This window comes from Brienomyrus brachyistius, chromosome 16, assembly GCF_023856365.1.
Source record: "Brienomyrus brachyistius isolate T26 chromosome 16, BBRACH_0.4, whole genome shotgun sequence".
NCBI lineage: Eukaryota > Metazoa > Chordata > Actinopteri > Osteoglossiformes > Mormyridae > Brienomyrus > Brienomyrus brachyistius.
The window spans coordinates 2,497,753-2,634,369 of NC_064548.1; the positions used below are offsets into that span (position 1 = coordinate 2,497,753).

The following is a 136,617-nucleotide window of genomic DNA, read 5'->3' on the forward strand; positions in this document are numbered from 1 at the left end:
TTTGTGAAACATCTTTAAACAAGAGTATTTTCAAGGTCCTGTCCTCACTAATACATTGTTACTTTGATTTCGTCAAGGTGCCATTGTCATCATGACAGATATGGGGATGTTCCATCAGGTTACATCAGGGAAAAGCGGCTAAGGAATGCTTCCTCTGGTAGCCCAATGGAAATATCAGTTAAGACCTTGTGGAGCACAGAATAATTGTTTGTATATTTGATGCAGTACCTTCCCCAAGCTGTGCCACATTTCAGCTGTTGAAGGCTGTGGACAATAATCAAATAATTACCCAAAGGATGTCATAAATACAATCAAACAAAATTTCTATGTTGATGACAGAGTAATATAATATATGTTTTTTCAAATAGATTTATAACCTAAAGGTCACAGAGGTCACTGGGACATGGGTCATGTGACATCAGGACAAGTGACATGGCTGGGTGTAATCTGATCAAATATTTGTTTTTGTGTGAGAAGGAGAGAGAAAGTGAAATAAAAAAAATAATAATGGCATTAATTAAGGACCAGTGCTTATGAATACATGTGAGAGAGCGGGAAGGAGGGAAGAGGAGGTGAGGATGTGGGCTGACCCCTTTCTCTAACCAGCGTGTCTGAAATAACTTATCTGAATATAACTTAAGTGGAAAAGCTGCCTCCCTCCCAAAAACATTAATAGCCATCTAAACTGAAATGAACAGTTTGCAGGTGGTATTGTCAATAGGTTCAGGGTCATCCGGGTTAACTCCGAAGTAGCCGATAGAACCATGAAATAAACACTGACATTTTGTCTTTGCATAAAACTTCCAGAACATAAAAGAATACATCCTGCCATCAAATTAACATTTTTCTTCGCATAAATAATAAAAACGAAAACACCCTGCTGTACATCAAATGGACATTCTGTCTTTGCATAAATTAGAAAAATATAAACAGATCAGAGTTAATATGAAACTTGATACATTGTATTCTCATTAAAGAATCCTAAGAAAAGTTAAACACATGCACATAAAATTGGCATTTTGTCTTTACCGTACATAACCCCCCCAAAAGCCAGATATCTATTATGATCAGTGGTCATTTGGCCAAACTGTTGCACAAATTGTCTGCATTTTATTGTATACAGTTTTTTATTAATATAACTTGAACATAATTTTTTAGTTGCACAAATGATTTAAGATGTAACATGTCATGATCCTGGGAGAGCAGACAGGCGAATGTGCGGGTAGGTGGGCACAGACCAGGCAGACGAGGCAGAAATGGGGAAATCTGGGGTTTATTCCGGAACTGGAACACTGGGAACATGGATACCACACTAACCACAAGCTACACAATTCACACAATGACGGACGAGGGTAACAGGCAAGACCAGGACTTAAATAGGACATGACTTAATCAAAATAAGCAGACACAGGTGGAAACGATCGGGAAAGAACACGTGGGTAGTCAGGGGGCGTGGCACACACGAGGAGCGGACGGGCCGGGCATCACACATGTAAACTGGATAGCAAAACGGTTGAAGAGGCATAGGATTTTTTTCAAAAGCACATTGTTGCAAGTACAAGAGGACTTCATACCTGTTTCCAGCAAAACTAAATCTAGGAAACTACAACCAAGGTGGTTTACTAAGGAAATTAAGAATAAAGTCAGGAGGAAAAGGGCTCTCTTCCACAAATGATTTCAAAGTAAAGCAGAAGTATCTAAGTCTAAGTTGAGTTAAAAATAACATTAGACACTCCAAGAGGAATGTAGAAGGAAAGAATGCATTGGAGGCTAAGGATGACAATAAAAGTTTTTTAGTTTCTTAGTTGGAGTGATTTCAGCTCTAAAATCACTAATCTGCAGGATAGTAAGGGCCTTATAATTGAAAATGAAATTGATATAGTAAATGAGTTTAATGATTATTTTACATGGGTCTTCACAGTAGATGACACGCGTAACTTACCACCATTTAGTATGAATACAGCGTTGTCTATGACCAATATATGTATAGCTGAGGCTGATGTGGTACTAAGCCTAGCTAAGCTCAAAATAAATAAATCACAGGGGCCTGATGGCATGTTACCTATAGTTTTAAGAGAGATGAGAGATATTAGCAGCCAACCTTTAACATTACTATTCTAGAAATCGTTATCTGCTGGTGTGGTACCTTCTGATTGGAAGCGAGCTAATATAATGCCCAAAAGGGGATAGAAGTAATCCAGCAAACTATTGGCGAATCGGTTTCACTACCATTACTGGAAAAATAATGGAAGCTATAATCCAAGTGAAAATGGTAGATTACCTGGATTCAAATATTGAATGGATTCTGAGGTACAGCTAACATGGATATAGGAGAGGTAGGTCCTGTTTGACTTATCTACTTGAGTTCTTTGAAGAAGCTACAAGAGAAATTGATCGCAAAAAGGCCTACGATGTGATCTACTTAGATTTCCAGAAGGCCTTTGATGTTGTCCCCCACAAACTGCTCTTGCTTAACCTCGAGGCTGCAGGGATTTTAGGAACTGTAGTAGCTTGGATTGAAAACTGGTTAACTGACAGGAAGCAGCGAGTAGGTATTAGAGCCATAATGTCACAGTGGACCTGCGTTCATAGTGGGGTACCGCAGGGTTCAATTTTAGGGCCACTATTTTTCCTAATTTCATTAATGATATTGACACCAATACATATAGTAAGCTGGTTAAATTTGCAGACACCACCAAGGTGGGTGGTGTAGCAGATACTGATCTAACAGCGGAGAAGCTACAACGGGATCTGGATTTAATTACGACTGGGTTGATACCTGGCAGATGATATTTAACATAGATCCATATTTAACAAGTAATCCATGAGGTAGCAGAAATATAAAGTACAGATATTTTATGGGTTCCACTGAAATAAAGGCAGCTGATTACAAGAAAGACCTTGGAGTATATGTTGATGCTTCCATGTCCCACTCTCGCCAGTGTGGGGAAGCAATAAAAAAGGTTAATAAGATGTTAGGTTACATTGCTAGCTGTGTGGAGGTGATGCTACGATTATATAAATTCCTTGGTTAGACCCTACCTAGAATATTGTGTGCAGGTTTGTCACCATACCTTAAGAAAGACATTGCTACCTTGGAAAGGGTGCAGTGTAGGGCAACGAGAATGATTCCTGGTCTTAGAGGAATGTCTTATGAAGAGAGGTTAGCTCAGCTGAATCTGTTTAGCTTTGCGCAAAGGAGACTAAGGAGGGACATGATCCAGGTATATAAGTTTCTAAAAGGTCTGGATGCTGTTCAGCCAAATGGCTATTTCAATATTAGTTTAAATGCTAGCACTTATGGCCATAAGTGGAAATTAGCGGGAGAACATTTTAAAATGAATTTGAGGAAGCACTTTACACAGAGAGTAGTTAGAGTATGGAATAATCTTCCTGCTAGTGTAGCACAAGCTAAATCTACAGTGGGGCAAAAAAGTATTTGGTCAGCCACCGATTGTGCAAGTTCTCCCACTGAAAATGATGGCAGAGGTCAGTAATTTTCATCATAGGTACACTTCAACTGTGAGAGACAGAATGTGAAAAAAAAATCCATGAATTCACATGGTAGGATTTTTAAAGAATTTATTTGTAAATTAGGGTGGAAAATAAGTATTTGGTCAATAACAAAAATTCAACTCAATACTTTGTAACATAACCTTTGTTGGCAATAACAGAGGTCAAACGATTACTATAGGTCTTTACCAGGTTTGCACACACAGTAGCTGGTATTTTGGCCCATTCCTCCATGCAGATCTTCTCGAGAGCAGTGATGTTTTGGGGCTGTCGCCGAGCAACACGGACTTTCAACTCCCTCCACAGATTTTCTATGGGGTTGAGGTCTGGAGACTGGCTAGGCCACTCCAGGACTTTCAAATGCTTCTTACGGAGCCACTCCTTTGTTGCCCGGGCAGTGTGTTTGGGATCATTGTCATGTTGGAAGACCCAGCCACGTTTCAGCTTCAAAGCTCTCACTGATGGAAGGAGGTTTTGGCTCAAGATCTCACGATACATGGCCCCATTCATTCTTTCCTTAACACGGATCAGTCGTCCTGTCCCCTTAGCAGAAAAACAGCCCCAAAGCATGATGTTTCCCCCCCCATGCTTCACAGTAGGTATGGTGTTCTTGGGATGCAACTCAGTATTCTTCTTCCTCCAAACACGACGAGTTGAGTTTAGACCAAAAAGTTCTACTTTGGTTTCATCTGACCACATGACATTCTCCCAATCCTCTGCTGTATCATCCATGTGCTCTCTGGCAAACTTCAGACGGGCCTGGACATGCACTGGCTTCAGCAGCGGAACACGTCTGGCACTGCAGGATTTGATTCCCTGCCGTTGTAGTGTGTTACTGATGGTGACCTTTGTTACTTTGGTCCCAGCTCTCTGCAGGTCATTCACCAGGTCCCCCCGTGTGGTTCTGGGATTTTTGCTCACCGTTCTCATGATCATTTTGACCCCACGGGATGAGATCTTGCGTGGAGCCCCAGATCGAGGGAGAGTATCAGTGGTCTTGTATGTCTTCCATTTTCTGATAATTGCTCCCACAGTTGATTTTTTCACACCAAGCTGCTTGCCTATTGTAGATTCACTCTTCCCAGTCTGGTGCAGGTCTACAATTCTTTTCCTGGTGTCCTTCGAAAGCTCTTTGGTCTTGGCCATAGTGGAGTTTGGAGTCTGACTGTTTGAGGCTGTGGACAGGTGTCTTTTATACAGATAATGAGTTCGAACAGGTGCCATTAAGACAGGTAATGAGTGGAGGACAGAAAAGCTTCTTAAAGAAGACGTTACAGGTCTGTGAGAGCCAGAGATTTTCCTTGTTTGAATTGACCAAATACTTATTTTCCACCCTAATTTACAAATAAATTCTTTAAAAATCCTACCATGTGAATTCATGGATTTTTTTTTCACATTCTGTCTCTAACAGTTGAAGTGTACCTATGATGAAAATTACTGACCTCTGCCATCATTTTCAGTGGGAGAACTTGCACAATCGGTGGCTGACCAAATACTTTTTTGCCCCACTGTATGTGTTCCTTTAAATCAGAGCCAGAAAAGATTTTAACAACTCTGAGCTATTAGTTAAGTTCTCTCCAAATAAGCTTGATGGGCTGAATTGCCTCCTCTTGTTTGTAAATTTCTAATGTTCTTATGTTCTGGTGTTTTATTTTTCAGACGTGTTATACAAAAATGTATAGTTATGTGTATGCAGCCCAATCGTGTTTTTCAAATCTACAATGTTAATGTAACATGAAGTTTTTTTTTATTTATTTTCAAAGTTGCAGAAATGTTTTAAAATGTAACATGTACACATGTGTTTTGTTTTTCAAAGTTGTACATAAAAAAAAAATGTAATAAGGCTTTAGCATGTTAATATGACAAAGCTGCAAGGATTTCTTTCGATCTGGTGTTGCAACAAGATAATCCTGCTCAGTAACCTGATGAACAATGGAATACGGGCCATGAGCAGTTTTTAACACTACAGCTTTAAGAGAGTCAGGTATTACAATTTGCACCACAACTACCTCACCATCATGCTGCACCCATTTACCCACCAGTAACCAATCAAGTAAAAATTACCCATGTTCTGCGTTCTCCATATCATCAGCGGGCAACGCGCTAGCAATTAACTCTGCAAGCCCCTTGTCTTTATTTTGAGCCGAAATCAAATCATCGCGATTTAAACAAGGTGGCAAAGTAGGCAACCGTAAAACTGCAGAATATCTGTTATCTACCCCCACTGACACATCCACCCCCTGCGCACGACTTCTCGCTCTTGTTACAGCACACGCACTGAACACGTCAGGGAATTCTACAGCACAGTCAGTCTTCTCTGCCTCCACAGGCTGATCAACCACTACTGGCGAAGGTGGAACACTAGGCCACACACGCCCCCCAGCCAAGTTATTACCCAAAATCACATCAACCCCCTCCACAGGCAGCGATGGCCGCACAGCTACTACTACATCGCCTCACACCAGATCTGAATGCAACACTAACCTGTGGAGAGGAACTGATAAAGTAGTCATGCCAATCCTACGAATCAAAACAGATTTCCCCGTTCTGGAACTAGAGGAAAAAAGCAAAATAGATTGTGCAACAGAGGCTGCCATGTCGCGTAGAATTTTCGCGTACCTTTTCTAAACTACTTGATAGAAACGGACTGTCCATAAGAAACGGACCATAGCTGTCTAAGTAGCTCCTTACAGGTATCACTCTCAGCAGGAGGCAGACCATCTACATGTGCACTAGGTACTCCACAACCTGATACACCTGCAGAGGCACAATCACCAGATGGAACATCAGTTTTAACTGCATAAACAGAACGAGGGACAGGCACAGCACACAACACAGCTTTATTGGAAGTAGGGCGATTGGTCCTCTTGCTTCGCGGCATAGGGCGCTCTTTTTTCCAATGCCCAAACTTTAAGCAATAATTGCATTGATTCTGAGTATCTCTAACACAAGCTGACTGATCCAACCTCGATGGGAGACCGCCCCAACCACATTGAGAATAAGTTGGTCTATGTTCACTGTAGTCATGTGGTCCATATTCTTTTTGTTTATTTTTATGCGTCAAAATAAACTCATCTGCCAATATAGCAGCTTCTGCAGCAGTTTTTACCTTCTGTTCATTTATATATGTAGTTACGCGTTCTGGGACTATATTTTTAAATTGCTCGAGGACTATGAAGTCACACAATTGATAAAAAGTGGTCACTGTTTCAGCCGTCGCCATCTATTAAAAAAAACTTGTGAGGTCTCTAGCAACCTCGATGTACGTTTGTCGGTCACCTTTTCTCCAGCTCCTGAAATGCTGTCTATACGCCTCAGGAACCAAGGCAAAAGCATAAAACACAGCCTCCTCAACACAACTATACCTTTTAAGCTCAGACACAGACAGAGCTGTAAAAGACTCTTGAGCCCTCCCCGTGAACACACTCTGCAACAGCAACGTGCGCTCCACATCAGTCCAGCCTCTCTCTGCAGCAACATGTCCAAATAAGGAAAAGAAAATATCAGGATCTCTTTCGTTAAACTTAGGTAGAAACTTTATCATCTGGGATAAGCCTACATCCCCAGAAGCTAATGAACCAATAGAGGAATTGTCAGGTCTGGCTCTAAACTTCTCCCTTTCATGTTCCAATATAGCACGTTCCCATTCCTTTGCCCGCTCATCTTGCCTCAATTTTTCATATTCTAATTGTCTTTGTCACATTCCCGAGCTTCTAAACCAGCCTCTGCTCCATCTGTGTCACGCCCGGCTCGTACGATCCTCGTGTGTGTCATGCCCCCCTGATTATCCACGTGTGCTTCCACGATCATACCCAGCTGTACCTTGTTGTTTTGTCTATTTCAGTCCCTGTCTTACCTTAGTTCAGCGTCCGTCATTGATGTTGTTAATGTCAGTGCTTGTGATCCGTCCTGCCCGTCCCGTTTACCCGATCCTTTTAATAAATCCCCGTCTTCCCCGACTTCACCTGCCTGCCTGCTCCTACCTGCCCAAGCGATCACCCGCTAACCATCGCTGATCGTGACAATCTGCATCTGCAACAGTTCTTTTTGCTGCTCAAAAGTCAGAACCGTGGTGGCAGTGCACTGCGAAGAACCAGCCCCTAACAGCATAGAAATGGCTGTCGGACCGGCAGTATCCGACAAAAGTTTAACAGATAAAATATCCATTTCTGTTAATTTGATTTTAATCAACTCTAAGTTAGTTTTTTCTCAGAGTTTTCGGCTGATCCTGATCAATTTTATAGTGCTTTGCAATTTTATGCATCTGCTCTTTTGTCATATTATCCAAAACACTTTCAGATGGAGACGCGCAGAACTCAGAAAATATATTCATGATTACTTATATCAAAGACAACAAAACTCCCCAATTTAACCAAACAAAACCAAAAATTCACAAAACTAACCAAAAATTCTCACAAAACACCAATCATTAATCAGACAATTTCCGATGCAGGTAATCTCCGCATGCTACGGGAGAAACAAACTAACCATGAGCTGCCCCGCATCTACCTTCAGCAAGAGGCCCTACTTATTTCCAAAACTAGTCTTCAATGTGCCCCCATACGACTGAACTGCAAGCAGCCCCCCTCGCGTTTGACACATCAAAAACAACAAACTAAAATAAAGGCAACACAACAAACAGCGTTAAGTGCTCTTACCTGCGGCAGGGGTTCACATAGCTCTGACGGAGTCTAACCCACCCACTAATTTCTCCCGCACATACAAAGACACCCGCATCCGGCTCTGGTCTACAGAAAGTTACTCAGCACACCAAAAAAAACCAATGCTGAATACAAAAGTAACCAAAACAAAAACACCAGAGGAGGAAAGGGGGGCCCCCCTCCCCAGAGGATGCAGGTCTCTTCATACCCCTCCCAATTAAGGCTTCACACGGCACACCTGCGCCTGATTACCTACTCAACAAACAGGGAGAAGAACAAAGGTAGGAAGTGGGCGGGGCTGACAGACTGGCAGAGTCGTCACAATGGCAGCCTGGCTAAAAGAGATACCTGGAAGGAAACACAGACATGAGGGGTTCCATGGGTTTGGCGTCAAGCCAACCTACCGTCCACCTATCGGAGTTTATTTAATGACCTATTTGGACAGCCATAGAATAAGACATTACAGTAATGTACAGCCTGGAGGTAATAAAAGCATGAACCAATTTCTCTGCATCTTGAAAGGAAAGCATCTTTTGTAACTTGGCAATATTAAGCAAGTGAAAGTAGATAGTACGGCTAATGTTAGCATGTACATTAAACAAAAGATCAGAATCTAGAATAACACCAAGGTTTTTAACAACAGTACTTGGTATAATAGATACAGTAGTCCACCCAGAATGACTATAATGTCTGATAGTTTACTTCTGGTGGCTTTGATGCCAGTAAGAAGAACCTCAGTCCTATCTAGGTTTAACAGGAGGAAGTTGTCTGTGTCACGCCCGGCTCGTCCGATCCTCGTGTGTGCCACGCCCCCTGATTATCCACGTGTGCTTCCCTGATCGTACCCAGCTGTGTCCGATTATTTTTGCCCAGTCCTGTCTATCTGAGTCAACATCTTGCCTTGCCTTTCGTCCGTCAATGATGTTAGATGTCTGTATCGTCGACCAGTCCTGCTCGTAGCCTCTTTCCCCTAATAAATCCCCGTATTCCGCCCGCCTGCCTGATCTTTCCTGCCCCCCTGCTCGTCCGATAACCCGCGATCCTGACAGTCTGACATTCACTTTTTGATGTGAATTAAACATTCTTCCATTCTCTGAAGTTGCTGTCTATCTTCTGGTTTGGCCGATATATATAATTGTGTATCATCTGCAAAGCAATTAAAGCTAAATCCATGTTACGAATAACTAGGCCGAAAGGTAACATGTATAGTGAAAATAGTAAGGGAGCTAAAACTGAACCTTGTGACACTCCATATCTGACCTTGACATGTTCTGTGGAATCACTATTTAAATTCACATACTGATAGCGGTCTGACCCGGGTTCGAGTCTCCGCCTGGGTCACATGTGTGTGGAGTTTGCATGTTCTCCCCATGTCGTCATGGGGTTTCCTCCGGGTACTCTGGTTTCCCCCCACAGTCCAAAAACATGCTGAGGCTAATTGGAGTTGCTAAATTGCCCGTAGGTGTGCATGTGTGAGTGAATGATGTGTGAGTGTGCCCTGCGATGGGCTGGCCCCCCATCTAGGGTTGTTCCCTGCCTCGTGCCCATTGCTTCCCCGCGACCCAGTAGGATGAGCGGTTTGGAAAATGGATGGATGGATAGCGGTCTGACAGGTAAGATTTAAACCAAGGGAGTGCCACTCCCCTTATGCCTACAGTATGTTCAATTCTATGTAGGAGAATGGCATGGACTATAGTATCAAAGCAGTACTAAGGTCAAGCAGCACTAGGAGCGAGGCACAGCCACACACACACAAGATGAAATTACACCCTCTACCTTTATGTACACATCCGCTGCTGGATACCTTCTTTCATCCCTGTGTACACAACAGATAGGAATGGTGTCTCCAGTGTTGACAACATTAGGCAGAACAAACTGTTGATGAGAGTCTGATCATTTCCCATATCAATCAAGACCTTTAAAGCTGTTCCATTTATTTCAATATACCATTTTAACAGAATCTCATCAATGCTCCTTTTGGCCACCTGCATGCTTCTGCAATGCGTTTAAAGGCAGTAAGAAAATGCTCAACATCATCAGCATCAGTTAATTTTTCTAACCTGGGCTTGCAATGTGGATGATATTGACTTGCCACACTCGTGGCTGGATTGATGGTTCCAGCTGTAGCCCCAACTTGGAGATAAGGTTCTGCCAAATCCAGGAGCTCACCTGCTGGTAGAGGATCTGGAGGCGGGGAGGTCCAGGCCTGCACTGCCATTTGCAATGGTTGGAACTAATGTTGCAGTGATTCAAACCAATGTTCCTGTCTTGCAGTGATCTCCATCTGCCCCACGTGGGCTTGAAAAAGAGTCATCAGATCAGACAGAGTTGGCTCCTTCACCTTCTACCCCACTGGAAGATCCCTGTTCAACCTCTTCACTCCCAGCTAGCTTCTCCTGCGGAGTCTGTGAGCTCACCAGTGCTCCTTGGTCTTTCTTCCTCAATGGAGGGGAACACAGGACAAAGAGAAAAATCCAAAAAAAAGAAAAACCCTGTGGCTGCCACTGAATGATCCCACCGCTGCCACCAATTGTGAGGAACCAAGCAGTAAGGCGACAAACACAGGAACTTAATTAAAGAAATAGGGCTTTATTGACCGCCCATATTGCAAACAATGACACACTCAAACCTTAATAACTGGGCCCAAAACAGAGGTCAACAAAAACAAACATAATATTACACCACAAACCAGTAACTGAAGCAAACTGACCTTTCTTAATAAGGAAACGAGGGAACATATATAGCGATTTGGCCAAACCAATTAACACACAAAAGGGGTAAACCAAATAAGCACTACATATAACTAAACAAAGCAAAACACAGCTAAACCCCAACTCCCCCCTCTTGCCATGACAGCACATGGTTCGCTCCTACTCCAGGGGTTGTCCTTTGAGACACCTCCACCCTCAGCCACACCTTTATGCTGAACAAAAGACCATCCCCCACAACCAAAGTAACTACAAACCAAAAAAATTAAACAATCACTGCACACAACCCTACAATATCAATATATATATATATATATATATATATATATATATATATATATATATATATATATATATACATACACACACTCTACACCTAACACAAAAGGCAAAAAAACACAACTAAAACCTATGAATTATTACTGTAAAGCAACTTAATTAGAAAAGGCATACAAATACTGAACTAAGGTCTTACTGTGTGGCTGTAACCATCACACTACAGTATGTTCAATCCTGTCTAGGAGAATGGCATGGTCTATAGCATCAAAGCAGCACTAAGGTCAAGCAGCACTAGGAGTGAGGCACAGCCTTGGTCAGCAGATAGGAGAAGATCATTTACCACCTTCAGTAGAACAGTCTCTGTGCTCTGAGCTCTAAACCCAGACTGAAATCTCTCATAAATCTGATTCTCCTGCAGAAATGATGTTAGTTGACTAGCTACAACTCGCTCTATTATTTTAGAGATAAATGGTAGATTAGAGATTAGTCTATAGTCTATAGTTTATCATTTCCAAGGGATCCAAGTTTGGATTCTTAAATAGAGGTTTAATTACTGCTAATTTAAGAGACTTTGGTAAAAGAGCAATGCTGATGGAGGATTTAACTATTGCTAGTAGCGGTTCAATCAATGCCGGGATCATCTCTATGAATAATTTTGTTGGAACAGGGTCTAGCATACAAGTGGATGAATTTGAAGATCAGATTAAAGACATCAGTTCTGATTGGTTGACCATGGTAAATGCTTCAAATAGGGCAGTTGCAGCATTAGCACATGCCATGTCAAGGCCAGAGAATGTAGTTATTGGAATATTCATTGTTATGTCTAATTGAAAATATTTTTTGGTCAAAAAAATTCATAAAGTCATCACTGGAAAATAACGCGGGCACACTTTGAGTAGTAGTCTGATTATTAGTCAGCTTGGACACCCTATTAAATAGGAATCTAGGATTATTTTTGTTTATTTCAATTAGTTGTGATAGATACTCTGATTTAGCGGCACTAAGAGCCTTTTTATACTGTAGCTACCCATAGCCTCTTTCCATGCTAGTTCGAAAACCACAAGTTTATTTTGATGCCACTTATGTTCTAATTTCTGTGTCTCCTGTTTTAAAGTACGCAAGTGGTCATTATATCAAGGAGCAATTTAATTTATTCTGATATTTTTTATGTTTTAACAAAGCAATTTTATCTAGGGTGGAACTAGATGCTAAACAATCCGTAAAGCTATCAAGTTCAGAAGGATTCAACATTAATTTAGTCAAAAACGATAGCTCAGGGAGATTATCGATAAAGTTACTCACTGTTTGACGTGATTGTATGTTTGGCATAGAAGCGAGTCGGGGAGGCTAATATTTTGAGCAAGCTAAATATTGAACATGATAAAATGATGGTCTGAGATAATACTGGTCTGAGGGAGTAGAGTTACATTATCTATATTGTTGTGTTCACTGACTGTTATCACAAGCTTAGAACACTAGGTGGCAGTGTTGAAAGGCAGACACTGTAGAGACGAGATAGAGAGAAGTGTGAGGCATTACGTGAGACGAATACGAACATTCGTACTGCTGTGCTACCTTGATGTTTTCGATGTAATGCTTGTTAAGTAAATAGCATTTCGTTTAACAGCATTTATATATTCTCTGGCCTGGTTATTCGAGTGCTACACTACATTTCTGGCGACATTACATTTTTGGCGACGAGTTTTGTGTTTTCACCTCTTCTTTTTTTTTGCTGACTCACCATGGCTGGAAACGTGCCTGCACCTCCGATGTTTTTGCCGTGCCCGGGAGAGCCCCCGATACCTTTCGACATGTGGCTGCGGATTTTCAAGAACTATCTACTGGTAATTAATGCAACGGGAAATGCTTGGCGTGAAGCTTGCAGGAGAGCTACACTACTCCACTGTCTCGGAGCCGAGGGACAACGGACTTTCTACTCGCTACCAGATACAGGTGACTCCTTTGACTCTGCTGTCAATGCTTTAGAGAAACATTATACACCCAAAGTAAATGTTGTTGTGGAACGACATATCTTCAGACAGCGAAAACAAGCACCTCACGAGACTATTATACAGTATGCGGCCGTATTGCGTGATCTTGCTTCAAAATGTGGATTTGATGATAAAACTCTCTGTGATCAGCTGATTGGACATGTGAATAACTCAAATATAAGAGAAAGACTCTTGCTCGAACCATATCTGACACTGGACAAAACCTTAACACTCGCATCACAAGTAGAATCTGCTGTTCAACAAGCAAAAGCAATAGCAGGAAAGGACAGTGTCTCAGTGCAAGCTGTACAACATTCATCCTAATAAGCCATCCAATGCCACCACTACATCTTCCCGCAGCTGTTTCAGATGTGGTTCTAACACACATCTGGCTAATTCTTCTCAGTGTCCTGCAGCCAAAGCAACTTGCAAGTCTTGCCATAAAGTTGGACATTTTGCTCGTGTTTGTCGCTCATCCAAGACAAGTGATGTACGTGAGATTCAGCTACCTAAACTGACTGTGTTCTACTTAAACAACACTTGCCATGCACCACATACACTTACATGCAAAATCAATATCAGTACTCCTGCTTCTCTTACCAAAGAGCATGAAATGGTTGTTGACACAGGATCAGCAGTATCTATTTTACCACACCACATCTATGTTCAGTATTTCAATGACACATTACTGCTTGCACCTGTTAGTCAGTTAGTGACTTACACAAGGAAGAGAATTCCTGTGCTTGGTTGCCTACAAGTCAAAGTGAGTAGAGGAGTTCTCACTGCCCCAGTTACATTTTACGTGGTGAAGAATGGCACTTCTCTTTTAGGAAGAGATCTCATGAAAGCCTTAAGCATCTGCATTGAAGGTAACACTATCCTCCCTCCCGTGTTTACCACAAACTCTGCATCTGCTCCCTGTATCCCTACTGCTCCTGCTGTTAGCTGTGTGACTGTTTCAACCGCTTCCTGCATCCCTACTACTCCAGACATTGGTTGTGCACAAAACTTTGTGCATAAGGTGAAAATTGACCCCACTGTTAAACCAGTACGCCAGAAATTACGACGCCTGCCTTTTTCTGTAACAGCTTCTGTCTCAGCTGAACTTTACCGCTTGCTGAAAGCTGGTGTGATTGAGAAAATTGATGCATCACCTTGGGTTTCGCCTATTGTAGTTACAGGACGGAAAACTGGTGGAATACGAATGTGCACAGATCTCCGTGAACCAAACAAGGCTGTGGTCACAGATTGCTACCCTCTACCTCATGTGGATGAACTGCTTGCAAACTTACAAGGTGCAAAGCTGTTTTCTACAATCGATCTGGCTAATGCATACTACCAGTTGCCTCTTCATGAAGATAGCAGAAACCTTACAGCATTCATCACACATGATGGTCTGTTCCGATTCTGCAGAGTTCCTTATGGCCTCGCATCAGCCCCCTCAGCCTTCCAGAAAATGATGGCTGACATTCTCAACGGTCTTCCAGGTGTTCAAAATTATTTGGATGACCTTATTGTTTATGGCAACTCCCCTGTTGAGCATGACCAGAACCTCAACGCTGTCCTCCAAAAGTTGAAGGAGGCTGGATTGGTTCTCAATGAGAACAAATGTCACTTCAGGAAAACCTCCCTACGCTTCCTAGGTCATGTCATTACTGTAGATGGCATTCTTCCTGACCAAGAACACATTAATGCTGTCCTGAAAGCCCCTCCTCCATCTGACGCTGTTGCCCTGAGATCGTTTCTGGGCCTAGTGTCCTGGTATTCAAAGTTTCTGCCTAACTTTGCGACGGTTGTGGCTCCTATGCGTGCCTGTGTCAGTGAAAAAGACACATTTACATGGTCTCCTGCAGCACAAAGCAGCTTTGAGGAAGTTAAGCAACTTCTTGTGAACAGTCCTGCGCTTGCTCTTTTTAACCCTTCTCTACGACCGGTAATTTCCACAGATGCAAGTGACTATGGACTTGGAGCTGTCTTTGCACAAGTACAACCTGATGGCACAGAGAAGCCTGTGGCTTTTGGTTCCCGCACACTGACTGAAACGGAGAGGAAATACTCGACTGTTGAAAAAGAAGCACTTGCTTGTGTGTGGGCTACAGAAAAATGGAGAACATACCTGTGGGGACGTCGTTTTACTCTCCGCACAGATCACCAGGCATTGACAACACTGCTCAGCACAAAGGGAATCGGTCGGGCTGGTATGCGGGTTGCCCGCTGGTCTGCACGCCTGCTCTGTTTTGACTATGATGTTGTCTATCGACCAGGCTCCCAGAACTATACGGCTTATTGTCTCTCGCGCCTTCCCCTGCCTGCGCCTCCTGACTCTATTTCAGATTCAGAACCCGAGATGGTGGCACATATTTCTGCTGTCCTAAGCTCCCTTCCAGTGGCTGACTTCAACTCTGCTTGTTCTTCTTGTCCTGAACTGTCAGCCCTGCGCTCACAAATTGAAAGTGGTTGGCCTCCATCCGTTAAATCAGTAAGTGGTGCACTAGCCCTATACTATAAGATCAGAGATGAGCTCTCCGTCAAGGATAACTACATCCTCAGAGGCTCAAGACTCATCGTGCCACTCTCCTTACGACACGCACTGATCATGCTTGCACATGAGAGTCATCAAGGAATCGTCCGCACAAAGCAACGTCTGCGCGACCTCTACTGGTGGCCAAAGATGGACTCACAAGTTCAGTCTTGCATTGCTTCATGTATACTCTGCCAGGTTAATGATAAAACAACTTCTACTCACCCTGCTGCTTTGCAACCAGTCCCACTGCCTGATGGACCATGGAAGAAACTTGGCCTTGATATTGTTGGACCCTTTGACACTGCAGTTTCTGCTTGCAGATACGCTATCACGCTGACAGATTATTATTCAAAGTGGCCAGAGGTTGCCTTTTCACATACCGCCACTACTGAAGATGTTATTCACTTCCTGACATCTGTTTTCTGTCGTCATGGTAACCCAGAGAACATTGTCACAGACAATGGTCCACAGTTCACCTCTGCAGCTTTTGCATCATTCCTGCACACCCAGGGTATCTCCCATAGCAGAACATCAGTCTACTATCCAGCTGCTAACAGAGCTTTCGAGAGATTCCATCGTGCCCTGAGAAGCTGCATTCAAACTGCCATTCAACAGTCACAACCATGGAATGAGACTGTTATGAACTGGCTCCAGGTGTATCGTGCAACGCCACATGCTGCAACTTCCACCTCACCATATGAACTACTTTATGGTAGGAAGATGCGCACCAAATCGGATATTCTTCCTCTGCCATGTCTCCGCTGGATGTTTCTGCTCGTCGTGCAGTTCAGAGACATCAGACTAACATGCAGCATTACACTGATGCTAAACGTGGCGCACGCATGCCTTCTTTTCGACCAGGAGAGAGAGTGAGGATAAGGAAGCCTCATCACGTCCCTAAAGCTCATCCCAGATTTACTTCCCCTACAACCCTACAACCGAGGAAGAGGATAGGTCCAAACTCTTTCTTGCTGAGTGATGGGAAAACTTGGAATGCCTCTCATCTTGCCAAGATTCCTCCTGTGGCTGGACAAGACTGCGACACATCTCGACTGATACACACAGGTGTTAGTCATTCCTCCTCTCACAAACAGCCACGTGTTAAATACAAGCCCAAGTGGCATAAGGACTATGTCATGTCATAGTTGACCAAAAAGAAGCTGAGATAATTCTAGTAACTTGATCGTTATAGCTAAGACTGTTTACAAGGTTCAAAGTATTTCAGTTTATTCACTAGACAATAGTCAAGTTTAAGTATAGGTAATTCACTGTTTACAATGATTTTACAGTTATATGTCAATGCACCTTATGTAAAGATACTTTATTCATGATATCTGATGCAATGGTACCACAAGAGTTTGTATTTGACAGAACTACATTTCAATTCATTACATTTATTTATTACGTTTTGTTTTCCTGTTTGCATTCACTTTATATAGAGAGTGTATTCTTTTACAGAGAGAGGAGATGGTGTGTTCACTGACTGTTATTACAACCTTAGAACACTAGGTGGCAGTGTTGAAAGGCAGACACTGTAGAGATGAGATAGAGAGAAGAAGTGTGAGGCATTACGTGAGACGAATACGAACATTCGTACTGCAGTGCTACCTTGATGTTTTCGATGTAATGCTTGTTAAGTAAATAGCATTTCGTTTAACAGCATTTATATAGAAATAGGACCAAACGAGCCTGGAGCTTGGCCACATGCGACTACTCTGTTTGAACAACGCGGTCGAAATGAAAGACCGGGATCCAGCGCTTGGCGCATGCGCACCCACACCGACGCCCATTTCAAAATGGCGACACCAGCGGAGCGCCAGTTATTTCAAATAAACCCCTATAACCATAACTGTCATGCCCGGCTCGTCTGCTCCTCGTGTGTGCCATGCCCCCTGCTTACCCACGTGTGCTTCCCCGATTGTACCCATCTTTGTCTGCTTATTTTGATTAGTCACGTCCTATTTAAGTCCTGGTCTTACCTGTTTCCCCCGTCCGTCATTGTGGTTAGATGTGCTTCATGTCTCCTGTTCACCGTTCCCTTATTAAAACCTTTAGTTTACCCCGATACCTGCCTGTCTGCCTAGTCTGTGCACGCCTGCCCGCACGATCACCGCTCTCCCAGCACTTTTCTGCCAATGTGAATAATAAAGTAAAGCGCTCTGAGCATTTTCGACAGCAATAATCAAGGAATAACGCGGTTAATTATTGTTTAAATGAGCGTATGCGCTCTTTCTCTGGCTCGATCCACACAGCATTTCCTTCAAAGTGCCAGCTCGTTGTGGCAAGCAGCTGTCAAATGGCTACCAGCGGAAATTGTTGTCGAGATGCTAACCGTTGGCCCAGGACTGTGAGAAGCAGACAGCCAGCAGTCCCATCATGGAAGAATGCACACTAATTCTATATTTTATATGTTTATTTGTAAATAGTATTAAATAATCTATTTCTAATTTAAATAAAAGTCGATCTCTAACACAACACTCCCGGATTGTTTAGCTACATTTAGCGACTGGGTGGGCGGTGTGGGAGCAGCCAAGAAGGACACATTTAGCTCTTGTTGTTATAGTGCTATTTTTAATTAGTATGAATGGGATATAAATCATTTAGACAATGAGAATTGAGGAAGAACCTAAACAACAGTGTATCAGCCTCAGTAATGGTTCGACAAACAGCGCAGTTCTGGTACGTACGACCGCCCCATTTAAACAACGCGGCTGAAATGTTTGTCCTAGACTGCACCAATCTTGCGCATGCGCACTCACGCAGACACACATTTCAAAATGGCGACAACAACGGGGGCACATGCTGCTCTTTTATTTCAAATAAGCCCCTTTAACCACATTGTTTTTTAAGCAATGAAACTCTTTTTCGGGTAATGCGTTATTTAAAATAAAACATCTTAAGCATTTCGACAACAAGAATCAAGGAATAACGCGGAGCGATCCTTGTTAAAATCTCTCGCTCTCTCTCTCCATGTCGTGCTTGTGCGTGCAGCCACGATACCCACACACCACTGTCTTTTATTGAAAACAGCTGAGGCAAGTCGTTTTCTCAACTTTAAAGTGTGTATACAATAAGTAAACGTGTGTAAAAGAAGTATAAAATGTGTTATAAAGCACATAGCCAACGATAATTAATAAAGAATTTAAGCATAATAGCCCAGACGTACCATGGCCTATAGCTGGTAGAAATGGAGCTGTCCTACGGCCTACAAGATAAAAGCATATGGCACCAAATTCGAATCAGTAGTCTTTAAAAGAATAAAATACATTATATGAATTTATTAATGCGATATTCTAAATACGTTTTAAGGCATAATAATTTTAACGGGGTCACCGGACGCATCGAGCTTTTCTAGCTAGAGAGGAAAGAGAGTCGGGCAGTTTTGAATGGTAAAAGCAGTAGTTGTGTATTGTTAACAGTTTATTTTTAACAAAATGGCCTATTTTATATCGGTAAAAACACAGCAATCCTGTTTTTAGGGGGGATTTATGCGTATTGCATGTCTAGACATGTCGGTCAGCTAATGTCCGCGGCAGTGGGAAACGGGGCGTCGGCGCAAGAGCTTTTGGAGCCGTGAGCGATAAGCCTATGAGACGGAAGCGTCAATGAAACAAAATGGCCGCCGGTTGACAAATTGTTGCAGAGTGCCTGTAACATCTCGTTTAACCGCTGGTCCTGAGTGTGAGAAGCAGATAGACAGCATTCCCACCCTCGGCAGAAAGCACATTACCTCTATTTGTTAATCTGTTTTATTCGTAAATAGTATAAAATAATATATTTCTAATTGAAATAAAGTCGATGTCTAACACCACAACTCTGAGACTCTAGTATAGCCCCAGACACCCCGCTGCGGGCCTGTGGGGCTGGATGAAGTATCTAACTTCAATTGCTTAATCAGCGGGATAAAGTGCCGTAACTTAAACGGGTCTATAACAAATTAGTATAAAGTTTTAAGCCAATAAGATTTAATTAATAAAGTAATTTAGTTGTATTTTGTTAGTTTTATTTTCAATAAAATGCACCCAGTGCATTATTAATTATTAATAGATGCAGGAACTAGTGAGCAGTATTCCTCTCTAGCTAGAAAAGCTCGACGTGTCCGGTGACCCCGTTAAAATTATTGCAGTTATACTATTTTTGTGTGTTATCTCTCTATTCGGTTTTGATTTCTGGCACAATGTTTTGTTATTTAAGATGTTCATTTTGCACTATCCCGTAAGGTACCGGAGTCAGCCAGGCTCATGTTGTGAAGTAAGGGGGACCGCTGGTACCTGTGAGTCAATAAAGTGCTTCTTTGAGTTTTGCCGGAATCCAGAACCCTGTGTCCGATGCTTCCTGTTCTCCGCAACACTCCCCATCACACATCAGAAACACAGAATACCAGGGAGGTGTAGAGGGTTCCAGCAGGCAGCGGGTGCCCAAAACCGGGCATTACCGGCAGTGTGGGTTACACTTACATTTTCTTAACAGACAAGCTATACCCACCACCAAAATTATGGCTCGTTTTGTGTTACTTACAAATGTTAACATTCAACATACCACAATAAAAACAACAATATTCCAAACCGTAGCTACAGTGTAAAACTTCTATTTCTGCAATAATATCAGCTCAAAAACAACACATCAGCTCAAAAATAAGCTGACAATTAACAAACAATTCAATAATTGACATACAGCTGATTTATGACTTTATGTTTGGTAAATTGAGCCAACCACAGCTGGTTCCAGACTAGATTTCAGAGGCCGGTGCTGAAGTTTTTTCAATTAAATTGACACATATAAAAGGAGGACCTTGAGGAGTGATGTTTTTGGGAGCATACACAGGAAAAGACAAATAAAGTAATGTCTGGATGAGGAGGAGGAGGAGGAGGAAGAAGAAGAAGAAGAAGAAGGGCCCAGGTAGAGGAGCAAGCCTAGGTAGAGGAGCAGGTGCAGTGAGAGCAGCAGACCCCAGGAGAGGACAAGGTAGAGGTGTAAGCATGCGTGGTGGTGGCATTCCAAGGGCTGAAAGAGCAGTAGTCAGTGATGAAATACATGCAACTATCATTGATCATGTAATCAACCACGGCTTTTCATTAAGTCTGGTGAAAGAGTGCAGCCCAATCTAAGGTGGTCCACGGTTGCCTCCATTATACGTGTATTTCGAGAAGACAACAGGTAAGTACTGAATTTTACATGAATTGTTTCTATTCTCACTTGACATGTCAATACGGTCATACAGTAATGCACGTGTTTACTGTACTTTTATGTCCCTCCAAAGGATGCAACGTCTTCCCCTGGGGGAAGAGGAAAGGTCCTCAGTAACGATCAAGAGCTTACAATAGTAGAAATGGTTGTAACCAATAATGCAATAAACTTGCATGAAATTCAAACTAGAATTGTGGAGGACCAAGGGATGTTTCGCAATATCAACAGTATCAGCCTCACAACTATTACTCGGGCATTGTCCAAACACAGAGTACGGATGAAGCAGCTCTACACTGTTCCCTTTGAAAGGAACAATGAGTCAAGGAGCTCCGGCGACAATATGTCCAGGTAGTATAGTGTCTATTCAATGTCTAGTTCTACAGCTTACTGTAAGCTATAAGTATACATATAGGTAACATACGTACGGTATATTGTGACATGAATTTGCATAAACTTTGTTTCAGAGAGTTTTGGAATTGGGTGGCCAATCAAGCCCCTCATGAATTCATCTTGTTACAAGGTGCTACACCCTGCAACTATCCTATGGGATACGGGAGCTGCACAGTCATTAGTCAAAGGAGTTATTCCCTTAGACGATACTACTTACTGTGGCACCGACGTATTGGTGCAGGGTATCGATTTGTGTGTGGCTGCAGTTCCTCTGCACAACATTTATTTGTGTACATCTGATGGGATTTGTACGTGTTGCGGTCTAGACCCAGTTACCGGTTCCAGGTATCACGTTCATCCTGGGGAATGACATCGCGGGGGAGAGGATTGTTCCCCTACCTGAAGTTGTTCCCGAACCCGTGATCTGCGCTGATAATGTTGCGGTGGATTTGCCCCAGGTGTGTCCGGCTTGTGTGCTAATGCAGACCCAGTGGCACTAGTTCGCCGACATTGATCTGTCTGAGACGTTTATGTCTGAACCAGCAAAAACATCTCCTTCTCCTTCCTGACCCTGAAGTCCTGATTTTTGAGAAACTTACTATTTCCCCTGAAGTTCCCTAGGGATACTTTAATCCTCACTCATACAACAGAAAGTTGTCCATGAGTTAGGGGTTCGACATAAGGTGTCCTGTGCCTATCACCCAGAATGTCAGGGAGCGTCAGAGCGTTTTCACCAGTCCTTCAAAAACATGAAACACACCTTTTGTCTAGATGCAGGGAAGGAGTGAGATGAGGGTGTTCCCCTCCTCCTTCTTGCTATTCGGGATGCAGTACAGGAGTCGAATAATTTTAGCCCTGCTAAGCTCGTATTTGGTCATGTCGTCCATCGTCCCCTAAAAGCTTTGCAGGAGCAATGCTTGTCCCCGACCATGCCTTCACCTCCCCAGGACTTATCGAAATATGTTAGTTCCCTCCGGGAACAGATGTCAGTCGTTAGAGACTTAGCTAAGAGGACCCTGGGGGTCTCGCAAGTAAAGATGAAGGCACACTTCGATAAAGCTGCAAAAGAACAAAGTTTCCAAGTGGGTGATCGAGTTATGGTTCTGCTCTCATTGTCTGGTTCCTCCCTCCGCATTCGGTTCTCGAGTCCGTATGTTAGCCAGTCTAAGCTGAGCTCTACTAATTATGTAATAGAAACCCCAAACTGTAGAAGGAAGTCCTGGGTTTGTCACATAAACATGTTAAAGCCTTACCTTGATCGCTCAGCCTCCGCCCCCTCGTACATACCTGCAGCGGTCCCCACTCTGGTAGGCGTGTCTACAAGTGAGTATTCGCAGAGGACAATGATCTATCTTTAGGGAAAAACTGTTTACCTTGTGCTCGCCTACCAAACTTGGAAGCTTTTCAGACCATTCCAAGCCAGCTAACACACATACCTCCCTCCGCCCAGGCCGACATCACATCCCTAGTAAAAAGATTTCGGTCTCTGTTCGCCGACGTTCCTTCGCAGTCTCCTGTGGTGGAGCATGATATCGATGTTGGTGATCATGCCCCTATCAAATAGCATCCTTATCATGTCAACCCGCGTAAGTGGTCTTTGTTAGTGCAAGAGACTAATTATCTGTTAAAGACCGATCTAGCTGTCCCCAGTTGTAACCCCTGGAGTTCTCCGTGTCTGCTTGCTCCCAAGCCTGATGGCACTTTTTGCTTTTGCACAGACTACAGAAAGGTGAAACCAAGTCGGATGCTTTTCTGCTGCCTATGGAGGACTGCATAGATCGCATCGGGTCTCCCAAATTTGTGTCCAAACTGGACTTGTTAAAAAGTTATTGGCAGGTTCCGTTTACCCCTCGTGCTTCAGAAGTTCCACTTTTGCTACCCCTGATGCTTTCCTCCAGTACATGGTTATGCCCTTTGGATTATGTAATGCCCCAGCTACCTTTCAGTGGCTGATGCAGAAAGTGCTTGGTGATGTCCCAAACTGTGAAGTTTATTTAGATGACGTGGTTATCTACTCGGATTCGTGGGAATCCGATTAAAAGACGCCTTGTGAGTTTTGAACTTAGAGAAGTGTGATTTCGGTTATTTACTTGGGCAAGATAGTGGAATGTGGTATAGTTAAACCCCTGGACGTCAAGGTCCAGGCTATCTGCTCATTCCCCATCCCGCAAAAGCCGCATGTATTAAAGGTTCTTGGGGATGGCCGGGTATTACAGGTGCTTCTGTCGCAATTTCTCGGATTTTGTGATACCTCTTACCCAATTTCTTCACAAGGGTGTGCTGTCACTCTAGCCTCACAATATCTTGTGGAACTGGAGTGCTGACATTTCAGGGACTCCCCATGCCTGCATTCCCACTCGTTTGTTCCCTTTTCCCATTCCTTGGTTGTCTCATCTTCCCCTCTCCTTTTCCCTGTTGGTCCTCGACCCAAGACTGGGGATCGTAACAATCTACATAGATGAGGCAGGATTCAATCTGGCCAAAAGGTGTTGGCAAGGATGGAATATTATAGGAAAAAGGGCCACAGTTGAAGTTCCAGGGCAGAGAGGGGCAAACATCACAATGTGTGCAGCAATTGCAAATACTAGATTTGTCCCTTATAGATGTCAGGTTGGACCCTATAATACCGTGTGCCTCCTTACCTTTTTGAATGATATTCACCAGCACCTGGTTCCAGAGCAGGATCAGGAGCATGAGGATGTTTGTCATCATCTGGACAATGTGGCTTTCCATCACTCTCAAGCGATCATAACATGGTTTGAAGTCCACCCAAGACTGGACCTGTCCACCCTATTCACCTTTTCTCAATCCCATAGAGGAGTTCTATTCTGCATGGAGGTGGAAGGTGGCTGCTGGCTGCAGGGACATCGCAGTTGAAGACTGCATAGGGTGGATCTGTCATACCAAGCAGTTTTATCTCAGGTGTATCGCCTTGGATGACATCAGATGCGATGTTGAAAACATGTGGCCTAACCCTGAAGATCGCCGAGATTAGATAATTTTGTGGGGGTTTTTTTTACAGTATTTTTTTACCCCTATCCATCGGAGGTTTTTTGTTGCTGTTTTTTATGTATCTGCTCAGTGTATTTTGTGTGTTTGCTCTTGTATGTTTCATGAATATTTTGTTCACTGTAATCAATACAGTAAAAGTTGTATACAGTAAACGAAAAAAAAACTGATTTGCTTTTTCCTGGAATGATTTAGAATGTGAACATTAGATGTGGACATACAGTTCCCAACCAAGAAATATAGTGTATGTGGTTTTTGTAATGCCAACAATTGCCAGTATTTTGAAACCTGGTGCACTTTGACTGCATGTACCTTGTGAACTGAAAACATGTTATTGTTTGACAGAATAATTTCATTTTGAGTCAGATTTCCGGTGTTTTGGTAAAGTTAGTGCATGCAGAGAAAGGTGTATTGTTTTTTTAAATGAAGTGCTAGTCTATATTTAATGAAATGTGTTCTTGAGAAGAAAATTATTTGGCCAATTGTGTTTTGTAGGTGTGTGTCTGTGTTAAGTGTTTGGAAAAAATATCTGAAGTATAAGTAAGTGCTTGTTAGCGATTGAAAAAAAAAACTGTAAAGCACATACAAAAATGATAAATATTTGTGAATAAGTTAGAGAATAACTTAGACATTTATATGTGGTTTTACATAAACAAAATGACAAAAACATACAAGGACAATTGTGGTCCTTTCCACGCAGATTTGTCAGTAGGAGGCAGAACATAAACTCAAAGAAACTGTTATTTAGAAATGCACTCAAAAAATTCAAGCGGGACAAGCGACTGCAATGCAGATGATACGCAATGTCAAGTTTATTAGTCCCTTCTCCCTTTTTCACGAGCTCAGTGGGTATAAAAACTTCCACGTTTAGATTATAGAAATTATTTTTGTCCTTAGGAACAGAAGTAGCTAGCCTGATCGCTAATGAAGTTTTCCATATATGACAAACCACAAGATGCCATTGCCTGAGCATGTCTGATGAAATTAACTTAATTTAGAATGCCACTAGCCTTAGGAGGCCAGCAAGTTACTTTACAAGTTCTAGAGCACAGCACTGCTGTTTGCTAATCCTCCTGTACTGACATTCAGTCAGCAATATATATGCCTATTTTGCTGCATACTAATAGGCAATTTGCGCCGATCACCAAAACAGCTTCTTTCCTTGGAATAATGCCAAGAATGTCGATAGGCTGTATTTAAAAGTCTGTAAGCCTAGCCAAGAATGTTCCTAAAATGTTGTTTTATTAAGCATTTAGATCTCTCAATCCATTTTGTTACAAATTTACCTACATCTGATTTTTTTCCGTCCAGGAAAATGTTGCAAAAAAGTTGCGAAATGCTCAAAAGTAAATGAGTACGCATTTTAAACGCATTTAACTTACATACTCCCCATCTCTGCCTGTAGCTGTTGCCAGAAAATTAGTTGCTTATGTATTTGTTTAATGTTTATTTGTATTTTGTCCAGCGAATGAATTTTGTTTATTTTTGTTGCAAACATGTTATTGTTTGAAATATTATTTGTAAAAGGTTTAATTTAGAGTTTTCTGGTAACAGTGCCTCCTACTGTTCAGCGGAAAGAGCTACATTTACGTGATCACGTGACCTAACATAATGAGCAATAAAAAGAAGACAAGGCTAGCAAGTAGAATGAAAACGAGCTAAGAAAAGAAACTCAAAAAAGACTGAAAGCAAGAGGTTATAATGTGGTAATGTCTCCTAATTCTGATCAGAAGGAGCACACGGTATGTTACTGTTTTGCCTTTTCTTGTTTTTGTTATATGTATGTTCGTGATTTGCGCTGTGTTGTAAACGCAGTAGACCATTTGCTTAAGACTCATGAATGATTACCGTATGCATAATGGCGAAAAGAGTTTTGTAAAAATTGAGTTAGTAATAGTAATTTTCTTTATTTCAGTTTTTCACGGTGTTTCACGGTGTTTGATTTACCATGTCGATGGAAGAAAAAATTACAATTATCGTGCTGAACATCAGTTGATTCGTGATCTGATTTCTGACAGAAGAAAACATTAGGAGTAATTACACTGCCCGTAAGGAAATTCTCAGAACACAGAACGTGCCACTTCCTGACACTATCGTGGTTCAAGTTCATTCGATCGATGGATCTTAGCCAATTTTCTTTAGCCTTTCCAGCAGCTCTTCAATCTCTTTGCCTTGATTTATATGATCCGAAGGTAAACAGAATAAACTTAGATTCGGGGTTTTCTTGCTGCTGTTGTCACTCGTAACCCGGTAAAATGGCCGCCGCCTCGTTTTCATTTATGCGTACCTTGGACAATGACGTCAGCTTAATACAACCCATTAGTACACTCACCACAAAATTTGTCTGAATGACGTTGTCTCTGTCAGAACGCGGTTTTATGAATGGAGCTTGCTGGGCATCCAAACTCCGCTGGAGAGAGTTAATTTTATCTAAGCGCATTTGTCCTTTCAAGTCATGCAGTTTTGCATGTTTCAAGCTGTAATGACACTCAATATTGGTCTTTTTCATCACTGCAAGCGCAGTGACGCCATTGTGTGTCGGCGATACTGATAAACGTTTACTGTGCAGCATTCACTCTTACCGTGACTGAAACTGGCATATGCTGGAATGTATTACCCAGAAACCCCTCGTTACTTTTATTTTATATTATTTTATTTCAGGAAAATACATAACTGCCATATCTATATATAGACATATTTGTTCCCCCGAGTACCGGTATGCTGGTATTTTTATTTTATCATTTAATTAATTGACTGATGGGCTGGATAAAATGGTCTTGCCAGAGGTTCCCCACTCCTGTGTTATAGCATAGTGTGTGGTTTCTGGGCCACAATGTTGATGAACATGAGGTGTCAATTGATTCTGAGTCCGGGTTATAGCAGCAATGACTGAAGAAGATCTTATGATGGAAGATGGGGTTACGCCATCACAGACAAAAATTAAATAAGTTCTTAATATGATCATTATCAACAAATCATACATAATTGCACTAGTATAGCCTAGCCTCTGTTCACATTAACTGCTGCCCCCAGAGAGAATAAAATTAGTGCAAGATGAATAGCTTTCTAGCAAGTTATGTCACAGTGACTGTGAAAAGGAACAGTGTAACTCCTTAGAGCAGTTTAAATCATTGCTTCTGGACTCTAAGACCCTCACATGTGCTAGAAATAATTATTCGTGGTGGCTGATACTTTGAGTAGGCAGTCTATTGTCCAAGACTGTGTTACCCAATATTGCACCATATGACAGAGTCATACGCTACATTATTAGGAGAAACTAAACACTTCAGGGAGGACGTAGGTCAGCATACCTTCCGCATGAATGCCAAGTCCCAAAATGTGGAGTCACCCAACCAGAAAGGGAGATGTCCCTCATTCTATTGTGAGGTGTCAGCCGTTCTGGATGGTCATGCAGCGTGGGCCACAGGTCCTAAAGAGAGGGCGGGCCTGTGGTTGTCAGAAGACATACATAACCTCATGCTACGTACCTGGCTAAAATGAACTATCAGTATTTCCACTAAAGGAGCTCTAGGAAAAGCAGCAGAAGGACCCCATGTTGTCCCACGTCCTGTTCTATGTCATGTGTGGCAGGAGGGCATTGAGGCAAGAGAAGATTAAAGAAACAAGTGGCAAGATTCAGCATTCCTCCAACTATATTAAAAAGTCGATTTGATGAATGAATGGATAACTGCCATGAAATGCATCCCTGGAATGTTCAGCTGTAACAGAAAAAGGTTTGTTTGAATCAATATCTTAAGTATTTTAGTTGGTCCTGCCTTTTTTAAATAAACGATGGGCTACATTGTTGATTACAGTAAGCATGTGTTAAATAATGTGAATGTAAATACTGTATCAAATAATGTGAAGGCCTTGGTAAAGGTTACACTTTGGAAGCTTGAACTATGGTGGGCTATTATGAGTGTAACACAAGATGTTTCATAAGTTCACAGTGACATTTTAACAGTTTTCATAATGATGATTGGCTCTAGTTATGCCAATTTAATCATTATTCCACTTATTTCTGAATAAGATCTAATTTCATGTCCAGATTCTATAAAAATCTACATCTAAGGTTTAGTATAGGCACATGGCATCGCTCTGTTTTTGTCCAGTTTGGTGTCTCATGTTTGGAATGAAGCGGTTTTGTTTTAGCTTACGCACTCAGTAGAAACTGTGAATTTGCATAAACATTAAAATGATTTAATACCTTTTACGTTCATTTACATGCTTTGAAAGGAACAGGCAGCTAATGACAGTAAAAGTTCACCAGGCTTTGTATGGTTACATTTTGGCTGAGTGGAGCTTTTGCTGGAGAATCAATAGGAAGCTTCAATGGTTGCCCCTTTCCTGCCTCATGATTAGAATTTTGCGCAACTAGTGCCACTAGTGAGGATTTTGGCTTTCACTAGTACTACTCGTAAACACTTTAGCCTCACTAGTATAAATAGTAGGGCAAAAGCACTTAAACTAGTTATCTAGTGTTAATTTTGTCCTTCACTAGTGTAACTAGTAAGGGCAAATAGACTCTCACTAGTGTCACTAGTGGACAATTGCCCCTTACTAGTCACACTAGTAGGATCAAAACGCCCTCACTAATGCAACTAGTGGACATTTTGGTCTATACTAGTACTACTAGTAGGCATTTTAAGCCTTACTAGTTAACTAGTGCAGCAAATTTCAGGCCCACACATTAACAGGTTGATTAAAAAGCTTTACTAGTAAGCATTTTTGCAGTACTAGTACGACCTAGTGCACCAGAATGTCAGAATGGCCAAAGTCTGACCTAGTACAGCGAAGTGGGCTTGATATCACGGATATCAAAATAAATGCTCAAATAGCTTTCCATACAATGCTACCTATCGAGACGAGCTATCAGGCCTTTCTGCACATGTGCAGTTCCACTGTCTTGGGATTAGGGTTAGGTTTTAGTGTGGCACACCCTTCACGCCAATGCAGTAAAGTCTGAGTTTGTTGGCAGCCTTCTTTAATCAAATTAAAACAGCTCATAACGTTGATTCTTGCTCCTTTCTCATCTCATTCCCTAGTTCTTATACATTTTCTAATAGTCCTGTACTTTGAGTTGAGTTTGCACATTTCATCTGAGCACTTACTTGATTTGTTAAAAATAATGTCAATCGTCAGCTAAGTTGGCCAGTTACAGCAGGCTGCTTGTGTTTGCCTGCTATTTACTGGATAAGCTGCTAGTCTAGTCAATACTTACTGTCTTGTAAAAAGGTACACAATCGTTGTGATACAAACAGTTTTATTAACTGATTAGGTAACACCAATAGAAGTAATGCATAGGTGGCTCATTAAAAAGCAGAGACTGTCAACCCCTGCTGCAGCGCAAGCTTATGAACCTACTGCTGAGCCCAGCACCGCTGCTACCAATATGGAGCAGAGCGTCTTTGCATTCACGTTGGGGACTGCAAATATACGTCCTCCCCCTCCTCAAACTCTGGTGTGCACATTCCTCACTACTTATATATGGATAGCCCATCCCAGCCCATTCTAACTAATTATCCCAAGTGCCCATTCGGACAGACTCTCAGATGCTTTAGTGATCATGCCTCGAGTATTCAGCTGTCCATGCTGCCAGCTTTTGCTTTGCCTGCTGCAAATTTAGTGTTTACAATTTGGATCGTGAGGACATATTCACTAAACGTGGCTACAATAATTGGAAAAAAGCTCTTGAAAAAGATGGTGGCTTCCAAAAACATGTTTTGAGTATCCCGTACATCAGATCAGCATTTGCATGGAAGGAATACCATCGCCGAGCAGAGACAGGAGAAAGTATAGTTCAACTGCTGGGTCAAACCCAGACAGTAAAGAACAGATATTATGTGAAAAGCATTGGGGAGGTTGTTCAGTTCCTTTCAGTCAGTGAACTGGCTCTGTGTGGTCACAATCAAGAGGGTGGAGAAGAAGGACTTTTTCTTAATTTCTTTGATTATACTATCAAAAAAGACAACAAACTGGCAGAAATTGTGAAACACATCCCAGATGACCCAAAGTGCACATCAAATGTAATTCAAAATGAAATCATTGAAACTCTCACCAAAATAGTGCTAAAAGATATCAAGGCCAAATATGAAAAAGCTGACTCTCCTGAACTTTGCATTAAAAGTGATTGTACCAGGGATCAGTGTAACATTGAGAATTTGTCTGTAGTGATTAGATTAGATGTAGTGCCCAAAACTCTGTCCCTGAAGAACACTTCATTGGTTTGATTGAACTGAATCAGCTTGATGGTACACTGTAAAACATTACAGCCCCATTAAGTTACAACAACTTATTTAATCTTTTTAACACCAATTGCCAACACCGTTTTGGATATTGAACTCAAGTTTATACATTTTCAGAAATTAAACTTAAAGTAATCAATTGTCTTGACTGCTTTTGATTTTTGTCAGCATTTTCAATGTTAACTCATGTATGTAAGTTTTAAGCTTGAAAAGGAAGGGGTGGCGTAACGCCAAAAAAACGCACCGTTTTTGATAACGGACTATGAAAAGAGGCGGGCTAAGAGCAACTGAACAGTAAATTGTATAGTGAGTTAGGGTGCATGTTTCTCCGCAGAGAAAGAACATTGACAGGAGGTAAGTCTATATTTTTTCTTAAAATTCAGTTTTTGCGTTTGTGTTGACTACCATTGAAATAATGTTGTGTTTTTTTGTTGTATTGAAAAGGAAAAAATTGTCATAGTTCACTCATCCCCTCAAATGGTAGTTTAAACCACTAGCCTTTCGTGATTATTTTAGGCAGGCATGTTTTTAGATTATCTTTTAAAATATAAAAAGTACCAATTTGTTAAATGCTTGTAACATTACTGAAATAAAACATACAACAAAATATGTCTTTGAGCACCATGTGTCATACCCGGCTCGTACGATCCTCATGTGTGCCACGCCCCCCTGATTATCCACGTGTGCTTCACTGATCGTACCCAGCTGTGTCCAATTATTTTCAATCAGTCCTGTCTATTTGAGTCCATGTCTTACCAGAGTTCAGTGTCTGTCATTGATGTTAGTCAGTGTCTGATGTTTCCTGCCCTGAGTCCTGAGATTAAACCCCGTTTTCCCTTACTTTGCCTGCTTGCTTGTTCCTGCTCACTCGCCTGCCTGCACGCTCACCCAGCGATCGCGAGCGTAGTGTGACACCATGTTACCTTGTGAGTAAGCGTTAGCTAATCAAGTTTCAGGGGACGGTTGGGTTGCACAAACACCTTACATTTTTCTCTTAAATACGACACATAGACATGATTTCCCGGACAAGGATTAAGTCTAGTCTGGACTAAACTGGAATTTTGTATGGGGATTACCCATGTTTAGCCCAGGACTTGGCTTAGGCCCGGTTTCCCGGACAAGGATTAAGATTTAGTTTCTCCTTAGATAAGGGATTTATTTAATGATATTGCACAGTGTCAGGATCCGCGGAGGACAGGCAGGCTGGCAGCGGGGAAGGACGGCGGGTAGGCGGAATACGAGGTAAACGAGGGTTTAATTAGGAAAACTGGGGAACAGCGACGCACATTACATCAATGACCGACAGACAGGGCAAGACATGGACTGATATACAAGAGACGAGTCGAAATAACCGGGAACAGCTGGGCACAATCAGGGAAGCACATGTGGATGATGAGGGGGTGTGACACACACAAGGATCGGACAAGCTGGGCGTGACAGAACCCCCCCGCAAAGACGCGCACTCCGGACAAGACGAGACCGGGGACACGGGACCTGGAAAACATGAACAAAGCTATCAACGAGGGGCAGGAAACAGAACTGAAACACAGAACAAGCACAGAGGCAATAGCCAAGACAACACCCTACAAAGGACAGGGAACGCCAGACAGACTAGGAAGGGAGACACGGAGGGAACAAAGAATGGAGGAACAAAAGGGCCAGGAGCGAATGAATGGACCACAAGGGGACGAGGAGCAGAGACAGGGGGAACAAACACAGGAGGAACAGTGGGACAAGGAGGAAACGGAGGAGACCAGACAGTAAAGGTCGGGGGACAAAGGGCGATGGGTGGCAGCCGGAGAACGGTAGGTCGGAGCAAGAGGGGACCCCAGAGGAGACGGGGCAAGGGACAGACGAAGGGGATGTGGAGGGAGTCGGAGGGGGGCACCAGGGGAGGTGAGGAGGAGCTGTGCCACCAGATAGTGGTAAGCTGCTAGAGGCAGCGGCTGCTCTGCGACGGCGATGTCAGGGGTGAGCCATACTGGTTCATGAATCGGGAGGGGTTCCTCCCGATACTCGGCCGGGAGTAAAGCAGCAGAGAGAGAGCAGGCACCTAGAAGGATCGTTGGGGCTTCAGCTGACCTCTCCTTCAGTCTCCTCCACTTAAGTGAACATTTTAAGGTAACTTTAAGGGAAAGACTTAAAGGTGTTTTGTGCAGCTGATGTAATTTTATGGAAATCTTAACTCGGAACAGTTTTGTGCAATTGGCTCCTGATTCTTCACTACACAGTCGAGACTAATTACTCACGGGTATTTAAGTCCGAACGTAACCACCTTAAGATTTTGCTTGCTTTTTCATTTTCCAAATGATAGTTTTGCAAAACATCTGTTTAAGTAATTTATAGTGTGAATTAATGGCATTTCTTGAGCTTTCTTTATATTTGGCAGCAGAAGTGGGTCCCGTGAGCATATTTTGGCTTAAATTTAATTTTGATTAACCTAAATAGTGATAATGTACTGCCAGTTAATTTTTTGTTTCTTCTCCTTTCAGATTTCATCAAGCAGGGTCTTTCATGAAGTAAGTTTTGAAGAAATGTAAGTTTTGTCCTTTCTCCATTAATGGCCAAGGAAGAATAATACAGCACTACAATGAGCATTATGGGCATTATAGAAAATCTTCAGGCCTTCTCTGTATTTACAAAAACAGCAGAACTTAAAATTCATTTGAAAGAGCATATAAAAGAAGCTTTGAAAATTGTAACCAAATTATCCTGTGAATTGTGTACCTTCTTGGAGCCTAGTGACATTACCAAATATGTCACTCACCTGAAGATTCATTTAAGAAACAAAGAAGTTGTTAAATGTCCATTCAAAGGTTGCTTTTTAAGTCTAGCATGCTGTCAACATTCACTGCTCACAAAAGTCGCAATTTATAGATTTCTCTTCCTATCTTTCTTTGAGAAACGTTTTTCTTCATCATTTCAAAGATTTTTGCCTGCACTTGGTGGCAAACTGGCGATCCTCTGTCCATCTTTTCTCCTAAAGGAGTAGGCCTTTCCTCGATGCTGCTATTGTACCGAATCATGATTGCAATCACCTGTTAACAAGACCAGTTTCAAATGACATCATTATTTAGTTATTATGCCTCATTACTACCCCTGAATTGCCCCCATCCCATTTTTTGGAATGTGTTGTAAGCCTGAATGGCAAGAATGGATGTTTATTTACAAATCAAATGATGAATTATCTTGTGTTCATACTGTCTGCAATGAAATAAAAGTTAAGGAACATTTGTGAATTACTGCTTTATTTTTTATTCACATTTTCCACCCTGTCCCAACTTTTTCTGATTTGGGGTTGTACATACTTTGAACCCACTCAAATTGCTCTCCAGGGAGGGGCCTCTTGGCATAGAGCGCAAAAGGCAGTCATTTTATAGAAAGAACTTTACTATAAAACTTTACTGTTGATCTAGTTGAGTATGTCTTAAATGCATAAGAAAAAACTTATTTTTGTTTATGTACCAATTTTAGATTTGCTGAGTAAACTGTTGGGAAAAAAAGAGGTAATTCAAAAACTAAGGAGATCCAACAGGAAGGTCATTACAGTTCATTTCAAGATGGCTTTTGAAATTTATAATCTTTGTAAAAAGAAGCACAAAGTTTGTGGTATATATTGGGTGATAGCCAATTTGCCCATGAAATTTAGATCAACATTATTATCAATTTATTTGGCTGTTTTGTGCAAAACTGTACACATTAAAGAATATGGTTAAAACAAGGTTCTGGAGCCTCTGATAAGAGACCTTGAGCTTCTTAAGAAAGAAGGTGTGTTTGTTAAATATTCTTTCTTTAAAAAGCTGGTACTTTCAAAAATATTCTGCACACTTTGGCATCGAGACATCAACTACTGTTGGCATATTATTTGGAGATGCCAAGTATTTTTAAACTAGCATCGAAACTGGCCGGGTATCTGTTGTATCTGTGGGGATCTTAGATGTTGCTACCAGAGTGGCTATATGGGACAAGTTTGAAGGTCTGGACTCTGTTTCACTCACCTCCACTGTTTATTTATATGGGACAAAGTATTCAAAAGGAATGGTACTCCCAGTAGGACACACAAGTGGATTGCCTGATTTTGGGAGCGTACTTGAGATCTGTTTAGTGGATGGGAATGTATCTTTCATTATTGAACTGTTCACAGCTGGTTTCTTAGAGCATCTCAGATGTTACCAGCTCACCAAAAAAGAGAAGATGAGGCAAGTATATTGAAAGGGATAGCGAGTAAGAGGAGAGACAGAAGGTGAGGCAAGTAGAAAGAGAGATAGAGAGCAAGAGGGGAGAGAGAAGGTGAGGCAAGTAGAAAGGAATAAAGAGTAAGAGGGGAGACAGAAGGTGCGGCAAGTAGAAAGGGATAGAGTAAGAGGAGAGACAGAAGGTGAGGCAAGTAGAAAGGGATAGAGAGTAAGAGGGGAGAGAGAAGGTGAGGCAAGTAGAAAGGGATAGAGAGTAAGAGGGGAGAGAGAAGATGAGGCAAGTATATTGAAAGGGATAGCGAGTAAGAGGAGAGACAGAAGGTGAGGCAAGTAGAAAGAGAGATAGAGAGTAAGAGGGGAGAGAGAAGGTGAGGCAAGTAGAAAGGAATAAAGAGTAAGAGGGGAGACAGAAGGTGAGGCAAGTAGAAAGGGATAGAGAGTAAGAGGGGAGAGAGAAGGTGAGGCAAGTAGAAAGGAATAAAGAGTAAGTGGGGAGAGAGAAGGTGCGGCAAGTAGAAAGAGGGATAGAGAGTAAGAGGGGAGACAGAAGGTGCGGCAAGTAGAAAAGGATAGAGAGTAAGAGGAGAGACAGAAGGTGAGACAAGTAGAAAGGGATAGAGAGTAAGAGGGGAGAGAGAAGGTGAGGCAAGTAGAAAGGGATAGAGAGTAAGTGGGGAGAGAGAAGATGAGGCAAGTATATTGAAAGGGATAGCGAGTAAGAGGAGAGACAGAAGGTGAGGCAAGTAGAAAGAGAGATAGAGAGCAAGAGGGGAGAGAGAAGGTGAGGCAAGTAGAAAGGAATAAAGAGTAAGAGGGGAGACAGAAGGTGCGGCAAGTAGAAAGGGATAGAGAGTAAGAGGGGAGACAGAAGGTGAGGCAAGTAGAAAGGGATAGAGAGTAAGAGGGGAGAGAGAAGGTGAGGCAAGTAGAAAGAGGGATAGAGAGTAAGAGGGGAGACAAGGTGATGCAAATAGAGAGGGATAGAGAGTAAGAGGGGAGAGAGAAGGTGAGGCAAGTAGAAAGGGATAGAGAGTAAGAGAAGACCAGGATCGTGAGATACAAATGTAAAGACTGAGTTGTTTGCACACAGTATGTGCAGTGTTAAAGCTTGTACTACATTGTTCTTATTCAAATGTATATTTTTGAACAAAAGTTGTAATTTGATTCATCGCAAGATTTAAGGAAACAGAAAAACTTGCCATTTATAAAGAAAACAAACCTAAGTAGAAACTATTTTTTAAAATTAATCTTCTAAAATTAAAATGGCAATTAAAATGAATATAGTTACCTTAACTTGAGATTGTGTGTTGAACTGCTGTAGAAATGGTCACTTGATTGACAAAATACAGTGAATTTTCTTGAATGGATACTGTCCATCCATCCATTTTCCAAACCACTTATCCTACTGGGTCACGGGGGGTCCGGAGCCTATCCCGGAAGCAATGGGCACGAGGTGGGGAACAACCTAGGATGGAGGGGCCAGCCCATTGCTGGGCACACTCACAGACCATTCACTCACACACACACACCTACGTGCAATTTAGCAACTCGAATTAGCCTCAGCATGTTTTTGGACTGTGGGGGGAAACCGGAGTACCCGGAGGAAACCCCACGACGACATGGGTAGAACATGCAAACTCTGCACACATGTCACCCAGGCGGAGACTCGAACCCGGGTCCCACTGCACCACCATGCCACCCTGATTATTTTCATGTTCAGTTTATTCATGTTTTTAATGCAGCAGGTGAACTTTTATTTCTAAGTTTAAAACACTTGAAATGTTTTACAGTGTAAATATATTTGCAACCAAATTGTGTCACGTGTCTGACTTGGGTTACAGCCCAGATAATTTAGTGTGTCAGTGTTATGATGGTGCTACTGTCATATCTGGGGGTAGGGTTGGTGTCCAGACTTTGCCACAAAACAAGGTGGGGAAGTACTATGGAATATTATTTAGCACTATATAACGTAGAATACAAGTATTATGATATTATTAAAAAGCATGCCAAATATCCATGATGTAATCATTACAATATAAACATTATAATGTAATCAACACAACGTAATCAACTGAGTATGTATTTGCACCTTTTGTTAGTCTGAGATTCTGTTAGCTATTTTATGTTAGCCCTGAATCTATGAATATTCACTTTTATTAACGTATATTTTATCACTATGTTAAAGGACAAATATATTATCAACCTTTTAGTTAGACAATGTGTAAAAGGCTGAAACCGCCTAGGTTTACTACTGAAGGAAGGGATTCGCCTGAGTTCACCAGAAGTTCACGGCTGAGCATTTTTAAAAAACCAAGTGGAGCTGCTCACGCCACCATTATGTTCAGCCGAGAGACCAAACGGTAAAAGAAATGATGGACAAACTTATCACCTAGGGGTGTGGATTTAAGGGAAAAAACAATTATTGTGAATGGCTGAAAGAATGATGATGCTTAAATGACGAGATATTGTTAAATGATAAGAACTTTTATAAAAATTGGTGTAAAACAGTACTCGACACACTTTTACGTGTCCAGCCTTGGTTGTAACTTCATTGTTGCAATAAAGACTGAATTCTGGCTACTGCACAAGCGGACCTCTGACTTCTGATTTGGCAGGGAAGGAGAAAAAACCACGACAGTACATTCCATACTGTACGTGCACTGCTACTGTATAACCACCAGCTCCAATTGGCAATGGTTCATGCAATGGAATCAGAACCCCTGGCAAGGTTGTTCTTTGATTGGTCAAATTCTTTGAACACATTTTATTAGACACTATGCTTCATACACATACAGTACACCCACACTGAAAATACTCCTAGAAATATGATGGACTAGTCAATATGATGTTCATTGTCAACAATGAGAATGCTATCAGGGGCTACACTCAGAGGTGTCAGAGGACGACATTGCTCCTTTTGACAAAAAGTCTGAGTTTTTCTGTTCTTATCTTTTCAAATAAACCCTTTTCATAATCACTACCATCACTATCATCTCCAGATGTTGTGGATATTGTATGTATACCTGTTTCATTCCTCACAACTCAAACAGTAAACCTACATTACCAAGATTATCTGGACTTAAACAGTGATTCAGAATATCACAAAAATCTGAACTAGTTCAAGTTCTACATACTATATACATGTGTTATATAGGTTTTTATAATGATAATTTTTTAAATCATATTTCTCTCAAAGCTGAACTCAGAAGTTAGCATTCTTGAAACCCATGAATAAATGATGGCCGACTCGTTCTTTCGCAATACTTATTTTTCTTTCGCAATCTTGAAATATGATATGCAGTATGTAACTGCAAAAAGTGAGGGAGTGAAGTTTTTGACAGAACATGGCGAACACCATCAAGGAAAACCAACCTTAGAATTAAATGCTTTTAAATGGGAATCAATATCAACTACATAACATTTAACTCGGACCGCAAGCAAATGAGGAAGTCAGCGCAGGGCTTTCAGACGTTATTTTTTTCCGCTGTGGTGGAAAGAAAGCAAAAAACCTTTAAGCTTTGCAGCACGAAATATAAAAATGTTAGCACAATTTGTTGTTTCGTGCAGTGAAAGTAACATAGGATAACTATTATTAATTTTTTTTGTATTAGCATTTGTTAAAAAAACACTTTTATTGACGTGTTTGATATGCAAACCAAGAGCTATTGAGCTTCACGAAATGGCTAATCCAGCCTCCTACACTTTTTCTTCACCGAGGAGGTACGTTTTACTGTTCATTTATTATTATTTTGGTTACGAAATTATGCTTTATTTCATATATTTTGAAACGTAAACATTACATTTAATAAATGAATTCAGTAATTTAAAAGGTTTGCGATTCAGTCGTTATTCGAGAAAATATATTGAAGATATCTTCGAAGTTGAAAATGGAAAAGTAGTAATGAACATGCAGTATCTTTCCTTAAAACAGAAGGCAAACCAAGGTCGAGCAGTGTAAATATCAAGAAGCTTCGACAAATTTGATTGCTTGCAGGGAATTGGTACTTTTCAGGTCAATTCAAATACGCAGGCGTACGATGAAACAAAATGGTGTTAATCAGACCTTTTAAACGGTTTTACACCAAACATGACAGTAAATATACAATAAATATGCAATCTAATGATACATATTACTAATAATACATATACTAATAATAATTTACATTGTGCAGTGGCTGGTTAACAAGATAACCAGCACAACTACCGACAGCGCAACTATTTTTTAGGTCTGTGTAGTGCCTTTGATGTCTACAATTCTAAACTGAGAATAACAGCGTACATCGAAAGAACAGTGGGTGTATGAAATGCAGTGTAAGGCAAATCTGTTCTGCATTTTGGTCACACTTACACTGTAACTGATCTGGGGCATGTGTTTGGTATCTCTCTGTGATAATACTTTAGTTGAAGTTGTCATCAATAATGCATAATAGATAGCTTCATAATGCATAATAATGGTCTGTATAAGGCTGGCTGGTCGACAAATGTATTACGTAATAAATGTAATAAGATGCTCTAAAGGAATACATGTGTATTTCTGTACAGCCTGAACACGTATGTACTTCCTGTTTGTTTTGAGTCCTATGCAACTGGGCTGCTTACAGAGGCCAGAGATTTCTCCACATTTGATCTGATAATCATGAAAGACTGTTGAGTAGTGTTTTGTTGTGTCTTGCATTGCAGGTCTTCTGGTCTGCATTCAAAGCACACACATCAGAGTGCCATCACTCCACCAACTGCTCTTGAATATGTCAGAAATGGCAGGAAGGTTCTCATGGATGTACTCAAATTCCCCATTACGGTAGCCAAACAGCTTAACAAGCATGGTATTCTCAGTGAAGAGGAACTCTGTGACATTCGAAGGCAATCGGGGGGGGCTGACGCAACTAGCAAACTGCTGGACATGGTCATTGCTAAAGGAGAGCAGGCCTGCTGTGAGTTACTTCAGATACTGCACAACAAAAGGCAAAATATGCTGGATATTGGGTTGTCTGAGTCAGTTAAAGCAACTCTGCAAAGTCTGGAAGAAGATTTATATCACTGGATCAACCACTTCTCAGGTAGGGGATTTTATTTTTAATCATGATAATGGATTTTAGTGTTATTAATGTCATTTATACCTCAGTTTTCAAATCTGATTGGGCAAAACTATGTTGATTAATTTTCCATAACTGCACACGTTGTGCCAGTCAGGTGAATTACAGTTAATAAATCAATGTGCAATTACAATTATTAAGTATGACAAACCATGCATTACTCAGATTTGGTTAGGATTGACTGAAGCATACCTGAGATACAGCTGCCTGATTGAAATCCGCATGGAAAAGTCTTTGCTTTATTATCTCTTCTACTTTGTAGTATCCCCCAGACCCCCCCCCCCACTCAGTTGCCAGCCCTCTAGAACAGTATTGTATTAAATTGTTGCACGCTTTATTTTGCACATTGCAATTTAGTTTTGTATTGCGTCTTTCATATAGTATTGTGTTTTGTCTCTGCATTTGTACAGTGATGTTACTTTTATAATGCTGTACCTTTTGGAATTTCCTTCAGGATCAGTAAAGTACTACTACTACTAATACTTGGAATGAGAGGTTTTTTGAATAATAATTAATTAATTAATTAATTAATTAAATAAATAAAAAACACGCCCCCACTGAGTGACATGTTCTGGTTTAATACTGCAAGCCCTTCCCACTCAGTCACTCAATCAATCAGCCTAATTTTTAACATCATTATGAATTTCCTGCATGAAAAATACATTTAGATATTTTTGTCAACTCAGTTCATAGACCACTTCTCCTTCACTACCTTCTCTAACTCCTTTAACATTTAGTGTAGTGATTTTTATCTCCCTCATTATCAAAAGGAGCATAAAAAATCAAGTAAGCATCTATCAACTGATAAAAATAAAGGCATTTGTTAAAGAAATTACCATTTCACATGACTGTCGTAAACTAAAGGAGACTAAATAGATTAAATATGATCTTCTTTAAATGATAAAATTCCTGATCAATAAAATTGTCTTCATGCTTGCTGCTGGCCAGCTCGGGTCTCAGCCTGCACAGCCCCTTCACCATCTCCTACCAGGACCTCAGGATCACAGTTTTGATCCTCCCTATCCATGTCCTTATCAACATTATATACAATTTCTGTTCAATTCTGAGTATCAGTAATGTGTACCTTTTTCTTTAAGTACTATTTACCTTATCAGAAATATAACCAAAACCTTTAAAATTAAACTTTATTGTCAGATCAAGGTCATTACCATCGTGCAGGACTATGAGAACCTGTCTTCTAAAAGACACTAAGTACTTTATCAGTGAAGATTTATCTTCTTTATGGGATGATGAGGGACACTAGCTTACCAAACCTGGGCTTTATAAGTGGTGGCATAATTGAAAATATTGCTTTCTTAGATGGACTACTCAGGGGCAAAACAGGCAAAAACAAATCATCCAAAATGATCAATTTCTGTACTATTTCATTAGCCTTCTCAATAGTGCTAAGAATACACAACGCTGTCACTACATACTCCACCGCCAACACACACTGCTCCACATTGACTCTGGACACCACCTTGACAATATGCTGCTTGGTTAGCGTTAACATTCCTATGAATCGCCATGCTTCTAGCTCACTTCCAATTCCACCCAGAGAAACTGAGGGACAGTGTATCACTCTTTGTGCAGTTGCTGCAAGTTGATTTTGTTCAGTGGTATGACATGCGCATGTCATCTAGGTTTTTCATCCATGCAGTAAGGGTCTTGTATGACGGTCAATGTACCTCTGAGTGGTGTTATTCTGTTACAGTTAGATGTTTTCGCAGCCATGGTGATCACTATGCCACAATAATATGTCCATAGTATGTCAATAATATGTCTGTAATATAACTACAAAACTTATAAAGGCTTATAGTGTATGTTTTTACACTTAACCCGGGCTACTTTTTTTTTTCTTTTAATGAGGCCTCGCAAGAAAATCATCATCCATACTTAGTGGAAATGATCTGCATCTTAACGTGAAGGAGCACGAAGATGAAGCTGTGTTTGAAGAAGCTAGGAGAATCATGCAGCAGAGTCCAGAGAAGATGCAGCTGTATTTGCACGTGGATCAGGACTTTCAACATCTTGGTGAAGCCGTCAAGAACTTGATATTCAAATGCTTGCCACAGATCAGCAGAATCAGGTCGGTTTTTGTATTATAATAATGATAAATAACAGTAATAATAATAATGTAAGAAATATAATAAGTATTTAACACATCTAAGTTATTAAAATAAAAAATAATAAAATATAGATAATCTATATGGCTGTCACGATCGCCCGAAAAGCGGGTGAACGCACTGGCAGGCGAGCGAGTAGGAAGCAGGCGAGCAGGCAAAAGCTGGGTGAACGGGGATTTATTTACCAAACAGGGTGCAGGGAACATCTCACGACGACTAACATCAATGACAGACCAAGAATTCAGGCAAGACATGGACTTAAAAAGACAGGACTAGTTGAAAATAATCAGACACAGCTGGGCACGATCAGGGAAGCACACGTGGATAATCAGAGGGGCGTGGCACACACGAGGATCGTATGAGCGGGGCGTGACAATGGCCAAACAAACCAAATATACTTCAATTACACTTAATATTATGGTGATCATGGTGATTGTGCTAGTCACACATACCATGTGGGAGTTATGCTTACAGAGTGTTGCCTTGATTGACTTCAGGTTTAATATTGATTTTCCATTTTAATATTCCACATATTTTCAGAAGTACCAGGGGTTGGAGACAATAGAGAGTACAAATCTGACGTTAGCATTTTTGAACATGGCTATGAGAAAACTGAATGATAAAGATAAAGGACAGAAAATAATGTCTGTGTTTAGAATGAGTACTAAAAAACCTTCACGTTTTGTTGTATAAGGTAGATCCTTTGTTACTAGTTGTATGTCGATATATTCCAATGAACTACTCAATACTGATTTCCTTACATCACTCTCAGCGGCTGTCTAGCAGTCGCCAATCTGAGACCAGTGTTTTGCTGGATCTGCGTTCTCCTGAAGGAAGCCTCCTGAAAGAACTTTTAGCCACATCGCTCTACATTTTAACCAGTTATCTTGTAATCTTAGTTACTGTACTTAACTTAAAAAGAGTGTATATAAGATTTGATTTTCTTTCTATTTAGTATTTATTAAATGTGACTTCAGAATATAGGTAAAAGCATACAAATTTATTTTAAAAGTTATTTATTTAAAACTTCAAATGCTATTAATAATCATATGCTAACCTAACAGACCCCTGCAATCTGCTATAACTCACCAAAACTTGGTACACTGTCTCTCATGTTTGCTCCGACTGAACCTGCCAACAGCCCATTATAGTAGCTGTAGTCATCAATGTGGCTGGATTTAAAATGGTTTTCACCTGTCTCTGAACTTTTCCGATCTTCTTTAAAGAATGACACTACATCACAGAGTGGAATTGCTATATTGGATTGCTCATTAATTGCGGTGATCGCTAATGAACTGGCAATGATACAGTAAGTCATGTGAAAAATAAAAGTAAAGTTTTATGATTTTAGGCATCAGGACATAATTTTAAAGATCATCTGGTCCATACCAAATTCTAAAATAATTTTAATCTAACCTCAATAGAGCTGTCACAACAACTCGATGAAACTTGATTACTCGATGATTAAAACTGATCAAAAGTTTCCTTCTCAATTACTCGGCGATAAGCGGCTGCCGGTGATGGAGGACAACATTCTGTTCCTTTAGGGGTGTTAGAGCATGCGGTTTTGGCAGGTGTTCACTGCACTGTGGAGCGGATTTCCTGCCACCTTGAAATGCAAACACAACACTGGCATACAGGGGAAAACAATCAACGTGACGTATTGTTTTACAGTGCACAACATGCAGAGATCGTGCCTTGTGGAAATGCAATGCACAAGAGGCATTGGTTTTCAGTGAGTATGGTAAAGAGAGTATGAAACAATGAAAAGTAAAACCATAATTTCATTGATTTGCATCTTGTTCAATTACCTTCCAGAAAAATACAATTAGAAGGGTTTACATTATACATAATTTAACAATGAAACTGACACATCACATAAAAATCCAGTGGTATCTTTGCTCTGCTATATTGGCTCATTTACATTTTCAAAAAGTACATGCCAAAATTGTGCCACCAGGAAATGTAATCATTGTCCCATTACAGCTCTCTAGCAAGCAGGGCTGGTCGTGGAAAAAAGCTTAAGACACATGCATAACATCTATCAATGAGCCACTACACATCAGGCTACGGCCTCAATTCAGAAAGTTTTTTTAGAGCAATATTTAGGCAAGAAGTACCCTCTCTGCTCCAGTAGGTAGAAGGTGACGTTCTGAGAGAGGATTTTGACAATAGTTTAAAATCTAATCAGTCCATGAAGCTAAAGCCACTACAGGACAAGCTACGGCCACAGCCAGTACTAGCTGTGCCTCTGTTAACAGGCTACTACCTCACTCCAGAATGTCTATAGGGTACTTTTCCACTGCACCTGGTACCATCCTTTTGGTGTGGTACTTTCAATACTTTCCAGTTAATTCCCATTACTAAAAATTCCAGTATGTATAGTGCCAAACCACATAGTGAACTTTTTTGTACTTCGGTATGTCTTTTGATTGTTTTCCCCTGCATCCCAATGTCGTGTTTGCATTTTGTTTATATAGTTTGCGCATTATTTATATGTGTGCGGAGTTTGCATGTTCTCCCCATGTCGTCGTGGGGTTTCCTCCGGGTACTCCGGTTTTCCCCCATAGTCCAAAAACATGCTGACGCTAATTGGAGTTGCTAAATTGTCCATAGGTGTGCATGTGTGAGTGACTGGTATGTGAGTGTGCCCTGCGATGGGCTGGCCCCCCATCCTAGGTTGTTCCCTGCCTTGTGCCCATTGCTTCCGGGATAGGCTCCAGACCCCCCGCGACCCAGTAGGATAAGCGGTTTGGAAAATGGATGGATGGATGTATCCCAAGTTCATCCCAACTTCCATCCAATGCACACTTTTTTAATCTGGGCAGTAGTATTGTGAACTTTTAAGCTGGTGTGCCGATGCAAATCAGTGAATCTTAGAATCCCTAATAAATAGCGGTGTTTGTCACCACTCATACTAGGGATCTGCATAGGATCCACGTGGTTTGCCTCCTCTGTTGCCCACAAGACTAAATATACCAAATAAAACCATGTTCCTTATTTAGGAAATCCTAAAGCAGCATGATCTGCTAACCAGCTATCTTCTGACTTTATTTGCTAGTTATAGAGCACAACAGGTCAATCTCGGCTGGTCGACTGAATTCTCATTTATATCCGCGTTTTGTCTGTTACGTAATGGGACTGTATTACAGTAACTTCCTAACTTGCAGATCTTAACTGTTTGATAACCATGTCGATTAGAGCTAGGACCTGTTTTAGGAAAATCAATTACAGATGAAGTCATTCTTCCTAAGACAGGAAAAGTGTATTACACAAAGCTTCCTAACTTCCCAAAATCTTAAGTAAACTTTAGGATAACAAGACAGTCCTGCTCATGACATAATCTGGAGCCTATCCCAGAAACTGGGGGAGGAAGGCAGGGAACAACATAGTATGGGGTACCAACCCATTACAGGGCACACTCTCACATCATTTGTACCTACAGTATGGGCAATTTACCAACTCAAGTTAACCTCAGCATGTTTTTGGACTGTGGAGGGCAACCAAGTACTTGGAGGAAACCTCAAAATGACATGGGGAGAGCATGCAAACATAGCAGAGACTTAAATCCAGGTCTCTAAAAACCAGGCAATAGTGCTAACCACTGCACCACAATGCTGCCCTTTTGATGGATTATTCTGACAGAATTTGAATGGTTTCTGGGATCATTTAGGGGGTCATCTTATAATAAGGGTTGTCTAATAGTCAAGCCAAAACAATATTTAATTTTGAGATGAATTGCCCCTGAAATTGAAGGAGAGAATGGAAAGGATGACATTTAAAAACTTTCCAGAAACACTGTATAGTTCAGTGCTTCTCAAACTGTAGGGAGTAAGATGATTTTCTGAATATTTCACGATACATTATTTTTTCATGGCTATGAAATTTTATCGGCAGTAATCTGTGAGCCCACTGATGAAATGTGAATTAAATATCACATTTGTCATTAAGCTGTGGTAGCTTGGGTATGACAAAAGGACAACAACAAACAAAAACCACAAATTACAGCATCTTTGGTGCATGACCTATGGAACAAATCAAGCTAAATCAAAGGAATAGTAATTTGGTTTATTGCTTTAGGTCAATATTATCGCAACTGCTGGGAGCACGGCGGGAAGGGGAGTCCAGAAAGTACGATGAAACTCAGGATTTAATAAGGGTAGGACACAATCAGGAGCACGACCAGACATTAGTGACCGAAAGACGTTCATGACAGGACTGGGGAAAGTCTAACAGAGAGGCACTAAAATACAGAAACCTAATCAGACAGGACTAGGAACAGCTGGTAACATGGGTATTCCACACGTGGTTACCGAGGGGGCGTGGCACACAGGAGGATCAGACGAGCGGGGTGTGACAAATATCCTTTTCAGTTAGTCAAACTCTCAGTGTATACAGCCTAGATTAATGATCTGAAGTGAAGAAATTCCAAAGAGGCCAATGTAACAATGTAAACAGTAAAGCTGGAAGACTGGTCATGTAGAGAATTTCTTTCAGTCCTGTTATATTTCAGATTTGGATGACTGGCTTACTTACCAAGGTCCTAGTCTTTGTATGTGTGCTGATCTGTGTGAGAATGTAGAACAGCTCTATTCTGTAGTACATTGAAATATATTTTTTATATACTGTCAGAAATCTTATTTAGGTTATTTAAATTAGCCTGATTTTTGTGTTTTATTCAACATATTATGATTCTGAAAGCTGTCCCAAAAAGTGTCATAAACGAAATACATTGTATCTCATCAGCAGAAGAGAGAATCAGTTATAACATTTAATGAGTGAGTGCTTTGGAGAATAGCATCAGATAAATGTGTAAGTGTAGCACAGAATACACTGCAGGCAACACACCATTTTTTATTTTAAACCCTGAAATATACCGCTTACATATAAAAATTGTTTGCAATTTTTTTCAGAATTGCCTGGTTTATTCTCTTTCAAACTCCTAAATCTAAATCTATTTGTTTTCTTCTTTTCCTAGGCTTCCCAGTCCATCAGAAAACTTTGTACTGCAACTTTTTTTTCAAGCAGCAATAAATGATGTAAAAACAGGAGAGAAGACAGTTACATGGCTATCAAAAGTCATTGATTTCAACAGCAATGATTTTGATGTAGAAAGTTACAATTATAGCGATGAACTTTCATGGAAAAAGACTGATTTTCTGTTGGATCTACATTCTCATATTAAAGACTATGAAACTGAAACTGGGCTGAGTGTTCAGTCAATATTACAGCCAGTTTATCAATCAGCTCCTGAAGTCTGGGTTGTAGACCTCTCTAAGAGGAAGGCATCCATCCTCCTTGAAGTGATGGAGTTCCAGACAAACAAAAAGCCAGTGAAGATTATCAGCTGCTCAGATACAGAGAAAGAACAATGGCATTTTCTTCAGTGTTTGCCCTATATTTCACATCTGGGGTAAGTTTATTTTGTTCAAAATTAGTTTAAGTGCATATCTGAACTAATTTGCACAAGTACCATGTTGCTAATATTTGTTATTGTAATAATAGTTGTTAATATTAATAACAATGTCTGCAAACTAATTTGTCCAGAGTTTTGGTAACATCCTGAAGTTCAGTAAAATGCAAATTTATGTTTTAAACTTGATACCTACAACTGGACTTTTCTTTAGATTCATGTGATGCAAAATGAGTTCAATTCTTTACTTAAACTCCTCATTGAACCACATTTTGAGACTCAGCTGAAACAATGCATATCAAGTAGTTCTCTGGGACCATTTCAGCATTAATTGGTTAATTTAATTGTAAATGACATGCTTATGGGTGATATGCTAGCACATTGAGTACCACCATTGCCTTCGTTTTATGGGGTTGAGAGTTTAAATTCCACCTCATTTCTATGTGTGTGGTATTTGTCTCTTCTTTATGTTGTGTAGGAGTCCTTTTGCTATCCAATGATATGCATTTTGGCTACCAGAGAGGTGTACTATGAAGAAACTTTACTGGTTTAGCTTGATTACTTGACCCTACTTCAGTGTTGTGAATATGAATCGTAGGTCAGATTTAAATTTGATATATTGCCATGTTAATTTACAATGCACATCTAACTTTGTCCAAGGAGGTTTAAGTGCAAGCTTTTGGGTTAAAATAGATACATATCCAGCTCTTTCACCAAAAGACATAGGCTATATAGAACAGCACTTAGACCAAATAAAGGCGATGGGAGAAACTACTGATTTTTTTTTTCACTCCAATAAAAATTAAATTAAATTTACTGGCGGCAGAGGACCTTGACCAGCATAAGTGTTTGAAAGATAAATGGTATGTGTTCAGTTCAAGAATATAATAACAGCTCCATCTTTTTTATGTCTAACTCTTTCTCAAGGTTTCCTGTTGTATATTTAGTAGGGCTTATCAAAGTTAATGCATTAATAATTGCGATTAATCTAAAAATAATAACACTTTTTTAAAATCATATTAACACATATGGCCTACCTTACAGTTCCGTTTGGAGTTGGACAATGCGTGTATTGAGTTTTCTGTACCACATTGTTCATCTATTCTATCATATTTTTGGGAAGTTAATACTCACTTCCTCATCTTTTTGACTATAAACCTGATTTGGTCAATGCATTTGTGAGAACACTTTATTATGCGTAAACACATTATTATCCTTGATGAAGTGAGAAACAAAGAAGAAAACAACAGTTCCTTTAATGGAGTTCTTTGCTTTTTTAATTCATTACATGACACATTACAAATGTTTCTTTTAAATGGTCTTCCAAAGTGTATTCATAAGTAGATATTCATAAATATTTCTGAAACAGAACACTGCATACTCTGCATATATTCCAGATACAGGAGTGCACTTCATTCAGGACATTACATCACTACACAAGATAGTGGAATCTAGCAATGTGGCACACCCCAGCAGTAATAAGGCACACAACCCTGTCCATCCTCCCTGATATTAGAACAGCACAAACGTAGGGCTAACTTAGACAAGAGCGCCTACCAGGGGATCTAGAACATTAGGGGATGTCCCAGACAGGTAAAATATCACTCTACACTGTATTACAACTTAGAGGATTCTTGATTTCAACAGCTCCACTTTCAAGGTAAATGGCTACTCTACAAAGGATTCCATCCTCACTCCAAATCCTATTACAAAACCACCACTAACTAACTATCTTCATCTCCAGAGGGCCTAATGCCCCTGTAAGACCACCATGCTGCACACTCCAAAGTCAGCACACCTTGTTCCTCAGTTTCTCCTGACTTAAAAACATACTCACTAATCCCCCACAGGCGAAAATCATATGCATGGAGTAAATCCATTATACCCCTAAACTGGCAATTGAGCAGCAATGAATGAATTTCTCCAAAGTCCAGACTAATCATTTATGATTAGTAGCAATATTGATTGAGGTTGCACCACCTGCTTGGACAGCTGCACAATTTTACCTCTGTCCTTGATATCAAGCTTATATATATATATAATTTTTAAATCATCTTTACATTGAAATGTTTTGATAATTTTTCATGGGTTGTACCACCTGGCATGGAAACTGTTCAAAAGGTTTCAAATACTGGTGCACACAAATAAAAATAAAATGGTGTAATACTACAATCTCGGGAGTTGGGTTCAGCACCCAATCAATGAAAATGATATTCATCATTAGACGATTCAGTTTGTTAATTTTGTATTCTATTGCTAGGTTCTCCCCAGTTTTGATTAGCATTTAGTTGTAAAGTTTGAGAAACCCTGGCCTAAACTATTTTCCTTACTGTGTTGCAGATGGTCTAAATCCCATTTCAATTTAAAGGAAGCCATCAAATTCATGGTCAATCTCTTCAATCAAGCAGCAGAGTGTGACAGAAAGACAGGAGAGAAGAAACTGCAGCTCCTCTCATCAGTCTGCAGTTATTCCTCTTTCCCATTTTTTGGTGACAAAAACTGTGAAGATTTAAAAAAGCAGAGTGACTTTCTGCTGGATCTGTACACATATTTGAAGGATTCTGACCATCCATCATATAAACATGTTCTGCTGGAATTGCAGTCAGCTCCTGCAGTCTGGGTTATAGACCTCTCTGAGAGGAAGGCGTCCATCCTCCTTGAAGTGCTGGAACTCCAGACAGTGAAGAAACCAGTAAAGCTTGTTGGCTGGTCAGATGAAAAGAATGATCAATGGAGCTTGCTGAAATGTCTGCCATATGTTTCCAAACTAGGGTAAGTATGTTTATGTAAGGAAGGTGTTTGTCAAAAAGTAAATGCTACATGTAATTTACTTATGATAACATAAAAAGCATATTCAAATCATATATTGTATGGATTTATGGAAGATATTTAGCAACAAAATTCAAATGGCAATTCATTTTGAAATTGCCAATTTGATGTGCAATTTCATTCTGCAATTAGAAATTCAATAAGCAGAGCGGCAATGCAATCCTCAATTCATTTCAAATTATTTTGAATAAACATTATTGAATTGCATTTCATATTGCCATGGTTTTTGCCTCTATTAGTATTGGCAGTTCATTTTGCAATTGTCAATTCAGTATGCCGTCTGATCATGCAATTTAATAATATATTTTGCAATTTGCAATTCCATATGGAAAGTGGAAATGCATTTTTTTTATTAATTTTAAATGATTTTGAATAGAAACAGAACAAAAATATTTGAATTGCATTTCATAATGCCTTGGTTTTTTTTGCCTTTTTATTTAAATGGCAATGTAACAGCGCTCCTATAATTGCTTTACATGTTCCCATGTTCTTTTCGCACAAAAAATAATTGAAAACCCAGTCTCAGTCCACTCGTCAGGGCAGGTCTTCATTAACAACATCAGTTCCATGTTCAGTTACTTACCAGAATCTATTCAACTGTGTGATTCATTAGTTTAGTAAATATCATTGACTTGATGCACAAAAGAGTGATATGAAAAACAATTATGCAATTATGCAAAATCATTCCGATTTTGTTTTTGAGAGCGTCCATGTCACCTATGTCCAAATTTGCCACTGACCATGTCAAACTAAGTCACATGCATTTTCAGTTTACCTTGGTGAGGAAAAAAAAAGTTACATGTGTAACTGTGTTTTTTCTTCGCTCCGTTGTCCTTTTATCCATCCATCCATCCATTATCTCCCGCTTAATCCGGAGTCGGGTCGCGGGGGCAGCAGCCTCAGCAGGGAGACCCAGACTTCCCTCTCCCCGGCCACTTCGTCTAGCTCCTCTGGGGGGACCCCGAGGCGTTCCCAGGCCAGCCGAGAGACATAGTCTCTCCAGCGTGTCCTGGGTCTTCCCCGGGGCCTCCTCCCAGTGGGACATGCCCGGAATACCTCCCCAGGGAGGCGTCCCGGAGGCATCCTGATCAGATGCCCGAGCCACCTCATCTGGCTCCTCTCGATGCGGAGGAGCAGCGGCTCTACTCTGAGTCCCTCCCGAATGACTGAGCTCCTCACCCTATCTCTAAGGGAGAGCCCAGCCACCCTGCGGAGGAAACTCATTTCGGCCGCTTGTACCCGCGATCTCGTTCTTTCGGTCACTACCCATAGCTCATGACCATAGGTGAGGGTAGGAACGTAGATCGACTGGTAAATCGAGAGCTTCGCCTTTTGGCTCAGCTCTCTCTTCACCATGACAGACCGATACAGCGCCCGCATGACTGCTGACGCCGCACCGATCCGCCTGTCGATCTCCCGCTCCATCGTTCCCCCACTCGTGAACAAGATCCCGAGATACTTAAACTCCTCCACTTGGGGGAGGACCCCATCCCCAACCCGGAGAGAGCACTCTACCCTTTTCCGGCTGAGAACCATGGTCTCGGATTTGGAGGTGCTGATTCTCATCCCAGCCGCTTCGCACTCGGCTGCGAACTGCTCCAGTGAGAGCTGAAGGTCACGGCTCGATGAGGCCAACAGAACCACATCATCCGCAAAAAGCAGAGACCTAATCCTGAGGTCACTGAACCGGACGCCCTCAACGCCCTGGCTGCGCCTAGAAATTCTGTCCAAAAAAACTATGAACAGAATCGGTGACAAAGGGTAGCCCTGACGGAGTCCAACCCTCACTGGAAACGAGTCCGACTTATTGCCGCCCATGCGGACCAGGCTCTGGCACCGGTCATACAGGGACCGAACCGCCCTTAAAAGGAAGCCCGGTACCCCATACTCCCGGAGCACCCCCCACAGGACTCCCCGAGGGACACGGTCGAATGCCTTCTCCAAGTCCACAAAACACATGTAGACTGGTCGGGCAAACTCCCATGAACCCTCCAGAACCCTGCTGAGAGTATAGAGCTGGTCCACTGTTCCACGGCCAGGGCGAAAACCACACTGCTCCTCCTGAATCCGAGGTTCGACAATCCGGCGGACCCTCCTTTCCAGGACCCCCGAATAGACCTTACCAGGGAGGCTGAGGAGTGTGATCCCCCTGTAGTTGGAGCACACCCTCCGGTCCCCCTTCTTAAAGAGGGGGACCACCACCCCGGTCTGCCAGTCCAGAGGTACTGCCCCCGATGTCCACGCGATGCTGCAGATGCGTGTCAACCAGGACAGCCCCGCAGCATCCAGAGCCTTGAGGAACTCTGGGCGAATCTCGTCCACCCCCGGGGCCCGGCCACCGAGGAGCTTTTTGACCACCTCGGCGACCTCCACCCCCGAGATAGGCGAGTCCACCCCCAAGTCCCCACACTCTGCTTCCATATTGGAAGGCGTGTCAGTGGGATTGAGGAGGTCTTCGAAGTACTCCCTCCACCGACCCAAAACGTCCCGAGCTGAGGTCAGCAGCGCACCATCCCCACCATAAATAGTGTCGATGCTGCACCGCTTTCCCGCCCGGAGCCGCCGGATGGTGGACCAGAATCTCCTCGAAGCCGTCCGGAAGTCGTTCTCCATGGCCTCACCAAACTCCTCCCACACCCGAGTTTTTGCCTCAGCGACCGCCAAAGCCGCATTCCGCTTGGCCTGCCGGTAGCCGTCAGCTGCGTCTGGAGTCCCACAGGCCAGAAAGGCCCGATAAGACTCCTTCTTCAGCTTGACGGCATCCCTTACCACTGGTGTCCACCAGCGGGTTCGGGGATTACCGCCGCGACAGGCACCGACCACCTTGCGGCCGCAGCTCCGGTCAGCCGCCTCCACAATGGAGGCACGGAACATGGCCCATTCGGACTCAATGTCCCCCGCCTCCCCCGGGATATGGGAGAAGTTCTGCTGGAGGTAGGAGTTGAAACTCTCCCTGACAGGGGATTCCGCCAGACGTTCCCAGCAGACCCTCACTATACGCTTGGGCCTGCCAGGCCTGGCCGGCTTCCTCCCCCACCAGCGGAGCCAACCCACCACCAGGTAGTGATCGGTTGACAGCTCCGCCCCTCTCCTCACCCGAGTGTCCAAAACATGCGGCCGCAAGTCCGACGACACGACTACAAAGTCGATCATCGAACTGCGGCCTAGGGTGTCCTGGTGCCAAGTGCACATATGGACACCCTTATGCTTGAACATGGTGTTCATTATGGACAGTCCGTGACGAGCACAGAAGTCCAATAACAAAACACCGCTCGGGTTCAGATCGGGGGGGCCGTTCCTCCCAATCACGCCCCTCCAGGTCTCACTGTCGCTGCCCACGTGAGCATTGAAGTCCCCCAGCAGAACAAGGGAGTCCCCAGGAGGAGCGCTCTCCAACACCCCTTCCAAGGACTCCAAAAAGGGTGGGTATTCCGAACTGCTGTTTGGCGCATAAGCGCAAACAACAGTCAGGACCCGTCCCCCCACCCGAAGGCGGAGGGAGGCTACCCTCTCGTCCACTGCGGCAAACCCCAATGTACAGGCGCCCAGCCTGGGGGCAATAAGTATGCCCACGCCCGCTCGGCGCCTCTCCCCGCGGGCAACTCCAGAGTGGAAAAGGGTCCAACCCCCCTCAAGGAGACTGGTTCCAGAGCCCAAGCCGTGCGTCGAGGTGAGTCCGACTATATCTAGCCGGAACTTCACAACCTCGCGCACCAGCTCAGGCTCTTTCCCCATCAGAGAGGTGACATTCCATGTCCCTAGAGCTAGCTTCTGCAGCCGAGGATCGGACCGCCAAGGTCCCCGCCTTTGGCCGCCGCCCAGATCACCTCGCACCCGACCCCTATGGCCCCTCCCATGGGTGGTGAGCCCATTGGAGGGGGGACCCACGTGCCTTGTTCGGGCTGCGCCCGACCAGGCCCCATGGGTGTAGGCCTGGCCGCCAGGCGCTCACCATCGAGCCCCACCCCCAGGCCTGGCTCCGGGGGGGGCCCCGGTGACCCGCGTCCGGGCAAGGGAAACCGTGAATCCAAGATTTTTCTCATCATAAGGGGTTTTTGAGCCGTACTTCGTCTGGTTCCTCACCCAGGACCTGTTTGCCTTGGGTGACCCTACCAGGGGCATAAAGCCCCAGACAACATAGCTCCTGGGATCATTGTAACACGCAAACCCCTCCACCACGATAAGGTGTCGGCTCCAGGAGGGGCCGTTGTCCTTTTATTGGTATATAAAAGTATGATTTACATTGTGTCATATCCCTTGATGCTTGATATTTTTATTGCGCTATCATCATTTGAGAATTAGGCTACAATGTTAGAATCCCTTTCATTTGAGTGAGTACAGCACTGTACAATAATGTTTAATGTTCTTTGTTATTACTATATTTAGTGCTGGTAATGTCTTACTGTGCGTAAAGTATCAATTAAACGTCACCAAAAGCATGTACACGGTTTAGATTTTCAAAGGATATCACCCGCGGATATGGGAGGACTACTGCAATTAAACTTGGCCACGATCAGCTAATTTTTATCATTGTGTTATGACTGGGGCTGTTTGGTTATCCTAAAATTAAGAATTTTGGAAGTTAGGAAGCTTGTGTAATATGTATTTCCTGTCTTAAGCTAAGATGGGAACAATAACTTAGGAACTGTCCATCTATGATGGCTTTTTTCTGAACCAGGTTCTAAGCCAAGTTAATTTTGTTACCAAACATTTAAGACAGGATCTGTAAGTTGGGAAGTTTCTCTATTGTAGCCCCAGGACAGAACAGGGAAAATGTAGTTATAAATAAGAATTCATTTGACTAGGAGCTCGACTTAGTTTGCAATATAACCAATCAAAAGTTTTGTTAGAGCCCCCCCACAGTGTTTTATGGGTGACTTTGAAACATAATTTTAATGGTTGCTGGTATCAATCAAACATTTACTTAAATAACAGTATAAATGATTAAATAATAATTTAAATGAGTGGTCTTTTTAGCACCAGGGACGGGCTTCATGTAAGAAAATATTCCACGAACAGGTGCCAGGTTATACAGGGGATGCCTTTTCTGGCAGCTGGTTGCCGGTGTTGTGCTCTAAACTGCCCCCTTGCCACGGATTGCCTCCCCTGACGTAATCGCTATAGTGAATCTTGAACATTTGCTGACTTCTGATAACTTTTGGTGTTTGGTTCGATGTCATATCACTTCCAGGTATGACGGTGCCCAGTATGAAGGTACAGTAGTACATTATATGTAAAAAAAGAAGACAAAATAGGAAAAATATTGCAGAAAAATTAGTTAAAGTGTCAAACATGATAGGTATATAGATAGATAGATAGATAGATAGACAGACAGACAGACTTTCCTGGACAGAAACTAAGATGTCATAACAGCCAGGTACATTTAAAGGCACATTATTCAAGTACATGTCCTGTTTGTTCCTTCAAGAGCCCTATATCCCTTTCACATGATTTTAATACATTCGGCAATACTCGAGTGAAGACTTGTCATCCACTGGTACTGTACACGTTTATTTAGATCTACATAGCAAACAAAGTTGCAAGTTGTACTTTTATACATCGGTTGTTAAAAAAAGTGTATGTTCTTTATGTATTTTGACTTGAGTGCTTTTATGTATACCAGGGCTTATTGGCTTGAAACGAACGACATACAATGATTGTTGACAAGTCATTAGTTTTTGCGACCTGTAAATGCTTACATTACCTCATCTCCATCCATCCATCCATCCATTTTCCAAACCGCTTATCCTACTGGATACGCGGGGGGTCCGGAGCCTATCCCGGAAGCAATGGGCATGAGGCAGGGAACAACCCAGGATGGGGGGCCAGCCCATCGCAGGGCACACTCATACATCATTCACTCACACATGCACACCTATGGGCAATTTAGCAACTCCAATTAGCCTCAGCATGTTTTTGGACTGTGGAGGGAAACCGGAGTACCCAGAGGAAACCCCACGACGACATGGGGAGAACATGCAAACTCCACACACATGTGACCCAGGTGGAGACTTGAACCCGGGTCCCAGAGGTGTGAGGCAACAGTGCTAACCACTGCACCACCATGCCACCCCTTACCTCATCTCATGGCTGCATATTTTGCATTTTGTCACATTTTCATTTATGACAAATTTATTGCCTTCTTTTTTTCTTGGAAAACAAAAAAAAATGGTTCCACACCAGCGACTTAAACTTCGCTGGAGCGTTGACTATGCTGTCCTCCTCAGATGACATTTTCCGTGGAATTGCAGTTGATCGAATGGCATCAAGTCGTAAAACAATTTGCATGTAAATTTTGTTTTTTTAAAACACTTTAAATGTCGAAAACACCACATATCTGCAATGTTTTAAATACCATATCTTTACTGTTGTCAGATACTCATTTTATGATCTCATTTTTATATTTGTTTATGTGCGTGTCGTGATGTTTGCCGAAAAAGCACCTTACGTCAGAAAACACGTAACTGCTATAAACATTACAAAAGACTATCAATTCCATTTTTGTTTTTTGTTCTTTTGCTAAACAAACAAGACTGAGTTCTGATTTTACGAATATTTGAATATTTACCATGCGAATAATGAATATGTATTTGACTACCGACAATATTCGGTGCACCGAATATTCGAGTGTATCTTAACGGCTCTACTGCAGTATGTATTTCAAGCATTGTCGACAGAAAAAAGTAGTAACTGTCACATTTGTAACATTTTGTAAAAGGTTATTAATATCAATGTATGGTTTGCATTTTAAATACCACAATAAACAAGTAATGTGATTTTTTTTGCCTGCTTAAGGCAAAAAAAAAGTTCAAATTACATTACAATGATGTAGGTTCAGTCCTGAGTATGACGTTAAACTGCATCCTGCCTTGCAATTGGTCCTTCAACTTGCAGGGAAATAATTTTTGGAGTCTGGTGGCGGGATTGAAGAAGGGGAATGGGGGAAAGCCTTCTGGAGCCCCATCCCCGGCCAAGTCAAAACTGTAAGAGAGCTAATAGGGTCAGGCCTGTTGGAGGTCAGGGCTGGTGTGGTGCTGAGGCATCATCTGCTGTACGGCGGCACTTGAGTCCCAGTTTGAGATGACCCATCTGGGTAGGTACATAGAACGTCTGGTCTCTCTGGCAAGATGACCATCATCCTGTGCTGTCAGGGGAGCTTCATAAACTCTGGGTTTTATCCCAACTGACCGGAAAGTGGTACTTGTAGTCCTAATCTGGAAAAGGAAGGGTGATTGCCTGGATTGCGGCAACTACAGAGGGATAGCACTGCTTTCAGTGCCGGGTTAGGTTCTTGCCAGGGTCATCCTTAACAGGATCTGTGATCACTTGCTTGCCTGTCAGCAACTGGAGAAGTCTGGTTTTATGCCTAAGAAGTCTACCATCGACCGTATCCTTGCACTGAGGGTTCTCATCGAGTGTAAGTGCGAATATTGGCAGAGGTTCTTTGCAGCCTTTCTCGATTTTCATAAAACTTTTGACTCAGTTGATCAAGTTGCCCTGTGGGACATCCTGAGACTTTGTGGAATCTCCCCGAAGATGCTGGATGTCATGGCCAGCCTGTACACTGGTACTGTGAGTGCTGTGCAGAGTGGAGTTCTTCCCAGTTGATTCTGGAGTTTGCCAGGGGTGTGTTCTTTCTCCTATTCTGTTTCATGCTTGTATGGACTGGGTGTTGGGCAAGGTCGTCGGGTCCAGCGGCTGTGGGGTGTCCGCTGGTGAAGAAAGATTTACTGATGTTGACTTTGCTGACAACGCTGTGATCTTAGCAGAGTCAATGGAAGCCCTGATCAGGTGCCCTGATTGCTGGTGTCCTGGTTAAAGACCAAGATCCAGGCATTTAATGACTTTTTAGGCACAACCATCAGTAGTGTGTCTGTCTGAGGGGAGAATGTCGACCTTGTTGAGAGATTTACCTACTTCGGCAGCGACATTCATGTCTCTGGTGACTCTTCCTATCAGTCAACAGACGGATTGGAAGAGCATGGGGGGTCACAAGGTCACTGGAAAGGGGTGTGTGGCACTCTCAATGTCATTACAAGAGAACAAAGGTCCAAGTCTTAAGAGTCTTGGTGCTCCCTGTCTAGCTGTATGTCTGTGAGACATGGACGCTATCCAGTGACCTGAAATGAAGATTGGACACCTTTGGCACTGTGTCTCTTCAGAGAATCTTTGGGTACCACTGATTTGACTTTGTGTAACAAGCAACGAGCAGTTGCTCAGGGAGTCTCGAATGAGGGGGATTACCTGCATTGTGACGGAGCGTCAGTTATGGCATTATGGCTATATGGCAATTTTCCCTGAGTATGATCCGGCTTGCAGGATCCTCATTGCTGAGGACCCGTGAGTCTGGACCCCATGTAACATCTGGCTGTGACAGATAGATGGCCATTTACGGAGGGTGGGACAGCACCACATGTTGGACAGGGGGGTTGCCAACTGGGATCCCAAGGTGTTTTATCATATATTGGGTGTGGCAATGCACTGTAAAAGTGCATGGTCCCCAACCAGACTCGACCTGATTAATTTATTGAATATTGTCACGAAGCACTCTCCAAAGTGATTAGGCTATGTTGTACTTGTTACAGAAAATCCTCCATAAATATGCAAGTAATGTAAATGTCATGAGCATTACAGCACAGGAACTCTCTAATCAGTATTAGTATTTAAAATACACAATATACCTCTATAAAGGTGGCTATGTTTATCATTTTATTTTAATATAACTCATATTAATCATTTCAAATAAATTTCCTACCTACGTGACCAGAAAACTTATGATTCCTTCCTATAAACTAAAAAAACGTGTATAATCCTTTCACTGCAAAGTATATAATGATTTTCTTATCATTGTGTATATGAAAATCCATTTAGATCAAACACTAACTCTCAGACTGCCATATCCTTCCGAATAAGCGCACTTGTATGCATATATTTTAACACATCTTTTAAAAAACAGCACAACATAATTTGAATAACACCACTCCCCTGCTTCCTTATATATTACAGCTAACAATCACAGACAAGTATGAAGTTATCAAAACAAACTGGGTGATAACAACATCATAATTCAAACCCAATAAACAGAAATCAACTGAGTCTAAGTGGCCACTTAGTTACATAACTACCTTACACAAATAAAATATGACACAAAGGGATACATATACGCTGGCAACAGATAGCCGCAGTAATTGTGAGATAGATTTGGCTAAATGTGGGAACTCTGGTTATATTGTCTCCTCAGTAAATGCTACACTTGGTGAGAATGCTAATCACACCTACCATGTGGGAGTTCTGAATACAGTGTCTTCCTGTCATGTGGCCCCCTCATCAGGTGGTAGTCCTTTCTTTTTAAGCACTAACTAAACACGAACCAATAGCTGAAAGTGTTGTTTTTCTTAAGGAATCTGTAAATGCTGTTTTTTTACTAGAGGGTTGTGATAATTATCTCTTTCAAAATGTACTAATAGATAATTCGACAGGAAGTTCCCTAAACAGTCAATTTGGAATTTAAGGGTGGGGTTGTTAAGTCTCTGTGCTAAACAAGGTGGCAGCGCGTTCCAACGAGGCAAAATTTGTCTAACTTTCCATTTTTTACAACATTATACACTGTAACCATTCTCAGTTTAAGAATATGACAATGGCTGCGGAAGTTGCAATCTAAAAAAAACAGTGACAGGAGCAGAGACCAAATTCTTTTTTCCGTTTATTTGTTTGATCAGATCAAAGGGGGGAGTCTCTCCCAATTCTGAAAATAGCCTTCTTGAGCATCATTTACACAGTTCTTCTTACAGTTACTTGATTGTCATTGGTTAGTCATAAAATCAGATTTCACTGGATAGTCTGTGAGTGATCTGATACACTCCTGTTAAGTTTACATATTCTGATTGGTTTCCCACTCCCCAGGCATCAGCCATCTGTCTGTTTTCCTTCAACCCATCAGGCCCTGGTTATTTCATACTCAAAGTGTTAAGCACATTATTATTATTTGATGTTAATCAGCTGATTACCCTTTGTGTAGCATCAACACCAGTCCATTCGTCAAAACCATTCCATCTCCCATGTCTCTAGCCTTGGACAGTGGATAATTGCTCTAGTAATCAACTATTGGCACCTGCAGTATCTGAGGCAGCCATCAATACCTGCTTCATCTGTGCCCCCTATTTTGGGTCATGGTACCCCAACAACACAACAAAATCTCCTCTTCGTTTACTTAGATTATATTTTCCCAACAAAAATGGAGTAAATGTCAAGCCAAATTAATAAATGGAATAAATGCCAATGTAAATGTGACCTAACCTATCTGAAGAAAGTTATAATGAGGCTAAAACTGCCAAAACTTATAATTTCCAACTTTGCTTTCATATGGTGCCAGCTGTTTCATGTCTAACTCTGGTCGTTGTGAGTATTGATGTCAGGGTCTGTCCTAGCCAAGGTGGCATTCTAGGAAAGCATCATCACTGGCGCTCTCCGTCAAAGGCAAAGTGAAATTGGCTGCTCTCTCATAAACTGGCACCCAATACAGCTGCCTATGTTACCGGTAGGATTTACAGCCCTGATAGCTATTGTATAAATAGTTATGCATGAAGAAATCTGTGATTTACTGGAGGATTATTGCAATAGAAAAAAAACATGAATGAAGAAAGTTTATAACCCCTTGCTGAAGGATACTTGTGCTACAACCGTTTCTTACAAAATAAAGTAGAGTAAGTTCTACAAATCTGATTTGCACATTTTTCCTTCTGCCACAATTAGTGTGATCACCCATTTAATATTCTTATTAAATGTCAATATCTTATATTAACAGACAGAGCTCATAAGTACAAATAAATGTGAAAGGCATTACAGCTTAATGCATATTTTATCTTACTTTTGTACTTATGTGTCAAGAGCATGGGGCTGAAGCCCGGAAGGAATCCAAATGAGTACCAAATTATTTGTTGAGCTCTGAGGTTTCAACAGCCATGCTCTCAGATAGAGAACCCTCTGACAGATTAGCTCAGATTAGTTCCAGATGTCTTAAGATCTTTGCAGCACTCCTGCATTTGGATATCTCTTACTGTATGTCGTTTTCTTGTCTCTTTTTCATCACCTTGACCCATGAGAAAAGCAGATAGAACCGATAGCATTTAATGAGTTGTCAACATGTATGTTACATACAGAAGTGAGGCAATTTTCCTGAACCATTATTCCTGTTGTGTTGCAGATTGCCTGTAAAGTATTTCAATTCAAATGAAGCCATCGAGTTCATGGTCAATCTCTTCAATCAAGCAGCAGAGTGTGACATAAAGACAGGAGAGAAGAAACTGCAGTTCCTTTCATCAGTCTGCAGTTATTCCTCTTTCCCATTTGTTGGTCACAGAAGCAGTAACGATTATTCAAAAAAACAGAGTGACTTTCTGCTGGATCTGTATTCATTTTTGAAAGATTCTAAGAAACCATCATATAAGCATGTTCTGCTGGCATTGCAGCCAGTTTATGAATCAGCTCCTGCATTCTGGGTTATCGACCTCTCTAAGAGGAAGGCGTCCATCCTCCTTGAAGTGCTGGAACTCCAGACAGTGAAGAAACCAGTAAAGCTTGTTGGCTGGTCAAATGAAAAGACTGAGATAAGGAGTTTTCTCCAGTGTCTGCCCTACGTTTCTCAGCTGCGGTAAGGAGTTTTAATTTTATAATGAGAGCAGGTTTACTAGTTGATTGCCCTCTGTGGAAGTACAAAATTGTACAGACCTAAAAAGCCATAAAAGTCATTTTCAAAGGGAAAGTATTTTTACAGTACAGCAGCATGATAGCTCAGTAGGTTACGTTGTTCCCTCACACTTCCACAGCTGGAGATACAAATCCCGCCCACTGCCAACTGACCTAATCATTTGCAAATTGTTCCTCCAGCTGTTCAGTTTTTTTACCACTAACTTTTCCAGACTCATATTGCCCCCACCCAACTTTTTTGAGACGTGTTTCTGTCATGAAATTCAAAATGAGCCAATATTTTTCATGAAATAGCTAAATATCTCATTTTAAACATTTGATATGTTTTATATGTTCTGTTGTGAATAAAATATGATTTTATGAGATTTCTATATCATTCCATTTTGTTGATATTTATAATTTGCACAACGTCCCAACTTTTTTGGAATTGGGGCTGTAGTTTCTCGTAAAATGCATTTTCAGGTTCCTGAAATAATGGATTTTTGGAGATACACATTATTCTTTGGACAGCCACGAGATATTTCTTACTTCTGGATATCTGTTAAACCAGTTCTTCTCAACTCATTTTCATCATCTCAACACTTGAGAGGAGCAGGTGGAACAGATAGCATTTAATGAATTTAATAGCATTTAATGTCATCATGTATGTTCAATACAAAACATAATTTTCCAAAACCCTTCTCCTAACTGTGTTATAGATGGTCTAAATGCCATTTCAACTCAAAAGAAGCCATCAAATTCATGATCAGTCAAGCAGCAGAGTGTGACAGAGAGACAGGAGAGAAGAAACTGCAGCTCCTCTCATCAGTCTGCAGTTATTCCTCTTTCCCTTTTGCTGGTGACACAAACACTGATGATGATTTAAAAAAGCAGAGTGAATTTCTGCTGGATCTGTACTCATTTTTGAAGGATTCTGACCATCCATCATATAAGCAGGTTGTGCTGGCATTGCAGCCAGTTTATCAATCAGCTCCTGCAGTCTGGGTTATAGACCTCTCTGAAAGGAAGGCATCCATCCTCCTTGAAGTGCTGGAATTCCAGACAGTGAAGAAACCAGTAAAGCTTGTTGGCTGGTCAGATGAAGAGAATGAACAAAGCAACTTTTTGCAATGTCTGCCAAATGTTTCTGAACTGGGGTAAGTGTTTTTGTAAAGAATTTCCCTGTTAGAAAGCAAATGCTACATAGAATTAACTTATGTTATGACATATTCTAAACATACATTGTATGAATTGATGTAAAACAAAAGATATTTAAATGCATTCCACTGTGGAATATTAAGTTTATCTGCTGTCCGAAGAGCTGTGGTGTCAATGCTATACTTCTCCTAGATCTTTTGCCTGTTCATGATATTCACAACCTGCTCTTCCTTTTTATACATATTCTAAAAAAGGTTAATGTAAGAACATCAGAAGGTAAAAATGACTGATCTGTAAAGTCATCATTGGTGTTCTTGATTTCAACAAGATATTTGCAACGTTTTTAAAGTTAATTGTAAGTTTATGTTTAATTTTGTTCACCTTGTTGGTTAATTTCCAGATTTTCTCAGGACAATCTCTCTCCTTTTCAGAGGTATGTATACATCACATTCTTTTGATAATATGGTTAATTTGATGGTCTTTGTGGTGCTTTTAATATTATGCTAGAGAAAAGCCTTTCAAAATATACAAGTTATGTAAATGCCATACACATCACAGGACAGAAATTATATCTGCTCAGTATTATTGTTTTAAACTGTAAGATATCACACTACTTAGCAGGCCGTATTTGCATTTTCATTTAAATTAACTCAAATAATTGAAATGGTAGTCATTTCATGTACATTTTAAACCAGAAAAAATCTATATCATTGTCTAAAAATGATATCACTTCACAGTACATAATGCCTTGTTTTTCAGCCTCTCACATCTTTCTGAAAAAAACACACTTCTGTACACCTATTTTATAAATATCTGTAATGATCCGTGTGAAGGGCGAGCGAGCAGGGTGCGGGGAAGCAGGATCAGAGAGACAGAAATCCACAGGATGGGGTTTATTGGAACAGACTGGTAACCACACAGTACAAACGTTAATGACAAACCTGGGGAAACAGACTTGAACGCGGACTAAATACAAGACATGATTTCAGAATAAAGGCAAGAGAGCTGATAAGATGGGAATTGACATGGGGTTAACGAGGTGGGTGTGGTCCACGAGAGGGCTGGACAGAGGGATGTGACAATATGGCTGAATAACACAATATTATTCTTATTTAACAAAAAATTGAGACATGAAGTAAGTCAAACAGTATTTCCTTGTCTGTATAATCTAAAACAAACCATCCTCTGGCCCAAAAATAGAGCCTGTAGGTCTCTTTATGCGTTTCTGAAAAGTTATCCTTAAAATCAAAACAAATCAAATCTGTCTAAAGGTTATATAGATTAGCAAATTGTTTTAGAACTTTTTGTTATGATCTCCAAATTTTCCTACATTTCATTAACCTTGTTCCTATGGTGCTAAATCAGAATCAATAGTCAAGTGTTGTGTTACACTACAGTAGGTGAGATGGAACACTCAAGGGAAGTTATATTGAACAAACAAAATGGTTTTTATTATGCAGAAGAAATTACAAAGCAGAACAGAACTGGGGCAAGAAACAAATGGAGCCACAGGGGGGTTGAAACGGGAGGACTGCGCTGGTAAAGCACTCAGGCAAACAAGTTTAGCGCTGTTAATGACTGGACTGGGGAGCACAAGACTGAATAGTACTTGTATACAAGGACTAACAAGGGAGCACAGAAGAGGTAGTTGTAATGAATCGCAGAAGTGCAGAAACAAGGGCAGGACTGGAGGCATCGAGGGACAAGAACAAGAGAGTTCTGAGGGGCCTGTGGGACAGGAGGGACCCGAGGGGCCTGCAGGTTAATGTAAGAACCCCCGAGGGGTAGGACGGCTCCAAGGAGACTGCATGGCAGGAGGGCTCTGAGGGGACTGCATGGCAAGAGCGTGTAGCAGTCTCCTTCCTTACAGCTGATGGGCCCAGATGGTGTATCCCTGTCTTCCCCTCCTAGACATGGAGACATGGTCCCTCTTCTGGATGTTGTGTCAGATAAGAGCTAGGTGCTCCTCAAGGTCATGAACCTTGACCATGAGTGAGTCCACCAGCTGACATTGTTCGCAGATGAAGTTTGACTGGATACAAGCAACCAGAAGGTCAGATAACTTGCAAACACAGCACTGAGCTGGTCCCATAATTACTATGACCCCATCCTTTACCTCCAGCCCAGTATATTTATGTTAAGTTTTTACTTTTAATTGATTTAATTAACTTATAGTTAATACAATAAAGTCCTGAGTACAACAAAACAGTAAAATAACGTTTATGTTACAACAGAACTTTTTCATTATTTGATAGGGTAAGAGAGATAACCTTTAAAATTAAATTTAGAAAAAAACCAGATTAACTACAGTCATGCCCAAAAGTTTTAAGAATGACACAAATATTGGTTTTCACAAAGTCTGCTGCTTCAGTGTTTATGACGGCAATTTACATATACTTCAGAATGTTATGAAGAGTGATCAGATGAATTGCAATTAATAGCAAACTCTCTCTTTGCCATGAAAAGGTACTTAATCCCAAAAAACCCATTTCAGCTGTGCCACAAAAGTACCTGCTGAAATCATTTCAGTGATTTTCTCGTTAACGCAGGTGAGAGTGTTGATGAGGACAAGGCCGGAGATCACTCCGTCATGCTGATTGAATTAGAATTGCAGACTGGATGCTTTAAAAGGAAGGTGGTGTTTGAAATCATTGTTTGTCCTCTGTTAACCTTGGTTACCTGCAAGGAAACATGTGCAGTCATCACTGCTTTGCACAAAAAGGGTTTCACAGGCACGGATATTGCTTCTTGTAAGAGCCAGGACCGTCTCCTAAAGTTGATTCAGCTGTGGGATCGGGGCACCAACAGTGCAGAGCTTGCTCAGGAATGGTAGCAGGCAGGTATGAGTGCATCTGCCCGCACAGTCAGGTGAAGACTTTTGGAGGATGGCCTGGTGTCAAGACAGGCAGCAGTGAAGTCACTTCCCTCCAAGAAAAACATCAGGGACAGACTGATATTCTGTAAAAGGTGTAGGGATTGGACTGCTGAGGATTGGGGTAAAGTAATTTTCTCTGATGAATCCCCTTTGCAATTGTTTGGGGCATCCAGTAAAAAGATTGTCCGTAGAAGAAAAGGGGAGTGCTACCATCAGTCCTGTGTCATGCCAACAGTAAAGCATCCTGAGACCATTCATGTGTGGGGTTGCTTCTCAGCCAAGGAAGTGGGCCTAAGAACACAGCTATGAATAAAGGATGGTACCAAAATATCTTCTGAGAGCAACTTCTCCCAACCATCCAAGAACAGTTTGATGATAAACTATGCCTTTTCCAGCATGATGGAGTACAGTGCCATAAGGCAAAAATAACTAAGTGGCTCAGGGAACAAAACATCGACATTTTGGATCTATGACCAGGAAATTCTCCAGACCTTAATACCATTCAGAACTTGTGGTCAGTCCTCAATAGGCAGGTAGACAAACAAAACCCCACAAATTTTGACAAACTCCAAACATTGATTATGCAAGATTGTGCTGCCATCAGTCAGGATTTGGCCCAAAGGGTGATTGACATCATGCCAGGGTGAATTGCAGAGGTCTTGAAAAAGAAGGGCCAACACTGCAAATATTGACTCCTTGCATAAACGTAATGTAATTGTCAATAAAAACCTTTGCCACTTATGAGATGCTTGTAATTATACTTCAGTATACAATAGAAACATCTGCCAAAAAGTTCTACAAACACTGAAGCAGCAAACTTTGTGAAAATCAATACTTGTGTCATTCTCAAAACCTTTGGCCAGAACTATATTACTTACCAGAGAGTAACTTCTTACTGAACCATGTATAGCTAAAATAAAGAAAAGCTGCTCTTGGTGGGCCACAAAACCAAAAAAAAATCTCACAGCAGGCTACTGCTGGAGTGGGAAAAAAAGTGGAAAATGTCCTCCTGGCCCCGACTGGTGACGACGACTGAGCCAAGCAACTGACCTTTATCAGCATTAGTTAACATTACCAGTGTTAGATAATACTACCCTGCGGGTGTTTGTTTAGAAGTTATGAAGTTCATAAAGCGCCGCTCAAGTGACACCTGCAGTTGTAAGTCACTCTTGGTAACACTAACACTGTTTATGAACAGGGACAGGCAAGTGCTTACACGGAATGGAAAAAAAAAAATAGCCACCGACATAAACTGTACTAGCACACAAACACACAGTTATACTCCCAAACAACTGCTGCAATGCATGCACAACACGAGTGTACACAACATCTACACCTCTCTCTCAGTGCAACAATCTCAGCAGCCTATGTGCTCCCAGCCAGCAGCCAGCCTGAACTAGGGAACACAGGACTCGGAAGCACACTTATACTGGATTTATGAGGGAGCACATGAGGGGTACCTGGAGTAATACACACGAGGACTGAAACAAGAGGCAAGATAAATGATCAATAGGTATGGCTCATTAGGGAGAGCACTACGGCCTTGGAGTTCCTCCCAACCACGGGATTAGTTCTCAGTTCCAGGGTGGTGACTAAAAGGGAAAAGACATTCTCTGCCTGAAAACAAAGTGGCACATGTGGCACTGGCAGCTCCTTTGATCCCCAAAGCCAAGGAACTCAGGAAATCCAGTCTGCTGGATGCAGGGAGACGTGTGAGCCAAAGCAGAAGCACAGGCTGCTGGGGTTGTTTAGGAGTCCTGTCATTCTGTTGTGTCTCGAGAAATAGAATACTAAGTGGACTGGGGCTTAGAAAGGGCTCAGGCAACTGCAGGAAATGATGTCAATGACAGGACTGGGGAACACAGGGCTGGGAAGCACATATGTACAGTACATACGAAAAGTTTTCGGTAACACTTAAAACAGTCATGTAAATGCATTACACATAGTCTGATAATGCATTATGATGCATTCATAAAGTATTCTAATCGCGGCAATAAATATTGATAAATAGACATAACACATTATAACCATGTTCATTATGCATCATGAATGTTCTCATCTATAATACACTATAAATACCTTCATTATGCATTATACTGACCATTATAATTCATAAATGAATTATAGTTAAGCATGGGCTTCAAAGAAAGTGTTACCAAGTTTTCAAACCCCTACAAGTTGCTCAGATTATTTCCGATGTCTTAAGATCTTTGCAGCACTCCTGCATTTGGATACCTCTTACTGTATGTCGTTTTCTTGTCCCTTTTTCATCACCTTGATCCATGAGAAAAGCAGGTAGAACCAATAGCATTTAATGAGTTGTCAACATGTATGTTAAATACAGAAGTGGGGCAATTTTCCTAAACCATTATTCCTGTTGTGTTGCAGATTACCTGTAAGGTATTTCAATTCAAATGAAGCCATCAAGTTCATGGTCAGTCTCTTCAGTCAAGCAGCAGAGTGTGACATAAAGACTGGAGAGAAGAAACTGCAGCTCCTCTCATCAGTCTGCAGTTATTCCTCTTTCCCGTTTGTTGGTGACAGAAACAGTAATGATTATTCAAAAAAACAGAGTGACTTTCTGCTGGATCTGTACTCATTTTTGAAAGATTCTAAGAATCCATCATATAAGCATGTTCTGCTGGCATTGCAGCCAGTTTATCAATCAGCTCCTGCAGTCTGGGTTATCGACCTCTCTAAGAGGAAGGCGTCCATCCTCCTTGAAGTGCTGGAACTCCAGACAGTGAAGAAACCAGTAAAGCTTGTCGGCTGGTCAAATGTAGAGACTGAGATAAGGAGTTTTCTCCAGTGTCTGCCCTACGTTTCTCAGCTGGGGTAAGTTTCTGTCCTATATTTTACATCTGTGATGTTTTTTTTGCTGTATTTTAATGATCTATAATGCACGGTTTGAAGCACACAACACAAGTTCTTTTAGGGTGTGACCAACTTAATTTTGATAGTTTAATGGCGGGAAAAGTATTGCTGCACCAAGCACTTGGACCAAAGTGGTTATACTTAGTGTCATAATTAGTCATATGCGTGTCTGGGGTGTAATAGCCTATAAACCAGAGTGCCGTCTCCCATTCCTTTTAAAAGCCAGGCATATTACTATGATATTGGCAGATTTGCCAGGTAGTAGAGAAGAATGCAGTTGTATGCAAAGTAAAAGCTTGCAAGCAAACATTGAAGATTCAAGACGCAAGATGTTTATTCGTCACATACACAGTTGTACACCTGCAACATGTAGTTGTAGCAGCCCGTAGCTTGTCTGGCTATGTGTTGGAGTGTGCCCACCTGAATCCTTTTTTTTACCACGGACAATCACGGACAGAATTTAGCAGTAATACCTTTACCAGTGAATTATCAACAGGGAAATGCACAAAGGTAAGTTTAACTTTTTGCTGAAAATATATATATAAATTAAAATCATTTAAATCATTAAAATCAATTTGCCACTAAATAATCTTTGAGAACTCTAAGCATTCCTGGGGTTTTGTAATTATCACATGCGCTTTGTGAAGTCATTCTCTCAGATTTGCAGCACCTTATACAGTCAGGTCCATAAATATTGGGACATCGACACAATTCTAATCTTTTTGGCTCTATACACCACCTCAATGGATTTGAAATGGAATGAACAAGATGTGCTTTAACTGCAGACTTTCAGCTTTAATTTGAGGGTACTTACATACAAATCAGGTGAATGGTGTAGGAATTACAGCAGTTTGTATATCTGCCACCCACTTTTTAAGGGACCAAAAGTAATGGGACAAATTAACAATCATAAATCAAACTTTCACTTTTTAATATTTGGTTGCAAATCCTTTGCAGTCAATTACAGCCTGAAGTCCGGAATGCACAGGCATCATCAAACGCTGGGTTACCTCCCTAGTGATGCTCTGTCAGGCCTCTACTGCAACTGTCTTCTGTTCCTGCTTGTTCTTGGGGCATTTCCCCTTCAGTTTTGTCTTTAGCAAGTGAAATGCATGCTCAATCGGATTCAGGTCAGGTGATTGACTTGGCCATTGCATAATATTCCACTTCTTTGCCTTAAAAAACTCTTTGGTTGCTTTCGCAGTATGCTTCAGGTCATTGTCCATCTGCACCATGAAGCACCATCCAATGAGTTCTGAAGCATTTGGCTGAATATGAGCAGATGATATTTCCTGAAACACTTCAGAATTCATCCTGCTGCTTTTGTCAGCAGGCACATCATCAATAAATACAAGGGAACCAGTTCCAGTGGCAGCCATATATGCCCACGCCATGACACTACCACCACTATACTTCACTGATGATGTGGTATGTTTTGGATCATGAGCAGTTCCTTTCCTTCTCGATACTCTTCTCTTCCCATCACTCTGGTACAAGTTGATCTTTGTCTCATCTGTCCATAGGATGTTGTTCCAGAACTGTAAAGGCTTTTTTAGATGTTGTTTGCCAAACTCTAATCTGGCCTTCCTGTTTTTTAGGCTCACCAATGGTTTACATCTTTAGTTGAACCCTCTGTATTCACTCTGGTGAAGTCTTCTCTTGATTGTTGACCTTGACACACATACACCTACTTCCTGGAGAGTGTTCTTGATCTGGCCAACTGTTCTGAAGGGGTTTTTCTTCACCAGGGAAAGATTTCTTCGGTCATCCACCACAGTTGTTTTCCGTGGTCTTGCAACTCTTTTGGTGTTGCTGAGCTCACCGGTGCGATCTTTCTTTTTAAGAATGTTCCAAACAGTTGATTTGGCTACACCTAATGTATTTGCTATCTCTCTGATGGGTTTGTTTTTATTTTTCAGCCTAATGACGGCTTGCTTCACTGATAGTGATTGATCTTTGCATCTGATATTGAGAGTTGACAGCAACGGATTCCAAATGCAAATAGCACACCTGAAATGAACTCTAGACCTTTTATCTGCTCCTTGTAAATTAGATAATGAGGGAATGACACACACTTGGCCATGGAACAGCTGAGCAACCAATTGTCCCATTACTTTTGGTCCCTTAAAAACTGGGTGGCAGATATACAAACTGCTGTAATTCCTACACCGTTCACCTGATTTGTATGTAAGTACCCTCAAATTAAAGCTGAAAGTCTGCAGTTAAAGCACATCTTGTTCATTCCATTTCAAATCCATTGAGGTGGTGTATAGAGCCAAAAAGATTAGAATTGTGTCGATGTCCCAATATTTATGGACCTGACTGTATGAGCTCTAATGTAAAGAGACGCCATTTAACTGGGGTGGGACCCAGCAAGCCTCTTTTGAAGAGTTAAAGTGCCACCTGACAATAGCACTGGTGCATTCCTAACTTAATTCTTATGCCTGGCCATTGTAGAATTTTAAAATCATGCTGTCCAAGTCCTTCTGGCCCACTGACCCTCTGGTTGTTTAAAGTGGAACAGCCAGGACAATCTAAGATCTGTTCACAGGAGGAAACAATGGCCTAATAGGCAATAACTGAATTGCCTCATAAATCTAAGTACTGCAAGCAGTTTGCACCTCATGACACAGTAGCATTGTTGCGCAATCTGCAGGTTGGAGCTGGCATATGCAATGACCTTCTCTTCATGCATCTGTGACAATACAGCACCTATGCAGCAGCTTGAGGCATCGTTGTCCAAGATGAGGTCATGGAGCAACGATTTTGTTGTGTGATTCCTTTTCCAATGCCATGCATTGCAGTGTTACTTTGCCTGATTGCGGCTGTTGGGTTAGCCTGGTGCTCAGCATTAGTGAAAGTTTCTTGTTCGCATGTGAAAGCATCTTCTGCACATGCAAAATTACCTTGTGCACACACGAAAGCAAGATCATTACAATTTTTTCAGGGGTTCTGTAGGACTAGAACTTCTTTTTTATTGAACGGACTGGACCTAGTTGTTGATATGGACTGAAACAGAAGATAATTTGTTTTGCTTGTTTCTGCTGTATTTATTTCAGTATACTTTGAAAGAAGTGATGTATACTGTATAAAGAAGTGTTTTCTTTTATAATTCATCTAATCAGTTACGCAGACTTTACCTAGATAGGCTGTTATAGCTATTTCATATTTGCCCGTGTTTTTTTTAACGTATACAGTATATTGAATAGTCATGCTCTGGTGACTCAATTACTAAATTTGCATAATGTTTGCTGAGTGTCTTTCTAAATGTTGTCTAATGGTTGAAAATTAATTAATTAATTAATTAATCAATTAATTTGATACGCGTAATATAATGAAGTAGACTGGCATTAAAAGAATGCAAGAAATGATGGGCTTCCTGTCCATGGTGGTCTTCAAATATCAACATTTACAAAATGAACTATCATATCATTTATTTTTTTTGGTATCTTGATACCATACTGATATCACTATATTGAACAACAAAGGTTTGGATATCTGTAAGTCAGTTTTTCTTGACCCATTTTAATCACCTCATCCCATGAGCCAAGCAGGTAGTACGGACAAAATTTTATGAGATATGAACATGAATGTTACATACAGAAGTGATATAATATTCCTAAGCTATTCTTCTTATTATTCTTATTGCAGATTGCCTGAATGGCATTTCAGCTCACAGGAAGCCATCAAATTCCTGATCAGTCTCTTCATTCAAGCAGCAGAGTGTGACACAAAGACAGGAGAGAAGAAACTGCAGCTCCTCTCATCAGTCTGCAGTTATTCCTCTTTCCCTTTTGTTGGTGACACAAACAGTGATGATGAATCAAAAAAACAGAGCGACTTTCTGCTGGATCTGTACTCATTTTTGAAGTATTCTAATAATCCATCATATAAGCATGTTCTGCTGGCATTGCAGCCAGTTTATCAATCAGCTCCTGCAGTTTGGGTTATAGACCTCTCTAAGAGGAAGGCGTCCATCCTCCTTGAAGTGCTGGAATTCCAAATAGTGAAGAAACCAGTAAAACTTGTTGGCTGGTCACATGCTGAGACTGAGTTAAGAAGTTTTCTCAAGTGTCTGCCCTTTGTTTCCCAACTGGGGTAAGTTTATATATAAATGTGTGGATAATCCACACTGGAAGTGGTATTACTGCAAAGTGGAAGCATTTAGAAATAACAGAAACTCAGTCACGAAGTGGCAGGCAGCGAATGCAGGAAGTAACAGAGCAGAGTAGCCAATGCTGAGGTGCATACTGCATAAAAGTTGCCAATGCTCTGTTGACTCAATAACTGCAAAGTACCAAATTTCATCTGGCATTAACCCCAGCACAATAACTTCATGGAATGGGTTTCTGTAGCCTCGCATCTGCATGCAGACCTTGTATCACCAAGCACAATGCCAAACATCGGATGGAGTGGTGTAAAACTCACCACTGGACTCCAGAGCCGTAGAAACATGTTCTGTGGAGTGAAGAATCATACTTCCCTGCCATACAGTCGAATGAATGAGTTTGGGTTTGACAGATGCCAGGAGAAACGCTACCTGCCTGACTGTGTTGTGCCAACTGTAAAGTGTTGTGGAGCAGGGATAATGGTATGGGGTTGTTATTTAGGGGTTGGGCTAAGCCCCTTAGTTGCAGTTAATGTTTCAACATACCAAGACAATTTGGACAATTCTACACGTATAATTTTGTGGGGGTGGAGGGGGCCTTTCTATTCTAGCATGACTGTGCCCCAGGGCACAAAGCAAGGTTCAAAACATGGTTGGGTGAGTTTGGTGTGGTAGAACTTGACTAAATTGATGTCTATGGATTTAGAATGGGATTGTTTTGTGTTAGTAGTGAATAATTTTATTAGATATTAAAATGGGCACTTTGCTACTTGTCTAATTTGTGTACCCATGGTAATCTGCCAATTAGTTTATTGTGATGTTCACTGTAACTCTGCCTGTATTCTTCCCTCATCACTCTCATTACTCCTGATTTCATGACACACTGATCCAACTTGTTTTTGTAGGTTACATTTTCCACCAGAAACAACTTCTGGGCCAATAACTGTCCCGCTGATAAGGGGGTAAGTGTGAGTCATTTTCTGTTTCATTTTATTAACACAGCTTGTGCTGATGTCCTTTTTCTTTGGTTTAATACACTAAATATAAGGATTGGCATGTAAGTGCTTTGGAAAGAAGCATCAGTCAAATATTTTCAGTTCAATTCAGTTCATTTTTATATAGCGCCTTTCACAAGAGTTACCCCAAGGTGATTTACATGGGTGTGTTGTGATAAGTACAACATCATAAAGAGTGAATGATACAAAAACAGAGAAATGGAAAGACAAAGAAATAAAAGAAAGCCAGATGACAAAAAAAGGAGAGGAACCAAAAATTGCCAAGTAAGGAGAAAAAACACCTCTGGGGGTCCAAGGTCTACTGGCTGCCCAACCCCCCTGGGCATGCTAACATTACAGGAAAGCAAGTTTAGCATGAAATTAAGTCAAGCCAGTGTCCGTCAATGAGGTAATTCTCGACACCAGCCTGTGCAGGGTGCAGATTGAAAGCAGCATCAACAATGTTACAGTTTGTCACCTCGTCACCCTTCCATTGGACTGAACCAGGACTCCAGCTCAGACATTGCCTATCTCGAGCACTATCCGGATATGTATGAAAAAAGGCAGAGAGCATTGATGGTCAGAACATGCACTGACACATTAATTGACAAGCATTGTTACATGTTAAGTCATGGGTAGGCTAAACTGAAGTAATAGGTTTTCAGTCAATATTTAAAGGCTAGACCGATTCAGCATTCTGAACATATGCTGACAAACCATTCCACAATGTAAGAGCCCTGTAGGAGAATACTATATTGCTAACTGTCATTTCATTTATATGTCGAACAAGGAAAACAAGGTGTGTTATCAGAGGAGACAATATAGCTTGTAAACTTGAAGTTATTCTGTCATATAAGTGGGTGATAGACCTTTTAGTGCCTTATATGCAAGCAGGAGAACTTTGATGTCAGTCTGGAACCTAACAGGAAGCCAGTGCAGGGAACAAAGAGCAGGGCCTGGTTATGTCTTTGAACTTCCTGCTCCTGGTGACAATTCAAGCTGTTGCAATTTGAATATGCTGCAAGGTGTTTAATGTGCAATGTGTGCTCCCAGATAACAGAGCATTACAGTAGTCTAACCTACTGTATGCAAAGGCATGCAGCATTTTCTCAGCGTCTTAATTAGTAAGGAATTGTCATAGTTTGGTAATTTTGCATAGTTGCATAGGGAAAAGTTCAGCCTCTTAGAGTGAAGTATGGAGATTATAGCATTCCTATCAGCAGAGTTGCTTCCAAACAACATACCCTCAGTTTTCTGAGTATTTAATGTTAAAAAAATTTCAGTCATCCAGGACTTTACATCCTTAAACCAATTAGCTAAAAGGACAGTAGGTACAGTGTCATTAGCCATTAATGTATTTGAGTGTCATAATAAATCATAGGGAGTTTCTCTCATTTAGGTGACGTCATACTAATCTGCTCCTCCATAGTCAAACAGGGTCGCTGAATCACAAAGGTGATTAGAAAATGATGAGAAGGACTTATGTAATGGACATATAGACACATGGTGAACATAAACTCTGTGAGTGATAATTAAGTCTAGTATATAGCCATGTACATGCGTGGTCCCGTTACGTGCTGATAACATCCAACAGAGTCCAGGAGGGGCAGGAAACTTTTGCTGAGAGCATCAGTCTCTATGTCCACATGTATATTGAAATCTCCAAGCATTATAATATTGTCTAAGTTAATAACTAAGTTAGTAAGAATTTCTGCTAATTCAGTCAGAAATAAAGTGTTTGGTCCAGGTGGTCTGTATACTGTAAGGACATAGATGGGCAGCTCAGATATCATTTGAATTAGCATGGGTTCAAAAGTTGTTAAATCTTTTGTAATTGTGTGTTCATTTTTTTAACAATGAGTTAAAAATAGCTGTAAGGCCTCCTCCATGGCCAGAGTCATGTGGTTTCTGTACAAAACCAAATACTTCAGATGAAGCTTCAACAAGAAGGAATAGTGTTTATGGGTCTGAGCTAGGCTTCTGTTGAAAAACACAGCTCTGCACCAGTGTCAAACATCCTGTTATTGAGAAGAAGTGATTTGTGTGCTAAAGAGCAAATGTTCAAAAATGAGCATTTTATGGTGCTTTTATGTTGTGGCTTCTTTAATCTCATCAGAGGGATATTAAGTTATCTTCACAGGAGCCTCCAGTGGAACGTTTAGGTCTAAGTCTTGGTGTTACTGTATTCTTTCTAGGCTTACTCAACTATGTTACTAGAGTCACTACACTGTAAAAAATTCTGTAAAATTACAGGAAAATACTGCTAGCAATGTAATGTTTTTTTTAAGTATCCATGGTAATCTGCCAATTAGTTTCTTGTGATGTTCACTGTAACTGATGATGGAAGACAGGTTAACAGATAAAAATCAGCAAGTAGTTATCACAGTGGGCCTACGTTCATAGTGGAGTTCTGCAGGGTTAAATTTTAGGACCACTAAATTTACTCCTAATATACATTAATGATATTGACACCAATACATACAGTAAACTGGTTAAATTTGCAGATGACACCAAGGTGGGTGGTGTAGTAAGAGTCAGAGAGTTTTATTGTCAATTCCTTTACATGTACTAGCCATATAAAGGTATCGAGATTATGTTTCTCACTATCCCTTGCGTACGATAGACAAACAATACAGGACGGGACGAACCATAAAGTGCACAGAACAACAACATAACAACAACGTATCCTGTGTGTATTTTTTTTGCAGTATGTAATCAGGGAACAACATGTAAAGTGCATGTGAATTGAACTTGAGGAGACTTAAAGTCAGAGTCTGGCAGCAATGAGTTGTCAGTGCAAAGTCAATAGCAGCATTGATAGATAAAAAATAAATATAATAAATAAAAAATAGCAGCAGGTTGTGCAATTTCCATATATGAGGATAGTCTTGCTATTTTTGTGACTCAGAGGATACAGGGTCCGAATTGTTTACTCTGGGGCTGGAAGAAGAGGAGTTCAACATCTTGACAGCTTGGTGGACAAAGCTGTTAGTGAGTCTGGTGGTACGGGAGCGGAGACTCCTGTACCTCCTTCCAGAGGGCAGGAGGTTGAACAGTCTGTGTGCAGGGTGACTGGCATCACTTGCAATTGTGGTTGCTTTCCGGAGCAGGCAAGTGGTGTATATGTCTTTCAGGGAGGGGAGTGATGTGCCAATGACCTTCTCTGCTGTGTTCACTATGCGCTGTAGGGCCTTTCTGTTATAGTCAGTGCAGCTTCCGCCCACACAGTGATACAGCAGGAGATGATGCTCTCAATGATTCCTCTGTAGAATGTGGTCATGATGGGTGGTGGGGCTCCTGCTCGTTTGAGTTTCTGCAGAAAGTAGAGGCGCTGCTGAGCTTTCTTTACCAGTGATGCAGTGTTGGTGGTCCAGGAGAGGTCTTCACAGATGTGCACCCCTAGGAATTTGGTGCTGCTCACTCTTTCCACAGCAGCACCCTCGATGATCAGTGGCCGGTATTGGGTGAGGCCTCTCTGGAAGTTGATAACAATCTCCTTGGTCTTGCTGACATTCAGAAGGAGATTGTTGTTCTTGCACCACGTGGTCAGAAGATTGGCCTCTTCCCTGTAGTGAGTCTCGTCCCCCTTGGTGATGAGACCTACCAGGGTTGTGTCATCTACAAACTTCACCAGATGATTGGAGCTGTAGGTTGGTGTGCAGTCGTGGGTCAATAAGGTGAAGAGCAGAGGACTGAGCACACATCCTTGTGGAACCCCCGTGCTCAGTGTGATGGTACTTGAGGTGTTATTTCCAACCCTTACTGCTTGTGGTCTCTGGCTTAGGAAGTCCAGCAGCCAGTTGCAGAGTGAGGTGCTGAGGCCCAGTTTGTCAAGTTTGCAGATGAGATGTTGTGGTATTATGGTATTGAATGCTGAAATAAAGTCTATGAGATACTGATCTAGCAGATACTGATCTAGCAGCAGAGAGACTACAACGGGATCTGGATTTAATTAGTGACTGGGCTGATACTGTCAGGGTTCGCTGGTTAAATGCGTAAGGCGAATGGGCAGGAAGCAGGCAAGGAAGCAAAGGACGGGGAAAACGGGGATTTATTAGAGGTACAAGCAGGGCAGGACAGAAGAATCTAACCTAACATCAATGACGGACGAAAACCAAGGCAGGACATGGACTGAAATAGACAAGACTGAGCGAAAATAACTGGACACAGTTGGGCAAGATCAGGGAAGCACACGTGGATAATCAGGGGGCATGGCACACATGAGGATCGGACGAGCCGAGCATGACAGATACCTGGCAGATGAAATTTAACATAAATAATCCATGCAGGAAGCAGAAGTATAAAGTACAGATATTTTACGGGATCCACTGAAATAAAGGTAGCTCATTACGAGAAAGACCTCGGTGTGTATGTTGATTCTTCCATGTCCCACTCTCACCAGTGTGGGGAAGCAATAAAAAAGGCCAATAGGATGTTGGGTTACATCTCTAGGTGTGTGGAGTTTAAGTCAAAGGAGGTCATGTTAAGATTATACAATTCCTTGGTAAGACCCCACTTAGAATATTGTGTGCAGATTTGGTCACCATACCTTAAAAAGGACATTGCTGCCTTGGAAAGGGTTCAACGTAGTCCAACGAGAATGATTCCTGGTCTTAGAGGAATGTCTTATGAGGAGAGGTTAGCTGAGCTAAATCTAGTTCTGTCTCAAACAATGGAGACTAAAGGGGGACATGATCCAGGTATATAAGATTGTAACAGGTCTGGATGCTGTTCAGCTAAATGACTACTTCGACATTAGTTTAAGTACAATAACTTGTGGCCATGGGTGGAAATTAGCAGGAGAACATTTTAAAATGGATTTGAGAAAGTACTTATTTACACAGCATGTAGAGTATGGAATAGTCTTCCTGTTAGTGTAGAGCAAGCTAAAACATTGGATTCCTAAATCAGAGCTAGATAAGATTTTAACAACTCTGAGCTATTAATTGAGTTCTCCCTAATCAAGCTTGATGGGCAGAATTGCCTCTTCTCATTTGTAAATTTCTTGTGTTCTTATGTACCAGGTGTCCCAATACTTTTTAGTGTAGTACTTGTACTGATATTGTTGAAAATAATTGCACTTATAAACAAATTATAAGTGCAATTACTTTGTGTATTCTTTTCTTGAAAAACTACCAATAAAAATAAGATTCAATAGGATTCTTTTGAGATAGATTCAGAACATGAAAAAAGATAAACTCAGTGGACTATAAACTGAACTAATTTAGATAAATTATAAAAAAATTAAATTTTTTTGTCATAGGATGTATCTGTCACGATCACGGGCGGGCGGAGCGGTGATCGTGCGGGTCGGCAGGCAGGAACAGGCAGACAAGCTGAAATCAGGGAAAAACTAGGGGTTTATTACGGGAACTGGGAGCAGGGAACATCAGACACCAAGAAACCTCACCAAACCACAATGACGGACAAGGGAGACAAGCAAGACTAAGACTTAAATAGGACAAGACTGATCAAAGTAATCGGACACAGCTGGAGACGATCAGGGAATCAGGGGGCGTGGCACACACGAGGAGCGGTCGAGACAGTAACACTGGTAAACAGATTTTTTTTCTATGACAGCCTCACTGCTTGTTACAGAGAATGGGTTTGACATTGCTGATAGAGTTGCTAGCAGAAAATGCTGTGTCTTATTTTGAACCAAGATGGCCTGCAATTTGTCCTGTGTATCTTCATATTGAAAGTGGGAACCATAACTGCTGGTGTCTGTAAGCACTTGCATTCTATGTTCAACAGAGTTTACAATATACAACATAAATGCAGACCAATTGCAGCATGCAGGAAGTTACTGCACATGTAGGCTATATACTGCACCAGTATTTTAGTCATCACCAAGGTATGGATCTCTAGTAGCCTATCTAAGTCTCTATTTCATCAACCTGTCTTTGCACCAAACATTAGTTGAGTATCCACCCTTCTTGGAGCTTAACAAATCTACAGCTAAAAGCAGCCCTGGGGACCAAATTGTTTGTCCTTTATATGCGAAATTCCGTTATATGCGAGTCCGCTATATCCAGTGCTTTTTCTGCATGTTTATAAAGGCACACGGCCGGGACCAGCGGACCTTGTCTGTTATAGACGATATTCTGGTATAAGCGAGTCCTCTATAATGGGATTATACTGTATCAGTTGTATAATATTATAATTCATATAAATGGTCACCCCATTAATAATTAATTAATCCCCTACTCACAGAGCTGCCCTCGTCCCAACAATTTTTTTGTTTTTTGTTTAATACTTTTTTGGTCAGTACATAGTTGTATATATGTTATTTTGTGGTTTTGATGTCTTTATAATTATTAAAAAATTTTGAGAACTGTACAAAGAAACCTTCTATGGGTAGGTGTGTCCAAACTTTTGATTGGTACTGTTTATGAAATACAGAATTGATATACTATTCTGAAAACATTTTTCGTATTATATTGCAGATTACCTGTAAGGCATTTTAACTCAAAGGAAGCCATCAAATTCATTGTCAGTCTCTTCATTCAAGCAGCAGAGTGTGACATAAAGACAGGAGAGAAGAAACTGCAGCTCCTCTCATCAGTCTGCAGTTATTCCTCTTTCCCTCTTGCTGCTGACAGAAACAGTGACAATGAATCACAAAAGCAGAGCGACTTTCTGCTGGATCTGTACTCATATTTGAAGGATTCTGAAGATAAAGCAAATGAGCATGTTCTACAGGCATTGCTGCCAGTTTATCAATCAGCTCCTGCAGTCTGGTTTATAGACCTCACTAGGAAGAAGGCATCCATCATCTTTGAAGTCCTGGAATTCCAGACAATGAAGAAACCAGTAAAGCTTGTTGGCTGGTCAGATGAAGAGAATGAGATTAAGAGTTTTCTCCAGTGTCTGCCCTACATTTCTCAGCTGGGGTAAGTTTTTACTTTTATAATGAAACCTGTTCAAGTAGCTTTCTGCACTCATTTGTACAGTATGTGTCTGTGTGTTTATGTGAGTGTATCCCCATAATGTCAGAAAAACTAGAGATGGCACCAATCTGATACCCACCATTGGTATCAGATATTTGGGGGCGTGGGTTAATAAGAAACTGATCCGATGTTCCATCACAGGTAGGTCTAAGTCTGAAAAATTGCAAAAATGCTTGTAGTCTTAGTATATAATTAAAATCACATGAGTACTGGTGTCAGGTTTCGTCGGATACGGACGGGCAAGTAGGCGGGCAGGAGGCAGGGAATGACGAAGCAGGTAGCCGAACATCGGGAAAACGGGGATTTATTAAAGGGAAGACGGGCAGGGCAGGACAGAACAACAGCACTAACATCAACTAACATCAGTTAACATCAATGATGGACAAAAAGCAGGGCTAGACGTGGACTGATATAGAACAAAGACAGGGCAAAACAACAGGATACAGCTGCGCATGATTAGGGAGGCACACATGGATAATCAGGGGGGCGTGGCACACACGAGGATCATACGAGCCGGGTATGACAACTAGCTTTTCAGCAATGCATGGGCATCAGAGCTGGCATGCCAGTTGTGTGGAAATATAATAACCCTTTCACATTTGATGCATTTCACATTCACTGTTTTGGTTATTCCCAAATTTACTTTGTGCCCTACTTCATTTATTAATCGAATGGCCCTCTTCTGCATTATAGTTATTGTTTTCAGATTACTTTTATATGTGTTTCCCCACACACACAATAGCTCATATATGGTAAAATTAATGTACAATATAAGGTATATAATGATTACAGATTTAAGATATGCCTTGTTTTCCCCAGGATGGCCAGGTTCCATGCCAGCTTCCTCGAACGTATTTAATGTGTGGTGTCCAGCAGATTTTGTGGTCTAACATCACACCAAAAAAATTTATTTCATTTACCCTTTCCATGTTTACATTATCAATACATATTTTTACTTCCATATTTCTCTTATATTTTTCAAATAACATAAATTTGGTTTTATCTAAATTTTATGACAATTTATATCAAACCATTTTTTAGTTTAATTTATTTAATTTCAAATATGTGATCACCTCCAAAACCTGCTGCACTCCCACCCACAACAAAAAAATATTTGTGTCATCTGCAAATAAAACAAATTTTTATATATTTCATACTCTACAAATATCATTTATATACAACCCCAAATCAGAAAAAGTTGGGACAGGGTGGAAAATGTGAATAAAAAAATAAAGCAGTAATTCACAAATGTCCCTTAACTTTTATTTCATTGCAGACAGTATGAACACAAGATAATTCATGTATTTTTTGGTCAACATCATCTGATTTGTAAATAAACATCCATTCTTGCCATTCAGGCTTGCAACACATTCCAAAAAAAGTTGGGACGGGGGCAATTCAGGGGTAGTAATGAGGCATAATAACTAAATAATGATGTGATTTGAAACTGGTGATGTTAACAGGTGATTGCAATCATGATTCGGTACAATAGCAGCATCGAGGAAAGGCCTATTCCTTTAGGAGCAAAGATGGGCAGAGGATCGCCAGTTTGCCACCAAGTGCGGGCAAAAATCTTTGAAATGATGAAGAAAAACATTTCTCAAAGAAAGATAGGAAGAGATTTGGGCATTCCTCCCTCTACAGTGCATAACATAGTGAAAAGAATCAGGGAATCTGGAGAAATCACCGTGCGCAAAGGCCAAGGGCGCAAGCCTAAACTGAATGGCCGTGATCTCCGAGCCCTCAGACGGCACTGCATTAAAAACCGTCATTCATCAATAAATGATATAACTGCGTGGGCTCAGGACTACTTCAGGAAGTCACTGTCAAGCACTACAGTACGTAGTTACATTAGGAAATGCCAGCTAAAACTGTACTGTGCCAAAAGGAAGCCCTACATAAATAGCATCCAGAAACGCCGTCGACTTCTCTGGGCTCAAAGGCATCTGGGAAGGTCCATTGTGCAGTGGAATCGTGTATTGTGGTCAGACGAATCGGTTTTTCACATCTTTTTTGGAAGAAATGGACGCCGTGTGCTGCGGACCAAAGAGGAAAAGGACCATCCAGACTGTTACCAGATACAAGTCCAAAAGCCAGGGTCTGTCATGGTATGGGGTTGTGTCAGTGCCTTTGGCAAAGGTAACTTGCACTTCTGCGATGGCACCATCAATGCTGAGAAGTATATCTCAGTTTTGGAGAAACAAATGCTGCCTTCAAGACGACGTCTTTTCCAGGGACGCCCATGCTTATTTCAGCAAGACAATGCCAAACCACATACTGCGCGCATAACAAAGGCATGGCTGCGTAAAAAGAGGGTGCGGATGCTTGACTGGCCGGCCTGCAGCCCTGATTTGTCTCCAATAGAGAATGTTTGGCGCATTTTGAAACGAAAATTGTGTCAAAGAAGACCCCGTACTGCTGCGCACCTAAAACATTGTTTGCAGGAAGAATGGGACAAAGTAACACCTGCAACACTTAGTCACTTGATTTCTTCAATGCCTAAACGTCTTTTAAATGTTGTTAAAAGACAGGGGAACTGTACAAAGTGGTAAATGCTGTACTGTCCCAACTTTTTTTGGAATGTGTTGCAAGCCTCAATGGCAAGAATGGATGTTTATTTACAAATCAAATGATGTTGACCAAAAAATACATGAATTATCTTGTGTTCATACTGTCTGCAATGAAATAAAAGTTAAGGGACATTTGTGAATTACTGCTTTATTTTTTTATTCACATTTTCCACCCTGTCCCAACTTTTTCTGATTTGGGGTTGTACATTATAAACAATTTTGGATCTAAAACTGATCCTTGAGGTACCCCACATGCTATATTCATAAATCTAGATTTATGCTGATGTATTTGTACAAATTGTTGCCTGTTAGTTATATAGCTCTTTAACCAGTCCAATACAATACCTCTGAAACCATACTTCTCCATCTTTATAATCAATATATCATGGTGGACAGTGTCAAATGCTTTCTTTAAGTCTAAAAACACCCCAAGTGCATACTTCTTATTATCAATACATTCTGTTATTTCTTCTACCAAGTCCATCAATGCCAATGCTGTCAGTCTATTATTCCTAAATCAATACTGGCTGTCTGTCAACAAATGATATTTCTCAACAAATATATTATCAATAAAAGTGGCACTATGTGATGTTACTCTAGTTGGTCTTGTTATCAGGGGAAAAAGACCCATGCTATACATGGTATCAATATATTCATCTGTTCTTTTATTATGATTTGGATTCAAGAAGTCAATATTAAAGTCTCCACAAATAAACACCTCTTTCTGACTTATATTAGTAAACAACCCCTACAAACTATTGTTAAAAATTTCAATCTTTATAGACCCTGGTGTTCTATATATACAACTAAAGATTATATTTCTCTTTCTTTCCATCCAAATTTCAACTGTTAAACATTCCACCACTCCATCTATAATAGTCGTTATCCTTTTGACTTTTTTGTAGTTAAAATTTTTATCAATATAAAGTGCCACCTCACCTCCGTTATAGTGCCGGCGTCAAGGTGAGGCATTCAAAGGCATTTCCCCCCCTAACGAGTCGCCACGCCCCCCCCCCCCCCACACACGCTCCAGAACCCACCACCACAGGCTCCAAAATATTCATTTTTATATCTAATTATTTTTCAGATATTAAACGTGTAAACATTCTCGAAATTAATAAATAGCGGTTTCAAATATTTTTTTGTCATATTATAAATTCACTTGAAAGAATGTAGACTAGTTGGTGCTGATTGGTTGTTGCTTTGGTGCGGCATTTGACTTTCGTGCAGAAAATATGATAAAATAGAATTTTCAACCTCCAGCGATCACATTAGGGTAGCGATTCATTCAACTGAGCAGCCTCTTTTCATAAGGGTGTGTAATTCAAGGGAACGATTCATTCAATGGCATTGGTTATTTGCAACTGAAAATTAATGGATGTGAGAAAGTGATGGAGGTTCATCTAGGCTTCCTCCAGCAGGTCGACAGGATGATGTCGTTATTTCTTCAACTGTCAGCACTGACTCCACTGAAGGTACTGATAGCAACAACAATAATTAATATAAATTTTCTACTATCAGATCGAATTGGAGACTGTCAACGAAAAATATTATGTACGTTTCAGTTTAGTGTATGCAGTCATATGTCTATTGACAAATGTAGCAATAGATATACATTATATAATTACATAAAAAATTTTCACTTTCACCAGAAAGCGTGGCGGCACTACCGTCCTAAACCAAATTCCACTCTTTGTTTACAAATTTTACTTGGATCACAAGAAATTGAGAATAGGTCTCCCAGTCTGACAGCATGTGGTGAAATCCTCAACAATTGATATATACAGTATAGTCTAATACAGAGGGGAAATTGGTGAATAAATTAGCAGTTTTGGGAATTACAAATACTGTATATATATATATAAGTTGAGAACCTGAGGGAGTTTGAGCTGTGTCACTCATGAGAAGCCTAATCAACTTTAAGCTGTTCCTGCGTTCAATCTGAACAAAACATTGCGCTGCGTTTGCGTTTTATGCATCACAAGGGATGCATATGAAAGGTGCTTGTTTACTTTTCATTAGTCCTGTGATCTTAGGGTTTGCATGACAGAGTAAGGGGCTGTTATGATGATTGACCACTTGTCTGGGTCTTTTTGTTGTTGATGGCAGCTAACATTAGCATCGCTGGGAATCCCACTTTTCATTAGTCCTGTGATCTTAGGGTTTGCATGACAGAGTAAGGGGCTGTTATGATGATTGACCACTTGTCTGGGTCTTTTTGTTGTTGATGGCAGCTAACATTAGCATCGCTGGGAATCCCACTTTTCATTAGTCCTGTGATCTTAGGGTTTGCATGACAGAGTAAGGGGCTGTTATGATGATTGACCACTTGTCTGGGTCTTTTTGTTGTTGATGGCAGCTAACATTAGCATCGCTGGGAATCCCACTTTTCATTAGTCCTGTGATCTTAGGGTTTGCATGACAGTGTAGGGGGCTGTTATGATGACTGACCACTTGTCTGGGTCTTTTTTGTTGTTGTTGATGGCAGCTAACATTAGCATCGCTGGGAATCCCACTTTTCATTAGTCCTGTGATCTTAGGGTTTGCATGACAGTGTAGGGGGCTGTTATGATGACTGACCGCTCGTCTGGGTCTTTTTGTTGTTGATGGCAGCTAACATTAACATTGCTGGGAATACCGTCACCCATGGGAGTCATGAAAAATTGTCAACCTCTAGTGCCGCTCATATGGATATAGTTCACGATCGATAGTGCCCCCCCATAGTCAGGTAGATGCCAGCCTGGTAGATCCGCTCTGACACCGGCCCTGCTCCCTTATTACTTATCCTCTCTAAATGAAGGAATACATATCCATTTAATTCAAAGTCTTCGTCTTTGTCAGGGGTTACCCAGGTTTCCGATATGGCTATCACACTAAATAAACAGTTTTAAACTGTCTTAAATACTCTTTTATGTTTTGGAAATTTGCATATATACTTCTACTATTAAAATTAACTACTGCTGTACTATTTTCTTTCTTTATCTTTATGTTAAATTGATCACCTGTGTAATTAGTGCAGTCATTTATTCGACTGTTATAGAAATTACAGTACATGAACTGTTGAAGTCCAAGACAGCTAGAGCACAAGAACAAGGTACGTCCCTCAGTGAGATTTTCCCTGTGCAATATGAACTGTCACTTTACAATGCATACAGTACAGTATGTAATCAGGGTGAGACAGAATAGTCACACCAGTCACACTAAAGGATAGCGTGTCAGACCATATACATGACAGACACCAGAGACTGACCAAATGTAGAGGCAGGGTTCGGACATCAGTGTGGTGGCCAGGGATATCATCTGACATAAATCATACAGTCCTAGCCTGTCATACCTGCCGGCAGATCCCAGTCCAGAGAGCTTTTGATTTCAACCCTACTTCCTGATAGGCCATGGAAATAATTGGCATGGACCTCTGTGAACATGGTAAGCAGAAGTACCTTGTCATTTTAGATTACAGTATTACTCATTGTTCCTAGAAATTCTGCACATGCCCACAACTGCACAAGTAAGTGAAAAACTAAAAGCTACAGTTTCCTGATACGGAATAACGGAAGAGGTGGTCAGTGATAATGGACCTCAGTTCTCCAGCACTGAGTTTAAAGAACTAGCCAGAGAACTTGATCACATCCAGCCCACACCACCCCCAAGGCAATGGACTTGTGGAACCAGCTGTGTACATAGCTAAAAGGATCCTGAGACAAAAGGATCCGCTTCTAGCACTCACAGGAGCGAGTACAGATAAGCTCCTAATGAGCTGACAAACTCGGACAACCCTACCTACACTCGACCACAACCTGCTGCCCAGAGGGCCAAACAGGCAGCACATCCGAGCCAAGGATGCAGCAGAAAAGGCAAAGTGGAGGCACTATTATAGCCAACATCATGGTGCGGGACCCTTACCACCACTGTAGCCAGGAGACCGTATCCTCAGGAGATTAGATGACCAAAAACTCTGCGCCAAGCCAGGTATAGTCACTGGTGAGAGTGCCACACCACAATCTTACATTGTTGAGACTGAATAAGGTGCCATACTCCGCCGTAACCATCGGCATCTTCAGGCAATGCCATTCACTGAGTAGCTGGGGCCAGAGGAAACTCCCATTCCTACCTCTGAGCAGGTGGATCAACCTTCCTGTTCTCCTACAGCGAGCACATGCCAGGCCGTGGTCTGCAGTGTACCAAAGCTGGCAGAATCAGTAAACCATCTGAAAGACTATACCTATGAGCAATGAATGTGGCCAGCATACTGTCTGAACTGTCAGTTTAAATTAAGGGGAGAGGGTATCAGGGACTAGTGATGAGTTATTTAGCATTATGAGAAATGTACTGGTGTAACGTCACATAATGAGCATGTTACTTGTTAAATATGTGTTATTTGTCTCTGTAGGAGAGGATACAGTTGAATGAGTTCATTTTATGATGTATAATGTACATGTATACTGATTATAACCCAGCTGATATTGTTAAAACATGGTTTTTGTCCTGTAAGAGTGCCTATTTGTAAGCTGTTAGCACTAACAGAGGGGAAAATTAACAAAAGGAAGAGATATCATGGAATATGTGCAGTGGTAATGACGACAGTGCCAGAAAGCAGCTTGATAGCTGCAAAACGGTTGATGTTACCGGGAGAGCATTTCAGGGGATTTTGAGTATAGTTTCCTGTCGAGATATAAGCAGAGTGGACATTCATTTATTTTTATAGAGATCCAGTGTAGCATGTTACAGGCGGTACACTGGTATGCCTGTGCATGATGATATGGATTTGCACTAAACCGTTAAGACCGCAGTAAGTGAACAAGCTCAATTATTATATAATTAGATAATAATAACAGCCTATTAAAGAAAATCTACGAATTTTATTTTCTTCCAAGATTCAGCTGTATTGAATATTTGTTTTTTTATAGTACATGTAACCAGCTTTTCTGCGTTGTGTGAATTTTCTGTTAAATATACACCATATCCTGATAGTACGTTACCAAATTCAAAAACAGATCTCAAATTTTGTGTAATAATTTTGTGTAATAATAACCTGGTTACATATATTTATAATAACAAATTAATAAGTGAAACATATTTGCTAAACCAGCATATATTTTTGCCACTGCCTTCATACAAGGTGCCTGGTAAAAGGCACAACTGCCCAATTAACACTTAAGCCTCAGTTTCCCAGGCCAATGAAAGTCAAACTCCTTTAACTGCCAAGCAAGACGTACTTTGGTGTATGCAGCTCTTTTGTTTGTGCTAATGTGCCGTTAATAACAGCAGGAAATCTAACACCTGAACAAAAACGCCAAAATGTTCCTAACAGTGTAGCTGCTGTCCTGACATCGCACAGCTGACAAGTTTTTGCAGTACGCAGTACGTTTTTTATGAAAAGTTAGATAAATGGACGTAGTTTATTGGTAATTTTGTGTTCCTCAAAGTTTATGTTTTGTGAACAACTGTATGAATCACTTATTTTTTATACAAATCCACTCAGTGGAACAATTCAAAAACATATGTTTTCAGGGTTACCAACTCTCACCCATCTGGCATGACACTCTGGCTTTCAGACTGTCATGCTCACACAGGAAATCTTATGGCAAATCTATCTTATTCCATTATAAACCTAAAATTAGCAACATCAAAAGGGCTAGGGTATAGTTTACAAACCCTACAGACTATTTGCAAGGTTGAATGGGCTGGCCAGACTAACCCCTCCCCTCAGGCAATGCACTCTCAGTTTTCCATCTAAGTGGAGTGAAACGGCCTGCAGCTGCAGAGCAAACCTAAGTAACACTTTTCCTTCAGATTTTTAGAAAAAGAAGGCAAGTGTCCTTGGGCAACACTTTCATTTCTTAGCAAGGCAAGTATCCTTGGGCGACACTCTTTCTTCTTCCCCAAAACCAAGATAAGTGTCCCAGGACGATATAAGCGTTCCACAAAACCAATTATTGGTAAAAAAAAAAAAACAAAACAAGTTATATGAGTGATCAGGAAAAACATATTTGTGCAGTTTGACCTTTGCACAATAATATTATGGGTGAATCATGGACGACGTATTTGAATCTTGGATGATTAGTCCATACATCATCAGAATCAATCAATACCTCAATCACTTCATATGTTTGTCTGCTAGGAGGACAGTGAACAACTCTTATTAATTCTATGGCGGCGACGTAATCGTCCATCATTCATCTTAATGCATTTTAGGTCACAACCCATAGTTTGGGAACCCCTGCTTTACTCAATGCATTGGAAGACAGTGCTTATTATTTTGTGCGAGTAGTGAATAATCCATTCATCCATCCATCCATTTTCCAAACTGCTTATCCTACTGGGTCATGGGGGGTCCGGAGCCTATCCTGGAAGCAATGGGCACAAGGCAAGGAACAACCCAGAATGGGGGGCCAGCTCATCACAGGGCACACTCACACACCAATCACGCATTCATGCACACCTACGGGTAATATAGCAAGTACAATTAGCCGCAGCATGTTTTGGACTGTGGGGGGAAACCGGAGTACCCGGAGGAAACCCCATGACGACATGGGGAGAACATGTAAACTCTACACACATGTGACTCAGGCGGAGACTCAAACCCGGGTCCCAAAGGTGTGAGGCACCAGTGCTAACCACTGCACCACCATGCCACCCCGAGAAGAAATCAATCCTAGAGAAAGATTTATGTACAGATGAGAAGAATGCGTAATCTTTTGCTAATGAGTTTTGTGACTGGAAGATACTGCTAAAGCCAAGTCATCATAATATTGTATTAAAGTCTCCCCCAGTAATCAATATGGTTGATGAAAAAAGGTTATTGAAAAATCTTGGGTCGTCATTGTTTGGACCATACTGTAGGCATTGGCTATAGTCATCTCATTATCATTGATTAAACCATGGATTGTGACATTATGACATCATCCTTCTGGGTCAACAATAATTGAGTTATAGATAAATACAGGGGTGGACAGGCCATTTGGTCGTTCTGGAAGAATCAGCGGGATGCTGACAGCCTGCCTGGTTCATCATAGCAATGTGTTGGTCGTGAGACTCTTGGCTCCCGTCTGAGACCTGTTTTCCTTCTTTTTTTTGTAACTTAATACAAGGCAGAATGTTAGGATGATCGCCGCAGCACAGGCAGGCACTCCATGCAGTCCATGAACTGATGATTGTGACTAATAATGCTGTGATGTGCGTGCCATGCAACCGATAAAATGATGAATCGGAAAAGGATCATGCCATCATGTTAATTACATTCTGAGTGATTTGTTTTTTGGATATCCTATTATTTATTTTATATAGACATAACATTAGAATTGTGACAAATTTATGTACAAAGACCACATGCACTGTGAAGTGTTTGTAACATTTTAAAATAATTAAAAACAGGAGGGGAGTAAGTTGAACAAACAGCGCTGAATTACGTTTAATTTTTAATGTAAATAAAACACAGAAGGATGTACTTTTCCTTAACCATTGTTCATAATGTCTTACAGATTGTATGAAAGGCATTTCAATTCAGAGAAAGCCATCAAGTTCATGGTCAATCTCTTCAATCAAGCAGCAGAGTGTGACATAAAGACAGGAGAGAAGAAACTGCAGCTCCTCTCATCAGTCTGCAGTTATTCCTCTTTCCCTTTTGGTGACACAAACAGTAATGATGATTCAAAAAAACAGACTGACTTCATGCTGGATCTGTACTCATTTTTGAAAGATTCTAAGAATCCATCATATAAGCATGTTCTGCTGTCACTACAGCCAGTTTATCAATCAGCTCCTGCAGTCTGGGTTATAGTCCTCTCTGAGAGGAAGGCATCCATCCTCCCTGAAGTCCTGGAACTCCAGAGGGTAAAGAAACCAGTAAAGCTTGTTGGCTGGTTAGATGAAGAGACTGAGATAAGGAGTTTTCTCCAGTGTCTGCCCTATATTACTCAGCTGGGGTAAGTTTCTGCTTTTTGAAGGGAGCAGTTATATTTGTTTGCTCTCTCTCTCTCTCTCTCTCTCTCTCTCTCTCTCTCTCTCTCTCTCTCTCTCTCTCTCTCTCTCTCTCTCTCTCTCTCTCTCTCTCTCTCTCTCTCTCTCTCTCTCTCTCTCTCTCTCTCTCTCTCTCTCTCTCTCTCTCTCTCTCTCTCTCTCTCTCTCTCTCTCTCTCTCTCTCTCTCTCTCTCTCTCTCTCTCTCTCTCTCTCTCTCTCTCTCTCTCTCTCTCTCTCTCTGTGATTATGTTTATATTACATTGTTGGGACCAAATGTACCCCACAATGTGATGAAAACTTTTTTGTTGTGGGAACCATTTTTCGGGTTCCCACAAAGATCTGTAAAAATGCCAAAAGTCTCATATTTTGTTTGGTTACTTAAGTTTAAACTTAGGGCTGGGTAGTAGTTAAGGTCGTCATGTTGTGATTCAAGTCTTCCCCATAGAAATGAATGGAGAGTCCCTACAAAGGTTTAATTACAAACCCGTGTGTCTGTGTGTGTGTGTGTGTGTGTGTGTGTGTGTGTGTGTGTGTTAGTGAGTTTTACCTGCCTTGTATCCTATGCTGTAGCCTACGTTTGTTTAAGCAAAGGTATGTGTTAACAGATTTAGAACTTACTATGTTCTATTTCTGTGGCTTTGTGTGCCAGTCAATTTATTGTGAAGTATTCCTGAATTCAAAGTTTCAATGAATTCTGTGGCAGAAATTGGAGGTCATGGTCATCTAATTCTTAAAACTGTGCATTGTAATAACCAATACGCACACACTGGCTGCTTTATTAGGTATACTGTACTTATTGAAGTAAATTGGTACTTTGGATGTGGGCATTTAGTTAACAGTTACAGTTACATATCAGGTATTCTCCATGAATGTGCCTTTTTTAGGTTACTGTTTTGCTCTACATTACAATGCGACACAAACACACACAAAAAAAAAACGCCAGAACATCGTTATAGTGGGAAAGCACATTTTTCCCTTGCTGTCAGAGATTTCGCCCTCATCATCTCCTAAATGCTAACTCTTGTGGACCCAAGAATTAAATCACATTAATCAGTCTTTTCAGAATCTTATAGGGGTGCAACGGATCGCGGTTGATCCGTGATCCGTACGGATTACGACCCACGGTTCGGAACGCACATGATCCGCGGATTAACTCGTTTTTTTTTTACTTTTAGATAAATAAAAAAAAAATAACCGCAGATAAAACAGTGTTTTCTGCTGATATTGCTTAAATAATAAATAATTAATTACACAGAAGTCGTGTTTACGTCAGCGGAACATGTGACTCAGTCAACAACGATGGCTAGCGGCGGAACAGAGGAACTCGAAAAGCTTCCTGCGTCATTAAAATCTTTTGTATGGGAGCATTTTGGCTTTCCTGTAAAATATAATGATGACAGAAGAAGGGTGGTGGACAAAACAGTTACAGTGTGTAGACACTGTGGCACGAGAAAGCCGTATGAAAGTGGCAATACATCGAGTATGGCCACGCATCTGAAGCGACATCACCCCGGTGTGCAGACAGGATGCAAACCAAAGCAACCACAGCAACAGCTGCTCACCGCTGCATTTAAGCAGCACTTTGCACCAGAATCAGAGCGGGCTAAAGCTATTACCAAATCTATCGGGATGTTTATCGCGGCAGACATGAGGCCATACTCTGTTGTTGAAAACAAGGGTTTTAAAAACCTCCTAAAAGTGCTTGAGCCACGGTACGAAATACCCTCGCGCACACATTTCAGCATGAAGGTCATGCCTGAACTTTACGAACAGGAAAAAAGCAAAATCGTCGCAGACTTATCAGATGCATCCTCTATTTCGATCACCACAGACGGATGGACATCAAGGGCTACCGAAAGCTACGTGACTGTGACTGCCCATTATATAACAGCGGGATGGGAGATGCAAAGTCCGGTGCTACAGACAGGCCCCCTCTATGAGACTCACACAAGCACAAATCTAGCGCAAATCCTGATAGAAGCAGTAGCTGAGTGGAAGTTAAAGAGACACAATGCATGTAGCAATATCCCAGTCACCACAGATAATGCCAGAAACCAAGTAAATGCAGTGACAGAAGCTGGACTAGGGCCACAGATATCTTGCTTTGCACATGTGATAAATTTAGCATGCCAAAGAGGAATCTCAGTTAACCAGATGGATCGCCTTCTTGGGAGGATTAGGAAGGTGGTTTCTTTTTTCCACAGAAGTACAACAGCAGCTCATGTCCTTAAAACAAAGCAAGAAATGCTACAGCTACCAGCCCACAAGCTCATACACGACGTCACTACAAGATGGAATTCCACATATGACATGTTGGAGCGCTATCTTGAGCAGCAGGCAGCAGTATACTCTGCACTGACAGAAAAGACACTGAAAAAAAATATCAGAGACATTGTCACCTGTCACGGGAACGCTCGGCGATCGCGGGCAGAGCGGCGATCGTTCGAGGCGAACGGGCAAGAAGGATGCAGGCAGGCGGAAGTCGGGGATTAACGAGGGTTTAATATACAAACTGGGAGCAGGAGACATGTAACGCCAACTAACATCAATGACAGACAAACCAAACTGGGGAGACCAGGACTTAAATACACAAGACTGATGAAAAGCAAACGGACACAGCTGGGTACAATCCGGGAAACACACGTGGGTAATCAGGGGGCGTGGCACACACGAGGAGCGGACGAGCCGGGCATGACAGAACCCCCCCCCAAAGGCGCGCTACTCCGGGTGCGCCAAGGAAGGGGGCGACGGACGGGACGAGGCAAGACAGGACCTGAAAAACAAGAACAGAATCAACGCAGGACCGGGAACAAGACAGAGGCACAAAACAAGGCAAGAGACAGAACATAGGACAGGAGCTGACAAAGGGCCGGGAAAGCGGAGAGACAGATTAGAAAGGGAGAAACAGAGGGAACAGGCGGAACAAAAGGACCGGGAGTGAACGGAGGGAACCCAGAGGGAGAAGAAGGAACACGAGGAGCAGAGATGGGAGGAACAAAGGAACGAGGAACGGAGAAAGGAGGAAAGACAGGAGGAGGAGCAAACAAAGGAGGGACCAGGGCAGGAGAGAAGGGAGAGAAGGCGGGGGAACAAAGGGGAGCCCGTGGGAGCCCCAGCGGGCGACGGGCGGCAGCCGGAGGGGCCGCAGGCGGCCGGGAGGCCGGAGCCGGAGGGGACCGAGAAGGGGCAGAGGAGACAGGGCGAGGGACCCGCGGAGGGGCCAGGGAGGGAGCAGGAGGGAGCACCGGGGAAGGGGACGAGGGAGCAGGAAGGGGCCAGGGCGAAGGCCCGGAGGAGGGGGGAGCCGCAGCAGGCGGCGACGTCCGGGGAAGGGCCAGAGGTAAGGGCCCCGCAGGCGACCGAGGAGCCGCCGTCGGGGAACCCCCAGGCGACCGACCAGGACCCGGAGAGGGGAGCGAGGCAGGGCGACGAGGCACCGGAGAGGGACCCGCAGGCGACAACCGACCCGGAGGGCCAGGACCCGCAGGCGCCAACCGAGCCCCAGCGCAGGCGAGGCAGGGCGAGCCAGGGGGCAGGGCGGGCGGGACCCCAGCCCTGCGTCTGTGTCCCCTCCCTTTACGGGACACAGACATGATGACCCCCGGTCGGGGTCGAGTTCGCCGGGGCGAGGGAGAAAAAGTCACTGGGGGAGAAGGGACAGGAGCTGGAGCTGCTGCAGGCGGAGGGAGCACCTCTGGAGCTACTGCAGCGCGGTCAGGAACTGGAGCGCTGACGGGAGCTGCAGGTGACTGCAGTGGGGGCGCCTGCCCGGGAGCTGCAGGTGGCTGCAGTGGGGGCGCCTGCCCGGGAGCTGCAGGTGGCTGCAGTGGGGGCGCCTGCCCGGGAGCTGCAGGTGGCTGCAGTGGGGGCGCCTGCCCGGGAGCTGCAGGTGGCTGCAGTGGGGGCGCCTGCCCGGGAGCTGCAGGTGGCTGCAGTGGGGGCGCCTCTGCAGGAACAGGAGCGCGGTCAGGAACAGGAGGTGGCTGCAGTGGGGGCGCCGGCCCGGGAGCTGCAGCAGGCGGCTGCAGAGGGGCCGCCTCTGCAGGAACAGGAGCGTGGTCAGGAACAGGAGCGCGGTCAGGAACAGGAGCGCGGTCAGGAACAGGAGGTGGCTGCAGTGGGGGCGCCAGCCCGGGAGCTGCAGCAGGCGGCTGCAGAGGGGGCGCCTGCCCGGGAGCTGCAGCAGGCGGCTGCAGAGGGGGCGCCTCTGCAGGAACTGAAGCGCGGTCAGGAACTGGAGCGCGGTCAGGAACTGGAGGTGGCTGCAGTGGGGGCGCCGGCCCGGGAGCTGCAGCAGGCGGCTGCAGAGGGGGCGCCTGCCCGGGAGCTGCAGCAGGCGGCTGCAGAGGGGGCGCCTCTGCAGGAACTGAAGCGCGGTCAGGAACTGGAGCGCGGTCAGGAACTGGAGGTGGCTGCAGTGGGGGCGCCGGCCCGGGAGTTGCAGCAGGCGGCTGCAGAGGGGGCGCCTCTGCAGGAACTGAAGCGCTTTCAGGAACTGGAGCGCGGTCAGGAACAGGAGCGGGCTGCAGTGGGGGCGCCTGCCCGGGAGCTGCAGGTTGCTGCAGTGGGGGCGCCTGCCCGGGAGCTGCAGGCGTTCTCCGGAGTTGGATTAGCCTCCGGAGGTCCTCAGCCATTTTCTCCAGATCTGAAAAAGGGGAGTCTGGAGTAAAGGAGTCGAAGTCCTGCCCCAGCTGTGCGGCGAGTCTTTCCCCCTCCAGGGGGGCCTGTGGGGCCGGTTCTCCCATCACCCTCCAATAAAGCCCCTGGAGGGTGAAGTATCGGCCAGCTAGGACCGCGGGTGGCGGCGGCTGCGAAGGCGGCTGCGCAGGCGGCGGCGGCCGCACGGGAGCGGGGTCCGCCGGCAGCGGCGGCCGCACGGGAGCGGGGTCCGCCGGCAGCGGCGGCCGCACGGGAGCGGGGTCCGCCGGCAGCGACGGAGGGAGGTCCTCCGTACTGGCGATCGCCGTTCTCCTCCGTCTCCCTCGCTGGCGCCTGGTGGTTGCGGGAGGCGGCGCGATGTCCGTGAAAACGGACGGTGGAAGAAAGGCTTCTTGCTCCGGGTAGTGGAAGGGCTCCTCGTCCTCGTCCTCACTAGAGAGCCAGTACTTCCACGCAGGATCGGGGACGCGTGTGGTCGGCCCCCGGGCTGGAGGTAGGGCAGGTACCTCCCTCTCGTCCTCTGCCGGAAGCCAAAGCCTGGAGAGCGAGCAGGCGCCGAGAGAGATCGGCTCTTGTGGGAGCCTCTTCCTCCCTTTCCGCTTCTTTTTGGGGTCTGTCATTCTGTCACGGGAACGCTCGGCGATCGCGGGCAGAGCGGCGATCGTTCGAGGCGAACGGGCAAGAAGGATGCAGGCAGGCGGAAGTCGGGGATTAACGAGGGTTTAATATACAAACTGGGAGCAGGAGACATGTAACGCCAACTAACATCAATGACAGACAAACCAAACTGGGGAGACCAGGACTTAAATACACAAGACTGATGAAAAGCAAACGGACACAGCTGGGTACAATCCGGGAAACACACGTGGGTAATCAGGGGGCGTGGCACACACGAGGAGCGGACGAGCCGGGCATGACAGTCACCTTGTCTGATGATGATGTGAAAGTAACAGAGGAGGTCCTTCAGCTCCTCAAACCTCTCAAAACAGTCACAACCCTATTGAGTACTGAAAATGCACCATCTGTGTCCATGATCCTACCTCTGAAAACCAGAATTATATAATCCATGTGTGCAAATGAGGAAGACACCAGCATTACCAGAGATGTTAAGGCTGCCATAAGAGGGGACCTGATTTCCAGATACACCAACCCCCCTGAAATACAAGATTATCTTCACAGATCTACTGCACTTGATCCAAGGTTCAAGTCCCTGACTCACATAGAACCAGCCCTACGCGAGAAGACATACACTGATCTCACAACTGAGATTGTGGCTACTGAAAAGGTAAAACATAATACAGTTATTCATATTATTTAATATTAATATAATTAAGTTATAAAATATTTTAACTATTATTTATGTGAATATTTGATCTTAATTTTGAAAATTACCAGCATATGTTATTGATTGCCTATGAAATATATAACAAGAAATATAGTTAAATAACTCAGTAATTTTTTCTGCAGGGTCAAGCCACAGAGCCAACACCCTCTGAAGAAGACACAGGGCCAAATGCATCTCCTCCACAAAAGAAGTCTGCCATAGAAGAGCTTTTTGGGGATACATTTGTGAAAGAGTCAGACACAGAGAAAACTTTTTACAACACAATCAAAGAGGAGGTAGCATCATACAGGGCAGCAAGCAGTTTGCCAGTGGATGGTGGTAATCCGCTGGCGTGGTGGAAACACAATGAGTGTAAATACCCTCACATTGCAAAAATGGCAAGACACTACCTTGCTGTGCCTGGCACTTCAGTTCCTAGTGAGAGGGTATTCTCCACAGCAGGTGACATAGTGACAGCTAAGAGGTCTACTCTCTCCCCAGAGAATGTAGACATCCTCATCTTTTTGAAAAAAAATTTGTCATTATAAGGTTTGGCCTGTTTTCAGTTCTCAGGTTGTTTTTCAATTGTTGCATTGAAGTATTCAAGTATTGAGAATTTTATTTAAAAATTGTATTTATTCAGCTTTTTCAGTTATTTCTTGGTTTTATTTTTGTAATTTATTTTAGTTATTTTTGATAAAACCAAAAGTTCCTTGCCATACTGTTCTTGTAATAAATGAGAAGCAAATTACATTTGACTCCTCCCCTTTTTGCTGATCCGAAAATTGATCCGATCCGTGACTCAAAATCCGTGATATGATCCGAACCATTAGTTTTGTGATCCGTTGCACCACTAGAATCTTATGGTTTTTCCTTCCTTATGTCATAGTGTTTGGCTAACTAGAGACATACACCCACGTCAATCAAAATATTAGTCCTGACTAGGGTTGCCACTTTTGATTAAAAAAAATAAAGGTGGTCACCCCCACCTACCCAGGTCCACAACAATTAAAATTGTGCGGTTAAAAAATACCAAACAAATCACGTCCCATATTGGTTAAAAAATGCGAAATAGCATTTTATGTAATAACATGAAATATGGAATGGATGCAAATGCTAATCCTCACATTGCTCTGTTCTCCCAAAGTTGGCAGCAAAGAATTGTCCAAAATGTCTTATTTTGGACAATTTTATGGTTCCAACTTTGTGGGAACAGTTTACGGAAGGCTCTTTCTGGTTCCAGTATGACTGGGCCCAAGTGCGTAACAGTAGAACCACTGTTTCCCAAACCATTGAATGTCAAACCGCCAAGCAAGACATACTTCAGTGTATGCAAAACTTTTGTTTGTACTGATGCGCCATCAATGTAAACAGTAGCAAATCTAGCACCCTCAACCAAAAAGCCATAATGTTCCTATCAGAGTGGCTGCTCTGCTGTGAAAATATAAAGCTGGAAAGTTTTCAAAGATATTATGTATTATATAAAGAATGTTGGATACATAGACATAGTTTATTGGTGACTTCATGTGTCAGGAGCTCGAGAGTTTCTTTCATAGAGGCGTGGCATGGTGCAGGCAGGAAAGAAGGTGGACGATCCACTGGTGGCTACACAGTAACAGAAAACACTGGGAATAATACAAAAACAAACTGGCCACAAGGGGTCAAGACTATAAAGGGGTACAAAGTAACTAATAGAACAAAATAATCTACGAAAACTAAAAATCGCACACCGGCAACCAAAAATAGAACACCGGCAATGACATTGTGGCCTTAGAAAAGGTGCAGCGTAGGGCCACAAAAATGATTCCTGGTCTTAGAGGAATGTCATACGAGGAACGGTTACTTGAGCTAAATCTGTTCAGTCTCAAGCAAAGGAGACTGAGGGGGGACATGATCCAGGTATATAAGATTCTAACAGGTTTGGATGCTGTTCAACCAAATAGTTACTTCAGCATTAGTTTAAATACACGAACTCGTGGCCATAGGTGGAAATTAGCGGGAGAACATTTCAAGCTGGATTTAAGGAAGCACTTCTTTACACAGCGTGTAGTCAGAGTATGGAATAGCCTTCCTGATAATGTAGTGCAAGCTGAATCCTTGGGTTCCTTTAAATCAGAGCTAGATAAGATTTTAACGACTCTGAGCTATTAGTTTAGTTCTCCCCAAGCGAGCTTGATGGGCGGAATGGCCTCCTCTCATTTGTATAGTTCTTATGTTCTTATGACTCCACAAAGAATAGAGCAACTTAAATACAGAGGGCTAACAAGAATAACACAGGACAGGTGAGGACAATTAATAGGGTCTAGCAAAACAGGCAACAGCTGAAATGAATAATTAAATGAAGGAACTCAGAAACTAACAAGGAAACTAATAAACAGGATATACCAAAGACAAGTAATATATAAGCACAAACACAGGCACCTAGCAAAACCCAAAAAAAACGCAAACCACAAACTAATACAAAAGGAAACACTAGGGAACAAATCTACTGAAGACAAAAAAAGAGGAGAGTGGACTTCAGCACATGACAGAGGGGTTAGCGGCCAAACACGCAGCTCATTGAGCCATGCAGAAGTCCAGGGAGGAGGGGAAACACTCTAAGACTTTGACAAGGGGAAAGACAGGATGGCCAGCGACACGAATGGCTGGGACAGACAGGTGCAGACCCTGACATTCCAGTTTGTCAAAGTTTCCGCTTTTTAACAACTGTATGAAGTTCTGTTATTTTTATGCAAATCAACTCAGGTGAAATAATTAAAAAAATATACATTTTCATGGTTGTTTTCATGGTTGCCGACTCATGCAACTGGCGTGACACTAGACCTTTCAGACTGTCACGCTCATGCAACAAACCTTACAGCAAATATATACACTGCCCGACTAAAAAAAAGTCGCCATTTCAATTTATATCAGCAAATACTTAAGAGCCAATGACTGGATCATTATTACATCCCAGCAACGTTATACAGCAATAAAGTAAAGTTAACTGAGTACCCCGATTTTACTGAATGGTCAGGTTACACCTCCATCCATCATAAATGGATTCATCATCACCTAGTGGATTTTTTTCTTCCCTGTTGGCATGGGCATATTCCAGGACAAGAACACCAAGATTCATTGGGTTTGAATTGTCAAATTCAGTTCAGAATTCAGAATTGGGTTCAGAATTGTGACCTTAACCTCATTGAAGGTCTTTGGGATGTGCTGAAGGAGGCTTTATAGAGGTTCAACTCACTTGTCAATACAGGATCTCAGTGAGAAATTAATGCAAATCTGGATGAAAATAAAGGGTGAGATGGTGCATAAGCTTGCGGAAACAAAGCCATGGCAAATGTGCGCCATAGACAAAGCTAAAGAAAAATTCAAACGGCAATTTATTGTTTGGCTGGGCAGTGTATTATTCCATTATAAACCTAAAATTAAATATCAAAAGTGTTCCATTAGTTTGTAAACCCTACCTACTATTAGATAATAAAACAGTTACATATATGTGAGTGTACAGAATTAAAAATCTCACTCCAGCAATCTGACCAAAGTTGGTAACCATGCATTTCATTTGAAATGAATTGTAAATGCACTGTTGAAACAGTTTGTCATTACGTTTGCTTTGTTACTCTAACAAATATAAAATGAATATGATGACACTTTATCTGTGTCAATTTTTATATCTTTTCTAAATAATATGACTGCCCTTACCCAAGTGTAATAGCGATTAAAGTGATCAGTTCTTTTGCTGTTTATGGGAGAGTGAGGCTTTTATTTTATTACTGTTGTGGGATTAGTATTAATTTCACAAGATTAGTCAATCAAAACCAATACTAAATCAATGAGCACTAAAGCATGAGATAAACAAGACTGTATTATGAGTTTTGTGTTATTTTTGAAATGACAGCAAGTGTGCTGACTTGAGGATTACTGACCGTCCCATTGCTTTCTTGATGCTAATGCAATGGTCCATTAACAAAAACTAAAGGTGTGATAAGCCGATGCTGGTGGTTCTTTTAATAAAGCAAGGTCTTTAATTATCTTTAAGACATGGCTGAGTGGGTTTGGTATAGAAAAACTTGACTTTCTTGCACAGAACTCTGACCTCAACTCCATCAAACACTTTTGAGATGAACTAGAACAGAGATAGTGAGCCAATCCAACATCAGTGGCTGACCTCACAAATGCTCTCTTGGATGAATGGGCAAAAATTCCCACAGACACACTCCAAAATCTTGTGGAAAACCTTCCCAGAAGAGCAGCAGCTGTTATAACTGCAAAGGGGGACCAATTCCATATTGATGTCTATGGATTTAGAATGAGATGTTGTCATGGGCGCTCGCGATCGCTGGGTGAGCGTGCAGACAGGCGAGCGAGCAGGAACAGGCAAGCAGGCAAAGTAAGGGATAAACAGGGTTTAATTGGGAGACAGGGACCAGGATACATCGGACACTGACTGACATCAATGACGGACAAGGGAAACCGGGGAGACCAGGACTTAAATACACAGGACTAATCAAAGCAACTAGACACAGCTGGGTACAATCGGGAAAGAACACGTGGGTAAGCAGGGGGGCGTGGCACACATGAGGAGAGGACGGGCCGGGCATCACAGATGTCATAAAAATCCCAATATGTATAATGTCCAGGTGTCTCAGTCCTTTTATCCATATTGTGTGTGTGTGTGTGTGTGTGTGTGCGTGGATTAGGTTTATATTACATTGTGGGGACCGCATTCAAATGGAAATTTGTCCCGTGCTGTACTATACTGCCATAGGTCCCACGTGAATGTAGAACTCTACTTTGGTTGATTCCTGCTGTGGCCGTAGATGGTCTGCTGACTTCTTGCCCGAGCAGATCCATTTCCATCTGGAAATGGAAAAAGGAAGTGTTTTTTTCTACCGCTTGCCAAATCTACCATTATAATAGCAATCCGCCAAGGTATAAGTGTACTTGACTCTTAAAGGGAATGACACTGATTGGTTTATAGCATGTTACACCACAGACACACCTATGACTAATGAGAAAATGAAGTGCATCCCTTTATCACCATGCGCCTGGCACTAAACTAGCAAAAGTGGGTTGGCCATGCCCTAAAAGAACTTGCACCATGTGCTTCAGACCATGCACTTAATACAGCCCATTGTCTCCACATTGAACCAAGAAACATGCTCTTCATATGTACTGTTGAAATAAAAGCTAAAAAAAGTGTCCATTATCATATCAAATAAACCTGCAAAAGTCATAGATCCTTTAAATGCTATAAGGAATAAAGTTCAGCCTGTGAGAAGAGTAAAGAGGTAAGCTCAGTACTTATAAGTTCTAGGCTGAAATTTAAGAAGGAGATCTCCTGGAGCCGACACCTTATCGTGGTGGAGGGATTTGCGTGTTTAAATGATCCCAGAAGCTAAGTTGCCTGGGGCTTTATGCCCCTGGTAGGGTCACCCAAGGCAAATGGGTCCTGGGTGAGGAACCAGACGAAGTGCAGCTCAAAAGACCCCTTAAGATAAATAAAAACATTGATTCACGTTTTCCTTTGCCCAGACACGGGTCACCCTTTTTGGAGTCCTTGAAAGGAGTGTTGGAGAGCGCTCCTCCCGGGGACTCTCTTGTTCTACTGAGGGACTTCAATGCTCACGTGGGCAATGACAATGAGACCTGGAGGGGCGTGATTGGGAGGAACGGCCCCCTCGATCTGAACCCGAGTGGTATTTTGTTATTGGATTTCTGTACTCATCACAGATTGTCCATAATGAACACCATGTTCAAGCATAAGGGTGTCCATATATGCACTTGGCACCAGGACACCCTAGGTTTCAGTTCAATGATTGACTTTGTGGTTGTGTCATCAGACTTGCGGCCGCATGTATTGGACACTGGGGTAAGGAGAGGGGTGGAGCTGTCAACTGATCATCACCTGGTGGTGGGTTGGCTCCGCTGGTGGGGGAGGAAGCCGGTCAGACCTGGCAGACCCAAGCGGGTGGCTGGGCTCTCCCTTAGAGATAGGGTGAGGAGCTCGGTCATTCGGGAGAGACTCAGAGTAGAGCCGCTGCTCCTCTAAATTGAGAGGAGTCAAATGAGGTGGCTTGGGCATCTACTTAATATTCCTTCTGAACGCTTCCCTGGTGAAGTGTTCCAGGCATGTCCCACTGGAAGGAGGCCCCGGGGAAGACCCAGGACATGCTGGAGGGACTATGTTTCTCTGCCGGCCTGGGAGCGCTTCGGGATTCCCCTGGAGGAGCTGGATGAAGTGGCTGGGGAGAGGGAAGTCTGGGTTTCCCTGCTGAGACTGCTGCCCCCATGACCCGACCTCGAATTAGCGGAAGATGATGGATGGATCATAATTTCATCTTTCATCTCTCACAATTACTATGATCCCTTTAATGTTCTTAAAATGCCTTTCATATTGACATGCAGTTCAGAAGTGTATATGAATGTAATAGGATTTGAAGCTTTATGACTGAATGACATTATTTTTTTTATGTAAATAAAACACAGAAGGATGTACTTTTCCTTAACCATTGTTTTCTTAACCATGTCTTACAGATTGTATGAAAGGCATTTTAATTCAGAGGAAACCATCGAATTCATGGTCAATCTCTTCAATCAAGCAGCAGAGTGTGACATAAAGACAGGAGAGAAGAAACTGCAGCTCCTCTCATCAGTCTGCAGTTATTCCTCTTTCCCTTTTGCTGGTGACACAAACAGTAATGATGATTCAAAAAAACAGACTGACTTCATGCTGGATCTGTACTCTTTTTTGAAGGATTCTAAGAATCCATCATATAAGCAGGTTCTGCTGGCACTACAGCCAGTTTATCAATCAGCTCCTGCAGTCTGGGTTATAGACCTCTCTGAGAGGAAGGCATCCATCCTCCCTGAAGTCCTGGAATTCCAGAGAGTGAAGAAACCAGTAAAGCTTGTTGGCTGGTTAGATGAAGAGACTGAGATAAGGAGTTTTCTCCAGTGTCTGCCCTATATTTCTCAGCTGGGGTAAGTTTCTGCTTTTTGAAGGGAGCAGTTATATTTGTTTGCACTCTCTCTCTCTCTCTCTCTCTCTCTCCCTGTGATTATGTTTATATTACATTGTGGGGACCAAATGTACCCGACAATGTGATAAAAAACTTGTTTTTTTTTATGTTGTGGGAACCATTTTTCGGGTTCCCACAAAGATCTGTGAATGCAATCAAAAAACGAATAATGCCAAAAGTATCGCATTTTGTTTTGTTACTTATGGTTAACATTAGGATTGGTTAAGAGTTAAGGTCGTCATGCTGGGGTTAGAGTTTTCCCCATAGAAATGAATGGAGAATCACCACATAGATATAATTACAAACCTGTGTGTGTGCATGTATGTTTTTATAATTGTTACATCATGGGGACCAGATTTCCCCACAATGTGATAAGAACCTTTTTACCATGTGGGACATTTTTTTGGTCCCCACAAGGATTATCTCAATCTTATAAAAATCAGTATGTCAGACTTTTAATGAGACCATGGTCATTTTTGTACACCCTTCCACCAGAAAACATTTAGGTAAAACTTATTTTATTGTTTCAAACAAAACCATGAACGAAACTGATATGTAAATTAAACTGATTTTTCAACAAAATTAAGATTATTTCAGAATGATCAATAGGCCTGTCATGATAAACAATAAATCAATTAATTGCGCAATAATTAAAATGAGGTCGATAATTTTCCTGGCCTCGATAATTTTCATTTGTATGCTTGTTTGTTTTCCTTGTGTCTCTCTCTCTAGCAAATGGGAATATCGGCTCTTTTTAGCAAACCGGCTCATTTGGCTCAGCTTACCAAGAAGAGCCGGCTCTTTCGGCTCCTAAACGGATCTTTTTAAAAAACCCGCCCCTCACTTCATTTAACCTGATGCTGATTAGCGTGACCTGATTTGAGCTTGTTAAAAATGGGCGGGCTTTTTCAGAAGACAATGTATTCTGGCCACTGTCATCCTTAATGTTTAGGCAGCTCAAAAACCCGGACAGTTCTGTAAATATTAACAATACGGCTCTTGAAGAGGAGCTCAAAGAGCCATCTCGTTCACGAATGACACATTACTAGTAATGAGGTGTGAACTCTCGTGTCAGTGGGCTCTTTGCACGTCAGCTTCCGCGTTCATGGAAATGTGGTTCGCTCATTTCCGGTCTGTGAAAAATGGCATTGGTTTATACATGCCGTTTACAGGACTTGCCCAAACTTATGGTCAACGACGTACATCGCTTTTATAAATCCTTCTCCTAAGTACCAACGAGTAAATTAGACAAGGGCTTTAAGATGTTTGCCTTGTCTTACATCCACGGATATGAAGGGGAGTCTTATTTGTTCAACTTTGTGGCTGGCGTTAGACTGAAGAATAAAAATGAAGAATAAACATGAACATGAAGAATAAAAAATCAGTTATGATGATCATATTATAATTATAATTTTCGCCCAGGCAGTCGTGTACACTATATTATATTTCGCCCAGGCAGACGTGTATACTATAAGCAGTAAAGTAAAATGTTTTGGGTTGTTTTGTTTATTTATTTTGGATATTAAAAATGTCTTCCAGTCCCAGTGTTAAATGTTCTTTAGAAATTAAAGTTGATTGATCGTTGAAAGGATGTACTTGCATTAATATTATCATTACATCAGTTGAAAATGGTCTCTCAACGGCAATATTATTGTTTATTGCAATAATTCCTGGGACAATTTATCGTCCAGCGAAATTTATCGTGACAGGTCTAATGATCAATCAAAGCGATAGTGGTCACTTTATTTTGTCATTTACATTGTTTCTATGATGAAAAAGCCCGCAACACTCAGGCCCGTAATTGATGTATAACATAGTCATGTTGGACTGCACCTTGCATGCTGGACACACTTGTGTTGTGATTGTGGGATTGCTGCGAGAGATTGCTGGGATTACTGCGAGAGAGTGGTGTTGAGCTGCAGCGATTGTTTTGGGATTGTTTGTGATTGTTTTTGGGGTGTGTGGAACGTATATTCTGAGTGTTTGTGTGCTTTAATTGTTTAGTGGGTGGCTGTGTTATTTCTATTTATTGTTCTTATTTTGGTCGGTGTGAGTGCTTGTCTGTCCTGTCTGTTTATTAACATTGCGATTGTTACGGGCAGTGAGCTGCGTTTTCTGTTCGCGTTTAACTCCGTAACAAACACCGGCGGGGCGAAATAGCTAATAATATCTAACGTCGGTAACGTTACTCAGCGCCAGAAAAGGACAGTTGCTCCTGAGCTTTGCTCGGTCGCCAGTCGGGGCCGGGAGGACATTTTCCACTTTTTTCCCCGCTCCGGCAGTAGCCTGCTGTGAGGGGGTTTTTGTGGTTTTTCGACCTCCCAAGAGCAACTTCGATTTCGTTTTGTTTTTAGTTCATACTTGGTTTAGGCAGAAGTTCTTTTGGTAAGTAGTAGTAAATTTATCGGATTTATCGGATTTAAAATTTTAAATAAAAATAAATAATAAGTTCCGTTTCAACCCAAGTAACTTATTTTAGTGTACTCGGCACTTTATTGCATTTAACGTTACGCTAATTAATCTTTAAAGTTAAATACGCTATATAAATTTACTGAGCTGGGAGTACGGGGTCATAGTGAGTTAGTTAATTATGGGGCCGGCTCAGTGTTGCGTTTGCAACATGTTTGCCCTTCTGGACGTTAGTGTCCAGTCGGACTTCATCTGCGAGCGATGTAAGCTAGTGGACTCGCTCATGGTCAAGGTTTGTGGCCTTGAGGACCAACTGGCTCTCATCCAATGCAACAGTGAGTTAGAGGAGCAAGTTAATACGCCTTTTAGGGAGAAGGTGTGTACGCCACTAGCGGGGAGGAGGGAGAATGAAGTGCAGAGAGGTCGAGAAAGCTGGGTGACCATAGGTCGTAGACGCAGGAAAGGGCGTACAGAGGCGGCATCACCTGAGGTGACTGTGTCGAACAGGTTTCAGGTTCTTCCAGCTTTAGAGCCGGAAGGGACTGGGGAGGCAGGTGGGCCCTTGGGCACTGAGGAGCCCCCTCCCACCAGGAAGAGGGAGGTTGTGGTAGTGGGGGATTCCATTATTAGGGGAGTAGACAGTTATGTGTGCACGCGTGATAGAGGGTCCCGTACGGTGTCTTGCCTGCCTGGTGCCCAGGTAGGAGACCTTCCAGATCGTGTGGATAAGCTTTTGGCCCCAGCTGGGGTGGATCCAGTTGTCGTGGTGCATGTTGGCACCAACAACATAGGCAAGGGTAGAAGGGCTGTTCTGCAGGATAAATTTATAGAAGTCGCCAATAAGCTTAGAAGCAGAACGTCCACGGTGGTATTCTCCGAAATACTCCCCGTGCCACGTGCAAGTCAGGGTAAGTTAGCTGAGATAAGGAAATTAAATGCGTAGCTAAAAGGATGGTGTAGGAAAGAGGGGTTTCGGTTTATGGGGCATTGGAGGACCTTCTGGAACAGGTGAGACCTGTTCAAGCCGGATGGGTTGCACCTAAACCAGAGGGGAACCAGTGTATTAGGGAGGCGTATGTGTAGAGTAGTTGAGGAATGTTTAAACTAGGGACTGGGGGGGCAGGGAGGTTAGTTAACTATGTCAGTGGGGGGAAACGGAAAGCCCCAAATAATCATATTGTAAGTGGGCAGCGTAATAGGCCTACCCTTTGTTGTCTGTATTTAAACGCCAGGAGTATTAGGAATAAAATTCATGATTTAGAGGCTTTCATCTCATCGGACTCTTATGATATTATAGGAATAACTGAAACGTGGTTGAGTGAAAAGGATGGACAAGAATATAATATGGATGGTTACACGTTGTTCCGTAAGGATCGTATAGGAAAAAAGGGAGGTGGTGTTGCAGTATATGTAAAGGAAAACTTGCAGGCAAGGGAACTTACTGATATAAATAAAACTACGGAAGCAATATGGGTAAAATTAGATGCTAAAAACTCAAATAGCCTAATTGTTGGTGTTTGTTACAGAACTCCTAATATAGCTGCTGAGGAAAGCAGATTGTTATACAGTGATATTAGGACTATGAACAATAAAAATGATGTGGTAGTTATGGGTGATTTTAATCTACCAGGAATGCAGTGGGACATTGTCACTGGCTCTTCAGAAAATGAACTGGAGATGGTGGAATTAGTACAGGATTGTTTTTTTACTCAGTTTGTTAACACCCCTACCAGGGGAGATGCCATTCTTGATCTTGTTCTCTCTAATAACCAGGACAGGATTGGTAAATTAGACGTTTTAGAACCACTTGACAGTAGCGATCATAACATGGTCAAATTTGAGGTTAAGTTTAGTGTTCGAAGAGCTAAGTCCAAATCAAAAATATATAATGTTAGGAAGGCTGACTTTAAATGTATGAGACTAAAACTAGAAACTGTGAACTGGATGGAGTTAAATAACAAAACTGTTGAAGAGGCCTGGGAATTTTTTTAAAAACACATTATTGCAAGTGCAAGAGGACTTCATACCTGTTTCCAGCAAGAATAAATCTAGGAAATTGCAACCTAGGTGGTTTATTAGGGAAATAAAGTATAAAGTAAGGAGGAAAAGGGATTTGTTCCAGCAATGGAAAATAACTGATGATGACAGAATTAAGCAGGAATATCTAAGTCTGCAGGCTGAGTTAAAAAATGATATTAGACGAGCTAAAAGAAATGTCGAAAGGATGGTTGCATTGGAAGCTAAGGATGACGTTAAAAGTTTATTCCAGTATTTTAACTCTAAAAGAGCTCTAAAACCTGAAATTACTAATCTGCAGGATAGTAAGGGTCTTATAATAGTAAACGACATTGATATAGTAAATGAGTTCAATGATAGTTTTGCACGGGTATTCACTGTTGAGGACCTTAGTAATTTACCAGTTATTACCTATCCAGCATCGTCTATAGCTAATATATATATAACTGAAGCAGATGTTTTGCAAAGCCTAGCTAAGCTCAAAATAAATAAATCACAGGGCCCTGATGGCATCTTACCTATAGTGTTAAAAGAGATGAGGGATATTATTTGCCGACCCTAACTTTACTGTTTCAAAAATCCTTATCTGAAGGTGTGGTACCTTCTGATTGGAAGCACGCCTTCATAGCACCCATTTTCAAAAAAGGGGATAGAAGTAATTTGTCTAACTATAGGCCAATCAGTCTAACTTGTATAACTGGTAAAGTTATTGAGGCTATAATCAGAGAAAATTGTAGATTACCTGGACTCCAATAATATTTTGCGGGATAGCCAGCATGGATTTAGGAGAGGTAGATCCTGTTTAACAAATCTGTTGGAGTTTTTTGAGGAAGCTACTCAGGAAGTTGATGATAAGAAGGCCTATGATGTCATCTACTTAGATTTCCAAAAGGCTTTTGATGTTGTCCCCCACAAGAGGCTCCTACTTAAACTCAAAGCGACAGGTATTTTGGGAGGGACAGTATGTGTAGGTCAATGACAATCATTGTTTCCCTGAATTCCAATGAGAAAATGGAAAGAATTGCTGAAGACAGAAATGGATATGCATCAGTATTGATCAGTTGACAGTCAGTTTCGGATAAAACTCATTATTCATACCGGATTCTCCTTTCAATTGGATGTTTAGCTCACTCCTACTTAATACTGTATAACAATGCAGAGAGTCATGGTTTATAATGGTGTAGAGCAGGGGTAGGCAATTGTATCCAGAAAGGGACATTTTGTGTGTAAGTTTTTGCAGCAACACCATAATCAGATTACTAATTAGGGGACAGATTGCCTGAAGAATTCTCACACTTGGGTTTGAATAGGTGACCTAAGAGTTATCCCAAAAACCTGCATACACACTGGCCATTTGAGGAGAAGTTTGCCTACCTCTGCTATAGAGTTCTGATTTATAATGCCGTATGATCAAGCAAAGTATAATAGAAATGGATTTGTTTCCAGGCCTTGCAACAACAAAATTACAGATATGAAAACCTTCCTGAGAGACCCAGACCACGATTTATGGGACCAGTCAAAGGTACTAATCAGTCTTTTGTATCAGATGCTATATTCATACATTTTATTAATTGGAACTTAAAGATAATGATGAGTAATCAGTCAAATTTTATTCAGTTAAATGTATTTTTTAAATCAAAAATAAATTAGGAAGATTAAAGAAGCCTTTACATATTTAATTCAAAGCATTTGATGCTATCTTTGAAGTCTAAAATATTGAAGTGGTGTTATTACTCTTGTGGTCTTTTAAAAATTATATTTGTCCAAAAACCATTGGTTGTTCCATATCAGTTTCTTGTTTAATCTCCCCAAGTTGTCATGTGTCATGACCCGGCTCAAGGCCACAAAAAAAGTGGACCAACACAGCAAGTAATTACAAATCTGCCTTTATTAATAACCTAAGAGTTAAAAGAATATACAAGATGTGTATGATCCGTCTGTTCAATTCCAACGTGAAGTCAGTATTGTTGTACGGGGCCGAAACCTGGAGGACAACCAAAACCAACATCCGAAGAATCCAGACGTTCATCAACACCTGTCTCAGAAAGATTCTCCACATCCGCTGGCCAGACACCATCAGTAACACCAACCTATGGGAAAAGACCTACCAACCTTCAGTAGAATCAGAAATCTGGAAGAGAAGATGGGGATGAATAGGGCATACCCTCCGCAAACCACAAACCAACATCACTAGACAGGCTCTCAGATGGAACCCCCAAGGCAAGCGGAAGAGAGGCCGTCCAAGAAACACCTGGAGACGAGACCTCGAGGCAGAAATGACAAGGATGGGCTACACCTGGAGTCAACTAGAAAGAATGGCCCAGGACAGAAACCTCTGGAGATCTACCTTTGGCGGCCCATACCCCGGAAGGGGTGGAGGGCGAAAATGAAAAATGAATGTATGGTCTGTCTGTATCACCAAAACACTTTGCCCATAAGCTAATAATAAAACAATTATATAGAGCCAGGAAAAAGAGCAGAGGGGAGAAGACAGCCACCCAATGTGCTGCAGTCTCCAAGGTTAATAAAGCCTCCTCCAAAGGTGTAATCGATCAAGCACAAAGAAAACGCTACATGAAAGAGAACAAGTCAGCAAACAACAGCCAACCATGCTCCTACAAGGCTGGGCTGTAACACATGTAACAAAATGATTTGGTATGAAATACATTTATGTAAGTGTTCATGGACATGGGTTTTTGAGACTTTATTCTAATTGCTTCTTTTTGATCTTCTTAGAATCAAAATACAGTGGAGTTCAAACCAGATTTAAATGATCATAATGGTGAACTTTCCTACAGGTAATCTGTGCTTCATCTTGTCTGTTTTATACTGTACCTCTGCTTATATTTATAATATGCTGAATGGCATAATCTTACTTTCAGTTATGGGTATTTTAGGTCCAGAAGCTACAAATCCAGACCAAAATATTGTTTTTACCAACTAGTTGAGTATTCTGTGACTCTTTATGCTCAACTGGTTAGTAGAAACAACATCTTGTTCTGGATATTAGATTTGTTGCTTCAGAAATGCCCAACACTTTATAAACCTTAATCTGAGACCCTTTACATCTCATCCTAGTGCATACAAATTTTTCCCCGTTCAGTTCCTCCCTTGTTCCAAACCATGTTTCTTTCTGTTGTGCAGCTTCAGCTGTGAATCAGGAGGCCACTTTCAGTGCAGCGCAACAGGGCTGGTGTTTCAGATGAAGGCAGCAGGCAAGGTGGAGTACAGCCCCACTTACTGGGATGAGGCTGCTTTGAAAACTGCTGGATATCAGCCTGCAGGGCCCTTATTCAACATCGAGAATCCCGACAAAGGGCTTTGTTCACTGCAGCTTCCACACTGTGAGGCTGATGGTGAGTTTGTAACAGTGAGTTATGTAACTGGAGTGTTAAATGGACAGTTCTTTATGTTACAGAAGATCTGACAGTCACATGAACTTCTAGAACACTTGGTAGTCAGTGATGTGAGTAAATGTGCAGCATAGTGAAGAAATATCAGAGTTAAATTTATAGTAGATTTAGCTGTACAGTCAACCTGATTTGCCTATGAAGTGCATGAAATCAATACTATCAATAAATTGTATTATAATTATAAAAATAATCACTATTAATAACAAGTAGTGACATTCCTTATGACTGGTTCCCATCTCTTTCTTCCAGTGGAAGAACGAGTGCACCTGTCTGTGGCCCATTTCTATAGTGGAAATATGGAAGTACTGAAGCCTTTTGCAGTAACAGACACTCATGTCACAATGCAAATTGGGAATCTCTCTGCTTTTGGCATTATTAAAAGTGTATTATCCTTAATTACGTCTCAAGTTCGTGGACAGGTGTTACTTTTCCAGCCACCTAGAAGCACACCTCAGGAGCAAATATATGTATTCCTGTTACCCTCCAATGTGCCACTTGATCAGGTAATTGGCCCTATTTTTAATTAGCTTTATATGTCTACTCTGTCAGTTCTTGTCCATCACCTGTCTGATTTTACTGTCATTATAGTGTGCAGAACTGAAATTATCATACCCTATGTTGAGCTCGTACTTTTCTCATAATAGACCAGACATCAAGCTGTAAATTTGTCAGAAAATAGCAACACATTACATATATTCAAGTATATTCTTTGACAAAAAACTAATTGTAGCATTCAAGCTTGATTGAAAATTTTACGGAAGGTTCATAGCTGAATTGTCCAGACACTTACAATACGCACAATTCTAGAGGCCTGATATAAATTTCACATGTTTACACAGTGTATAAAATTTACGTATGACATAAATCTCATCTAGGCCCTTTTAAATGATTGTGAAAACTTTGAATCTGCTAAAGCAACAAAATGGACCCTTGGCTAAACGAGCTGTATGAGAATCTGCTAGGGTTCCGCTGACAGGTTGCAAATAGGAAAGGTAGTAATAAGTCTCTTCTTATACAATAGAGATAAATAGTCACTCCATCAAGGGGGTAAAGATGTTTAGGCAAGGACTCCAATATATTGACTAGCTAATAAAATTGGGAAAAATATAGGTTTCACAGATTAATTATTGAAAAACCCATCTATATAGCAGGAATAATGACTTTGTAAGCATTTTTGATGTCGAAAAATAGTTCTCTCACTGGAGAAAATATTGAGTAGCATCATTTGAGAAACGATTTTGACTAAAGAGTTGTTAGTACTTGACTAGGAATATACTTTGTTAAGTAGAACAGAATGCATTTGAAATTTACTTTTGGTAATTCAGCTTTGTGGGAATTCATGTTTTTTTTACTTGTTTTTGGTTGAATTATGTATGAATGGCTGGTGAATTGAATTGAGTTGAATGAACTCAACTCAAATCAGTGGACAGCGCAGTGGTTAGCTGCATTGCTTCATATCTCTGGGACCAAGGTTGTAGTCTCCACCCTGGCTACATGTGTGGAGTTTATGTGTTCTCTCCATGTCATTGTGGGGTTTCCTTCAGGTTCTCTGGTTTTCCCCTACAGTCTAAAAACATGCTAAAGTAAATTGGAGTTACCAAATTGTTTGTCAGAGTGCCTGGGAAAGGTTCTGGTCCTCCCCCTAACCCTGAATAAGATAAGATAAGCAGGTACAGAAATTGCAATCCAAGATCAAAGTCAGGAAATTAGGCACAGATAGATGATGAACTAATCGTAATGCTTGACATGGAGAAAACTCACAATACCTCATCATAAGCTGCCCAATGAGAGCACTACAAACATACACTCACCGGCCTCTTTATTAGGTACACCTGGCTAGTACCGGGTTGGACCCCCTTTTGCCTTCAGAACTGCCTTAATCCTTCGTGGCATTGATTTAACAAGGTACGGGAAACATTCCTCAGAGATATTGGTCCATATTGACATGATAGTATCACACAGTTGCTGCAGATTTGTCGGCTGCACATCCATGATGCGAATCTCCCGTTCCACCACATCCCAAAGTTGCTCTATTGGATTGAGATCTGGTGACTGTGGAGGCCATTTGAGTACAGTGAACTCGTTGCAACGATGATCAATTAGTACTAAGGGGCCCAAAGTGTGCCAAGAAAATGTCCCCCACACCATTACACCACCACCACCGGCCTGAACCATTGAGGATGGAGGATGGATCCATGCTTTCATGTTGTTGACGCCAAATTCTGACCCTACTATCCAAATGTCGCAGCAGAAATCAAGACTCATCAGACCAGGCAACATTTTTCCAATCTTCTATTGTCCAATTTCGGTGAGCCTGTGCGAATTGTAGCCTCCGTTTCCTGTTCTTTGCTGACAGGAGTGGAACCCGATGTGGTCTTCTGCTGCTGTAGCCCATCTGCCTCAAGGTTTGACGTGTTGTGTGTTCAGAGATGCTCTTCTGCATACCTTGGTTGTAATGAGTGGTTATTTGAGTTACTGTTACCTTTTTATCAGTTCAAACCACTCTGGCCATTCTCCTCTGACCTCTGGCATCAACAACATAAGAACATAAGAACTATAAAAACGAGAGGAGGCCATTCGGCCCATCAAGCTCGCTTGGGGAGAACTAAACACAATAGCTCAGAGTTGTTAAAATCTTATCTAGCTCTGATTTAAAGGAACCCAAGGATTCAGCTTGCACTACATTATCAGGAAGACTATTCCATACTCTGACTACACGCTGTGTAAAGAAGTGCTTCCTTAAATCCAGCTTGAAATGTTCTCCCGCTAATTTCCACCTATGGCCACGAGTTTGTGTATTTAAACTAATGCTGAAGTAACTATTTGGTTGAACAGCATCCAAACCTGTTAGAATCTTATATACCTGGATCATGTCCCCCCTCAGTCTCCTTTGCTTGAGACTGAACAGATTTAGCTCAAGTAACCTCTCCTCGTATGACAGTCCTCTAAGACCAGGAATCATTTTTGTGGCCCTACGCTGCACCTTTTCTAAGGCCACAATGTCCTTTTTAAGATATGGTGACCAAACCTGCACACAATATTCTAGGTGAGGTCTCACCAAGGAATTGTATAATCTTAGCATTACCTCCCTTGACTTAAACTCCACACACCTGGAGATATACCCCAACATCCTATTGGCCTTTTTTATTGCTTCCCCACACTGGCGAGAATGGGACATGGAAGCATCAACATACACACCAAGGTCTTTCTCATGATCGGCTACCTTTATTTCAGTGACACCCATGAAATACCTGTACTTTATATTTCTGCTCCCTAGATGGAGTACCTTACATTTATCGACGTTAAATTTCATCTGCCAGGTATCGGCCCAGTCACTAATTAAATCAAGATCCCGCTGTAGCTGCTGAGCCGCTAATTCAGTATCTGCTACATCACCCACCTTGGTGTCATCTGCAAATTTCACCAGTTTACTGTATATATTGGTATCCATATCATTTATGTAAATTAGGAACAATAGTGGTCCTAAAATCGAACCCTGTGGTACCCCACTATGAACGCAGGCCCACTGTGACATTGTGCCTCTTATAACTACTCGCTGTTTCCTATCTGTTAACCAGTTATCAATCCAGGTCGCTACGGTACCTAAAATACCTGTCGCTTTGAGTTTAAGTAGGAGCCTCTTGTGGGGGACAACATCAAAAGCATTTTGGAAATCTAAGTAGATGACATCATAGGCCTTCTTACCATCAACTTCCTGAGTAGCTTCCTCAAAAAACTCCAACAGATTTGTTAAACAGGATCTACCTCTCCTAAATCCATGCTGGCTATCCCGCAAAATGTTATTGGAGTCCAGGTAATCTACCATTTCTCTTTGATTATAGCCTCCATAACTTTACCAGTTATACAAGTTAGACTGATTGGCCTATAGTTAGACAAATTACTTCTATCCCCTTTTTTGAAAAACAAGGCATTTTCGGCCACAGAACTGTCCCTCACTGAATGTTTTCCCTTTTTCGGACCATTCTCTGTAAACCCTAGAGATGGTTGTGCGTGACAATCCCAGAAGATCAGCAGTTTCTGCAATACTCAGACCAGCCCGTCTGACACCAACAACCATGCCACGTTCAAAGTCACTTAAATCACCTTTCTTCCCCATTCTGAAGCTCGGTTTGAACTGCAGCGGTTCGTCTTGACCATGTCAACATGCCTAAATGCATTGAGTTACCACCATGTGATTGGCTGATCAGTAATTTGCGTCAAAGAGCAGTTGGACAGGTGTGCCTAATAAAGTGGCCGGTGAGTGTACAGTATCATACACTGACCCACAGAAAAATTTATTTGTACTGTTCTCTACAAAGACATCACAGCTATAAAGTAACACATATGGAGCTATACACAGACCAAGATTATAAAATAAAAAAATAATAATTTGTTGGGGAACAGCTCTGTGGACTTTTGAAAGTTGCCAATGCAAATTTCACAGTCAGCAGTGAAGTGGAGACTGCAGTTTGGGATCAATCTCACGAGTCGCTGGGTCTGATTCCAGTTATGTAAATCCCAGAGTGTCGGCCAGAACATCACTTAAGGGTCAGCATCTCTTCTCCAGGTCTCACATTTCACAGATGCACATGTGGGTGCTTGGGTGTGTAAGTGGGTGTGTGTGTGGTCTTTTGGTCATTTATGCACACAACCGAATGAACTGGCACTCGCAATTAGCCCCGCAGTTAACTTTAATATTACTGAATGGAAAAAATGTAGACCGCAACTAAATTTGCGCCATGCTTGCCCTATGTACTACTATGGAAAAAATAAACTAATGGCTGCTTCCATGTAGCATTATAAATGAATTGATGAAGATCAACTAAATAACAAGAATTTCAGTCACCACATCCTTAACAGTCTGAGGGCCTTTTGTACAAGCAGAGTACTTCAACCTTGAGCAAGACCCTTAACCCTAATTGTTCCAAGGATTGGCTGGCCCCACTATTTCTTCTGTGCCAGTTTCAGGAGGTGGCCTCCTGGGATTCTGTTCCAGGTGTTCTGAAGGCGGCCCCACATTCAGTTTATACTGAGCACTTATTGGTTGCTTTTCCTTCACTTTCTGGTCAGACTCAAAACAATTTCGACTGTGATTAGGTTATGTGGCTGGCTCATGTGACGCAACACTGTCAATGTCCTTTGTAGGCAGCTTGGCTTGTCAAAAAGTTTGACTGGTACTGTAATTAAACCAGAAATTGGTTCCAAGTGTTTATTTATTTTATTGACTTTATTGTCATTGTACCTAGTAGGTACAACACATTTGAGTTTCTGCTTGAGTTTGAAAAATTGACATAATCATATCAGTCATTAGAGAAGTTTTACTAAAGCCCTGTTTAATTAATTTTTTTGCCATTTAAAATTATACCAGTCAATATTATTGCATATTGGAATTTCTCTTTCCTAAAAATCTGCATCTGTACCAGAGACAAACTCACTCAGGCTCTAGTGTGTACCTGACTTTTGTATATTTCTGTGTCTCCCCTCAGGTGACCAAGCAGCACACTGAGTGCAGGTACATAAAAACCAGCTCAGATTGCACCTTTATTCGAAACCAGAAATACAAAGTTACCTCTGACCTCGAAGGACATCATGAAATCCAGCCTGAGGTAATGAGCATCATATGTGAATTGCTATTACTGTCTAAATAAAAACTAGCAATGTAATAAAGCAACACCATTGGACAGTTCAACAAATACTTAATCCTCATGGCCATAATAGTTAATAGCAAAGACAATATTTTCTTCCTTTTTACAATCAAAACGCTTTGAAGCATATCATGTGTCTCCACTCAGCCCTGGTCAAGAGCTTTGGCTTCCAGCACTGGTTATGTGCTGTTCAAGCCTTTACAGCTTTTGTAAATCATAGGAGATTCCTTTTCTAAATTTTGTTACATTTTAAATATTTTTTCTCTTTCAGTCCCAAGATTTTTTCTGTAATTATGGCCCAAACTTCCACCCAACATTTGAGGTTTTCTTCAATGATGGCATCACAGCTTTGAAATTGGCTGTTATGAAGAATGGAGAGAAAGTATGGGGTCGCAGAGTACGTTTACCAGCAGAAGTAGCCCCGGATGCAAACCAGCTGGCAGGTATTTGGGATGAAGACCAGTAATATCTTCCCTGACACCTATTCAATTCAGTTCAATTCTGTTATATTTGTGTTGCGCATTTTCACAACATTACATAGTCTCAAAGCACTTTACATTATCCCTGCCCAAGCCAGAGGTGACAGTGGCAAGGAAAAACTCCCTAGAAGGAAGAAACCTTGAGAAGAATCAGACTCAATGGGGGAGCTCATCCTAAAAGGGATGGCAAAAGAAGTCAAATGAGCAAGATGGCAAAGTCATCCAAGTCACTGTCCCAAGTGTTACATTTGAGTCTCAAAGTGGGGGCAAGTAGGTGATGGCAGGGAGGTACTGCTGCTGCTTCTGATGGCAGGACAAACAGTGGTACAGCAGCAGGGCACACAGGTGAGACGTCATAGGCAGAAGGGAGAGCAGGCTGTAAAGACACTGCAGGTAGTGGAGACGTCGCAGGCAGCAGGGTAGGCCGAATATCTTGATAAATTGAGGTGTCCAGGCAGCACACCCCAGGAGGAGTAGGGGAAATCAAATGTGCAATTATCCAAGGTAGGAGAGACTAGAGGCAGTGCAAACAGTTAGGCGAGTGCAATATGTTAGCTCCGGCAGATATGGCAATGACAGAAAAAGTATGAGGGAGAGGCAAGTGGGAATGCAGGCATAGGGAGTCCCTGAAATGTCAGCACTCCAATTCCACAAGGGAGTGTGAAGCTAGAGTGACAGCACTGACAGCTCAGTTTATTCAAGGCCAATGGCCCATCCAGCTATACACCTCACACTATGGGTCTAACTGAGAGTGAACAGTTAGCTAGTTCTTTAACTAGAGTCCCTATTAGCTAGACTGTATTTTTACTCTAGACTTGAATATTGAGAGTGAGCCTGAATGTCACACATCTGCTGGAAGACTATTCTACAGCTGAGGAGCTCTATAAAGGAGCTGATTTTAGTCCACAGTATCAAATCTTGCAGTTAGATATAGTAAAACAGCTTTAAGTAAAGTAATCATTTGCTTATGGCTTCTGACCACATATAACTCCGGTTTCCCCCCACAGTCCAAAAATAGTCTGCTTTCTCTTTTTTTGAGTGTTTTTGTACATGACAACATACAGAGAAAAATTTAACTACACTAATTCTTTTTTTTTTTACTTTACTTTGATAAGCCTACTTTGCCTTGCGGTAACCTGTCTGCTTCTGGCAAGCTGCCTGAGGCTAATGCTGCATGCACAGAAAAAATGATGGGAAAATGAAAGTAATTTTCTTTCAGTGACAAATACAGACTCGTTGAAGCTTGTGATAAACTGCCCAAAACTAGCCAGCGAAACTACAATAAGCTATATTTTTTGCATAATATTATACTGTATAGGGGGCAGCATGGTGGTGCAGTGGTTAGCACTATTGCCTCACACCTATGGGACCTGGGTTCAAGTCTCCGCCTGTGTGTGGAGTTTGCATGTTCTTCCGATATCGTTGTGGGGTTTCCTCCGGGTACTCCGGTTTCCCTCCACAGTCCAAAAAACATGCTGAGGCTAATTGGACTTACTAAATTGCCCATAGGTGTGCATGCGTGAGTGAATGGTGTGTGAGTGTGCCCTGCGATGGGCTGGCCCCCCATCCTGGGATGTTCCCTACCTCGTGCCCATTGCTTCCGGGATAGGCTCCAGACCTCCTCCAAGATAAGCGGTTTGGAAAATGGATGGATATATATATATATATATATATATATATATATATATATATATATATATATATACACACACGTATCCCAATGGGAAGGCAACTCATAGCCCAGGAGAGATAAACAGGATATTTAGGGACTTCTATAAAAAAATTATACTCACCTAATATTAATTCAACCGATTCTGAAATTCTTGAACAACATCGACCTACCAAAATTATATAATGAACAAATAACGGCATTAGAGTTACCTCTCCCAATAGTGGAACTTTATGATGCACGTAAAGCATTATATAATAAACTGTATATAAATAAGTAAAAATTAATAGTATCCTTCTTCTAAGGGTTGTTTCCTTACCTTTCCCGATTTCTCTACTTCTTTTTTTCTCCAGAAAAAAAACCCATTTCACTGAGTCCATGGAAAGATTTCCTATTAGATGTATTCGATGATCTGACAGATGAAGAGCTGAAGAATCTGAAGACACGCATGCCACCCCCTGCAGGTTGTAAGGGCATCCCTAAAAGCAAGCTGCAAGGAGCTGACCGCACAGACCTATGGAACTTGATGGCAGAGAGTTGGGGAATGGAAGGCTCCATCATGGCCATCAAGGGGGGGCTGAGTAAAATCCAACGTAATGATTTGATCGAGGAGCTAAATGACTTCCCGAAGAAGCTCAAAAAATCATCTGCATGAAGCCTGTGCTCTTCACACAGGAAAAGCCTTTTACTTTGATAACTAATTAGAAAGATTTATACAGCTGCAAAGGAAGATAAAGTGTATAGATACTAACAAATGGTGCAAATGTGACAACAATGGTGCGAAAGTGAGAAAAGACACGCAAGGTTGTGAGGGTGGAGTTTTCATAATTTTGCAGAATCTTTCACTGTTTTGTAACAGGCATCAAAGAAAATTCTTATGCCTATTAATGTTTTATTCAGTTACATTTTTCTCAGTTTTACTGTATCCCCCTTAGGTTCTCCTATACTATAGTGGGTTGACCATATAAGCTTTATTTAGTAATGTTACTGGGAAGACCAGATTATAGAATCGGTGCAATTTGCAGAGTGGGCTGCACCCATTGTTCCTGTCCAAAAACCAGATGGATCCATCCGAATTTGTGGGGATTATAATATCACAATAAACCAGGTATATAAAGTGGAGCAGTATCCTATCCCTAAGGTTGAAGACCTGTTTGCACAGTTATCTGGGGGGCAGTTTTTCACAAAATTAGACATGAGTAATGCCTACCAGCAGGTGGTACTGGATGAAGGGTCCAGGAAATATGTCACCATTCATACACAGAAAGGTCTGTATACATACACCCAGCTGCCATTTGGAGTTGCATCAAGTCCTGCCATTTCTCAGAGGACAATGGAGAACATCCTAACAGGTATTCCTCATGTTGCAGTCTACCTGGATGACATATTAGTTTCAGGATCCAGTGAACAGGATCATCTAAGATACCTAGGGGAGGTCCTCAGAAGGCTGGATGAGAGTGGACTAAGGCTGAAGAGAAGCGAATGTGAGCTGCTAGCAAAGGAGGTGGTGTTTTTGGGACACAAAATAAATGCCATGGGGCTACATCCGCTGGAAGAAAAAGTGGAAGGCATCGCAGCTGCTCCTGCACCACAAAATGTCAGTGAGTTAAAGGCCTACAGTACCTAGGTTTGTTAAATTTTTATCACAAGTCTCTCCCAAACCTCTCTACTCTGCTGTCATGTGTTGCTAAAAAAGGGTAAAAAATGGTGCTGGGGTCAAAAACAGCAAGAAGCATTTGATGAATCCAAAGTTCTCATACAATCCTGTAAGGTGTTGGTTCACTATGACAGTAAAAAACCTCTCCTCTTAGCCTGCGATACCTCACCTTATGGAGTGGGTGCCATACTCTCACATCAAATGCCAAGGGGTTTGGGCAGACACTTTAAGTTTGTGTCAAGAACTTTAAGTGCAGCAAAAAAAAAAAATTATTCACGGTTGGAAAAAAAGGGCTTGACAGTAGTTGTACAGTAGACAATTCACGATTGTGACAGATCACAAGCCATTAATTTCACTATTCAGCGAAATGAGGGCTGCAGCACAGATGGCGTCTCCACAAATCCAGAGATGTGCACCACAGATGGCGTCTCCACAAATCCAGAGATGTGCACCACAGATGGCGTCTCCACAAATCCAGAGATGTGCACCACAGATGGCGTCTCCACAAATCCAGAGATGTGCACCACAGATGGCGTCTCCACAAATCCAGAGATGTGCACCACAGATGGCGTCTCCACAAATCCAGAGATGTGCACCACAGATGGCGTCTCCACAAATCCAGAGATGTGTACCACAGATGGCGTTTCCACAAATCCAGAGATGTGTACCACAGATGGCGTCTCCACAAATCCAGAGATGGGCAATCACTGTAGGGGCTTATGACTACACTATTGTGTAGAAGGTGGGCTGAGACCACTTGAATGCAGACGGGCTGAGTAGGTTGCCACTGAATGGGAATGGACAGAAAACACCTGAAGAGGAAGAGAGAGTACTGTTATTCGAAGATAGTGAGATGCCGGTGGTTGATGCACAGCAAATAAAGAAATGGACAGACAAAGACCCGGTGCTAGCTAGAGAACGAGAGTATATCCTGTGAAAGTGGCCAACGAAAGTGGAAGACCCGGCAAATGCCTGGCACATTTTGCCAAATGCCAGGATGAGATCAGCATGCTGGAAGGATGCCTACTGTGGGGAGGTCGAGTAGGATTACTACTCGACCTCCCCACAGTAGGCATCCTTCCAGCATGCTGATCTCATCCCACCCAGTCACCAAGCATTACTGAACTAGCTTCACCAAACACACCCTGGCATTACTAGAATGAATGGGTTGGCATGCAATTACATGTGGTGGCCAAACATGGACATAGAGATGGAAGTACTGGTAAAAGCCTGCGTGGTGTGTCAAGAGAATTCCTGGTGTGTCCTCCAGTGGCATTGTTACACCCATGGGAAGTCCCAGACCAACCCTGGAGAAGAGTCCATGTCAACTATGCCAGTCCATGGATGGGAAGTATGTTCTTGATTCCGGTGGACACATATTCCAAGTGTATTGATGCACATGTGGTGAGTAGGTCCAGGGACGGATTATGGGTTGTGTGGGCCCCTGGGCAAAACGTTCGCGAGCCCCCCCATCCCCCCCCCCCACCACCAGCACCACCACCACAACCACCACAATTCAAGGGCCCTTGGCAGCCAAACGCCCTCCCTATAGGGTCAGGGGCCCTTGTAGGCAGAGGATCAAAGAATGTAGGCCCTCTAAAATAGACAAACGAAAATACATTGTTGATAAGCGTTGCAAATTGTTTTGGGCTAGGGGCCCCCTGCACCCCAAGGGCCCCTGGGCAGCGGCCCCGCTGGCCCAGTCCGTAATCCGTCCCTGAGTAGGTCTACTTCAGCCGTGACTATTCAGTGCCTAAGACTTTAGTCAACATGGTATACCTGATGTAATTGTGACAGACAATGGTAGTTGTTTTACCAGTGAACAATTTCAGGAATTCACTGGAAAGAATGGTATCCGTCACATTACTACGGCACCATACCACACTGCTTCAAATGACTTGGCCGAAAGAGCCGCACAGACATTTAAGACACTCATGAAGAAAAGCACAGGTGACTCCATTGAAACTAAAATGGCAAGGGTGTTGTTTGGCTATTGTACTACACCCCACTCCACAACATGTAAATCACCTGCTAAGTTGTTGTACAGAAAGAAGCTGAGGTCAACTTTGGACTTAATTCAATCAGATTTTAAGAACAGGGTGCAAAACGAAAGTACTACCATGACATGCATGCCCGAGAAAGGATGTTTAGAAGAAGGTGATTTGGTTTTCACTTGCAACTTTGGTTCAGGTCCGACCTGGATTCCTGGGGCAGTGACAGAAAAAACTGGTCCGGTATCATGCAGGTGAGGGGGACAGGGAACCTACAGAAGCCAAAGAGACACCCATTCTCTCTGATGCCGGTGATTGCAGTACAGGAACCTCAGGAGTTGAACCACCTGGGTCATTTACTGCGAAACAGCAAGGTGAACTGAGGATCACAACGGAGTAGAAGGGTTTCTGCTTACTTAGAAGACTAAGCTTAGTAGTGCGTTCCCCGGCCACAGGACAAGAATGTGCCCTGGAATCTCACTGGGAGGAAGTAGTCAACTCGAATCCCTAGTTTAGAAATGTTATGTTGTAAAAAAAAGGGGTGGGGGGGGGGCTTCTGGGTTGCTGTATTGGAGGATACTCTTGTACTGGGGTTTATTGTTGTACTTATAAGTTTATTCTAATGTTATGAGAGGGAAGGGGATGTAGTGATGTTACTGGGATGTTACTGGGAGCTAAAGTTTCTCGTATAGTGGTTGTCAAGAGATATAGAATGAGCGTGGAGCCGTGGGGGTGCATGGCGGGTGTTCTGTCTGTGAGTTGCTGCCAACAAACCCAGTGAATACCGAAACCAGCCTAGCATGGAATAATTGCTGTCAGAGGATGTCACACATTATATATTGATGGATGGTCTGGTATGGAATGTGGGATGAAATGACAGCAAGGGACTGTATTAATGCTATTATAAGTGTCTTGTGGGACCCAAGCATATTTTAAACAAGCCATGGGAATATCAAATATAGTATGATAACCTCATTATACCCTACTACATTACTACTGTTTTATATTGTCCCAGAGTGTTCATTGAAGTAATATATAACTAATCATCTAACCATGAATATACATTTTGTATGGTATTCCCCTAACCTGGATAAATTAAAAGGGCAGCATCCTGGATTCTCTTCATAACCTGGCACTATGTATATATCTGTCATGGTGTTGTAGTACCCAAGTCCAGTCGGAGTTCTGAGACCTATTTTTCACTTTACTTGATCTTGTCTTAGAATTGAAAGCATTTGTCTTGAATCGGTCTCAGACTACATGTAAGACTTGTTTTTTTCACCAATGATAAACTTTCTCATTTCTCCTACTTCTCTTGAAATAATGATATATGTTAAAAAAACACAGTTAATAAAATTAAAATTAATCTGCGTTTCACCTTCATTGTATTGTCTGCATTATGCTATTATTTATTTTTGAAAAGACTGTCATAAAGTGCAATGCAACCTTGGAAATCACACCCAAATAAACAGCTGCTTCACTTGTGCATGATAAAGGAAGAAAACACCCTGCTGTACCTCAAGTTCAGGTGCGGATGTTGCTTGCTGCTGTATTCTAGGAGATAAATCCCTGCCATCTACATTCCTGGTTACCACAAACCATTTAACAAAACCTGCTTCTTGGTCGATAGATGGGGAATCTGCCAGGAGATCTTCTCCTGGTTCAAGCAGACATCAACTTTTGTGGTAATTGGGCTGATTTCCCTAGCAACTGGAAAAATCATTTAGTTAACTAGTGGCTAAATTACTCTTGCAAGCCTAATGACTGTATCTTTTTGGTTAACTGCATGAAGATAATTTATCTCATTTTGGTTAATAATCTTCATTACATCCCTCTTGTTTGTTACTTGTTACATTCAGATTTACGGCTATGTTTCGGATTTTATTCCCTCCACTACACAGCACTGTTTTATGCCCTGTTTCCACACCAGGCTCTTAATCAATACTTTTTTCCTTCCTCCTGGCCTAACATGACACTAGCACGTCCTGATTGGTGGGTTTACTCGGTACAATCACATATGACTTACAAAGTGCCATAGTAAGCTGCGATTAAATCCCTCTGGCTGGGGATCCCCCTGAGCATGATATGGGGAAAGTGTGAGATTTCTTTGTCCTTAAAATCTTGCAGATTTACTCTCAAAGTCCCTGCTCTGTTCTGAATGGATCCTGGATGGCAATCCGGCATGAACAAGATATTGTACACACAACATCCAAACCACAGTTGCTGCTTTTAGATTCTGGGTAGGAAAAGCCTGAGTATATCTTGCAAAGTAATCAGTCACTATGTTTACATGCACAACTTAGTCAAGCTACAATTAGAGCTTAACGATGCCATTTAATCAGACTACTGCCTCAGTTCCAATATTCATGCACAGGAGAGGAATCGATTTACTGAGCAAAGTATGTCTGGCTTCACTACGATAGGTGGCTATATGGCTCCTGTCAGCTTGTTAGTATTGGGCTTTTTCCGGTTGATCTTTTATGTCACAGAGCAAAACAATTCGACTGCTGGCAAAAAGGCAAAATGTTGAATGGTGAATTGGACAGCTTTACTGCGCTGTATATTTCGTACGTGCTATAGGAGGGTTTCATGAGTAATGCATACTATTCCTTGTGACTATGGTGTTATTTGAAGGCAGGCGACACTGCCATATGCTCCTGGAGTGTGCCAACAATGCAACTATTGCTAAGCTCCACTTTGTGTCCACTCTGCTACCCAGGGCTTCTTGTTGGATGCAAGTCAGGAGCAAAGACTTGTGGGACAGATGTGATGCCCGGCTCGTACACTCGTCGTGTGTGCCACGCCCCCTGATTACCCACGTGTACTTCCCGGATCGTCTCCATCTGTGTCCGATTACTTTGATTAGTCCAGTCCTATTTAAGTCCTTGTCATGCTTGTCTCCCTTGTCCGTCATTGTGGTTAGGTGATGGTATCCCTCGTATTCCCTGTTCCTAGTTTGTGTTCCCTAATAAACCCTGAGTTCTGCCCCCACAATTTCCAAATGAAATCATTTCTGACCACGTCCTAAACATGCTCTGCCTAACAGAGACATGGGTAAAACCTAATGAGTACTTAGTCTTAAATGAAGCGACGACTCCGGAATATAGTTATGATCACGGAGAATAGCCTTCACTAATATACTAGACTCTATGGGTATCATTCAAAATGTAATTGGGCTTACCCATGAGATGTACATTGGGCGGAGCTTAATTTTGCTCCGCTTCTGACGTCATAAGTGGGAGGTGGATTCTTTATTCTGATTGGTCGGGGGCTTATCTCTATATACCATACATGCTTATGCCACGTGTTGCTGATAGGGGAGGGGGACAATATGGGAGATTGTCGTTAAACTTTAATAGAATAAAAATACATTACATGTATTTATTAATGTGCTTTTAATTAATTTAATTACGTTTTAAGGAATAATAAAACATATAGCAGGATGAATGCAAACTAGCGCACCAGCGGGGGTCCGTCCGGCCGTAGCAACGTGTTGTTAGTAGACACAAGCGCCACGGCGTATTTTAAAAGAAGAAAGCACCAAAATGTTTTAAAGAAAAAGAAAACTTTAGCGTTATTTTAAAAGAAAAGCAGACGGAATTTAAACAAACATGCCCGAAAGAAAGAGAAGAGCAAATTTAAACAAGCACAAGCAAAACCAATAAACACACAGCCCCGTAGTTTTAAAAGAAGAGAACACTCATTACATTTAACCACCACGTTAAAAGAAAGATTTTAGTGATATTTACCAGGTTGGAGAAAGCATTTAAGCAGCAAACTTTTAAAAGAAATAGGACGAAACGAGCCCGGAGCTTGGCCACACGCGACTACTCTGTTTGAACAACGCGGTCGAAATGAAAGACCGGGGTCCAGCGCTTGGCGCATTCGCCCCCACGCCGACGCCCATTTCAAAATGTCGACACCGGCGGAGCGCCAGTTATTTCAAATAAACCTCTATAACCATAACGTTTTTAAGTAATGAAGCACTTTTCTGCCAATGTGAATAATAAAGTAAAGCGCTCTGAGCATTTTCGACAGCAATAATCAAGGAATAACGCGGTTAATTCTTGTTTAAATGAGCGCATGCGCTCTCTCTCTGGCTCACTCTCATGTAGCGCATGCGCGTAGATCCACACAGCATTTCCTTCAAAGTGCCAGCTCGTTGCGGCAAGCAGCTGTCAAATGGCTACCAGCAGAAATTGTTGTCGTGATGCTAACCGCTGGCCCAGGACTGTGAGAAGCCACAGACAGCCAGCAGTCCCATCATGGCAGAATGCACACTAAGTCTATATTTTATATGTTTATTTGTAAATAGTATTAAATAATCTATTTCTAATTCAAATAAAAGTCGATCTCTAACACAACACCCCCGGATTGTTTAGCTATATTTAGCGACGGGGTGGGCGGTGTAGGAACGGCCAAGAATTTAGGACACATTTAGCTCTTTTTGTTATAGCGCTATTTTTAATTAGTATGAGTGGGATACAAATCATTTAGACAATGAGAATTGAGGAAGAACCTAAACAACAGTGTATCAGCCTCAGTAATAGTTCGACAAACAGCGCAGTTCTGGTACGTACGACCGCCCCATTTGAACAACGCGGCTTAAATGTTTGTCCGAGACTGCACCAATCTTGCGCATGCGTACTCACGCAGACACACATTTCAAAATGGCGACAACAACGGGGGCACATGCTGCTCTTTTATTTCAAATAAGCCCCTTTAACCACATCGTTTTTTAAACAATGAAACTCTTTTTCGGATAATACGTTATTTAAAATAAAACATCTTAAGCATTTCGACAACAAGAATCAAGAAATAACGCAGAGCGATCCTTGTTAAAATAACTCTCGCTTGCTCTCTCCATGTTGCGCTTGTGCGGGCAGCCACGATACCCACACACCACTGTCTTTTATTGAAAACAGCTGAGGCAAGTCGTTTTCGGAACTTTAAAGTGCGTATACAATAAGTAAATGCGTGTAAAAGAAGTATAAAATGTGCACAAATTGGAATCAGTAGTCTTTAAAAGAATAAAATACATTATATGAATTTATTAATGTGATATTCTAAATACGTTTTAAGGCATAATAATTTTAAGGGGTCACCGGACGCGTCGAGCTTTTCTAGCTAGAGAGGAAAGAGAGTCGGGCAGTTTTGAATAGTAAAAGCAGTAGTTGTGTATTAACGGTTTATTTGTAACACAATGTCCTATTTTATAACGGTAAAAACACAGCAATCCTGTTTTTAGGGGGGATTTATGCGTATTGCATGTCTAGACATGTCGGTCAGCAAATGTCCGCGAGTCTGCCTCCATGAGTGTCTGGCTGCAGAAGGGGCCTGACAGCGCGTGTCCCCTGTCAAGCCCTTTCCACTCTCAAGCCCCTATGTCATTTCCGTTAAAACGACAGATTATCCGGAAATTCCGAGTTGACGATCTCCCATTCAAACATAGCTGCCTCCATGATCACGCTGTTGTGTTGTTGCTTTATATTTCAGCAGATTTGGAGAGAGATTATTTTTTCCTAGAGACAAACAAACAATCCGTCCTGTGGACAAATCCGTCTTGAGAAACCCCAATACGTAATTTCTGTTTAAACGAGGGAATCCGTCTCAAACCTGAACAATATAGTTGTACATATGTGTGTGTAAATAAATGTAGTGCTACTGTATGTGTTATTATTGTGAGACATCAGACTATATCTAATATGTACTTTTAATCATTATTTTCTTGTGCCATGTTTATGCCGTCAAATATTGTACTTTAATAATGTCAGCATTTAAATGTTTATACGGAAACTTTTAAGTCATAATCTAATAAACATATTTTGTGCGTTATTGGTTATTGACAAAACGTATTTGTTTTACCCAAGATATGTGCGAAGTAATAACATTCATTTTAATAACGATGTCTAGAGGTCCAGTGTTCCAACATAGATTTAGAGTCTAGTGTGCCTAAATAGCTAATTAGAACTTTCTTACCGTGTATTACACTATATATGATATATTAATACATACCTCAATATTATGTAAACATATGACGAAGTCAGTCATTTTTTAATAAAAAAAACAAATAAAAATATTTTTAATTATATTGTGAAGACAATAATATAATGTGAAATTGAAATAGTTGTGTAATTGCCTAATTTAAATAAACATTTGCCAGTAAAAAGTTGTGCTTTGGTACTGGTCATAATACAATATTTTTACTATGTTAATTTTTTTCTAAGGAGCCGATGAGAATTAAATTTATACAAGAAAAATTATTCTAGTTATATACAAACTATGTTGTTTTTAATAATAATAAAAAAATCCTCACAAAACAGCAAAAGGTTTATTTTTCAAACCCAACAGGATGTCAAAAGAATACAGTATAAAACACTTAAATATATGAACTACTTTATAAAATGACAATAAATACTATATACAAATAACAGACCTTTGAAAATATACAATAATTTACAGTACTGCTGTCATGCCCGGCTCGTCCGCTCCTCCTGTGTGCCACGCCCCCTGCTCTGGTTTTAAGTCCTGGTCTTACCTGTTAGCAAGGTCCGTCATTGATGTTGTAGCCCTTGTGGATGGTGATGGTCGTTGGCGTGTCATGTTCCCCAGTCCTTGTCGTTATAATAAATCCCCGTTTACCCTACTTCTGCCTGGTCGCTTGCCTCTCCGCTCGTCACCGTACCCGTGCGCCTCTACCGCCGACGTCCCGCGTCACGGAATGATGGACCAACAGAAGAAGCGGAGCAAGCGAATCCCGGAAGAACCGGTAATCCATCTGGGAGCCGGCGCGTTGGGCAGGCTTTGGCCATCCAGCGAGGAGGATGAAGAACCCCTGCTACTGTGGCCGCCTGAACCTGACGCCATGGATTTACCACCGCCGCTCGAGCGGAATTGCTTCCGGCCCGAGCGGGTGGCGAACAAAGGGGCCGCCGCCGTAAGAGACGCTATCCCGCGAATCCCGCGGCGTCTTAAAGGGACCAAGCCCGTCTCGCCTGCACTGGAACGGCCCGTCCCGCCGCTTACGGCCGCGGCGCTCCCGCAGGAGGTAATCGCTCCAGACCCGAACCACGTCACCCAGTTCTTCACCCTCCAAGGGTTATACTGGAGGGTGATGGATGAACTGGCTGGGCAGATGACGCCGGAAGCGGACCGGTTCTCCCAGCAGCTTGATGACGAGTTCGCCGCGTTTACTCCTGCTTCCCCTCCTGAAGTCATGGAGCAGCTAGCCGAGGATCTCCGGAGGTTACTCCTGCTCCGGAGAGCGGTGGATCCCGCTCCGGACCAGCCGTCGCCGTTCTCGGACCTTGCTCCCGAGCAGCCGCCTGCGCAGCCGCTTCCCTCTCCTCCTGCTGCAGCTGCTCCTGAGGCGCTCCTGTCTTCGCCTGCTGCAGCCTCTCCCGCAGCTACCCCGTCTTCGCCTGCTGCAGCCGCTCCCGCAGCTACCCCGTCTTCGCCTGCTGCAGCCGCTCCCGCAGCTACCCCGTCTTCGCCTGCTGCAGCCCCAGTTCCGGACCTAGCCCCAGTTCCGGACCTAGCCCCAGTTCCTGATCGTGCTGCAGCTACTCCCGAGGCGATCCCTGTGCCTCCCGTACCTGTGACTGTGCCCTTTGGGGCCTGTGTTCTTGGCCCCTCTCTAATCCCTGAGGCCCCGATTCCCGAGGTGGTCCCGGACATCACCCTTGATGCTCCTCCCTCTTCGGAGGTGGAGGAGCTAGAGTGGGACCCCTCGGGTCTTCCTGGAGTCTTTTACACCCTCACCCTGGCAAGTTCAGCCCCGTCCACGGGGCCTCCTGTCTGTGTCCCCTAAGGGGAGGGGACACAAGCGCCGGGCTGGGGCTCGGGGGGCGCCTGTGGGTCCTGGCTGTCCTGGTCAGCTGTCGCCTGCGGGTCCCTCTCCGCGGCCTCGCTTCCCCCTCCGGTTCCTGCTCGGTCGCTGGCGGGCCCCCCGACGGCGACTCCTCCCTCGCCTGCAGTCCCACCCGCTCCGGCTCGTCGGACGACGTCGCCGCCTGTGGCGGCTCCCCCGCTCGCCTTGCCTTCGCCGGGGGTCCCTCCGGCTCCTTCGTCCCCGCCTCCGGTGCTCCCTCCTGCTCCCTCCCTGGCCCCTCCACGGGCCCCTCGCCCTGTCTCCTCGGCCCCTCCACGGGCCCCTCCCGGTCGCCTGCGGCCCCTCCGGCTGCCACCCGTCGCCCGCTGGGTTTCCCTCGGGCGCCCCTCTTTTCCCCCTCCTTGTCTCCCTTCGCTCCTCCCTTTGTCCCTTCGGTCCCCTCTCCTCCTTCCGCCTTTGTCCCGCCTCTCTCTGCTCCCTCTGGCTCTGTTCCTCCTGTCTTTGCTACCCGTCCTCCTCTGTGCCCTCCGTTCCCTCCTGGCCCTTGTGTCTCGCCTGTTCTTTCCGTGTCCCCTCTCTTTCTCTGTCGGTCCGTGTTCCCCGTCCTCTGTCTGGTTTTGTCCCTTGTCCTGTCTTTGTGCCTGTTCTGTCTCTCTGTTTAGGTCCCGGTCTCTTGTTCATGGTTTTGGGTTTTGTTTTTCAGGTCTTGGTCACCTCGTCCCGTCCGTCGCCCCCTTCCTTGGCGCGCCCGGTGAAGCGCGCCTTTTGGGGGGGGGGGGTTCTGTCATGCCCGGCTCGTCCGCTCCTCCTGTGTGCCACGCCCCCTGCTTACCCTCGTGTATTTCCCTGATTGTACCCCGCTGTATCTGGTTACTTTGATTAGTCTTGTCTGGTTTTAAGTCCTGGTCTTACCTGTTAGCAGGGTCCGTCATTGATGTTGTAGCCCTTGTGGGTGGTGATGGTTGTTGGCGTGTCATGTTCCCCAGTCCTTGTCGTTATAATAAATCCCCGTTTACCCTACTTCTGCCTGGTCGCTTGCCTCTCCGCTCGTCACCGTACCCGTGCGCCTCTACCGCCGACGTCCCGCGTCACAACTGCAATCAGTGATTAAGGATTTTTCACTAAAAACAGATGCGTATATATGACTAATATATAAAATAACTGACATCGGATGCGGAGAAGCAGGCGAAGGGAGCCGTGAATGCAAATAAACGGGATTTAATCAGGGTAAAAAGGGAATCACAGGGAACAAGGCACGTAACAACGACAGATCTGGGGTATGAACTAGAACACAAACATATACACAAGATCAAACAGGAAAGCTGGTAACAAGCGGGATTCACACGAGGTAAATGAGGTGGGCGTGGTCCACATGAGGTCTGAACCATCAGTTGTGACAATAACAATATACTGTACAGTGAACCTACTACACTAAACCACAAAACACGATTAAGCCCTTGTCGGCTGTGTTTTCTAAAAACAAATGCATGTCTTTGAAACATTTGAAAATTGAAATAAAAAGGGATAGACAATAGTATCTTTCTCTTCTTCAGTGTAAGGCCACTTAAAAAAAAAAAAATTGGTTCTCTTCCCCTCCCGACCCGCCGAAATGCCTCCGACCCGAATATTTTTTTTATTTTTTATTTTGTTAAAATCGCATGGAAAATGCCCAAGAATGACGAAATTTGAATTTCTCGCGCATTCCACATCGACGATTGATCCACATTGTGTAATCCTAGTCTTGGAATGGTTTCATGAACCTAAATTTGTCTCTACCTGAGATGGGCTGGTGCAAAGATTTAAATATGGGGAAGTGATGTGGTACATGTTCTTAAGTACTTGTTTGTAGAGTTGCATTTCCTTGTTCAACCATTCAGGTTCCTGTATTTTGTAAATTCCTCGTGTTTTAACATGTTTTAATACACTTTCTAGATATATATTTTAAAATCATGGATGTTCATTTAGAATGGGAATGTCAAACAGAATATTGGTTTCAAATAGTATCATTTTTATATTCACGAATGAAACATCAGCATAAAGTATCCAAATCCATAGTTGGGAAGGCATTTATGAGATACACATGGATCAAGGAATTTACATTCTTGTATTTTCTTACATTTAATATATTTGAAACGCAACAAACTGGAAGAACTGAGGAGGCGTACTAAGTAGGTCTGCTCTCTTCGGTATGTATTTTCAAATATGTATTTTCTTACATATTTGAAAGTCCAAACAGTCAATCAAAATTTGTAAAAAAAAAAAAAAAACCCACCCGCCCTGCCCACCCCCTCCAAAAAAAAGGACGAGAACCAATTTTTTTAAGTGGCCTAATATTCAGTTATGAAATCCACCTGGGGCAGCATGTGGTTCAGTGGCTCAGTGGGCTAAGCCTGTGTCCTTGTAATCAGAAGGTCGCAGGTTCAAACCCAGCCTCAGCATGTCTGCGGCTCCTTGAGCAAGACCCTTAACCCAGCTACACCCAGGTGGTGGTCAACTTACTCCACAAAGAGCAAGTTGAGGGAGGCGTAAAGATAATTTCCCTACAGGGGATCAATAAAGTATCTATTATTATTAGTCACGTCGTCTTGTCTCTCTATATACTTGTATATACAGTAGGTGAGATGACTATAAAGTTTACTTTGTCTTTGGCTGACTTTTTTATGTGACCGAGCACTAGTCTTAGGACTTTTTTAAGGTAAACATGAGTTGCCTGTAGTAAGGCGATGAGTTCGACACGCGCGTAATTCGATGTGATAATTAATTTTTAAATAGTTAAGCCATACATTCCACAACTTCAGAATTATCCGCACGACAAGATGGATTGTTATAGCTCGCAACAAGAAGAATTCTGTCGTTCGAACGGAAATGACGTAGGGGCTTGAGAGTGGAAGGTAGCCTGACAGAGGACACGCGCTCTCAGGTCCCTTCTGCAGCCAGACTCTTCTCACTGCCGCGGACATTAGCTGACCGACATGTCTAGACATGCAATACGCATAAATCCCCCCTAAAAACAGGATTGCTGTGTTTTTACCGATATAAAATAGGACATTTTGTTAAAAATAAACCTTCAACAATACACAACTACTGCTTTTACCATTCAAAACTGGCCGACTCTCTTTCCTCTCTAGCTAGAAAAGCTCGACGGGTCCGATGACCCCGTTAAAATTATTATACCTTAAAACGTATTTAGAATATCACATTAATAAATTCATATAATGTATTTTATTCTTTTAAAGACTACTGATTCCAATTCGGTGCCATATGCTTTTATCTTGTAGGCCGTAGGATAGCTCCATTTCTACCAGCTATAGGCCATGGTACGTCTGGACTGTTATGCTTAAATTCTTTATTAATTATCGTTGGCTATGTGCTTTATTACACATTTTATACATCTTTTACAAACATTTACTTATTGCATACACACTTTAAAGTTCAGAAAATGACTTGCCTCAGCTGTTTTCAATAAAAGACAGTGGTGTGTGGGTATCGTGGCTGCATGCACAAGCGCGACATGGAGAGAGCAAGCGAGAGTTATTTTAACAAGGATCGCTCCGCGTTATTCCTTGATTCTTGTTGTCGAAATGCTTAAGATGTTTTATTTTAAATAACACATTACCCGAAAAAGAGTTTCATTGCTTTAAAAACGATGTGGTTAAAGGGGCTTATTTGAAATAAAAGAGCAGCATGTGTCCCCGTTGTTGTCGCCATTTTGAAATGTGTGTCTGCGCGAGTGCGCATGCGCAAGATTGGTGCAGTCTCGGACAAACATTTCAGCCGCGTTGTTCAAACGGGGCGGTCGTACATACCAGAACTGCGCTGTTTGTCGAACCATTACTGAGGCTGATACACTGTTGTTTAGGTTCTTCCTCAATTCTCATTGTCTAAATGATTTATATCCCACTCATACTAATTAAAAATAGCGCTATAACAAAAAGAGCTAAATGTGTCCTAAATTCTTGGCCGTTCCTACACCGCCCACCCCGTCGCTAAATATAGCTAAACAATCCGGGGGTGTTGTGTTAGAGATCGACTTTTATTTGAATTAGAAATAGATTATTTAATACTATTTACAAATAAACATATAAAATATAGACTTAGTGTGCATTCTGCCATGATGGGACTGCTGGCTGTCTGTGGCTTCTCACAGTCCTGGGCCAGCGGTTAGCATCACGACAACAATTTCCGCTGGTAGCCATTTGATAGCTGCTTGCCGCAACGAGCTGGCACTTTGAAGGAAATGCTGTGTGGATCTACGCGCATGCGCTACATGAGAGTGAGCCAGAGAGAGAGCACATGCGCTCATTTAAACAAGAATTAACCGCGTTATTCCTTGATTATTGCTGTCGAAAATGCTCAGAGCGCTTTACTTTATTATTCACATTGGCAGAAAAGTGCTTCATTACTTAAAAACGCTATGGTTATAGGGGTTTATTTGAAATAACTGGCGCTCTGCCGGTGTCGCCATTTTGAAATGGGCGTCGGCGTGGGTGCACATGCGCCAAGCGCTGGACCCCGGTCTTTCATTTCGACCGCGTTGTTCAAACAGAGTAGTCGCATGTGGCCAAGCTCCGGGCTCGTTTCGTCCTATTTCTTCTAAAAGTTGCATGTATTTTCGTTTGTCTATTTTAGCGGGCCAACATTCTTTGATCCTCTGCCTACAAGGCCCCTGACCCTATAGGGAGGGCGTTTGGCTGCCAAGGGCCCTTGAATTGTGGTGGTGGTGTTGGTGGTGGGCGAACGTTTTGCCCAGGGGCCCACACAACCCATAATCTGTCCCTGAACATAGACCATAGATAACTTTACAGAAAGGCAAATTCCAAAAGAATATTAAACAAGATCTTACTATTACAATGTTTTACTGCTGGTATAAGACTCAAGTCATTGATCAGGCTTGTAAAATTAATTTTATGTACAACCCCAAATCAGAAAAGGTTTTGAGTATTTTGAGAAAAACAATAAAATTCATGAGGAACACATTAAATAATGTGCTGTTGTATTGTTTTCAATGTAATACAGGTCAAAGATAATTTAACAAAGTACTGTTTTCAGTTTGATTTTCATTTTACATACTGTCCCTGTCATGCCCTGCTCGTCGGCTCCTCGTGTGTGCCACGCCCCCGGATTACCCACGTGTTCTTTCCCGATTGTACCCAGCTGTGTCTGATTATT

The 136,617-nt window shown here is 42.1% G+C and overlaps 1 protein-coding gene and 1 long non-coding RNA gene across 3 annotated transcripts in view; one reads left to right on the plus strand and one right to left on the minus strand.

Moving 5' to 3' along the window:
• Nucleotides 1–8,301, minus strand: part of LOC125709983 (uncharacterized) — an 8,755-nt gene extending 454 nt beyond the window's left edge. The window contains exon 1 of the long non-coding RNA XR_007382889.1: nt 8,172–8,301. This is a non-coding gene — a long non-coding RNA (uncharacterized LOC125709983). The remainder of the gene's footprint in view (nt 1–8,171) is intronic.
• A 29,672-nt stretch (nt 8,302–37,973) lies between these two features.
• LOC125709938 (uncharacterized) lies at nt 37,974–121,091 on the plus strand. 2 transcript variants are annotated; one of them, XM_048979011.1, is made up of 21 exons: nt 37,975–38,423; nt 39,384–39,760; nt 41,666–41,885; nt 46,901–47,335; nt 49,676–50,107; nt 61,368–61,814; nt 62,569–63,006; nt 63,408–63,440; nt 68,271–68,717; nt 72,408–72,854; nt 73,770–73,826; nt 80,306–80,752; nt 90,861–91,304; nt 103,854–104,300; nt 110,210–110,285; nt 111,500–111,561; nt 111,908–112,119; nt 112,426–112,679; nt 117,663–117,782; nt 118,093–118,264; nt 120,323–121,091. In XM_048979011.1, exons 1-21 carry the CDS (start codon nt 38,383–38,385, stop codon nt 120,622–120,624), a joined length of 5,910 nt encoding a protein of 1,969 aa, XP_048834968.1. In that variant the 5' UTR covers nt 37,975–38,382; the 3' UTR covers nt 120,625–121,091. The 2 variants fall into 2 exon arrangements, with proteins under 2 accessions (XP_048834969.1, XP_048834968.1); XM_048979012.1 differs by lacking the exon at nt 90,861–91,304 and having other exon boundaries at nt 37,974–38,423.
• Nucleotides 121,092–136,617: the final 15,526 nt, after the last annotated feature.

What these genes read in the sequence shown, in the direction of transcription:
- LOC125709938 (XM_048979011.1), top strand. Translation starts at nt 38,383, where the DNA reads ATGGCTAATCCAGCCTCCTACACTTTTTCTTCACCGAGGAG. An exon ending in CCAAATGTTTCTGAACTGGG is followed by an intron (nt 63,007 to 63,407) that starts GTAAGTGTTTTT and finishes GTTAATTTCCAG; the next exon opens with ATTTTCTCAGGACAATCTCT. An exon ending in CCCTACATTTCTCAGCTGGG is followed by an intron (nt 80,753 to 90,860) that starts GTAAGTTTTTAC and finishes AATGTCTTACAG; the next exon opens with ATTGTATGAAAGGCATTTCA.